General features: G+C 33.4%; 13 protein-coding genes across 26 annotated transcripts in view; 7 read left to right on the forward strand and 6 right to left on the reverse strand.

Annotated features, from left to right (window-relative positions):
- Positions 1–8,013: 8,013 nt before the first annotated feature.
- Positions 8,014–9,598, reverse strand: LOC133698365 (uncharacterized). Its single transcript, XM_062121261.1, has 4 exons — positions 9,104–9,598; positions 8,742–8,852; positions 8,345–8,425; positions 8,014–8,220 (listed from the first exon to the last, which is right to left on the reverse strand). Exons 1-4 carry the CDS (start codon positions 9,365–9,367, stop codon positions 8,146–8,148), a joined length of 531 nt encoding a protein of 176 aa, XP_061977245.1. The 5' UTR covers positions 9,368–9,598; the 3' UTR covers positions 8,014–8,145.
- A 3,886-nt stretch (positions 9,599–13,484) lies between these two features.
- Positions 13,485–14,751, reverse strand: LOC133698366 (protein BUD31 homolog 2-like). Of its 3 annotated transcripts, none has more exons than XM_062121262.1 (4): positions 14,612–14,751; positions 14,300–14,400; positions 14,018–14,205; positions 13,485–13,885 (listed from the first exon to the last, which is right to left on the reverse strand). In XM_062121262.1, exons 2-4 carry the CDS (start codon positions 14,391–14,393, stop codon positions 13,730–13,732), a joined length of 438 nt encoding a protein of 145 aa, XP_061977246.1. In that variant the 5' UTR covers positions 14,394–14,400; positions 14,612–14,751; the 3' UTR covers positions 13,485–13,729. The 3 variants fall into 3 exon arrangements, with proteins under 3 accessions (XP_061977246.1, XP_061977247.1, XP_061977248.1); XM_062121263.1 differs by having other exon boundaries at positions 14,300–14,410; positions 14,612–14,730; XM_062121264.1 differs by having other exon boundaries at positions 14,300–14,427; positions 14,612–14,730.
- Positions 14,752–14,905: 154 nt separating this feature from the next.
- Positions 14,906–20,493, forward strand: LOC133699799 (alkaline/neutral invertase E, chloroplastic-like). Of its 2 annotated transcripts, none has more exons than XM_062123268.1 (7): positions 14,906–15,094; positions 15,404–16,104; positions 17,121–17,286; positions 17,400–17,611; positions 18,196–18,689; positions 18,793–18,841; positions 19,924–20,493. In XM_062123268.1, the coding sequence occupies exons 2-7, from the start codon at positions 15,487–15,489 to the stop codon at positions 20,239–20,241; spliced, it is 1,857 nt and encodes a 618-aa protein (XP_061979252.1). In that variant the 5' UTR covers positions 14,906–15,094; positions 15,404–15,486; the 3' UTR covers positions 20,242–20,493. The 2 variants fall into 2 exon arrangements, with proteins under 2 accessions (XP_061979252.1, XP_061979251.1); XM_062123267.1 differs by having other exon boundaries at positions 14,907–15,073.
- Positions 20,494–20,866: 373 nt separating this feature from the next.
- On the reverse strand, positions 20,867–22,906 carry LOC133699253 (uncharacterized). Its single transcript, XM_062122434.1, has 5 exons — positions 22,427–22,906; positions 22,183–22,318; positions 22,024–22,091; positions 21,846–21,932; positions 20,867–21,123 (listed from the first exon to the last, which is right to left on the reverse strand). The coding sequence occupies exons 1-5, from the start codon at positions 22,823–22,825 to the stop codon at positions 21,058–21,060; spliced, it is 756 nt and encodes a 251-aa protein (XP_061978418.1). The 5' UTR covers positions 22,826–22,906; the 3' UTR covers positions 20,867–21,057.
- A 455-nt stretch (positions 22,907–23,361) lies between these two features.
- On the reverse strand, positions 23,362–28,583 carry LOC133699252 (serine/threonine-protein kinase D6PKL1-like). The gene is made up of 3 exons (XM_062122433.1): positions 28,337–28,583; positions 25,395–27,285; positions 23,362–24,445 (listed from the first exon to the last, which is right to left on the reverse strand). The coding sequence occupies exons 2-3, from the start codon at positions 27,086–27,088 to the stop codon at positions 23,599–23,601; spliced, it is 2,541 nt and encodes an 846-aa protein (XP_061978417.1). The 5' UTR covers positions 27,089–27,285; positions 28,337–28,583; the 3' UTR covers positions 23,362–23,598.
- A 17,411-nt stretch (positions 28,584–45,994) lies between these two features.
- LOC133698918 (serine/threonine-protein kinase D6PKL1-like) lies at positions 45,995–49,769 on the forward strand. The gene is made up of 2 exons (XM_062122029.1): positions 45,995–46,555; positions 48,926–49,769. Exons 1-2 carry the CDS (start codon positions 46,032–46,034, stop codon positions 49,719–49,721), a joined length of 1,320 nt encoding a protein of 439 aa, XP_061978013.1. The 5' UTR covers positions 45,995–46,031; the 3' UTR covers positions 49,722–49,769.
- A 5,862-nt stretch (positions 49,770–55,631) lies between these two features.
- LOC133699732 (histidine-containing phosphotransfer protein 2-like) lies at positions 55,632–66,061 on the forward strand. Of its 8 annotated transcripts, XM_062123133.1 has the most exons (17): positions 55,632–55,973; positions 56,075–56,145; positions 56,683–56,758; positions 56,955–57,027; positions 57,150–57,325; positions 58,096–58,211; positions 58,616–58,821; positions 59,339–59,490; positions 59,826–59,972; positions 60,487–60,567; positions 60,727–60,795; positions 62,294–62,360; positions 63,029–63,156; positions 63,255–63,323; positions 64,252–64,323; positions 65,052–65,124; positions 65,686–66,061. In XM_062123133.1, exons 9-17 carry the CDS (start codon positions 59,938–59,940, stop codon positions 65,731–65,733), a joined length of 642 nt encoding a protein of 213 aa, XP_061979117.1. In that variant the 5' UTR covers positions 55,632–55,973; positions 56,075–56,145; positions 56,683–56,758; positions 56,955–57,027; positions 57,150–57,325; positions 58,096–58,211; positions 58,616–58,821; positions 59,339–59,490; positions 59,826–59,937; the 3' UTR covers positions 65,734–66,061. The 8 variants fall into 8 exon arrangements, with proteins under 8 accessions (XP_061979117.1, XP_061979114.1, XP_061979113.1 ...); XM_062123130.1 differs by having other exon boundaries at positions 55,632–56,145; positions 58,616–58,837; XM_062123129.1 differs by having other exon boundaries at positions 55,632–56,145.
- A 1,801-nt stretch (positions 66,062–67,862) lies between these two features.
- LOC133699734 (large ribosomal subunit protein P2B-like) lies at positions 67,863–69,953 on the reverse strand. 4 transcript variants are annotated; one of them, XM_062123141.1, is made up of 4 exons: positions 69,775–69,951; positions 69,440–69,669; positions 69,293–69,322; positions 67,863–68,085 (listed from the first exon to the last, which is right to left on the reverse strand). In XM_062123141.1, the coding sequence occupies exons 1-3, from the start codon at positions 69,860–69,862 to the stop codon at positions 69,296–69,298; spliced, it is 345 nt and encodes a 114-aa protein (XP_061979125.1). In that variant the 5' UTR covers positions 69,863–69,951; the 3' UTR covers positions 67,863–68,085; positions 69,293–69,295. The 4 variants fall into 4 exon arrangements, with proteins under 4 accessions (XP_061979125.1, XP_061979123.1, XP_061979124.1 ...); XM_062123139.1 differs by having other exon boundaries at positions 69,440–69,953; XM_062123140.1 differs by lacking the exon at positions 67,863–68,085 and having other exon boundaries at positions 69,108–69,322.
- Positions 69,954–78,207: 8,254 nt separating this feature from the next.
- Positions 78,208–102,958, forward strand: LOC133699917 (DNA polymerase epsilon catalytic subunit A-like). Its single transcript, XM_062123436.1, has 49 exons — positions 78,208–78,492; positions 78,588–78,653; positions 78,755–78,814; positions 78,939–79,034; positions 80,654–80,814; positions 81,010–81,098; positions 81,212–81,429; positions 82,773–82,859; positions 82,933–83,067; positions 83,834–83,956; positions 84,930–85,013; positions 85,231–85,395; positions 85,479–85,655; positions 86,003–86,116; positions 86,555–86,659; positions 88,027–88,145; positions 88,280–88,421; positions 88,494–88,588; positions 88,772–88,877; positions 88,977–89,056; positions 89,162–89,338; positions 89,515–89,602; positions 89,757–89,837; positions 89,926–90,069; positions 91,426–91,521; positions 91,726–91,926; positions 92,957–93,011; positions 93,095–93,237; positions 93,316–93,767; positions 94,250–94,397; positions 94,498–94,695; positions 94,789–94,863; positions 95,735–95,925; positions 96,419–96,602; positions 96,706–96,770; positions 97,220–97,352; positions 97,454–97,555; positions 97,641–97,724; positions 97,924–97,998; positions 98,192–98,251; positions 98,355–98,614; positions 98,693–98,741; positions 98,972–99,132; positions 99,211–99,277; positions 99,939–100,076; positions 100,259–100,429; positions 100,522–100,734; positions 101,130–101,236; positions 102,473–102,958. The coding sequence occupies exons 1-49, from the start codon at positions 78,331–78,333 to the stop codon at positions 102,834–102,836; spliced, it is 6,666 nt and encodes a 2,221-aa protein (XP_061979420.1). The 5' UTR covers positions 78,208–78,330; the 3' UTR covers positions 102,837–102,958.
- A 3,808-nt stretch (positions 102,959–106,766) lies between these two features.
- LOC133699392 (UPF0481 protein At3g47200-like) lies at positions 106,767–108,164 on the forward strand. Its single transcript, XM_062122623.1, has one exon. The coding sequence runs from the start codon at positions 106,767–106,769 to the stop codon at positions 108,162–108,164; it is 1,398 nt and encodes a 465-aa protein (XP_061978607.1).
- Positions 108,165–123,478: 15,314 nt separating this feature from the next.
- LOC133699987 (cytochrome P450 94C1-like) lies at positions 123,479–125,284 on the forward strand. The gene has a single exon (XM_062123537.1). It carries the CDS (start codon positions 123,561–123,563, stop codon positions 125,031–125,033), a length of 1,473 nt encoding a protein of 490 aa, XP_061979521.1. The 5' UTR covers positions 123,479–123,560; the 3' UTR covers positions 125,034–125,284.
- A 7,132-nt stretch (positions 125,285–132,416) lies between these two features.
- On the forward strand, positions 132,417–138,601 carry LOC133698455 (proteinaceous RNase P 2-like). Its single transcript, XM_062121376.1, has 6 exons — positions 132,417–133,407; positions 134,117–134,218; positions 134,342–134,517; positions 134,777–134,897; positions 137,935–138,003; positions 138,149–138,601. The coding sequence occupies exons 1-6, from the start codon at positions 132,499–132,501 to the stop codon at positions 138,446–138,448; spliced, it is 1,677 nt and encodes a 558-aa protein (XP_061977360.1). The 5' UTR covers positions 132,417–132,498; the 3' UTR covers positions 138,449–138,601.
- A 1,187-nt stretch (positions 138,602–139,788) lies between these two features.
- The window catches only part of LOC133699393 (alcohol-forming fatty acyl-CoA reductase-like), a 4,016-nt gene continuing 1,587 nt past the window's right edge, over positions 139,789–142,217 (reverse strand). Inside the window, exons 6-10 of the mRNA XM_062122625.1 lie at positions 141,166–141,327; positions 140,957–141,038; positions 140,262–140,528; positions 140,029–140,156; positions 139,789–139,942 (exon numbers count right to left, since the gene is read on the reverse strand). Of these exons, the coding sequence (XP_061978609.1) occupies positions 139,789–139,942; positions 140,029–140,156; positions 140,262–140,528; positions 140,957–141,038; positions 141,166–141,327 (793 nt within the window). The remainder of the gene's footprint in view (positions 139,943–140,028; positions 140,157–140,261; positions 140,529–140,956; positions 141,039–141,165; positions 141,328–142,217) is intronic.

The following is a 142,217-nucleotide window of genomic DNA, read 5'->3' on the forward strand; positions in this document are numbered from 1 at the left end:
TACCTCCTTTAGATTTTTTATTTTAGTTCTTAATTAATATATGGATTAAAACATGATCAATCATATCTTGTCTTCATCCTAATTTATAGGCTTGAAGGTAAAGTGGTAATGATCATTGGCAAGGCTAGTATAGGCAGAACAAAAGGAATGTTAATTTGGTTAACAATATACTACACATTTCAATTTATTTCAATCATATAATTTTTTAAAAAAAACATTAATGGCACTTTATTTCATAAAATTTTACAATTCAGGTTCTGTCTTGCTTTGAATGATTTACAGTTTATACTTGTTAGAGCATATCAAGAAAAGTGTTAGATTTGAGGTTGCAATCTTATATTTACTTCCATTCTTTATTTATTACTATATATCTTCATTCTAGTTAAATTGATGCTATTAATTTACATTCTTAATTTCTTAACACTACTACTCTTGCTCATCTTTTTTTTTTCTAATTTCATATCGATAAACCCTCTATATCACATTACTTGCATTTAGAGTTGCCAAGTTTTTGGGTTGTGCACATTGGATCCTCTTGGTTTGTTAATGCAACTGTTGCTACCCAATTTTTTATCCATGTATTGATAAATTTTCAGAAAAAATCCAAAAATACCAAAAAAACATTGAAAATCCAAAAAATACGTTTTTAATATATTTGCATCGTTTTTAGCATTTTCAGCATCGTCTCAAAAGAATTTAAATTTTCAAAGATCTTTGGAACGCGTTCGACATTTAACGCGTTATTTTTAAAATCATTGATTTTCCTCATTGAGTCGACGTTGATATTGCTCTCTTTCAAAAAATACAAAAAAATAAGAAAAATTAAAATTTACAAAAAAAGAGGAAAACCTAAAAACTTTTCTTCTTCTAGACCCGAAACCAGCCGCTCCCTCTGGCCCAAGACCATTTGATCCCTCTCTTTCGGCTGAAAATCAGGAACTCAGCCCCCCACTTCTTTTCCTTTTTTCCAGCCGACAACAGAGGCCCCGCCCCAGGGAGGAACCCCTATTTCTTGTCATCTCCAGCTACATACCCAGGGGGATTTTCCATTTGTTTCTTCCCCACAGCAATGGGCAGAGACCCACGGTCTCCTGTCCCTCTTCCTTCCCCTGGCACACAAGCCTCACTTCTCCCCTTGCAGCCACCCCAAAAGGTAAAAAAACCCAAGCTTTCATCTTCTCTACAGCGGCCACCCTTGAAACCAAGACAAGCCGCCACCTTCCACCACTTTTGGCCTTGGGGACCAAAACCAGAGAAACCCCTGGCTGAAGGGGGTCCTGATTTTCAGTTTCTTCTCCCTTCAGCCGGGCAAGTCTTCCTCTCCCTCACTCAAAAAGCCAAACTTCCCCACCGTCTCTGCTCACTCTTTGGCTAAAACACAGAAGGAACCCAAACAGTCGCCCCCCTCTCCTGGGATTTTTTGCTTCCCCTCAGCAGCCGGCACAAGCAGCAGCCCCTCTCTTGCAAAACCAAACCGGGGCAGCCCCCTCCCTTTCCTGAACCTGCCCCATCATCTCCAGCAGCCCCAAAAGACTTTCCCATCTCCTTCTTCGCCTGAGCCACCTCCATCTCCCCCATACAGACCCTTCTAACCTCTCCCCCCGGCCATCAGCCCCCATTTCTTCTCATCTTCAACCTTCCACCTGACAACCCACACGAACACAGCCCTCATTTCCAGCTTCTTCTCCCAAACCAGACCAGCCTCCCCTTCACAGAAAACACCCACTCTCTTCGTCATCTCTTTCCCCATCAGCGGCGTCAGTTTCCCCCTTCGGTCTCAAGCTGTAGCGACCAAAACAGGCGCCGTCTCTAGCTCCTGTGCCACAACAACACCTCAGCGCCACCGTCAGCTCCAGCATCGCCGAGGCCAACCACCATCAGCCGGCCAACAGCAGCATCCCTTCTCCAGCAGCTCATTACAGAGACGAGGAGGAAATGAGAAGGGAGGCCAAAGAACAGTGAAGAAGGGGCAGAAAACCAAAGCTTGGGTGGGCGCCGATCTCACAACCATGGCAGCGGTGGGCAACACCGCTGTTGCAGAAATGAAATGGAAGGAGGAAAGTTGTCGATCCAGCCATCCTCACGCCTGGTCTGTTGGCAGCGCGTGCAACGCCCGGCTCCAGATTTGGAAAATCTAAAGGAAGAGAAGCCGGACTGAAAACAAAGAAAGAAAAGCTACAACAGACTTGTTTGCTGCGTTTTTGGTTGTTTTGCAGGTAACGGTGGTGCTCACCGCCGGCGAAGGAAAGTGAAGAGGGGAGAAAGCTATAACAGAGCCCCCCCCCCCCGTTGGTTGATTTTGTGGTCGAGCATGAGCCCACGCGCCGCCACTGTTCCTGCTCCAGAAATCCTACTGAACACTGTTCCGGCTTGCAGAAGGTGTTCCCTGAAAATTCCAGATAGTTTTGGTGCTATTATTGTAATTTTAATGTAATTTTTGTTTATTTGTTTTGAATTTGTATTTTGTATTGTGGATGTATAAAAAAGAAAAGAAAAAAATAATAATAATAGAAAAAGAGATGTGTGTGTGTTTGTGTATTTTTTTTTGTATGTTATTGAATCAAAAGAAAAAAAATGAATTTAATATTTTAATTTATATGCACAAATATCTAAAGGACAGATAAAATCATGTTGTATTTTCCATGAAAATGTAGAACATGTATCTACATATATTTTGGGAATTAATAACTGATTTATCAAAGCCTTAGAATCGGGCTAAAATTTTATTTTTTTTATCACATCAAGTTCACGAAGCAGCTTACCTCAGGCAGGGTGCGTTAGGGGTGCTAATACCTTCCTTAACCACAACCAGTCCCTTACCTGTGAATCTCTAACAAGACCAGTACATCTGGGTTTCCTAGTAACCCTCAATTAAATACTAGGTGGCGACTCCAACGAACCAATCAACGCAACACAACGAAAAAACTCTATATAACTTGATTTATAGAAAAATTATATGGTCATTGAATATACTGATTCGTGATTCATGATTGCTTGATGGTGGAGAATGGGCAAGAAAATAAATGGCAGATTTTGTTTAAATTGACTTTTCAGATCATCTTGCCAACGGTTTTTTTATATCTTGAGATTTTATTTCCTTTTTTCCATTCATAATTTTAATTTAGATTGCCTTTGATAACTTATGAGCTAGTAATTAACAAAGTTATTTTAATTATTTATTATATAAAGTTTTAAATATAGATTAAGAAAAATATTAAATGATATTCTAAAATTTTTGTTGGTTTTAATTATGTTAATTAGATTAATATGGACAATCGATCATAAATATATTGTCGTTGTAGGGATGATCATATTTGTCTTGAATTTATTGCGGGTGCAAGAAGATTTATCAAATATAGACCAAGGTATATGGGTACCTATATCTTCATCGATGTTGTCACATATGGCTCTACATATGACAACACCAATGTATCCCCCGTCTATACCAATACCAGTACATTGACCCAGGCCTCAACCATTATATATCAGTCTATCTTATAATGGTCAACATTATCTTAATTCGTTTCCACCATGCACCATTTTTATAGTTAGAACATATTTATTAAATTGTGACTTATCTATATTGATATAAGTTTAACAGGATTTTAAAATTTATTTTTATTTGACTTGTTATTGCTCTTAAAATATTTTCTAGTATTAATTTATGTTCTTTATATATTATCATAACCCAAATTTGGTCTCTTATTTTATATTTTGAAAAAATAGAAAAAACGTATTATTATCATAAGAGGAATTTTACTTGTCAATAGCTCCTGCCAACATAATTTTATTAGAACAAGTCGTCTGGTGTTTGTTTTTACTTGTCAATAGCTTCCGACAACAGAATTTTAAGTTGCTTATCATTAGATGAATTGAGGATTTCCCTCACATTATCTATCAACAGCTTCACATCCTTGTTTTTTGACGGCACAAATTAAGAGAGATCTAGTAGAGTCATGTCCTTTTACATCTGACATGTAAACTCTCAGGAAATTATAAAACTCCCGGGCACCGATGGCTTGCCGCAATCCTCGAGCATATTAATCCACATAATTATAATTGTAAATCTCAAAGACTTCACCAAGTAATCCAGCTTTCATCATTCTATCTTCTCTTTGTTTCACATACCGATCCAGTACAGGAAATCGATATCTACACGAAAAACAGCAATCAGCATTTATTGTTTTTTGGTTTGAATCCACCCATGAATGGCCCATAAGTGAGTTCGGTGAGCGACCCCTATTAGGCTCTCTTTTTTATCTTGATAAATAAAAGATACGTTATTCGAACAAGTGAGGGATATCTTATCCTAACGAGTCACATATATTTTAGTAGTGATGCTTTAAAATCTTTTTCTTTGATAAAGGTTGCTTACACTACCAGAAAACCGATAAATACAAACGGAAATACCGAGGGAATATTTCCGTCGGTAAATTTCCGAGGAATTTTACCGACGAACATATTCCCTCAGTATATACCGAGGGAATTACGGAGGGACAAAAAAATTAAAACAAAGCAAAAAAAAATGATGACGTGTCAGGATTTACCAACGGAATTACCGACGAAATAAAATCCGACGGTAAATCCATTGGTAAATTTGTTTACACTATTCATCATGTCAATTACAAAGGAAATCATCGACGGACAAAATCCGTCGGTATTTTCCAGAGAGCTCCAGAACTGTTCACTTTCCAATTGCACTGTTAATTGTTGCTCTTTACAGACAAAATCACCGACGGATTGAAAAGTCATCGGTGTTATTTGGCAGTTTTCTGAAAAAATTCAATTGATTTAAAATTTTCATTTAAATATTACAGACGGAATCACCGACGGGCTGAAAAATCGTCGGTAATTGTTGGCGGTTTTTGAAAACTTTTTACGAAATTGAAATTTTAAATTAAATATTACCGACGGAATTACCGACGGAATAATTAAAAAATATTAATATTCAATTATCCGTCGGTAAATCTGTCGCTAACGCGCCCCAATAAAAAGCCCGAATCCCTTATTTCACAAGAGACAGACTTATTTCTTCTTCTTCTACTACTTCTTCTTCTTATTCTTCTACTTCTACTTCTACTTCTTCTTCTTCTTCTTCTTCTTCTTCTTCTTCTTCACTATATGTAAAAAACATCAATATCTATTTCTTTCTCTTCTTTTCTCTCCTCGTCTCCTTCTCTTTTTTTCCATGCTCGGGTATGTCTTCTTCTTCTTTCTTCTTTTATCCTCTTAGCTTTTTTTTAATTAATATGCTTTACGAAAAAAAAATTCTCTCCTTAGCTTCACTTGCAACTACATTAAGGTAAGATTTTTCTTCTTTTTTCATGATTTTTTAACCCTTTATATTTGTTTTTTATTTTATTTTTAATTGTTTTTGTTCTTAATAATTGTATAAATGTTGCTGTGAGATTTGTTTTTTCATATGAGATTAATTTTTAGTTGATTTATTTATAGGATTTTTAAATGTTTAGCAATTGCAACTTCATTTTTTTCATATGAATTTTTTTAGTTGAATTTATTTTTTCATTTTATTTATTTGTTGCAAATTTGTTTGAGTTGATTTTCTTCTTTTTTTTCAAGCATTTTGAGTATATATTATACAGTGTTGATTTATGTTAATTTAATTATTTTATAATTTTATGAAATGAATTTTTTTTTAATTTTTTTTAAATAATTACCGACGGAATTACCGATGGAATTTCCATCGGTAATTCCGTCGGTAAATCCGTTGGTAATAAAAAAATATTATTACCGAGGGATATACCGACGAAATGAAGCGGATAATTTTATTTTTTTATTTCTGATGGATTTACCGATGGATAAAAAATTACCGATGAAGGATTCACCGACAGAGCATTCCTGTCGGTGATGTCGTTGGTAAATTAATTACCGACGGAATATGTGTCTTACGCCGACGGAAAAATTCCATCGGTAAAACTGTTAAATCTTGTAGTGTTAGAAGCTATAAAAGAGAGGGGAAGATCCTTCAAGAAGAGGTTCAATTTTTCTCTATTACAAATATCATATCTATTTTTAAAATTTTCTTATAATTAAATTATACTTGTTTTTCTCTCAAAAACGATACTGATCATTTAATTATTAGAGAGTCCCTAATTATAAAAGTGGTGACCTTTTGCATGTATCAAGCATGATTTATTGGCCATCTCGCCAAGAAATGATATATTAAATTGTCAGAATTAAGAAATTAATCTAATGTCTCAAATCCCAACTCGGCTTACAAGCCCATGAAATAAATTCGGACCTCGTCCCAATATAACCTATAATTATTGATGCAACCCTAATTCTTCCTTGTCACAATCAAGATGTTACATACTACAAGTGCATGCAAGTAGGATTAGTTTAATTTCTACACATCAATATGGTGAAGCACCAATTCAAACTTTGGGATTGGCTTGACGGATATCCAACTCCCATCCAGTTCAGTTATGAGCTAACTGGCTAAACCTAAGATGCTGTGACATTAATTTCATTTCCCAGGAAAATTTCTACTTCTACCTAAATCCGGAAAAGCCCAGTAAGTGATCGATGCAGATAATAGCAGCATCCAATCTTCTCCAAGTAGTATATACTGCATTCCAAAGTTTTGCAATGTGCTGATGCATGCCAAGACACGATGCAGCGAAAGTGTCAGGATTTTGTGAATCATGCGAGGGGGAAAGTACAAGCAAAACAGCAATTTAAGAAGATGACCTAAAGGACTAAAATAAAAGTTACAAACAGAGGCAGGGTCGATATGTAAAGAATATAAGGATGCAAATATAAACGGACTAATGGGGGGCAAAAAACATTGGGGGCTATATATATACTGTTTATGGAAATAACACTTAAAAGCGAGGTGAAAGTGAAAATGTCTAGATGATGTGGCACTGACAAAAACAAAATATCAATATAAGAGAAAAATTCTCAGTGAAAATAAGACTGTTTTGAAGAAAAATAAAGAAAGAAAAACCCAATTTCCACATCCTAGAAAACACATGTTGGAACCATAATTGTGAAATTTGAATTGGTTCAACGGTCGACCTGGGATATAAAATAGTTTGGATTGGAAGAAAAAAAATTAAAAAGTATTAAAATATATGGCAACTTCATTAAAAATTTTGGTTAATCCATCAACTTGATCTAGGACTTTAATTTGTTAATTTTTAAAAAAATAATCAAAATAATATTATCTTAATCATTACAAACAAAAAAAATACAATATACTCATATTCTAAGCTTTAAAAAATATATTTCTTTTTATAAATATTTAATTTTTTTTTATGTTTTGCATCGCTTTGATGCGCTGATTTTAAAAATAATTTTTAAAAAATAAAAAATATATATTTTAATGCATTTCAGTATAAAAAATATTTTAAAAAACAATCACAACCGCACTCCAATTATCCAAAATCCATCTTGAATTTGATTTTATAGTTGTTTGAAGAATATTGACAGTCCAGTCTCAAATATTCATGATCAAAGAGTTAGTAAGCACCTTCAAAAAGAGGTAATGTCCATCACCTTGCTCACGAAATAGCTTATCTCTATCATCTTTTTTTCAAGGAACCATACATAGGAGACCAGATAGAGTGCTTCAAGCGTACTTTTGTCAGAAAGTTGATCCTTCGACCAAGGCATATCTTCTTTAAAAAAATTTCTTCCTTCAAAAACAATTATTGCTGTTGACATAATCTAAGAACAGAGCGTGCAAGATTTGAAAATGCACATCATGACTGCAAACAACGAAATTTGGTGGCTTGTTACTGATACATTTAGGAAATCTTGATTCAAACCAGTTTCAAGATTGAAGAAACATTTCTTGAATTTGAATTTGACTACAGGAATGAGAACGTTTAAATTTTACATGTGAGGAGCGCCCACCACCTCTATGGTGGGCACTTATATTTTGATGATTTAATTATTAATTTAGAGTTTAGATCATATATTGGTTGACCCGACCAATCTCCAACTCGAGCCTTAATTAATAACGTCTTATAACTATGAGAGAAAATGTTCATGAAAAAACCACTGAAATTCGAAAATAAAAATCATAGAAATAACGAGATGTACACCAAACTCCAAGGACACGATTCTAGTTTCAACAAATTAGCACAACAATGGCTGGCTATTGCTATTTGCAAAACCTCAGCTTAAAGTTTCAATATTTTTGCTCAGTTCCTCCAGTTTCTTCATCCTCAGTTTCTCACTTTCACTCGCCAGCTAACCAACCAGTTGATAAAAAGAAAAGAAGAGAAAGAAATATGTTAGTAATTAAAATCGAGATCAAGTACTAATCAAGCATCAATTAATCAAGTTTATAAGAACTAATATAATAATTAACTACCTCCACTAACTTGGAAACCAGCTGAGCTTTTTCTTTGTTCTTTTCATTAAAGGCTTCCAGGGCTTCTTTGTATTCTCTTTCCTGGAATCATATAAATATTCTGAGAGGCCACTCATATCCTTCGCTTCATGCATAATTAACTAGTGTATAAATTTGTGATCAAAGTTAACTAAGAAGCATTAAAATATTCCATGAAGTTTTTCTTGTTCTTAAGGTGGCAACAGGATCAAACTAGAGTCCTGCCGTAGTGATCATGCAGTTGAAAATCCATTAAACTATTCTACAAATTCTAGATAATTGAGTTTTTATTTGATAATTTAGTAAAAGCATTGGACTGTCTGATTTTGTTTATTGTCTTTATCGTTGCAAAAGAAACAAGCCAAAATCTTAATCTCACCTTCTTCTGGCAACTCAGTCCTAGAGGCTTCAGCTCCCTGTTGACTGTGTCAATCCTCTTACGTACCATCGAAACTTCCTTCCTCATTGGATCTGTCAGGGCTTCAAGCTCCTACAAAATATTTTTTTTTTCCCTGTAAAAATCACAATAATCTCCACACAAAAAAAAACAGCACATATTTATAAGAAAAAAGAAATTAAATTAAATTTTCCTTGCTGTGATCTCCCCACAGCAACGCAGATATATATTAAACGAAGGGGGAATTGATGGCAAGTAAAATGTGTAAGAAATAATAATAATAATAATAATAATAATAATAATAATAATAAGTAAATAATATGTAATTATTATGATAAACTTACTTCACGAATTTCTGCTAATCGTTTAGTTGCTTCTTCCGCACGTCCTAAGTGAGCATGAACCTTGTCTCTGACTTCTATCTTCTTCTTCTCAATCTCTTCTTCTTTCGCCCTAAACATAGCCACTGCTGATCTTGACATCTCATCATCCTTATCATCCCTTGATAGTGGGCTTTCACTGATATTACTGATAATACCTGAGTTCTTCATCATTCTGATCTGCATCTGTGATTGTTGTTGCTCCAATATTGGTTTTTGTGTCGTCATTTTACCCTCTTTGTTTCTCTTCTTTCTTGTAATGCTGCTGCTGTTGCTGCTGCTTCCTTACCTTGTGTCTCTCTTGTTTCTTTGCTCTTCTTTCTCTTTGGTATGATTGCTTTCTTTCTCTTATTGTAGGTGGTTAGAAACAAAAGCTGGCTTTAAAGCTGTGAAACCATCTTGCTTACTTCACAACAAAAACAAATACTAAATTGAGCTGAATGACCAATCTGCCTAATCTCCTTTAATCATTAAGGTAAAAAGAGGATTTCATCTTTGTTGAATGAAGACTTAACTTTGAAAAATCCCCATAACTTCTTTTTCACCTTTACTCAAAATGAACATGACCACAAATTATGGTATCGAAATCTCATTTTTGAGCGTGTGTATTTGATAGATGACTACATGGGCCTCCTCTGGTAGATGGATATTTTCTTAAGCTGGTATCTCGACAAATTTATTTTAGCTAAATACCAAGTCTCGTTGATTTAGTATCCTTGTATACACTGACAAGACAGATATACTTAAGTAGAGGTATTTTTAGTGTAATCAATACAATACTTACCATGTCTTAAAGGGTAATGCCAAATGATAGTAGATTAATTAGTAGCATAATACATCATTATCAAGTGTATATTTGAAGAAATAGAGTACTATCATAGGCAATCGATTCTTTTTCAAATTCTTATGCATAATACTAATTATGTAGATATGATGTAATTGAGTTGGATTTGGTTGAAGGGTCTTTAAGCAGAGGTAAATATTCTTTTTTCCAAGAAGAAGGGTGCTTTAGGTGGAAGTTTTGTCTGTGGAGTGGACAGTAAGGGCTCACCTACACTATTCATTTTCTCGAGAGCCTTAAGGGACAAGACAGATTAGGAGAGATTGCAGAGCTAGCTTGCCTTTATTACATATCATTACCCTCCCATTTTTAAATTGTAACTAAGAATCTTCACTTTAACACTTCTAATCTTTTTGGTTTTCGATGTCTTGTATTGCTACAGATTTTGATCCACACTCCTTGAGGGACTTTGACATTTGTTTTGCAATTTCAAGACATGAAAGAAATTCAAATCATTTTGGCTGTGATTAAGGATGTAAGTTTTCTAAGGCAAGCCTTGGAATATCCCCAGCTTTTAAGTTAATATCATTTTATCCTCATATAATTTTATTTTTTTGTCAATTTTGTTCCTAAACAATTTTGATTACTCAATCAGGGCCTTCTATTAGAATTCTTTAACATGAAATGTTAAGATCCCTACAAAACAATGTTGTATATATAAAAGATAAGCCTGAAATCCACGATTATTTATGGATGGAAATCACATCCCTACAAAATTGAGATTACCGGGGCCGTTTTTGAGGTTTTCCCTTTTTCTTTCTTTACCTTTAATTTAAATGTAGGGACTAGGGATCATTCAACACATGAGAAAGTATCCACTTTTGATGGCCATGACTTTCCAGCTGAAAATGTTCACGGTTGTTGATTCAATCGAAGCAAATTTTGCTAGCCCCCTTTTTTATTCTGTTTTCTCAATTGTGGTGCAGCTTAGGCCCACATTGATTTTATGTTCAACAAATTTAACAGCCAACTGCCAACATTTTCTTGTATCTTCAAGAACTCAAAAGGTTCTGAAGATTGCAGTGTCCCAAAATTTCTAGAAAGTAGAACTCTAGCTTTTGTATTTTGGCCGGCGCTGTGGTGTGAGCAGGGACGAGGCCACTTCAAGCCAGCATGCAGGTGTGCCTGATTAACACTTGGCAGGTTTAAGTTCCCTTCCCATTGTTCTTTTTTGGGGGAATTTGTTGATGTTGACTACCTATCTCGAATTGTTTTTCCACATATCATTGTTTCAGAGACGTCTTTCTCTAGTTATAGTTAGTTGATTAATTGGTAAGGCTTTTATGGAGATCTTTGAAGAGACTTGGATTAAAATACAACTACACCTTAAATAAAGAGGAATGGGAGAGAGGAGTTTACTCTATTGTATAATTCAATTTCAATCACTCGTATTTAAACCTTGTTTCAGCACCCAAAAAAAAGGTATCCAGCACATAATCACCACAAAAGGCTTCACAAGCTTTATGCTGAGAGCAAAACTGTGAGGACTGAGTTCCAGCAAAATGTTATTCATGGCTACAATTGCAGGAATTTGAAAACTCAGGGAGTGCCATCAAACACCATAGAAAATATTCTATATGGCTCTATCGGAATTGCAACTGACCTGGATAAACTTGGTTTTGAGACCGAGAAACGATGTGTTGTGCAGACCAAGAATCTGAATAAAATAGGGCAAAAGTAAAGAGTGAGGCGTTCTCCTATTGATTTAATTCTGTACGGTACAGAACTAAAGATACAACTGACCTGCTTTTTGTTTTTTTCTTGGCAAAGAAATGGATGTATAGTCATTGACAATGAACTGGATGTTCAAATTATTGTGCTGTGTTACTTGAACACCTTTCATTATTCTGAATTGCAACAATCCAGTATCAAAATTGGATTGATTCTATTGAATCCCGATTTGAACAAGCCAAACTAAGACTGGCATAGAAGATCTGCAGAAACTTTTACTCAAAATGGGGGGGGGGGGGGGGGGAAGGACCTCCCATTGAAGGTTCTAGTACTAACCTAGACACCAACGCTGTTGTTGTTAAGGTTTCCACACATACCAACCATCCCATATCAGTTCGGGGTACCCCTGTTGAGAGTCCCATCGGAGTTACCCCTGCCTTGGCTTCAATGATGCAACCGAACCAAGCCCTATGGCCTGGATTCTCAACTAAAGCTCAGTATAAAGGAGTTGCAACTCAGAGCCTACCCCAACAGAACCCTATGGACACCATTTTCACTAACCAACCACTTGTTCCACATGTGCTCCTTCCCATATTCCACACACACCACCTTATATAGTTAACCTCCAAGATTTGGGTCTACGAATCTTGGCTCATTTGGGAGTGTAGTGGTGTGATTATAAACCCTATGGCCAACCCTAAGTTTGAATTCCCTAGGTTTAATATGGCACCAATCGTACATGGCTGGTAAATTTGGTCTTCCTTTTGTTCAGCGGGTAGATTATGTTACGTGCTAGATTTGGAAGATGGGCTAAAAAATATATATCGGCTACATTCAAGCAGCAAGTTCAAGATTGGGATTTCTATGAATATTTGGAGCAGTTTGGTGATACGAGGACAAGAGTACCATTGACCGATTATTCAGCCTTAAGAGTTCTTTATAGGAGGCCAGAAACCTGATCTACAATACGCTGCTATTCAAACTAAACCAAAGAATTTGGATGAGGCCATTGAACAAGTTGAGTTCAAACTCTCAAAACCAACCTTTGCCTATAAACACAACAACCGCCATCAACCCATCTCCCTTTTTACTCCCAAAGACACCCAACCCGCATACACACAAAATACCGAACCTGAACAAATCAACCCAAAAACACCAACCCTGCCAGAAAATCACTGAAAGAGCAGAAAAATGAGCCCAAGGGGAATGTTACTGGTGTGAAGTAGCTTACAGCCCAAACAACAAGTGTAAGACGCAGGTTTTTCCCATTGAAGTGGGAGGTGGCACTGAGTGTGAAGAGAGCGGTGTGCGGAAGCTGAGTATGAAGAGGTGATAAATACAGAAACCCAATTTTCATGACATGCCTTAACATGGGTAACAGCTTACCAAACCATGAAAGTATGTGGGAAGGTGGGCGTGAGGCAGCTTTTGATTCTAATTAATATGGGCAATACACGTAATTTTATGGATGAAAAGGTTGCTGATCGTTCCCATCAAACCAGCACCTTTGCATATGTGAACATTGAAAATGAGGCAGCAGGGATGCATACAAAAGAAATATTTGCATTCTTTCTGGAGAAATTAGTATGTGGTTTTCCCTATCATCATGAAATAATTTCAGAAGTTGAAATCATTTTCACATTTTGGTTTGGAAGGGAAACAAGCAAGCTTGTCGATTATTTTAATTTCATCAAATAATCTAGCCTTTCAGCCTCAAACGATATATAGTTAGTAGGGCAGTAAACTAACCAGGTTTGCTTGTTGTTCAACAATCCCACGGTCAGGTTCTGAAAAACACTATGAAAACGATGCGGCGTTCCAAACACACATGAGTTTTGGTTGCACACATTACCAATTTCTATCAATTTCAGTTTGTCAGTAAAAAGGTGGCCTTTGACATACATTGCCTGCTCATGAGGGTCATAACTAAATACAAACAAATCTCATCCTTCTTCAATTGGCCGTCCAAGTATCTTTCCTACATTGACTACATAAGTTACTACAACAAATGCCATACCTGGGCTTCCGATTAGCAGAAAGATTGTAGCAAAAAAAAGAGGGCTCAGACAAAGCAGCAATCAATCACCACTTGCACAGCCTCCACAACCACAATGCACGCACTCAACAACCTTCTCTTCCCTGAGATGCTTTGGAACCCTGCACACACAAGTCGTGCCAAAGTTGTGATCCCTGGGCTGGATGCAGCGGAGACAGCACAATCGTTCATATCCTGGCTGTAATTCAAACAAAGAAACTTAACATCAACAGGTTTTCAAATCTTCACGCATCAGATATTCATAAATTGCACACCCAAATGCGAAGTAATAGAATTCAAACATAAAAGCCCTAAAGAAACAGAAAAAAACCTTCTTCCATTTCGCAATTAGGTTACGATCCCCATAACCCTGGTCCAAACAGAACTCATAAAGCTCCTTAGATATCTCATTCCTTCTGTAATAAAGATCGTAAATGTATCGGCTCTTTTGATGTGTAATTTTGAAAATGGGCCACAGAGCCTCACACTTTCTCTTGCCGTCATGTGGATCAAGTTCAGCTGCAAAAAAATAAATAAATAAATAAAAGATCCCCTAAAAAAAAACATAGCAAATTAATTAATTAATAAAAAAATAATTGAACACGTAATCAACCTTCTCTCATCTTCCCATCCAGTTCGCGAAGCGTAGGCTCGATTAACTCCCATCCCTCCGGGTACTTGATCCGGCTTCTCCTCACTTTCGGCATTTTTACACTGTAATTCACTGCCTCAGTTAAAAACCTAAAATTAAATTTTAGATTAACAAATTTGGGTGATTTTTTATTATAAGAACTGAATTAGGGTTAGTAATTGAGATTCAAAAACAAAAGATAAATTGATTAATAATTTCAAAAATAAACAAAAAGCAAGGAACGAAGTTTGTGAGAGGAATTCAATAGAAGACAACGAATTCAAATCAGCTTACCGCAGCTCTGGATTTGATTAGGGTTTCCTCGATAATGCAAAAGAAGCCAACAAAGTGCTGAGGTTTCCTTTTTGCTGAAAAATAAATTAAAATAAGAAATATTATTTAGTCTGCTGGGCCTCAAGATGGATCCACCGACAAATGGGTGCCAGTTATATGGGCTTCCGGATCTAATAAAATCACACGTGTCCTTGCCAGTTATCCGTGTGGTATCACATGAGAAGCGAGGATAGGGCCCAACACCAATCCTTTAGTTTGGATGGGCCAATCCTTGAATCACCTGTGTTGTGTCTCAATTAAGCAACCAAGCCATGAAACGCTGCCGTTACAGTTCCGACCAAGTTTTTGACTCTCAAGAAACTGAAGCAAATGTCTCTTCCTCTTCGGATTACTGTCTGAAAACTGAAAAGAAACCATTCCCCACTCCCCTAGAGAGGGGGAAAAGAGGAGGAAGAAGCTAAGGTGAGCAAGGATTTTTCCGTGGTAAAGCTTTTTGAGTTTTTATTCTTAGCAAGTGGCAGCACTTAAAACTGAGATGCTTTGTTGCTTTCCTCTCCAATTTCATGCAAAAAATGGATTTTTTCTTTTAATCTCTCTTTGGTTGCTAAAATTTTCTGGAGATTAAGAGATAATTATAATTAAAGCACGTTTTTGTTTGTTATTTAGTTTAATTTTGTGAATTTTTCGTGAGTTTTTGTTGTGTAGTCAAACCGGAATTATTATTATTATTATTATTAATTCATATGATTTTATCTATGATGAAGTGGGTTGAATTTGGTTTTTTGTTTATAGGTTTATTTATATTTTAAGTGGGGGATTATCTTCTAACCTGGTGGGTTCGAAGAAATTAAGTAGAAATAGTTCTTATAAGGTAAATGGCTACTTCAAAGACGGTTTTACAAGTCTTATCTGGTGGTTTACCTTGCCCGCATCGTTTTGATCTGTGTTTCGGCGGTTTGAATTCCGTGCTTTCGATCTGCTCTGATGTAAAACGTAGGAAGAATATAGGTTTGGTATACAAAAAGTTGAACAATGGGATGAGGTTGTTAGGGAAATGCACGAGTCGGGGTGTAGGTGCCGTGACGTCTCGTGGGAAGGTGAAATGTATTGACAGGTGGGAATCTATGAGGTGCAAATGCCAAAAGGCTGAAAGTTTTGGAGGGGCAACTGCAAATGAATGGAGCCCAGTTTCGCTTCCTGTAAATGGCGTTTACGGTGCCACGAATATTTTTGAAAAGGGAAGTTTTGCATTGAAGGGTAATGAAGAGACGCAATCGATTGAGGAAGAAGCATGGGATTTACTCCGTGCTTCGGTTGTTTGTTACTGTGGTAATCCAATTGGAACAATTGCTGCAAATGATCCAAACAGTACTAGCATTCTGAACTATGATCAGGTTTTTATTCGTGACTTCATTCCGTCTGGAATAGCTTTCCTTTTGAAGGGAGAGTATGATATTGTGAGGAATTTCATCCTGTACACCCTTCAACTACAGGTAATGTTATTTATCACTTCACTAGTTCCTTATTAACTATTTAAATTATTTGCTCTATGTTTTAGTTGTCTTTGCCAGGGTAAAGATCATTTTCTTGTTTCTTAAATTTTTGGTCTTTAGGCTGCAGTTGTTTCTGTGTTTAGGATTAGTACTGGTCTGCCAGTTTTTTCCTTTTTGTGGAAGATGGAACTTAATTAAGAAAGAAGAAGAGGTAATGTAGATGAAAATGAGAGAGTAGGCATTTTCCAATTGGAAAACAAAGTTCTAAGACAATAGCATTTTGAATACAATTGAATATCAGTCAGGTTATTCACCCTTTGAAAAGCATCAAGTGAAGAATGTTGTAAAGAAGCAAGAAAAGTACTTTATCCCTGATTAACTGTTTAGACAGATTGATTTTTAAAATTCTGGAATTTCCTTTCATTCTTAAGAAGTAAATCATGAAAACAATGAACATCATCCAAAATCTTACCTATCACTCCCTCTTCTAAACTCTTTGAACCAGTATGAGTTGCTCAAAAGTTTGTGGACAAACCCATTGCTCATGAAATATTCCAAAAGGTAGATTTGTCGAACTCCATACAGTGAATTTCACTGAAATGGCTGACTGCAAGTCTTCTTACTGTGGGACCAATATTATGTCGGTCAACTTTTTTTTTCTTTTTCAAAACTCCTCTTCTAATGATTTTCATTAACATTTCAACTGGGAAGCTTTAATCATTAAATCAGCAAATCTAGGGACCATTTCTCATGTACTGTTTAATTATTATTTCTAGTGGGGATGATCTATCTTAAAAGTTATCCATCTTATGTTCTGATTTTTAGGTACCTTTTCTTGGAAGCTTGTTATGTTAGTTTTGTTTTATTGAGGAATATATTTTAGTGAATTTATGTTTTTTGAATTCATGCCGAGTAGGTTATGTTACCTTAAAAATTTATTTGAAGTAGAATAAGAATGAGTTTCATTTGTTTTATTTTAGGTTCTATAAGTTTGCTGAGTAATTCTTCTGTGATAGAGTTGGGAGAAAACCATGGATTGTTACAGCCCTGGTCAGGGACTTATGCCTGCCAGTTTTAAGGTGCGCACTGTTCCCCTTGACAGTGAGGATTCTGCTACTGAAGAGGTATTAGATGCTGACTTTGGTGAAGCAGCTATTGGCCGAGTTGCTCCAGTTGATTCTGGTAAAGGAAATGATTTCAAGAAGTTGCCTATTCAAAACCATCACTATTTTCTTTTCTTTTATTTTATTTTTTATTGGATTCTAGAACATTATGCATTGTGATTTTCTTGTCAGGATTGTGGTGGATTATACTGTTGCGAGCTTATGGAAAATGCTCTGGGGATCTTTCAGTGCAAGAGAGAGTCGATGTGCAAACTGGGATGAAAATGATCTTAAGGCTGTGTCTTGCTGATGGTTTTGACATGTTTCCAACTTTATTGGTGACAGATGGTTCTTGCATGATAGATCGTCGCATGGGAATTCATGGACATCCCTTGGAGATTGAGGTTAATACTCCCAAAATATAAATGCTAAGTTTAACTTGTGAAAATGAGGAATTATTTACTTTTTGTTTCTTATCCGGTTCCTTTATTTTGCGTCCTATGGCTTTTGAGAACAATCATGTTTACAGAATGTTTAGTCAGAGTTCAATCAAATTACTTGGGTGTTGGTCCTAGCTGATTGGGCAATGTGTATTGTCTTTTTCCATTATTTTACTTTTGGTTCATGTAAACATGAGGTTTCTAGATACTCTCTTTTCAGCTAATATCTATTAGAGAGTCTTCACCGGTGCAGAAGCAACTATAAGCTTGAAAGTTAGAAAGTTATCTTGCATCCAGAATGTGAATATATAGTCCCTCATGTTATTTCATTATCTACAAGTGATAGATAAACTCAGTTGATATTTTTAGCCAACCTAATGCATACAAATGGTTTTGATCTGAAAGGACGAGTGATATTGTGGTTCAGAGGTCTTATGTCCCTGTATCAGCTGCAAATTCAAACTTTGTGGAATATAAATAATGCTTATGCCTCTTAAACTAAAAAACTGTGGCAAAATTTGCACATAAAATTGCCATTTTTTTTGCAGGCACTCTTTTATTCAGCATTACTTTGTGCACGTGAGATGCTTGCTCCAGAGGATGGATCAGCTGACCTCATTAGAGCTCTTAACAATCGTCTAGTTGCCCTATCATTCCACATCAGGGAATATTACTGGATAGATTTGAAAAAACTGAATGAAATATACCGTTATACCACAGAGGAATACTCTTATGATGCAGTTAATAAGTTTAATATCTATCCAGATCAGATTCCTCCCTGGCTGGTTGAATTCATGCCCAACAAAGGAGGTTATTTGATTGGAAATCTGCAACCAGCTCACATGGATTTCCGTTTCTTTACTCTTGGAAACTTATGGTCTATTGTAAGTAGTCTTGCAACATTGGATCAGTCCCATGCCATCCTGGATCTTATTGAAGCAAAATGGGCAGAATTAGTGGCGGAAATGCCAATCAAAATATGCTATCCTGCTCTTGAAGGCCAGGAATGGAGGATTATCACTGGCAGCGATCCCAAGAACACGTGATGCTTTAACTTCAATCTTTTGATATCCTTGTTGTTCTTTTGACTTTAAGAGGGTTTTTAAGTTCTTGCTGCATATTCTGAACTTGTTATTTTGCTGCAGAGCCTGGTCTTATCACAATGGAGGATCTTGGCCAACTTTGCTTTGGCAGGTTAGTTTGGTGTTCTAAAGTTAAATCAAGGTTTAAACCACTATTTTCTTAGAGCATGATATATCTAAGATGTACCATCTTCATAGCATTTTCTTTATGGGAATCGTGAAACCCAATTCCTTAATCATGTTAACAACATTTTGGGCAATTTTTAAACACTGTTGAATTATTCAACTACTTTTGATTGTGATACCTTTTCTTGAAATATTCCAATGCTGCAACTCTCGCTATTTTAGGAACATATTCTTTTTGAGATTGATATAACCAAATTTCCTGTTGGCAATCCTGAAATTGACTGGTATGGATAATTAATGCAGAAGCATTTATTGTTGTTCCCAACATTGCCATGCCCTGTTTATATTTCTGTTCTCATTTGTATAGAATTTTCCAGAGGCTGCATTTCCCTTTGGCTCTGAGCATGATTGATTTCCATTTCTTTCTTTCCCAGATATTCGGTCTCTTACTGTGCCTGCCGTATAGATTTTCTAGGCTTTGTATATGACACGCCCACTCATAGCATATAGTCAAACAGATAAAGGGACTTCAAATGCCAATTACTTTGTTGCATGGCTCTGCAGAAGAGTTGCTAGTTAATGTTACCATAATATGCCAATGCCTTAAGGCAGCTGATAGTTAGTTAAGCTAGTTAAGAGTACTTGATCACATTTTGAATATGTATTAGCCCATCTCCACTCCATCTAGAAACGGCTAAGCCTCCTTTTTCCTACCGATTATGCAATTATGCATTCAAAACGATGAAATGCAAGTAGGTAGTTTGAGCCCAATTTGTATTTTATGACCTATAAATGAATTGTCTCTTCAATTAATTTTAGATGCCTTTAATGTTGAACATTAGATTGCCTAAATGTACAATTGTTTGGCACCATCCAATATTTTAGCACTGGATAGGTTTTTCTTTTCCTTCTTGAGAATGTAGTGCTGAATATGTTAGATAAGGAATATTATATGTTACCGCAGTAAAATTTGCGGTGCTTCTAATTGCAATTTTTGCTCATTTTCTCTCTGCACTTGGCAGAATATATTTTTCTTTCAAACTAACTTATTTATGGGTCCTCTTCCAGCTTACTGTAGCATGCATAAAGATGAATAGACCAGAGATCGCTGAAAGAGCAGTTCAGCTTGTTGAGAGGCGCATATCTAGAGACAAGTGGCCAGAATACTATGACACTAAGCGAGCAAGATTTATTGGAAAACAGGCACACTTATTTCAAACCTGGTCGATTTCAGGTTACCTCGTGGCAAAACTCTTCCTTGCCAACCCTAGTGCAGCAAAGATTTTCGTAAATGAAGAGGATCCAGAGCTTGTAAATGCTTTGATTAGTGCCAACCCAAGGAGGAAACGTGCTAGGAAAATCTTCAAGCAGCCCTTCATTGTATGACAAGTATTGTGAAGCTAAGAAGAGGGCTACTAGACAAACTTGTCCAAATTTTGCAAATATAGATACAGAATTGGAGGCATGAGACTGATAGTTTCTGCACCGAGAAATGCAGATGCTGGTGCTTTGTTACCATTGTTTCTCCTTTAACATACGAGTTTGACATGAACAAGTAGAAATGCTAGAGTTGTGTCGATCACTCTCCCTCATTGGGAGATTAAAACAGTAGCAATACAAACGTTTTTTGGAGTGGTTGATCAACTCGTCAAATGCAGGGGGGAAAACCTGCATTTTGTTTCCTTGCCCTATATTTTTATTTTCTCAACAACGCAAGTAGACAAGTGGTTAATAGAATTTCTTTGATCGAAGGCTTCGCCCATTCAACCAGCATAGCAGCAAATGTGCACTGGCTGGTGCTTTGAGAGTTCGAAAGACATGTTGAATGTGTACTTGGTCAGATGACAATGAGAAGAAGGGGTGAGAGAAAAAAAAAACTAAACTGAGAAAATCAAAAAAAATCAAAACAACTAAATCTAGAAAAAAAATTAATTAATAAACTGATTGGAAAGCCAAAAAATAATTGGTTCAGTTTTGATTTTAAGAGTGTTAATCGATTGAACTTAAACGGTTTAACCAAAATAAAACCTTACTATATAAAGCAAACAGATATAAAAACATCTTTTTTCTCTACACAGGCACAAACCCTAACTCCCAGATCATTCAAAGTCGCCCCCTTTCTTGATGTATTACATGCAGTTGCTTTAAATCACTATAAAATGTCAAAGCCAAAGGTTGGATCAACCAGCATTTAACCACAAGTTAATTTTTTTCAGCCAAAATGCTGTCCAACAATGATTCACAAGCATCTTCAAGTAGATCCAAGACCTGTGATAAAAGGAAAGATCGTGAGATTAGTAACAACCACAAATGCACTGGATATGCTAGATTAAGAGTGTTCTAGAAACAGAAATTGAGGAGTCTGCTCGATCATCTTCCACAGGAAGACCATTATCTTGACAGTAATCAATCAAGAAACTTTGAGAATTTTTATGACCACACAAATATTCAATTTCTATAGTGAGTGGTCAACGAGCCTATCATGAGGAAATTAAAGCAGGCAAGTTAAGAGTCGAGAGAATAGATTAGATACAAGCAGTTCAGCCTTACCGTCTACATGAATGCAACACCACGGGTTACAAGGTGAAGGAAGTTAAAGAAAGGAACTAAGAAAATTTGTCCTATAACTAACAACAGAAGACAGAAGCATTATCTATAATGCAACATGCACTGAAGGATCAACAAACACAGCAGTAGTCTGACGAAGAGGTGACTTCTGATTTGGAATAATATAAGCAACGAGTAAATAAAAAATTTTAAGCCAGGAGAGCCTATATACCTTAGCTGCCTCTTTAAGCAGTAACATCTACATTGAAGAAAATCTGAGTTCATTTCTTTAAAATAAACCAATTCAATCACAACAAATTGTTCTAAATGAATTTCAATGAAGAACAATCAAGCAACTTAAGTCATGATATTGAAGACTCAATCAAGATTTCACAAACTTCCGATACAAGCTCTGAGGGTTTACTCAAATTCTCATACATTACCTTCTCAAAACCCTGTGGTCCGCCATAGTAAGGATCTGGGACTTCTGTTTCATCATGTTTCTTACAAAAAGAACACATTAGCTTAACCTGCGAAAACAACAAAAACATACGAGAGTTAACAAATTAAAATACCTGCATGCAAAAATTCACACCAAAACCCTATAAATCTTTCGCCCACCTTCTTGTGTGCATCATCAGGAAGTGTCTCTTTAAATTTCCACTTATTAAAAGCTTCCATTATATCCTCTGCACAAAACCCAATTCAAATATAACAACATATTATCAAAAGAATTAAAGAAGCTAACAAATCAGAAAGAAGTAAAAAAGTCATTTGTACCTCTATTTTGGTTGTCCATAGCAAGAATGATATCAAAATCTCTAAAATCAGACGGTCGAATGGGCCTTGATATGGAAGTTATCTCAATCCCACGCCTTTTAGAAGCTGCCCTCATTCTTGAGTCTGCTGGATTACCCTTTATTAACCAAAAAAACCAACACAAGAATCATTTACACTCCATAAAATGCTATTTTTCATTATTCTCTACAATCAAAGCAACAGAATTTTAGAAAGCTATGTTTACCTCATGGTAATTAATGGTGCCAGCAGAGTCAATCTTGAACTTAGAATCAAGTCCTCTCTTGTTAACAATATCAGTAAACACGCCCTCAGCAGCTGGACTCCTACAAATGTTGCCTAGACACACAAAAAGAACAGCGAAAGGTTTGGTCTCTGTTGAAGAAGCCATTGATGATGATGCTTTGATCACAAAGGACCTGAAATGGATAGCACTGCTTGTGGGGTTTTTGGGATGAAGATGGGAATATTGGAGAAATGGATATTTATTAATGAGAGGAAATGGGGCTTTCAGAGAGAGGAGTTTAGTGGCATTGTGGCAAAATTGTAAATTTAGAGATGGGTTTGGAAACCTAGTATTAGGAGAACTGTTGTAATACGAGGTTGTTACTGATGTCCTAACCATCACTCCTGTGAGGGTGGAGGTGTTGGCAAAGGATATGGTGATGACAGTAATTTGCCGTGGGTGTGTTGGGATTTCATTGGTCTATAATTATTCTGTGAGGGTAGATTTCAAAATTAAAAAAAATGGGGCTGCCGGTGGATAGGGTATGCGGGTCGGGTTTCCTCTTTTCTTCTCTGTTTCACTGTATATCAATAAATTTGTGGAAGTAAACTTGCTAAGATTCCAGATCAACATTGTAACGATTCCCTTCCGTTAAGCATTACCACATTAAAGAAATTTTGGCCCGTCGTGTGCATGCAGGGAGCAGAGCCATGGCCATGTAGCCTCGCACAAGAGTTAACAAATTCACTTCTTGTTATTTACTTCCTGTCTAAAACCTTATAAATGTTAGACGGAATCCCCATGTTATTTAACAAACAAAAACCATTAACAGGATAGTAGATGGTTGAAACAATTGCAGAAAGCTAGAATGTAGTAGGGACTACGATCAAACCATGGAAAAATGATGCAGAATCCACTCTTCAATGCTCAGACAATTAAGAGCAATGCTTCTCCACTTCCACATTCTCAATTTCAACTCTAAACTAGAGTTATGGTATACATGTATCTCATACTAAATAAGTTGCCGCAAATTTTCAGATTTTCAGATCACATTTACACTATATGCCATAAATATGTATATATACCAGTTACACTGATGATGAGAAACCCCATTTTAAAAAAATGATAAGAAAATTCAACATCTTCCGTTTCTCACATCAGATAAGTGCGGGCTAAAACATCTCAAACTCTCTTAGCTCTGCTGTATCCTTGAACTTAGCGCAGTCCTTGTTCTGAGAAAATGTGTTTGATGCAATTCCAACATCACATTGATTAGGTAGCTCTGGAGGAATTGCACACCGTATCAGAGCCCAGTTAAGGCCGTCGAAGAAGGGGTGCTGTTTAATCTCTGCAGCCCCTTTCACAGATCCTAGCCGATCCCCAGGTTCCTTTATCAACAACCCTCTAATCAAATCACGTGCATGAAAACTAACTATAGGGTTACTGGGGAACTTGAGGCTTCGTGACACAACATTGGACAATGTTTCCTCATTTCCTGACCCCTTGAAAGGCGTTCTACCATATAACAGCTCAAACAGGAAGATTCCAAACGTCCACCAATCAACAGCACTGCCATGCCCCTCACCTTTGATGATCTCAGGGGCCAGGTATTCATGGGTTCCGACAAAGGAGTTAGAACGAGCACTAGTTGGCTCCACTACCACCTGTGGCAGTGGGCTGACCTGAGCAGCTAGGTCAGATTTTAACTTCTGAGATTTTGCAGCAACTGACAGAAGTCTTGGAGTGAAACATGATACTTGCCAGGCTGGGTGGAGACAGAATGGGTCAATGCAGCTAGCTTCAGAGCATGGACTCGACATCTTTTTTGTCGGCTCTTCAGCAGGTGAAGATGATTTAAGTAGAACAGGATTAACAGCACACCTGAGTGAAAGGTCAAAATCTGAAAGCATGATATGCCCATCCTCTCGGACCAGAATATTTTCTGGTTTTAAATCTCGATAAACAACTCCAAGCATGTGCAGGTACTCCAGTGCAACGAGGACTTCAGCAACATAAAACCTACAAACATGATTGCGTCAAAATGAATTGAAGAGACAAGAGGTAAAATTAAGTTAAGAATAACCAAGTACAAGCAACACTCTTCTAATATATTTACTTCTATATCAATGAAATTCACAAGTGTGTGCTCCTAAAATCAGAACTGCTTCTGGGGAGTTAAATATCGATCCTTCTTTAGCTATCAAGTGTCTCATAGCAATAAGCTGGCTCTCCAAGTTGTGATGTGACATAACAATCACATCACCAGCACAATTTCACGTGCATCCATTCACTATACCATCTATAACTAGCTTCCAAAATCTTCAACCCATAAGTTTCACTTCAAGAAATTAATTTTTTAACCTTGCTGCATCTTCCTATGTACCAATAAGACTGTTGCTCTATTAATCTGCTTCTTGTATACCATTAAGGCACACCAAATTCAATAGAATGGCAGCTATTAGACCCCAATTGATTATGAGAGCCCCCGCCTCTGACTATAATTTCAGGTTTCCAGTCAAATAACCTATTGTAATTAATGCCCATCTTTTTCAACATAAAACTCCTTTTTTTCCCCTTTTTATAGGGATGAAATGCTAGTCACAAAAAATTTATCAGCCATCATGTGGTCATCGATCAATTGGGCAACTACATTCACAAATTGAAATGCATTAATGTGAGTGAGAAATAAATGGACTACGTCACTTAGGATACCAAAATCAGATTTCTTATCCTGGGGTTGTATATGCAAGCGTTCATGTGTGTTGTCTGTGTGTTCATGCAGATGCATGCATCAGTGTGCATGTGAGAGAGTTTTTGTTCCCCCCAACCCACGTGCACGTGTGTGTGAGAGAGGGGGGGGGGGTGTCCAAGAGAATAACAGGAAAAATAGGTTATTGGTGGAATAGATAAATTACACTGTAAAGTGCAAGGCTGGAAAATTTATGAGAACTTAAATAGAAATTAGTACCTTGCAGCTGGTTCAGAGAAACTTCTGCCAGATTGTTTCTGCCGCAGCACATGCAGATCTCCACCAGGACAATACTCCATAACCAGGCAGGAGAGTTTATCTGACACAAAATGGGCATATAATGTAGGGAGAAAAGGATGATCCAGCATCTGCAAAATCTTTCTTTCTGTTAGGGCCCTAGACATCTTCTTCCTAGTTGCCAAGTAGTCATTATCCATCACTTTCAAAGCAAATAGGCAATTTGTACCAGTTAGCTCAGCAAGATAAACAGACCCAATATCCCCACAACCAAGCTTCTTGATCAGCTTAAAATGTTTCAAACAAAAGCTTCCATGCTGCTTCTGAGTATGGCGAATGGCTTCCCACCTCAAGTCCTTTGACATATGCGGCCGACTGCCACTATGACTATAACCACTTAGATTGCTATCATCACTAATACTTGTGCTACTACTATAGTCACCAATGCTACTTTTTGAACTTTGTGAGAATTCCCCCTTTTCTCTTGATCTTGATTTTTCATCTACCTTTGCCAATATAGATCCTGTTTTGTTAGCACCATTCAGACTTGAACCCAGCCTGCTTGAACTTGTGTCAGTAATGATTGAATTGTATTCAGTGCTATTATTTCTACTGCTAGAAGCTGGAGAAGCTTTTGTACCTTCTCTCTTTACACTCTCTAGAATACAGTCATGCACCATGTTGTCCAAATTGCTTGTACTAGGATTCAGATCACTATTGACTTTTCTAATACTTGGATTGGAACTGCTAGAGGCAGAAGCTGAATCCTGCTTTACTTTTTTCTTAATGAAGTTCTTGCTCCTGAAGATTGGCTTCATAAAGCATGGACTGTTACATACAGAATTATTCACCGTATGTCCAGGGCTTGAACCAGACACAGAAAGTGAAGAAGCAGCATGCAACTGGTTTTTCTCCTCCTCTGGCACTGGAGTTTTGACGGAAATTTTGATCGAGGCTGGAGCAATCTCAACCACCTCCTTTAGCTTCTCACCAACATGACTGGTAGATGAACAATCAGTAGATTTAAGCTCTCTGATTTCTTCCTTTGATATTTGACTATCAAACCCTGTAGGTAGAGGAACAATCTGATCCCGGGAAGAATGGGGATTTTGATCTGATAACTCTGCCTTAACCATTTGTGAGGATTCAAACATCTTCTCAGAAGAATTTGATGTTATTTTTTCTGGTACAAGAGAAATTTCCACCAAATTTCCATTACCTTCATTTAGGGGGAGCACAGATCCATCAGCCTCAACTACCACTGCCCTGTACAACCTTTTGATAGTTCCGACTTCTGAGGACCTTGATGAATTTGTTGGTCTTGATAATCGCTTCATTGCTGCCATCTCTGATGCCTGAGAGATGCACAATCCTCTCAAAGCCTGCTTCAAACTAACAGGCTCTGAAATTCCAATCCCTGACATTTGAGGTGAACCAACCTTCATCGGTCTCTTCATAGCTTTCTTCCGTAAAGCATCTTTAACACTTTCATCCAGGTGCTTAGCTGAAGTTCTAATCTCAATTGCTTCAAAAAGACGATTGATGTCATCTTCAATAGAATACCGACTACCAAACTTCGGAACAGAATGCTTCCTGGCTTTCTCATCCATTTTCGATTCAAAATCTAACTCTTCATTTGATTCAACAATTTCAGAAATGCTGGGCACTGCATCCATCTCCACGATATTCACTCAAACACTACAGAAAACAGACTTTGCAAAAACTATATTAACCCAATTCCAAGGAAGCATTTCGAAGATAAAGCAGCATAGACATCACATATCCTTGGAAATTATCTTCAGACATAATGATCCCTGAATCCAAACAGCCCGTGAAAACCCATTCTCTTACCTCAAAATGGATCATCCAAATCCTGCCATAACCACCAATTCATTGAGAAAATTATTCATTCTATAAACCAAAAAAAATAGGCACAGGTTAAACCAACTCTTCCCATACAAAAATTTCAAGTTAAATTCAATATCAACAGTTCTACATCAATAGCAATCAAAACCCCATTTCCAGACATGATTGAAACTTACCAAACCTGTGTTTCCCACTATTTGTCAAAAAAGAAAAGAAGTTATTTGACCATAAATTGAAAGATTTTGTTTGAATTTATGCAAAAGTGTAAAGATATGCCTAAACCTGGCACTCATAGCTTTTCTTTACCAACAATTCATATGACTGACAATGATCAAACAATCAACGTTCGCACTCACATAGCTACAGCAAAACAAAACAAAAAAAGGTTTCCCGCTTCAAATCAAACAATATTTTCTATCATTACTAAGTACCAAGCGAAAGTATTAATCTTCTTCAGTTCTTACTTGGACATTGCATTTGATAATCAAAAATCGTATAATAAATACAATTAGTTTCGAATCCATGTCCTAGATCTTGCTAATCATGTCGAATCAAGCCCAGTAAAAACATGTTTTTGTGTCAATTCATGCTTGTATTTTCGAATATCAAAACACTTTAGATTTTATTTTTTTAGAAATTAAAAAAAAAATAAGCATGATAGAGCAAGTGATTTTTTACTTCAAAATTTAATATCCCAAGTCCCACCACACCATTTGTCCAATCACAAAACATAAATCAACTCAACAAATTCAAAATGCGTGATTTAAGATTAAATATTAATATTAATAATAGCAAAATTCAAAAAGAAACAGAAAAAATAAAATCACAGAGCAAACTGTAACGTGCTTCATAAATCAAAAGAAAAGGAAGAATAACAAAAAAAAAGAAAAGAAATATCGGTGCTTATATCTTAAAAAAAAAAAAAAGAGGAAAGGAAAGCTCAAAAGTAAAACTAAAAAAAAAAATAGAAAGCCAAAAATAGAAACAGAAAACAGTACAAGAAAATGCTCTCCGTTCTGTTAAGGAATAAAAAACAGTGGGAAAGAGAAGCTCCTTACCTGAAAAAGATCAGAACCAATCAGAATCGAAAAACAGCTGCTGAGTAACAAGAAGAAGTCGAGAAGGAAAAGAAATAGTAGAGATGATGGTTAGGGTTAGGATTAGGGTTAGGGTTAGGAGTTAGGGCACGAGAGAGAGCGGTGCGAGAGTGAATGAGGAAAGAGAAAGATTAGAATGCAAATCACGAGAAGTACCAGTAGCTTACTGTTTCTTTTTCTTCTGTTGTTGGGTAGTGATTGGATGACAACACTTGTTTATCAACAGAATTGACAACATTTATCAGTGGCTGGCTCTTCAAACTCGAACGAAGCGCGTGCTTGGTGTGGTGTGTCTGATCTTCAAAATCTTACTTGCCACTCCCTGTACTTTCTTTGGTCTAACAGATCAGTCCCCATTGGTTACCTTGCTGTAAAGTGAAGAATTTCCTATTTCAAGTATATGACTAAAAAAATATTGTCAAAATGATGTAATTAACATCATGAAACCTTACAGAAATTCAAATTTCCAAACTATTTAAATGTAAAAAAATTATATAGATCTCAAGTTCTTTGGCATTGTTATCAACCTCTAAAATACAATCATTTTGAAAACATATTCATCGATTTCAAGAAATTTTTTGGCATTGTTATTGACCTGAAAATATAGTTATTTTAATATTTTTTTTATGAATATAGTTCTCTCTATTAACATGTTTTTTATTTATCTTAACTAACATAATGTTTTCAACTAAATTCATTGTCTTGTTGAAAAAATAAATATTTTATGATTGTTAAAATAAATTAATAAAAAATATCAAAATAGTATATCTATATTTTTCATGATTGAAAGCTAAAACAATTATACATATGATAAAATCATGTTCAAATACATCTAAAAAATTAATAATAGAACACCGATTTCAATTGAATTTATTATTATTATTATTATTAGATGCATAATAATTGGAAAAACAATTATTAAAATTCAAATAAAGAATTATAATAATATTTAAGAATTATGTAAAATATAAAGAGTAAGCAAATCTAGTAAAACAAAAATTAGATTGTCAAAAATAATAAAGGAAAAAATTGAAGGAAAAAAAAAAGAGCTAGACCCAGAAGCTCGGCCTTTATTTATTTTTTTATTTTATCTGGATTAAGGATGTGGACAATTATTTAAAAAATATATACAAATAAAAATTCAAATATTAAGTGTTGCCATTCGCTCTCGAACTTGTGACTTGCACAGTATCACACTCGTCTCTGCCAAGTGAACCATGATACAAAAATTTTATAAGCTGACGCTTTAGTTTTTATATGAACAATAAAATTATAAACTGCCATGTCAATATAGGGTCATATTATTTGTAGATAATGTATAATTTTGATGCCATAAATAGAATATGGGTATGTTATTAAATTGTAGCGACAATTTGTTTAGGGAAAAGTTGTATATACTTTGATAAATGCAGTTTGTTTTAATTAATGGATGACATACATGAATGATATTGCTAAAAGTGTTTTTTTTTATTTATTTATTTTTTTTATTCACGTGGGGTGTCCGGGCCAGCTTGCACGCACCATGACTATTTCTCACGGCCCACTGGACATCCTGCAAGCTCAGGGGCAGGTTAGGCACCGCGGGGATAACAGGCATGCACATAGAGGGTTGAACCCGGGACGGGGACGGAACAAGTCACACGATTGACCACAGCAGCTAGGCTCTCAAGTGCAAAAGTGTTATTTATTTGATTGAGTAGTCTGATGTCAATACTTCAATATGAATTGTTTGTCTTCCAATATTCCCTTGAACCCGACCTAGAACCCCAACCTTGTACAGGTCTATCCTAGGTCGGTTCTTACAAGTTATAACCATGATAACTCCTCAATTAACGTGTGTTTATCAGCCTGCCACTTTGCAGTTCGCACCATTATGTTGTCAAACTCTATTCTCTGACAGCGAGATGTCAACCAATCCTTTTCCCTGTTTCTTTCTCTGAAATGGCGGAAAAATGAGAGACAGTGTGAATATATTTATATATATGAAGGAGGAAAAAAAAAAAAAAACAGAGAGGAGTGGGTATTGGCTGGGTACCCAATGCTGCTCGCTACCTTTACCTGTGCTGTGGGTTGGGATTGTCTACGTTAAGGTGTATTCTAGTCTCTTTAGTTTTGTTTCGTTAACTAATTAATTAAGGTCATAATGCAACGAAAAGGAGACTTTTTCTTCCAACTCATGTGGTCTTTAACTAATTTTAAAAAATCCAACGGCTATCCTTTAAAGAACCCATTGACTTATTTCTTCCTCTTTTTTAAAAATAAATATAACCACGTCACCAATTATACTATCACTTCAACATTTTCTTTTCGATAATTATAATAAGAAACCTAGTAATAAAACCCAACTATCCCGGCAAGTTAATCTCTTACTTAAGGAATAATTTAAGGAATTAACTAGGTCAAAAATCCAAATCAAAACAATCTCTCACTATTCTTTGAAAAAAAATCAGTCAACTCAACTTGCCCTTGCCCTTGCCCCGAGGTCATTTTTTATATTCATTTTTCTACCATTTTGATCAAAAGCTCCACTAAAATTGAAATTTGTATTTAAAATTATGATAATATTTATTTTTAAAGTATTTTTTATTTAAAAATATATTAAAATAATATTTTTTTATTTTTTTATATTAGCACGTTAAAATATTTTAAAAGTACACAAAAAATAAAAATTTTAATTTTAATAAAAAATAATATAACTCAATACCAAACACCTACCTAGGCAAATAATGTATTATGTTAATGTCTATCGAAGCAACCGAATAAGACTATATTTGGTGTTAATTATGCTTTTAAAATAATTTAAAAGATTTTTTTATTAGTTTTAAATTGTTACTTTTTATATTTTTAGTTCAGTTTAATATGTTAATGATAAAAATAAATAATATTATTTTAATATATTTTTAAATAAACAATATTTTAAAAAATAATATTCATAACGTTCCACTCCATGATTTCCAAATAAGGCTGTAAGTTGTTAACGTCAAATGATTACATTTTTTGAAAATTCTATTAATTCATGCTGTAAATGTCAGAATGTCCCATGCCATGCAACTGTGATTTCAATATGGGTAATAAATCTTTAATGAAAACTAGCCTTTGGGTCCCGATACCTGCAGGTAGATTACAAAATTAATAATTGCATAAAAGATATAAATATTGTTATTTTTACAGCAGGTGTGACTTCTTCAATCTAATGCCCAAAAGCAGATTGATTGGTTTGTTTAAATGGTGATAAGGTTAAATACAAAATATCTCATCCAGTCGTTATTTTAACTTTGATTAACCCTAACTAAAATATAAAACAATGAACTGTCAAGGGATTCCATACAACAAAAAAAAAAAAATGAAAAAACTACCGATTATATTGACTTGAATTAACATATAAAATAACACGATCATAATAAGTTAACTCGATTATAATAAGTTAACTCGGTTGGATAATATCTTTCCTTTCTTTCATTGTTCTCTTCTTGATTGGGTCTTAATTAAATCTTAATTAATTACGAATTGAATGAAATCCGGAAGTAAATTCAAGAGTTATAAAAAAAATTAAGGATAAAATTTAAAAAATATGTCATATTATATCGATTTTGGTCAATTTAAATTAACCGACAAAATTTATAATGCAGGTAATGGATATAATTTCAATTAGGCATTAATTTTTTTAACCTAAATGATAAAAAAAAATGAAATTGCATTTTTTTCATTTTAAGTTAAATAAAAAATAATGATAACAAGTGGTTAAATTGCATTTTTAAAAAAATAACAGGAAAATACATTAAACAAAAAAAAACTTAAATATCATGTCTTAACCCGTCAAAACTTTCATCCTCTCCAAGTACCAATCTACGTCAAATAATTTTTCAAAAATTATTATTATGCACCAAATAAATATTTTTTTTAAAAAAAAGTTAAGCCTGCGCATTTGGCCTTATATTTTTTTTTCCTTTTAATGGGTGAATGAACCCTATTTTTTTAAAAAAATAATAATTAAATGATGTGTTGTTGTTTGGCCAGATTTTAGCCACCACTATGGTTACTAAAAAATTAAGGTAAACCTATTTCTTCTAAAAACCCATTTTGTAACTCATTTTAACCAAAAAAATACCTCACAAATACCCTCAAAACACTTATAAATCAATTTATCAACCTAAAAAACTTTGAAAACAGTTTAAAAACGCGAAATCAAACCGGGTTGGATTTTTCTTCCTTAACTTCAATCTACCTTTTTAAATAATATTGAGATTTTAAACAACCACCGTTGAGCTATTTCTTCATATAGAACCCGTGGACTCCATGAAAAACCAAATTGGTGGCCAAAACATGCAAAAACAACGACCTTTTTTTATGCTAGAATCCGACGAAATTCTTTCTCCTTCATGAATAAAGAACTTGAAAAGAATTTTTTAAAATAAAAAGTTTTGCATTAGAATTGAATCTAGAAAGACACAAAGGACCAAACAATTCTATTTTTAAAAAAATTGGAGGACTAAATTACACTTTTCACCCCAAATTTAAACACATCACCCATTTTTATTGTCTTTTCTATAATGGTCCTTCTTCTTTCCATTTTTTCCCCAGCTAGAAAAATTAACTACAACTAAAAAACATCAGCTTTTCATCGTTCGAATCCATAATGAAAGGCTGATTTTGTCATCGGTGGGCAATGTTAGCTTTAGAGGTATATAAGTCTTTTTCATGTGGCCTATCAATAATTACATCAGAGAATGGTGTTAATTAGTAATTTCATGTTTTTTTTACAGTGTAATTACCAAATAACTCTTAAAAAAATTCCCTCTGGTTTAAGAGCTTTTCGGGTGTTTTTTTTGTGCATGTCAATTACTTAAATGTCCATAAAAAGTAAACTCTCTTTACTATGGATGCAAGGTCATTTTAGGTTTTTTGCTATGGTTTTTTCGTCATTATCATGTGGGGTTAGGAGTGATTTGGTAATTTAATATATATAAATGAATTTTAAATTCAAAAGGCTGCTGCCAGCAAGTGGACGCTTTGGGTGGAGCATGTGGCACCTACACAACGCCGAATGTCGTCGTCCAGGGTGGCATTCGAGACACCTCACCACCCCCATCACGGTGGTGAGGTACGTGTTCACCAGTGGAAAGTAGAGGGGCGCCGACAAAGAGTTTTTCTCTTCCTCCCTTTTTTTCGCTCTCTCCACTTAGAAATTTATGTTGATCATTGCAAAAAAAAAATCTAACTATTTGTTTGTTAAGTTAAATTTGATCCTTATTTTTTTTTATTGCAATGTATTGGGTCTTAAATCAGTTATTAAGTTAATTTGTTTTTCAATTTTATCCCTTGATACTTTATTTTTATATCAGATTTGATTCTTATTTTTTTAATTGTAATGTATTTGGTCTTGAATCATTTATTAAGTTAATTATTTTTTCAATTGCATCCCTTTACTCTTTTTTATATTATATTTGGTCCTCATTCTTTTAATTATGATGTTTTTTTTTGTCCTGAATCCTTTATTGAAGTAATTTGTCTTTGGATTTCATCCATTGACATTTTATTTTTATATCAAATATAGTTATTGTTCTTTTGAGTGTTATTCTTAGTTATTCTTATCATTTTCTTAATTAAAATTGTTTTTCAATTTCATCCCTTATGATTATTTTTTTGTTGTGTCAAATTTGATTCTCTTTCATTTTAAATCTATATTTTTTAAATCATTTTTTTTTAATTTGTTTTTAAATCTATATATATATATATATATATATATATATATATATATATATAGCATTGCTCCGGTTTGTATTGTGTGTGAACACTAAGCACTGCTCATCACCACCTTTCATTCGGAACTGTTTGTTTTTGAACTTTTTTAATGTGCTAATGTAAAAAACCAGTATTATTTCTGTTCTGGAATAGGTCTCCTCTCTATATCAAGCCCAATCAATTCAATGACCAACCTCTATGCATGTGTAGTTCCTAGTTAGTTAAAGGTATCGTTGATAGCTCAAAATCCAAGGAGTTTGGTTTACAATATAAGGATATATTAAGATTTATATACAGTATAGTTTATTATCTAGCGATCTTGGCAGAGAATTTTTTTATCTCTGTATTTTAAGTTTGAATTTTTATATGCATATTTATTATTCCTTACAGAGTATTCAGTGAATTCGAAAATTAGTCGTGGTGTGTGTAAGTTAACTCAGACATTCTGGGTTAAAAAAAAAGGATTTATATACAGCATAATGGGTTTAAAATATATATGAGTTTAATCTTGATATTTAAAACAGCTGATTTGGAAATATCTGATTAGTAAAAAACAAAATAACTCAAGATATATTAACTCTCTTTTTCGGCAATTAATAATGAGGTGCTTATAAGTGGAAGATGTTCTTGAAAATATATTTTTTAAAATATATTATAAAAATATTTTAATACGTCACAGTACTGAACAACCATGTTTTCATTGCCTTCCATTTTTATTTTTTTTTCTTGGATGCGATCCAAATACATTAGCTACTAGCAAGTAACAGAGAGAGTGAGTATCTAAGGAACAGAAGAAACAAAAAGCCTGACACAGCCCAAGTTCCAATCTTCACTAAAGACCCATTGGTTGATCATGCCTCGACAAGCAAACGTTAAAGTGCTGGTGGCGCGGTAACCGACGATGTCTTCAAATCTACCCCGCCTTTGTCGTCATCTAAAGGCAAGGTTCTTCGCTGCCTAATTGACTTGAAAGCATTGCAATGTATTTGTGTAAAAATTCAATCGTATGTTATGAAACTTTACGTGCTTCGACTGAATCTTTGCAATATTCACCTGAAATTTAAAAATAAATCCTGCAACGTTTTGAAGATCATTTGTATATTTTTTCCATTAATGGATAAGTTTCATAAATCAAGAAAAAAAAGTAAGAGTCAATCCCTATTTACATTACAAAGCAAACCAGTGGAAAATGTTTTCAAAATATTTTGAAAAAAATAATATTTTTTTTCAAACTAATTTTTTTGTGTTTTTATACCATTTTAATGTATTAATATCAAAATTAATTTTATTTTGATATATTTTTAAATAAAAAATACTTTAAAAAATAACTACTACCACATTCTCAAACATTAAAAACATTAAAAATTTCTAATGGCATCTTCACCTTGTCTTATAACCTATTCTTTACCATGAATACCATGTTATGTACAATACTATAAAATTAGTATGAATGCCAAAATATATATATATATATATATATATATATATATATATGAGACATAGACATGCACACCAAGATATCAAGAGCACGGAAAAGAGAGGTTATTTCTGAAGATGCTGCTTAGCCCGATCAAACTCCTGATTCTAGTGATCACCCACATTTCAAGCAATGTTTGCAAGATTTTTTGCCAAATTGTTTTGGCAAATGAACAAACAAGGAACAGATGATCTCTACGTACTCTCTCACATGCTTGGTTGCAAAACACACAGGCGGGAATATCAAGAAGGCTCCAACTAGCTCCTTGAGGGAAATAATTAACTTCTTAGAAATGTCAGGGATCCTATCTAGCTGTCCATGCTCTTGAATGCCTGGAAATGTAGCATTTTCAACAAACCAAACACAGTATATATTTACTTACATCTCATGTATCTTATATTTCAAGAATTTAGGGTTTCTGAGCATTTAACGAACATAATAGTTTTTGTATTCTTGGAGACTTGAGATTTTTCAGCAAACCCAACACAATACATATTACTTACATCTCAAATCCTAAGGCAAAAGAAATCCTATAATATCCTTAACCCAAACGAGACGTTAGGGGTCTCTTCTTTTCTCTCATATGCTACAGAACCCTTCTCTCGTATTTCCCTCCCATAAAGTTCCTCTCCTGCGGTCCTATTATAAACAAAAAGTTGACTGAAAAAAGCGAGCAAGATGTGAATAAACAAAAAGGGTCTTAAGGACACGAGAAATCAGCATATTAATTGTCTCCCTGTCTTACCACATGCTTCCATGAAAATCCACTGAACTTGATCCCTCTCATGATACCTTGGAAAGAAGAGGGATTTTGATTATCCTCTAACAATGATAACACTTCTAAAAGTAATCAAACCCGATGAACTAAAGCAGCGTGCTTTTATGCCTGAAACATAACACTCCAACAAATAGTTTTTTCCCTTCCTTTTTTTTCTTGGAGGAGGAGAGCCTTATTGCTTTAACCATCATGATGAATGCTAACTGGGGTGCTGTGATCTCTCTTTGAATGTGCGTTGGATTCCTGGAATAGTGTAAATGTCAAGAACTTGAAGCGTTTTCTGTTGCGACCTTTTTTTTTATAGCGAACGAGAGAATTCCAAGTAAGCTCCATTTGGAAATGTACTTTCAAAATTCCCGAATATGCATTTTTAATGATTCTTCGTGTCCTGCAAAAGTACATCGTTTGCCTTAATCTTAGCATAAAAGTAGAACTAAAACAATAATGCTTTGGCCCCTGGATGTCCCTAATTACCTCCACAATTCTGAACAAGAAGGCTAGCTGGTCTCAGATTAGTCCTCCACCTGTTACTTATTTCTCAAAATTTTTTTTTCATATATAAATTGGAATATAAACACAATCCTCAATAAAGTTTTTTCATCTAGAATCATGATAAATTGCTAATTTTATGAAAAAACGGTAACTTCTCTTGAAAATAATGTTGTTTTAGTGCATAATGCAAATACTTTGGGTGAAAAACATTGATGAATCTTGACATGTAATTTAATTAAGAGGATCAATGTGTGTATAAGTTGGGGATGCAATTAAGAAATGGCGTGTAAATTAAAGACTAATTGAGATCATCCCTTGAAAAAATCATTACAATATGAAGCTTCAATGAAGTATTGAATGATTTACAGATAGCTAGGCTGCCTAATTAATGGCAGAATGTTATAAACATAACTTTCTTACAGCTGGAGTTAAAGGTAAATTCATGTCTTTAGAGTGCTCATAAATTTATTATTATTATTGTGAATACAATACGAGTGCATAAAAATAATGTCATCTAACCTTTGGAGCATGTATTGTCGAAATTCATTTGATAGTATGTTAGTCATGAAGATTGTGTTTTTTTTTATCAGTTAATTTGATAGTATGTTAGTGATTATTTTTTAAAGTGTTTTTTAATTAGAATTATATTAAAATAATATTTTTATTTTTAAAAAAATTATTTTTAATATTAATATATGATGCAAAAATATTAAAATAAAAATCAATTTTAAATTAAAAAAACTCAAAACTTAGAAAAATACCCTTTGGAACGCAGTATATCAAGACACAAACCCCTATTTATTGGAACAACCATTTAGGCCGAGGGTCAACTTATCTTGCCCGGCTTTTTTCCCATCCATTTGGGTGATGCTGGTGGGCTTGGGCTGGGAGCATGGCTGTTTTTATTCTTGGGCAATTTTTTCATCGACCATTTGGGGCTGCTACCTATTGTGGATGGCTCATCAACTCATTTTGCATCTGCCTTTCACTCTCCCGCCCTGCCCTTCCCTCTCAATTGAAGCCACCAATGGGAGTGCATCTCTTTGTCCCTTCAATTTGCAGTGATGGCGCGGCTTGCCAACTTTTTTTCTGTCATCCCTGGTCTGATTCACAGGTCTTCCTTGCTTGATTGGTGCGCTGGAATCGCTACCCGTGAAAGACGCTCCCAACTTGGCAAGTTGTGCGGGATTTTTGCAGGATGTTCAGGTATTTTATGTTGGGATGGGTGCTGGAAGAACGTGTTTGCCTCCTCAACTCGATTTGGTTTCGATGGCCCATTCCATCTTCTTTGATTGATGAGAGTTTAGGTACGAGTTTTCAGCTCGATTTGATTTCAGTTTCCTTTTTTTATTGTTATACAATACAATCTTGCCATGCTTTATCAATTCAATTTTGGGTGACCTACCACGTTAGCTGTAACAGTGATGCCTCCTATCCTTGATATTATCTTTTCCCTTCATGGTCAACTGGGCTTTGTTTTTTTTTTCTTGGCTGTGCTTGTTTGGGTTTTGATTGGGAGACCTACAAAGGAGCCGCTATGCTAATTTAACTGTTTTCTTTACATGCTTTTGCATTCCTGCTTTCTCTCTTCTGCTCAGTGGTGTAGCTCAATTGGAATTCAATTTACTATATTTGTTTTTTTTATTATCTTCAGGTTTCCATTGTTTTTTTCTCACACATTGTCATCTGATAGTTGTTTTCCTATGTACTGTCCCGGATTTATTTATTTGTTAGAGTTGAGTTTAGCTCAGTGGTGTTATTTTCTGCTTTCTTTCTCAGGATTTCGGCTCTTTTGACGACATTTTGCTGGCGCAACCACCTGATGTTTCATGGCCTAGGTTGCAAGATGTTGCCGCAGTTCGCAATTTGCGATTATTCTCTATGATTCGCGCATCAAAAAAAAAAAAATCAAAGCTAAAAAAATATTTTAAAAAATTACAGTTAATTTATATGATTCGTGATTCAGAAGAATCATTTGTATCTTTCTTAAATCGTAAAATTGATGATAAAAAATTTAATAAAAAATAATGAGAAAAGAAAAGAAAAGAAAAGAAAAGAAAAGAAAAATCATAGGCTTATCAAAATTCTAATTACGACATAATCAATATTGTTGGAAAGATATTGATAAGATAAATCTAACAATACCAATAAATGTCATCAATAGTGACTAGAGTGAGCAATATGAGCAGTTTAAAGGTAAATGAGTCCCTTTAGATAACTCGTGTGACCCACTTTGTTCACTGTTTGTGATCTTCTTTAATGTCGTTGGATTCGTCTTGTCGAGATATTTTCAATGGTGCTAGTGATGTCATTATTGGAGCTTCCGTGTGCTTTCAGAGTCATTTTATTTATTTATTTATTACTTTTCTCTCTCTTTTATCTCTTCACAAATTACAAAGAAGAAAGAGATGAAATAAAGAAAAAAAATGACCCAGGAGCTACACTGAGTGTTTGCTTGGGGTTACGGCCCAAATAAAGGTTGGTAAAAATTCAAAAAATAATTGTTTAAAATTATTATTTTTATGTTTCTAGATCGTTTTATTGTTTGTGTTAAAAAAAAATTAAAAAAATAAAAAAATATATTATTTTGATGTATTTTTGAGCAAAAAGCAATTGTTACCATATTTTCAAGCACCTCTTGAAGCTTCAATGACGATATCATAGGTATCGTTAGAAAGATTCCAACAATATAAATTTAACAACACCAAAGAATGTCATAAATAATAAACGATATGGGTCACACGAATTGTCTAAATGACGATGAACAAAGGGGGCCACAATAATCGTCCAAAGACGTTTGGGCTAACTTACCTTCGGGTTATTCATGTGATTCACTTCAATCATCATTAAATCTTTCCAACACTACCAGTAATGTTGTCATTGAAGTTTTTGTATGCCTCTAGGATCTTTTACTTTTTTTTTTATTTTTTTTTCTTTTTTATTGAATTTTGTGTTCAGTAATTTAGCAATTTGAGAAAGTCAGAGATGATATTTGCAAATCGTGTTTAAAGTGTATTATTTTTTTAAATATTTTGATATTTATAAATCACATCTAAATTACACTCTTTTTCTAAATATTTTTTTGTACCGTATTATTTTAACAATTTTCTTTTTTACTGCATTAGAATCCCAAAAAAACTCCTGACGCTCCTCCTATTTTTCAGTTTGCTCACCTTGCCACAAACTAAACTTCTCATGACTTCCGAGTTCTGACATGAATAGTTTATCTTAAACTAAATTAAAATGACGAATTTAGTGTCGGTGCATGAAGACTATACATGAACACCCTTAGTTGTAAAAAACAAATATACTAAACTATTGTTATTACTACTAGATTAATATTTTTTAAAAAATGAAAAATTTATTAAATAAATACCCTTATTCAAATAAAACTGAAATATTTAATTCGACTGAATCAGTTTCAAAATTAGAAACCATGTGATAAATATTTGAGAAAGTAAATAAGCTTGTATAAACACGCCACAATGATTATTTTGAAAAAAGTTGGGGGATAACAAGGATTTTCATCAAATATAAGAAGACCAACACACCGATCTTCTATTACACTTTCGCCAGCAACGAGATGCTATCAGTTTGTGTTTATTCTTTCATGGCAACATATTTTTTTAAAAAATTAATTAATGTTTATTTAAATGTTTTTGAATGATTCTATATATATATATATATAATTTTAATAAATTTTTATTTGAAAATCACCCTCAACAACAAACCCTCATTTAATCGAAACTCATTTCACGGCGGCATAATATGTCTCAGCTCATTTATTTCTCATTTATCGATACAGGGGTATGCACGAAAGTAAATTTGGAGAGACAATGAAATATTTCTTAAGGAAGCAGGGGCCGATCTTTGAAGAATTCGATAGACTACGGCCCCCATCTGTCCTTCATGTTTCAGCCTATGGAGTAGGTTATGGGCGGCGCCTTGTAAGGCTACGACTAAAAGGATCAAATGGAGAAGATAAAGGCTATTTTTGGTTTTTAGCATATTAAAAATATTTGATGAAATATTACAGTTGAAAAAAATTAGTTATACGATTGAAAAACTTGATTTTTATAACTTGCAATAGTGATATCTTTTAAAAAATGTTAAATGGATAAAGAGAAATGAGATGAGAAAGAAATTAATCAAGAAAAATACTCTTAAAACATATTGAAACTCCGATTATGATATTATACGTAAAATCTTGATTAAACGAATCTAAAACTATAAATGAAGGTCACCAACGGCGACTTGGATGAGTTTTATTTGTCATTAAAAATGGAGAGAGACTCACTTGTTTTTTACGGCAAGTATGACACTCAAGTTATTATTTGTGACTTTCGTTAGTGTCATTTATTTATATTGTCAAGATATTTACAATAGTACTATTGTACTAGTGATGTTGTGAGGGTTTTAGAATGTGTATGAAGTCTTTTTTTTTTCTTTTCTCTTCAGTGCTCCTTTAATATTTTTTTAAAAAAAACATTATTTTGAACAATAACAATTTATAAAAAAATTGATGAAATATTACCATTGAAAAAAATTAGTGAAATATCATAATTTATACCATTGAAAAACTTGATTTTTATAACTTGTAACAGCGATATCTTTTAAAAAATATTAAATGGACAAAGAGAAAAAAGATGAGAAGGAAATAAAGAAAAATACTCTTAAAACATATTGAAACTCCGATTATGATATCATACGTAAAATCTAGATTAAACGAATCTAAAAATATAAAGGAAGGTCACCAATGATAACTCGAGTGAGTTATATTTGCTATCAAAGATGGAGGGTGACTCACATGTCTTTGACGGCAAGTATAACACTCAAGTTATTATTGATAACTTTTTTTAGTTTTATTTATTCATATTTGTCAAGATCTTTACAGTAATACTAGTGATGTTACGAGAGTTTTAGTATGTTTCTGAATTTTATCTCTCTCTTCTCTTTATTACTTTTTTAATTATTTTTTAAAAAATCAATATTTTAAATAATAACAATTTATAAAAGTCATGTTTTCTAATCTTCACATCGACAAATTGTACAATTTAGCTTTATATATATTTTTAATTAACTATGCTAGTTTTTAAAAAAATTCAGAAGATAATTTATCAAAATCCATGTGACAAACGAGTTTGACCCAACGTTCAATTTTATTTTGATGCGGGTAAGTTCGTTGATTAGAGAAATTGAAATTAAAATATGCTGATAATGTAACTCTTCTTATTTGTAACACCACTCCCCATCTTCCAGCAACGCTTTAATGGCATTAATTTCGTGGGAGTGGCATTAATTATAAAGTGGGGACGGTTGCATGTTTAAGAGAAAGGGAATGTTTGGTATTGCGTTTGTACCTGTGTTTTGTTAAAATTTAAATTTTTTTTTTTGCTAAAATTGAGTGCGGTTTGTACTTTTTGGATCGTTTTGATGTGCTGATATCAAAAATAATTTTTAAAAAATAAAAAAATATCATTGGCATGTATTTCAACATGAAAAACTATTTGAAAAGTATCCACAACCATACTGTCAAACACGCTTGAAAATTAATCACTGATATCCAGCAGCAAGCCAGCTAGTAGAGGTAGAGGATCTGGTTCTGTACGAACGAATAACAGCCACGGGTAGAGAAATTCGATATCAAACGACTGGAACACTTGGGCATGCCTCTAGCCAATATTCAAACCAGAGAAAATGAGCTTGTCGTCAGAGGCCATACAAACAAGACACGTACTGTCGTGAACTCCACCGCCGACCATCCTTGCAAAGGACAAGACATGCTGGTCGGAACATGTGTTATCGGCCAAATTTCATGTCTCCATCACAGCCATGCAGGACACTAGCATGGCAATCACTGCTCAAATAGTGCCCGACTCCAAAAGTCTCCCAAGAATGGCTACGACTACGAGCGTGTTTAATACCATGGCGGTGGCCTTTTTTTGGGTTTTTTTTTTATATTAATAAATTAAAATATTTGAAAATATAAAAAATATTAAAAAAAAGGTGTTTTCAACGCTTATATTAGCTAGGCATTGATTGATTCACAAGTTGCATGCAAAAGATTGGGATTTTTTGTTCTTTCATCGAATCATCATCTAGCGTGTGGCCGAATGTCGGAAAGATTGAAATTCTAAGAATATAGTTGCATTCTAATATCCCTCTGCTTTTAAAGTAGGGGTCAACATTGGTTTAGGAAAAAAAATATGTCATCACACCAAAATCTTTCAACATTAAAAATTTCAAACCGAAATTACCACTAATTAGGCAATTAATCACATAAATAAAACAGATAGAAAGAGGAAGTGACGCCAAACCTAAATTAATTGCAAGCATTCCACCATGCACTACATTGAATTGCAATAAACTAGAAGGTCTAGGGTTTGAAAAAGCTCAAGAAATTATGCTCTCTCACCAATCATCATCCTGCGTGGTTGAATGCTGGAAAGCATAACTAACATTAAAATCGTCTCATTTGACCCTTGTATATCATAAGCATAGTAATAAAACTCGATCCGGATGTTGACTTGGTTAAGAAGCTGGGTTTCGGGTTTTATAGGTCAACTCAGGTTAACTTGAGTCAATTCAAAAAAATTAAAAAAAAATAAAGTTTTAATATTTCATATAAAAAAATCCATGTAAATATAAGTTATACATATCGTAAACAATGAAGTTTAAAAGAATATTTTTTAAAAAAATTTATCCCGCATTAAAAAAAACATGATTTTTTTATTGGGAATATATAGTATATATACTAATGGGGTTTCAAATCCCACATTAAAAAAATATAACTTTTTTCATGGGAATATAGAGTATATATACGAAAAGGCTTCAAATCCCGCAATGAAAATATATTATGTTATCATTTTAAGTTCAAGTATTTAAATCAAAAGGTTTTTTATCCCACATTGAAAAAACATGATTTTTTTTTGGAACATAAAGTGTATATATATACACACTAATGGGTTTCAAATCCCATATTTGAAAAAAAAAACAGGTCTCGACTGGGTTCGCCCGAGTCATAGGTCGACATGCCAGGTCACTCGAGTTTTGTCGAACTATTACCCCGACCAGTCTTTTTATTAAACCCGGACTGGTCTAGCCACCGGATCGACCGAGTCCCGGGTCGACCCACCAGATCAGGTTTAATAACACTGATCAGAAGTACTAAGGTCAAGCATATGATGATTTAAAGTGGTTTTAGGCCAAAAGAACTATATATGATCACACTATTTTAAAATTGAAGATTTCAAACTGAAGGTCAATTTAAGCAATAGCTAGTTTTTGTTTGATTTGTTTATTTTTTTTACTCAGAATCAATGAAAATTGAAAAGTAAAACCATCATCTAATTAATTAGGCTTTTGAATTTGAAAGGGAAAGTGAGAGAAAAGTAAGAAAATGAAAAAAAATATGAAATAATCTATTGGGATTCCTTGACGAAAGTTGTTAAATTCTCGACGAGACAACATCATTTATTGGGAAGAAAAAAATAATTTAGATGTGAGTTATGATCAATTATGGATAGAGATATTTGATTTATAGTTTTATGAAACTCAAGGGTGAAATTGAAATAAAAATTTGTTTATTGGCAAAATTAAAACATCTCGAGTAGTTATAGCATATTTTGCCTTACCACTACTTTCCTGTGGAAGATGATCAAATGTTAAATTTATGAATTTTTATTGTGACATTATCGCCGGACAAGAGTTGCAATCATGTTTCTTGTCTTGAAATGGACTAATGATGCTTTTTAATCCACAATAATCAAGGCTTGTCCTCGTACAATTGTGATTAAGACACGTATCTTATGTGAGCAAAAATGATAGTGATGGTGGCACGTGATTAATTAGTGGCCAAAGTTAAATGGAGTCCAATGCCGAGGTAAAGAAGAGAACGGGGCTGGGTTGAAGCCGGGCATCGGAGCCCTCTTTCCTTTTTAGCCGAACAGGAGAGTTTAAAAAGATAATAATTATTTTTTAAAATATTTTTATTTAAAAATATATTAAAATAATATATTTTATTAATTTTTTAAATTTTATTTTTAATACTTAACACATCAAAAAAACCTTAAGATATAAAAAAATAATTTTAAATAAAATAAAAACTAAATTTTTATGAAACATTGTTTGAAATATAATTTCAAATGACACCTAAATCTACACCCTAATTCATTCTTAAATTTTTTTTCCCGGAACTTGGAAGGAAGTTATTAGGGGAAACTCATTAAATTGCATTAATTAAGCATTTTGCTTGTATTATAATTTATTAAAACCATAATATAGCAATGCTTCCTCATGATTCAATGAAGCCTAATTCCACTTTCCTAATACTTAAATCTCTAATCACCCTCTTTACCATTTTAAGGAACATGTAATCTCCCTTGTAGTTGAGGTGACAATCCTTGCTTTTGAAACTACATACCAAGGCACCAATTCACACACACACTAATTTCTTCATAATTTAATTTAAAACTAGCTCAAAATAAAAATGAAAATAAAAAAAAGTGAGATTTTAGCATATTTGGTTAGAACTGTTTTTTAAAATATTTTTTATTTAGAAATATATTAAAATAAAATTATTTTATTTTTTAAAAATTATTTTTAACATCAACATATTAAAATGATCTGAAAATATTAAATAAAAATAAAAAATTTAATTTTTTAAAAAATATTTTTAAAACATAAAAATAAATAGAATAAAAATACCATTAAACACAAAGAAGGCTAGGATTTTACCTCTATAAATTATTGACCAGTTATTACCCCCAGAGACTCACCAACACATGGCAAAAGGTTAATCATCAATCAATCCCATCACTACCTTTTTATTTCCTTAAAGATTGGCTAAGATAAAAAAAAAAAACAAAACAGCTTCTTTCTTTAATAAAATAGAAACAATACCAAACAAAAATCATAGATTGACGCAATCTATTGATTAGAAACCATGATCTCCTTATAATTAGGCACAGTACTTTCCATGTCTTTACAGATCCCCGGCCCACTATTCCTCCCTAATCCCGGCCCATACGCGGCCCATTTATCTCCCTCTCTCTTCAAAAAACCAAATCTCCCACTCTCTCTATATATAATTTTATTCACCTCTTCCCTTTGTCTCTCCCTCTCCCTCTCTCTCCCTCTCTCTCTCTCTCTCTCTCTCTCTCTCTGTAATGGAGCCTCCTCCATGGCTGGACGATTTAGCCGACGACCTCCAAAGCATAAGTTTCACATCCACCGCTACAACAACAACCACACTCCACCGGAGCACCAGCTCCGGCTCCTCCTCCGCCTCACTCACTCCTGCTCCCTCCACTCACACATCTTTCTCCTCTAAATCCACAAGCAAACACTCCCTCTCCCTCTCTGATCTCCGCTTCTCCCTCCGCCTGGGTTCCGGCGACATCGGTTCAGTTTACCTAGTCGAACTCAAAGCTAAACCTAATGAGAAGGAATCTCCGGTTTTTGCGGCGAAAATCATGGATAAGAAGGAGTTAGTTAGCAGAAGTAAAGAAGGAAGAGCGAGGACTGAGCGGGAAATACTTGAAACTCTGGATCATCCGTTTTTGCCTACATTATACGCTTGTATTGACTCTCAACGATGGCTATGTTTGTTAACGGAGTTTTGTCCCGGCGGTGACCTTCATGTTCTCCGTCAACGCCAGCCTCTTAAACGATTCGAAGAAACCGCCGTCAGGTGCGTGCGTTAGCATTTCCACTTTTATTTGAAAATATTAAATTTTAATATTTTTTCTCGATGCACACGAATTCGGGAAACAGTTAGAGAAAGGGGAGTGATAGATCGGGGAGGTGGGGACCTTAAACCGGGAGAAGGCACGGTGCCTTCTGCGGACGTGGACCCGGCTGATTGGTTACCGTGTTTTCCATCTTTTCAGTTACTTTAGTCAGTAACCAGTGCAGTGAGTGAACAGGATTTACATGTCTTTGTCGTAACAGAACAGGGTATTGTTTTCTGTCGGGAGAGATGATCACGTGCGGGTGCCGTCCAAGTAATGATATTTGACTTTTCGCCTTTTTAAATTTTATTGGGTTAAGAGTCAATCATGAAGCAAGATGCTAAGAACGTAATTTACGTATTATTATTACCTGTTAAGTAACTGTCAAATGGCATTCTTGAATAACTTCAGGGATAAATTAGATTAATATCACTTCCTTCCCACGACTGTTAAGGGATCATCATCACTGGCCATGCTTCTCTTTTTAGTTATAAAACCGAACTCGTGCTAGTAAGTTAACCCTTGAATTGATTCATAAACTCAGAGTTTATAACCTATTTAGCAATTTTTTATTAGAATTTCATGAACATGTTTTGATACTATGTGCCAGCTACTGAATAATAATTAATAAAGCGTGGTGGTTTTGATTTCATTAATTGAGAAAAAAACTTGTACCGGCTGCAATTAGTGTCGCAATTGGTTGTTTTAAATTTAGTAGCTAGTAATACCAACCGGCTTAATTTTGCTTATAATGGCGGAAACTGACTAGCTTGGACATCAATTGTCGGACGTGTATATGTACATGGATGCCACCTAACATCTTCATGACAAAAGGCCGGTTGAGGTTATCATATTATAATAATGGTGTCCTATCATCATTGTTGCGTCCATGTCATGTTTGTACAGGAAATGTACGTTTTGCTTTTTTAGGAAAAAAATGGTTTTCAATTTTAACCTCTTCTTTTTCCAGCTTTCTGAGTCAATGCTAGGAGTCGATATCATTGTTTTCAAAAATGGTTCATAACTTCAGTTGTATTTTTATAGAGTAGGATGTATAACATGAAAAACTTCAATTTCGTTGGAGAAAATTTACAAGGAATGTGAGATGTTAATTGGATATTGATCAGCATGACATATCTTTTGCTGAACAAGAGAAGGATTAAAAAATAAATGAATGAGAGAAATTCACGAGGTAGTTGACGTTCCATGGAAGATTAGTAGTGGTTTCTCCTTTTGCTTTGGTGAATTCACTTATGGAATTCTGTGTGATGTTCTATGAAAAAAAGTTTGCTCTTATTTGGAAGAAACAGAAAGATCTCCAGGATATCTGAAATTTGAATACGCACAGCTTTCCGTCATCTTTTGCTGGCTTTCTGGGTTTTCTTCGGAGACTGTATTCAGCGCTGGTGAGTGGTGGCCCCAATTTTATCTCGTTGCTTTTTGGCCCCTTGTTCCACACCATCTGTTTTCCAGTTCCTTTGTCTAATATTTAACAAACAGACATCCTAGCTATCCCTATCCTCTCAGTCATTTTATGTCCCTTTAGCCCTTTCCCTTTGTCAATGGATATAAGAGTAGGCGCACGAGAGACCAGTGAGAGGTTTTAGATGACAAAGTAGCCCAGAAATCTGTTACTTGCTTGAAGAAAATACTGAGTAATAAAGAAGAAGAACAGTTCTTAATGCAATAAATTTGTAAGAATTCTTCTTCTTTTATTTATTGAAATGCAATGATACATAGAAAGGTAGGAATAAACAAAAGTTCTGACATTGTACTGAAAAAGAAAAGTTAACACCAAAATACGAATATGCAAATACAGAAGGACATGTTATCAGAATCTTTATGTGCTTTTCTTCTCCGCCCTACATGTCAAGATATTATACTTTCAGTGTCTCCTTATTCGCATGAGAGTGTAGATACTGTGGACGTAGGTCCCTTGTCGTTGGGGGGTATGAATCATGAAACAAAAAGAGAGTAAAAATATTAATTATTTGTGAGATTTAATGATATGATAATCAAAGCCTGCAAATCCAAGATGCCAATATAAAATTTAGCAGTAGTAGGTCCTTCTGCGCCATGCTTAGGAGTCGTGCAGCATCTCAATTATTTTCTTGCTCAAATGTATCATTACATTTGCATCAAAATATTCCAGGCACTTATCATCTCCTTTTTTGATGAACTGTGTAGTCCTCGGTGGACCCTTACTCGAGATCGCATTATTCTATTTTGTTTTTTCCTAATCTTGATCAGGTTTGCTTCAAACAGGGGTTAACAAGGAAATGGTTTCTTAATTAATAGTAACTCAAGTGTTCTGTTGGTGATTTTTCCAGGTTCTTTACATCGGAGGTGATTGTGGCTTTAGAGTACCTTCATATGATGGGGATTGTTTACCGTGATCTCAAGCCTGAAAATGTTCTTGTTCGATCAGATGGTCATATAATGCTCACTGATTTTGACCTCTCGTTAAAATGTGATGATTCTACGTCAACGCCTCAGATCATCTCCGGCAAAAACCACGCTGCTGCAGCCCCGAAAAATGACTACCTGGTTGAGCATCCTCGTTATACTTCATCTTCATGCATTATTCCTAACTGTATAGTCCCTGCTGTTACATGTTTCCACCCAAGACGTAAACGCAAGAAGAAGATGGGCAACCGTGGTGGGCCTGAGTTCGTAGCCGAGCCCGTTGATGTTCGGTCCATGTCATTTGTTGGGACCCACGAGTATTTGGCGCCGGAGATTGTATCCGGCGAGGGCCATGGTAGTCCTGTGGATTGGTGGACACTAGGAATATTCATGTTCGAACTATTTTATGGGGTTACGCCTTTTAGAGGTGTTGACCATGAGCTAACCCTAGCTAATATCGTGGCTCGAGCACTCGAGTTCCCTAAAGAACCAGTTGTGCCTGCCACAGCAAAGGACCTTATTTCGCAGCTACTGGTTAAAGATCCGGCAAGACGAATGGGTTCCACCATGGGTGCATCGGCAGTCAAGCACCATCCTTTTTTCCAAGGGGTTAATTGGGCATTGTTGCGATGTACACCTCCACCGTATGTTCCTCCACCATTTAATACAGAAGTTGTATCAGATGAAAGTTGTCCTGAGACCCCTGTAGAATATTATTAGTAATTTGAGCAAAAGAATTAATAAATACCTCTCACAATAGTCTGGTCATTTCTTGATTATTTTTTAGCCAAGATTGTTGAGCAATAGCGAAGCAGTCACTTGCTTATTTCAATATTCTATATAAGAAATTATGCGGTGATTTGCAAACCTCTCCATTTTCACGGTCAATGCAAGTGTCGGAAACTTTGGATCCTGACAATATAAACATTAAGAATGGCATTGACTTCCCAGAGCAAAGCTGGTGGCACCGCGTGATAGGTTGTCCACGGGGGCCCTGGGGGCATGGCCAGCACCGGGCCACGAGGGAATGGTTGCTTGTTTGTGGGTGTTTGGTTGTGGAGACCAAATTAACCTCCGGCCGCCCATGTGATTTGTTGGGGGTTTAGGAGAAATATCGTTTTTTTCTGCTATTAAAAGGTCACATGATTCTTGCATAATAATTCTCCGGTGAGGTCTAATCTTCTTTATCATCTGAGGCACCAACTGTTTAATTGGGGCTGTGTCCGTTAAATTGTGGTGCTCTGATGCTAACTAAATGCCATGAAGTTGGAACTGTTTTAACATTCTGTGGATGATGCCGAGGCCTCCTTTACTGTTACATTATCTAGATATTTACTAGATGAGTTAAAATAAATTTAAGTTGGAAGGATGTTTAAGAACTGTTTTAGGAAAGAATGTAATAGAAGGTATAATTCATAGATTAAAAGTTCAAATTTTAACTTCTGATTAAATCAAGATTTTAAATCAATTTTATAACTAATTTTTAATTTGCGTCAGAAATTAATTCCAACTAAATATATTTTTATTTTTCTTTACTTAAAAGTTGAAAAAATAACTTAAATTTCATACCCAAACATGACCTAAATATTCTATGATTTTGTAATTTTGTAATTATATTATTTTATTTTTATATAAAAATAGTCATGACACGTGCACAACAATACAAGAAAAACTATCTATATGATTCTCTCTAAAATTTCTTATGTTTCTTTTTTAATATATATACATGTTTGAATGAGAGCGAGCATGTTAAATATGAAATTTCAAGTATTATGAATATTTAATAAAATTAAAATATATATTCTTTTATTTATTATCATATATTTTTTTATATAATTTACTTAAATTAATTATTTTAAGATTATATATATATATATATATTATTGAAACTTTTATTTCAAACCATGATATGTTTTTATTTTAAAAAAATATTTTTAATGGAAAAGACATATTTTCATCAAAATAAAAAAGGAATACATGAATAAAAAAATATAGTTTTAATTTTATAAATACATTTTTCTCCTTAATTAAAATTATTAAAATTCTTATAAATATTTATTTTAACTGTCCTAAGATTTTAATGAAAAAAATAAAGTTTCTGACAAAAAATACATATTTTTGTTAAAATGTGAAGTAAAATACATGAACAAAACATAAGAATTTTAACTAAAATAATACATTTTTTTATCTTGAAAGCTTAAATCATGTACATATTTATTTTAATTATCACACAATTAAATAAATATAAGTTTTGAAAATTATTAGAATTAATTATGTTCTCTGGGAAGAAAATAAGCCACGGCGTGTCATAGGAAGGAACTAGATTCAAGACTCGTGCGTTTTCACGTGTTAAATATATTTTTTTAAAAAAACACACACAAGTTTTTTGATACCTTTTTATAGTTAAAATATTATAATTGAAAATAAAAATATTTATGCATATATATAATTAAATAAATCAAGAATTATATTTGTTACTAAAAAAAATCATAAATAACAGTTAAAAAATTAAAAAACAGATGTAAATTAAAATATTTAATATCATAAAAACAGGTCATTTGCCCCATTGAGTTTGCTAAAAAAATTTTATAAAAATAATTTTGATTTTAAGTTTTTTTTATTAAATTTATTTATCAAACAATAATAGAAATTGACAAACACATTAAATTGATTGAATAAAATAAAAGAAAAAACAATACTATTCAAGGTTGCACATTTTAAAAATATTATATGAAAATAAATATTTTTTACATTGAAAAATAAAGTTTATCTATACAAAAAATAAAAATAATCATAAATGAATCATAAAAACCTTTTTAAAAACTAAACGCTCAACAAAACAAATCATCATATAAAAGAGGTTATATAAACAAAATAAAAAATATAAGGGGTATTAATCTAAAAAAACACATATATAAATTAAAAAAAATAATAATTTTTTTTTAAAAAAAGATCAGGCATTTGCTGAGTTTGGAAAATTTGGCCAACCCACCTAACCCATTTTGCTAAGGCAGTCCCGTGCAGTTGAACCTCTTTTTTTCTTTGCGTTGTCGCCCACCCCAAGTATTTTTGAACAAAAATATTAAGCGACGTGTCATTGTTTTGTCTATTTTCCGGTCATTATGATTGCCAGAAAAATAGAGTTGATAATTTTTAGTTTTAAAAGCCAAAATTTTGAGTCATTGTTTACCGAGAGCACCTAGAAAATATCATAGAAAACTTGATAAACTTATTCATGGTCTCAAAAAATCATCATAAAACTTGAAATTAATATGAAATAAAATATCTTACCATGATCATATTTGTTTGTACTGGGAATTTAAAGGGAAAAAACCCCATAATATGAGTTCATCTCGTTAAAAGAAACAATTTAACACTTATTTCAACCATTTTGGTTATTGAAATCAATAACAACAAAAATTCTCTTTCTAATGCCAAAATCTTGCAATTTTCTCTCATAAGGGATAAAAAATAAAAAAAAATAAAGTTTAGAATTAAAATTGGTTTTTCCTTTTAATTTTAGAAACCGAAGAAATTCAATATTTATAATTTATAAAGTATTGAGATTACAATAATAAATAATTTGCCTAAACTTTTCGAATCATTTTCTATATAATTTTACTTTAATCTTCCGACTCTCAATCTCACTCTCTCAATAAATTAGCTTGAAAATTCGGTCCAATGAGAGCCAAATTAAAAAAAAAAAAAAAAAAAAAAACTGACAGCAAGAGCAGTCCATCCACAATGACACATGAGAAGATATACGATGCATTTTGCACAGTAAACCTTACATTTATGTAATTTTTTTTGCCTGGGGCTGCAATAACAGTACCATATATATATATATATATATATATATATATATATATATATATATATATATATAAACTTACGGTATTGTGTCATTATTTTAACCATTCATCTAGTTGCCATTTTTAATGGCTAGAGCCCTTTTTTAAAGATAAATTTCTTAACTCGTGACAACAGAGAAACTCAAGAATACAACATGCACCAGCGAGTTTTTTTTTTTTTTTTTTTAACTGCCAATGATTTTTTAAAAAATAATAATTAATGGACAAATTGTAATTAATGGACCCTATCTCCCTCGTAGCCAGGACCTTTATCTCTCGTGACTTCGGACCTTTTACCTTTTCGGCTCTTATCCCACCGACCTACCAGGCTTCTTTCCTGAGACCTATTTGTTTACTAAAGTTTTTTTTAAAAAGTAATTTTACTAGAAAGTGAATTTATAAAAAATAAATTATTTTTTAATATTTAATAATATCATTAAAAATAAATTATAAAAAACTTTCTAGTATTTAACTACGTTGTGAAAAATGAGTTAATTTTTTTTTAATTTTTTTTAAGTTTATTAAAAAAATAAAAATTAAATTTTACAGATAAAAAGTACGGAATAAAATTTAAAAAATAATATAATTTCTAAAATCATTTCAAATAAAATAAATAAATTAAAATAATAAAGACTAAATCTAATAAATAAAATAGTTGAAAGATGATGAAATTAAAAAAATTATAATTCCATAAATTATTTCAAATAAAAATAAATAGATATCAAAAAATTAAAGAAAAAATATGATAAATAAAAATTTTAAATTAAAAAAATAATAAGAGAAAAGTAAATAAAAGTAAAAAAAATAAAAATTAAATTTAATATAATCAACAAATAACAAGATATTTCTGAATTTTCCGTAACTTCTAAAAGGTGTTTTCTGTTAAAATAAAAAAATATTTTTATAGAAACTCAATTAAATATTTTTAAAATAAAAAAATATTTTTTATTAATTAATTTTTTTAATGATAAATAAATACAGAAAAAATTAAACATAAAATAAACAAGGTTTTAGAATAAGTTCCCGTTCAAGTCTGGACAACGACCCCCGCATTAACCAGAAATTAGAACCCGAGAAATTCCAAAAACAAATAAAAACTATCACCTCCTCTGCTACACTCTTTCGAGGATAGTTTGATAAAAGTTTTGGGGATATATCACAAGAGAGAAAAATATTTAGAAAATAATACAATTTTAACTTAATTGTTTTTAAAAAACACAATTTTATTAATAACACTAATGATTATAAAAGTTGTTTAAAACCTGCAATTGTAAATTTGTAATAGTCGTTGTATCATGATGTTGTTTCTGAGATTGTGTAAGACATTCATCCTCTTTAAAATTACCAAAAGAAAAAAGTTGAAAATTTTAGATTCACTAGGTGATGGACATAACTCTCACCCAGAAAACTATCGAATTGTATCTGTTGTTGCTAAAATCTGACAAAGTAATTGCAAAATCATTTTCAGCAGAGTACCAGGATTGAAGCATTTTGGCATGTTTTTCTCGTACACAATATCCGAGTGCATTTTCTCATTTATGGTATCCTCAGTCCTGAATTTGCTCCTTTCCTTTCGTCTAGAATCTTGATGTTGTGAGTCATTAAGATCAAAGCAGGGTTTTTCTGGAACTTCCTGGTTGAAAATTTGAACAAATTCCTTGACCTTTCCCCGAACCCTGTTCTTCCCAAGGCTGTCTCTTCGATTTTGTTTTTCCAGATAAGCCTGTTCCAGGAGCAGAGTGATGTTTTGTTTCTACTGAAGCCCGGCCCCTAAGGCAGAATTTATAGGACCATCTTCAACAATCACTTGAAGATTCAGATATAGGGAAACTTGTGTCCTCAAGAATTTGACACGCTTCTACTTCACCTTGAATGCTCGTGTCGAAGAGGAAGTGATCATCTTGTTTGTCAAGCTCCATTCGACCACTGAATGAGGGAATATCAAGGTCATGTGGAGTTGCTGAACGTGATTCTCTTGCTATACCCTCGTATGCTGCCCATCCATTAGCACTTGAACATCTCTGAAGTTTACACTTCTCACTCGGCCTTGATTTGCTAGCTCCTCTGAGAGGCATCGCAAAAGGTAATCCTTTGGGTGCTCACTTGTAAATAGAAAAATGAAATTGGTTTCTGTTTGTTGGAATTTCAGAACCGCTGTTGTGAACAGCTGTTCTTTGAGATTACCGGTTTTTATTTAAACTGTTCTTTTAAATAATAGATTTTTAACAATTATCATTCAGAATTGTACAAACTATACTATTTTTTTCAAAGTATATTATTTCCTTTTAAATTTTTTGAAATTGTGTTAATTTGAATTTTTTTCATTTTAAATTAATATTTTTTTATATTTTTAGATATTTTAATATGTTAATGTTAAAAATAATTTTTTAAAAATAAAAAAATATATTATTTTATATATTTTTAAATAAAAAACAGTTAAAAAGTAACCATAGTTACATTAGAAAATGTTTGATATTACTTTTCAAAACAGTTTTTTTAAAAATTAATATATTTTTAATATTTTTAGATATTTTGATTTGTTGATATAAAAATTAATTTTTTAAAAATAAAAAAATAGTATTTTAATATATTTTAAAATAAAAACATTTTAAAAGAAAAACACATAATCTGAAAAACATTCCGATATGTTTAAGACTGTAGTACAATAATTTTTTTTTATTATAATAAGACTTAATAGTTTTTAGTTTTTTATTTTATTTTAATATATTTATATTAAAAATAAAAAATATTATTTATATATGTTTTTATTTTTATCTACACCGTGCAAATCAGCAGCAAAAAATGGAGGAGCCACAAAACGGCAACGCCAGTCGAGAACGACGAGTATGCAATGATTGGACCCGGTCCACCGCCGAAGGCCCGAGCCAAGCGTCCTCTTCAGTTCGAGCAAGCTTACCTTAATTTGTAAAAATGGCCTGCTTTGTTGCACAATTTCAAATGATCGGTCCGTGAAAATACATGATGGTCATGATCTGCCTTCCGTACGTTCATGGCACTGCTGAGTGGGTCTACAAACAAGGGGATGTCAAAGCTGCAACATCAACAGCTCACCATTTTCATAACATGGGGTTTTAACTCCTGTATTCTTTCTTATTCCATGGTGAAGACCTTAACTTTCTTTGTTTCCTTTTCTATTCCATTTCTCCAGATACATTTGGAACCAGTTAAAGTTATGAAGTTACAACCCTGTATTTGACACAGTGATATCTGCTGATGCAAAGGGGATTATTGAATACTGGGGGTCCCACCATACTTCAGTTCCCAGAGAGCGAGTATGTGCACCTATATTTAGCACCCTCATGAGTTCCTGATGCAGGAAGTTACTTCAAGTTGTCTTCCATTAATGTATCACTTGGAAACATATACTTTAAATTTTGCACTCTTGCAGTAATATATGCGTGGTTTGCCTCGTCAACTCTGTTTTCACCACTCCCAACAAATATATCTCAAAGCATGAAATTTACGCTTCAGCAAGTTTTTTTCTGGAAATGTTTATGGTTGTACAGTTTCTTTTACACATCAAATGAATGTTTGTCAATCCTGGAGTTCCTAATATTGATGAATCACCTAACTTTGTTTTAACATAGCAATTGGCCGAAGTGTTGAGCATTTAGAATCTTATGTTACCATTATCCTACTATGTTTTTCTGTATATTGTCCCTGACTGTCGACAGGGATACAACTTTGAGATTTTTTGTTATGTTTTTTTCATGTCTTGGTGAGACATCTGTTTCTGGTTGTACATGTTTGTCTCTTTTTTTCTCTTATTGTGGCAGATTCCTAACAGTTCTCTTGTCTAGTGCTTGCAGGGTAAAGTTTAGATTGAAAGGTGATACTAATCTATTTGAAATTGTGAAGTGTAAAACAAGTGTTTCCACTATTTAGGTACTATAAATTCTGGACGTTTTATGAGCGTGGCCTACAAATGGATGTTATACTATTTTGTGGTTGACATCAGTGTATAGTATTGATTTTTTGTATGCTTAGTCTTTTTAGTTGCTTCTGTGTGTAAAATTGATGCAAAAAACTTAAAAAAAAAAGTTGTGATGATAACTGTAAATGTTACACCATTGTTCACCAGGTGAGCCCAGATGGTAAGCAGTTTTCCATTACATCACCTGATCGAAGGATACGCGTATTTTGGTTTAGAACGGGTAAGCTAAGACTAGTTTATGATGAATTTCTTGAGGTGATACTAGTTATGAGTATACTGTCATTTATAATTTATTTGCTCGTGGAGTCTTCTGTAATGATCAATTATCATGCGTTGTGTTAGGAGGCTCAAGATCTCCAGAGAAGTGATGCTCCCTTGTACCGGTTAGAGGCTATTGATTTTGGGTGAAGAATGGCTGTTGAGAAAGAAATTGAAAAGACAGAAACTGCACCTCCACTGATGCTATCTTTGACAAAAGCTCAAACTGCCTTATATATGCAACCCTCTTTGGAATAAAAGTAAAGATACTACTGCTAACACAAATCAGGAATTATTTTTTTTCTGCGCTGCATTTTATTTACAAGTATAAAGCATGAGTATATTTTTTTACGTATATGCATCGCTGCACTCCTAACATATCATTCCGCGCCCCCCCCCCCCCCCCCCCCCCCATTTCACATGTTTTTTTTGGTAGTAAATTCACAGACCAATAAAGTTGCCTGAATTCTTGGAAAGGTGGAGAACAAGGATAGTCACCCTATATCAAGGTGACCGAAGCAGTAAAAAAATCTGAAAAATTCCTACAGCTGCAGCAAATGTCAATGAGAGCAAAGAGCCTTTAATAGATCCTACTCTCTTGTGCTGTGCTTTCAAGAAACACAATTTATCTATTCAGTTGCTAATTCTCCTCAACTTGGCTGATCATGCAAAATGCAGGGCAAAAGTACTCTTTTTGCTACATGGCCAATAATTAATAACAAAGCAAATTCACCAATGTGAAAAGCAGTTACGATTTGTAAGTGAGAAAAGTGTAAGTAACTTCTGGTTAGCATGCCAGAGGATAAACAACTTCTGTCATACATTTTTCCACCTATTAGATCATTTTTCCCCAAAAGAGCCTACTAGCATGCTCGTATATATTTAGGTCGCTTCTACTTTTTACTAGGAAAGATGTATTTCTGGCATTGTTTCTATGCACTGGAAGTTTGCCCCAACACTTTGGGTTGTTGGTTAATCTGAAATGTTACATTGTTTTTAATGATTGTTTTAATGGTGCGAATAACTGGAGAGAACCGGAGGAACCTGAGGATGCGACTAAAGGTAGGGAAGTGTTCAATGAAAAACCTCCACCCAAAGTGGCAACATCTCTTCCTGACAACGTGGCGGGTTTTTTCCCCATATCCAGTTAGGTTCAGTATACTAAATGTGCTATTTTTTATTGCATTTACTAAAAATTTCCTTTGATTCATGCAAACACGTGTCTTTATCTTTGCATGATTCACTCTGAGTATGTCTTGGCACAAACATGATTGTTTTTCTGTGTGGGAGGGTGGAGCTTGCTGTGCATTCATACGTTTTATATGAAGTATGGGAATATACTCTGAATACACTGTTTTTAGTTTTTCACTTGCATAAGAGTGAAGATTGTTGAAGAAACTAAGGTCTTGCTGTGTGTTTGTGAGTCACATGAATAAGACAGCCTTCAATTGTTAGTGCATTTTTAGAAATTGCTGGCTGAAATGGCATCCACATATGATTAATGATTCCATCGAACATGTTCTTGGCTAATCTGAATTTTATTTTACCAGATTTTACGTACTACAATGGGAGACGTTAACGAGACTGTACCCTGAAGAATGTCCAAAAACTGTATAGAATTTCACGACACACTGCTGGAATGGCTACTATGATAATCTTATCTTCCACTATGTCATCAAGGGTTTCATGATACAAACAGGAGACCCATTGGGAGATGGCACTGGTGGGCAGTCTATCTGGGGAAGGGAATTTGAGGGTGAGTTTCACAAAAGGTAATCTTTTAGGTGAATTGAATTTTTCTCCAGTTTATTTGTGCTTTTAGTTGTTACTGCTACCAACATTTTGAAGAAGTCTCTTGTTTGTATCTTTGCGATGTATTTAAATCATTGTACTGAGAAATCCCTGTTCCTAATGTATGGTTGGCTGTGATTGTCTCACTTTTAATCCCTTTGGCTAAAAAGAAAAGGGATAGTTACTCAATATTTATATACGATGTCGTGAATCGTTATCCTTTTTTGATTTGGTAGTTTATTTTTCTTGTTCTTTGAATGATTCCAAGTTAATAACAAACTCGGTGGCATGGCATTGGATCCTTTAGATGTGCATTAACGTTCATATCTACTTAGATTAGTGCCAAACAATTAGAGACTTGTTAATTCCAGGTGCATGGTCATGTGGCTCTCTTGCTGGTTCTTTTTTCATCTCCTGTTACTGTATTTAATTTCCCCTGTCATCACTTGTAAACTAACTGGATGAATATTTCTGTTCTGCAGTTTACGACACGACAGGCCTTTCACAGTATTGATGGCAAATGCAGGCCCAAATACCAATGGTTCTCAGTTCTTTATTACCAGTGGCCACTCCATGGCTGCACAACAAGCATACAGTGTTTGGTAGAGTTGTGAAGCGAATGGATGTTGTACAGGTAAACTTGAGCTTGCACTTCTGTATCCATTAATATTTGCCTATTCTTGCTGTTAATTGTTTTTTATTATTATTTCCTGCATGTAAAAATTTGATAGACTATGGTGCTTTGGAGAGATGGCATTATTTTACTCCATTTCTTCATTAACTTCCGTCCCCTATATATTGATCAAGGGAGATTTCTCGCCGTTTAGTTTGGGTATTGTCCTGCATCCATGGACAGATTGCTCTAGAACAACACACCCTTGCGACCTGCTTTACGCATGTTTGCATGTTACCCAGTACGGCAGTACCTATTCTTTCATCTGACATAAAGCGGATGCATTTTGATGACAGGCTATTGAGAAGGTGGACAAAGCAGACAAGCCATACCAGGATGTAAAAATCCTAAACGTGACTGTCCCCAAGTCTTAGTATAATCTTCTTTTAGTGGTGAATCTATATTGATATGGTTGATGGTGTGGCAAAGAATCACGTGTCAAAGTAAGTGCTTTGTTTTCATCTCTCAACTCACTTGCCTGCAGTGTATCTTACTTGAAGTTTTTTATTTTTGTTCATGATTTGGATAACTCTTGTTGGAGAATATGGAAGGCACGAAGAAGGGATATAATTTTCAGTTAATTTTTAGAAGAATGTACTCTTGCATTAGAGAGCAGCAAATCAATGCTTTCTGTGATCATACTAAACCATATTATGTGGCAAGGATACATGCTGTTTTCCACTATAATCAATTGAGTCCATTTGCTAACATGTGAACTACCACCTCAAAAAAAAAATTAATATACCTCATACAGTTTCCATGGCACTGAAAGAAAGATGCAGTTAGTTTCATCAGACATATTCACTCATCTGCGATCCTAAGGTTTTTGATTATTAAGAACTATACCCCTGAAATAAGGAGAGGACAATTTAATGTTTCTGATTGAAGTTGAGAGAGCTGAACCGAAGATTTCTAAATGAACTGAGTGGTGTTGATTTCTTCAAAATCGTTGATCAGACAAAGTTCAACTCCTGTTATCATTTGGGATGGACTGGGTTGCCAAAGGTTTTGCTATGCTGGCAATTTAGTTCACAAAAGGTGACTTGCTAATTTTATTTCAACTGATTTTTTCTAAAGGATGAAAAATATCCAAATATCTCCCCCATTTTGCCCAGAACATTTTTTTCTGCATCTTCAACAATTACATTAGTTGTAGTATTGGAAGTTGCCTCACCGTGAATTGTGTTGCTCTGCCAGGTTTTGTATTTTCTTGTCAACGAGACCGCGAGGAAGATTCATTCTACAGCCCGAGACGCCTCCAAAGAGGTCCCATCCCGCCCTTCCTCGGTGCTCTTACTTACCCTGCTTTGTGATAATATATGAACAATTTGCGAACACAGCTCCCATTTATCCTCTTCAACTCTAGTGTAGTTTTTTCATCAATCCCATGGCTTTAATGCCAGTTCTAGATCAACTCTCTTCTATAAAAAAAAATATGAATGAAAAAGTAGAACATTTTTGAGTTCTGTCATGTTTGGTTCTTGGATTTCTTTAGCTGATTTTCTTGGTGATATCATGTTACAACAACCAGAGAAATTGTGCTTTGTTTCTATTATTTTAGCATTGCTTGTTCCACTTATTAAAACCCTTTGCCCTTTCTGGAATCTCTTGCACATCATGGGTCCACAGGTTTATGCTTTGTCGTTCTAGACTTCTAGTCCTGTTGATCCCCTTTCCCATACTCAAGACTTGGGAGCAGGTTGGTGGCTTCATTCCATTTTCTTCAATTTCTCCATCTTCATACAAGGTCAAATTCCTTCAACGGTCTACCCTTCTAAAGGTTTGCTTGGCCCTTCCCAGTGGACAGCAATGAATTAAATGGCAACCTAGCGGGTGGAGATTTTGCACAACAGAGAGGTATTTTCAAAACAAACTTAAGATATATATGGATATGAATTTGGAATAGTAAGATAATTTTTTTTCAAGTTATAACCCATTTATTAATTACTTAAATAGGGTAAGAAGCGCACAACTTTCAAGTTGCAATTCAATCAGTATGAAATATTTTTTTACCCTAAATTTCTTAGTCAATCATTGTTTTTTTTCCTAAAGATATATGATTTGCCTGATGAGTTTTCAGTCAAACATATGGCAAATACAAAGCAAAAAAAAAAAAATTCTAAAACAAATTCCTAAAATGCGTCCTTTGGAATTTTATTATATGGGGGGGGGATATGGGGGGGGGGGGGTGTAAAGAAGAAGTCGGAATTGAAATTTTAATTCAAGAATTCTCTTACGCAACTGCCGGCTCTTTGGCCGATTAAGGATAACTATTAAATAACTAATTAGCAATTAAACCATCTGACACCCAAAACATTAAACAATTTAAGTCTTATTTTCTGAAAAGAAAGATTCAAAATTAAGATAAAGCTTATGAATTAAAGCCGTATTTATCTTTGGTGGTGCGTGGATAAGAGCGTGAAGTGAAAAGCGCGTAAACTCTGTCCTCATCCGACATTTTCTTTTTTAAACTGTTCCATGGAGGCGTTACCACGTATAGCTGACAGCTGAGTGCAGGTTTCCTGCCAAATTTAGATACCAGAGTGACTAACTTCCTTTTCAGTTTCCTTCTCTCTCTCTCTCTCTCTCTCTCTCACACACACACTGTATACAGCCAAAAAGAACAAATATTCAACACTGCATGCTCTCAATTCTCTGCTGTCTCACTAGAAAATAGGGAGTTGTCAATAAACGAGAGCTCACTTTGTATTCATTTCTTTTTTAGTGTTCCCGTATTTCTTCTGTGCTAGCTTTTGTCTTGTAGAACGAAAATGGGGGGTTCTAATGTTTGGCAAGAGCAAAGGAACTTTGTCAAGAGTTTGCATGAGCAGGTGGAGTACAGCCCCATTTCTTCTCTTTATCTAATTAGGTGTGATCTTATATCGAATTGTAATCTTGATGGCGTATATTTGCTAGGAAGACATCACCTTTTCTTCACTTGCTTTTTGCTTATCCTCCTCTGTATGTTTCTTTTTGGATGTTGTACTGCCATTGTTAAGTTCTTTGTGTTCTTGTGTTTTTGCTAGAGAACATGGTCCATTTCTTATCTTACTGTGTTTGTGTGTGTGTAATTTGTTTGGTTGATGTGAAACTGTTCAAGAGGGAAAGAAAAGAAAGGGAAAACATTAGTGTCTTTCAAGAGTTCAATTGCTTTCTCAATAAAATCTACCAAAAGAAAAGAGTAATGTACAATTAGAATTGAAGCCTATCATTTTCCTCTTGTGAAGTTTTCCTCCTTTTTTCTTGGCTTCATGCCATATATACAAGTAGGATAAGGGTGAGTTTTTGGTTCATCATTGACAATAAAAGAAGAAGTGAAGTTTCCTACTAAAAGAGAAAAAAATATTGTAAATATTTTGGATATTTTGTGACTAATCTTATGGAAATGGACGGTTTGCTTCATTATTAGTGTATTGTCTCAATTTTTTCACTGATTCTTCTTTCGAAGAAAATGCTAAAATGTTTTGTATATTCTGGCTAATTCTTTTGTTCATTGCAGGGGATATTGGACAGTCATTTTGATGAAATCCTTGATTTACCTAGAGAGAGCCCTCAGTTTGTGATTGATTTGGTCAGCACATTCTGCAGTGATGCTGAAAATGCCATAGCAGCATTGATCAGATACTTGTAATTCTCAAAATATTTCACCGCATTCTCTTAGTTAAATATTATTATTCTTCCATTTTCTAATTGATTTCTGAGCAACTGTCCTGTCCTGTCATCAGAAATGAACCTGATATCAACTATTCCAGAGTTATTGACCAAGTTCACCAGATCAGAGGCGCTAGCTCTTGGTAGCTTGTTCTTTACATCCTTTGATATTTAAATTTGTTAGAAACTTGATTATTTGTCATTCCAGTTTATTCCTTTTTCAGTTGAGAATTTTCCATTCTAGGCGGTTATATGCATGGAATTTGGTGCATGTCTAAAGCCATATGGAAAAGCTTCCTTATTAATATTAGGCGGCATGTGGTAATATTATAGTCAACTTCACACGCGCGTGTCTTGTGGTGCTTAACAAAATGTTGGAAACTAGAGAGAAGAATGTATGCATTTCCTGTGGCCAGCGCATAATTTGAAATATCAGAAGCTTTTTAGACATGTACACACGTGTCGCCGCAGGTGATTATATAGAATGTTGGAAGCTGCTATATCTCAGCGTCCAAAACATTATGAAGTATTCATTAGCAGCTAAAAATGCTTCGTTTAGAAACAATCATGTCATGGATGCTACACATTTGATACTTGATAATTCAGTCTATGCAAATGAACTTATGACCTATGCTTTTACACTGGTGTGATTCATTCAATGTATCCCTTTTCTGCTGTTAGGAACGAAAAATTTAGAAATTATCAATTAGCATGTGCGCATCTTCATTCATCTTAGAAGTAGAGCGATAAAGGCAGACATGTGTAATCAAAAGGTAGAACTGAATTTAAGGTGATAAGACTAGTAAGCTTCTGACCCACAATGTTTCAACGGATTTGTGAATTGTATTTTCTTGAGATTACAATACCATCTTCTTCGTTTCATTGTTTGTGATGCATTAAATGCAAGTTCCCAATCTTGCTTTCCCACTTCAACATTGCATCTTCCAGTACAGTCGCCAGAATTGCTTCTAAAAGTTCATGAGGCAATGCCATCAAATGGGCACTTGATCCTTAATTGATCCACAGATGGTAGACTGAATCTTAGTCCTCTGTGTGCATTTTTTGTTACAGTATTGGTGGCCATAGGATGGCCCTTGCTTGTCGTGAGCTCCGATATGCTTGTGAAGACAAGGACAAGGACAGGTAAGATGAGTGCCTTTCTTTTAATTTTCCTTTGTGAACAAAGCACCATTCTTTCATTACCTTAATTCATTTATTCCTTTTATTCACCATACTTTACGAGTTTATATTGATTAATCTCAATTGTGTATTTCTAGATATGATTTTTCAGCGATGGTATTTTCATACAGTAGTGGCTAAATTTTTGTAGATTTTATGGCTAACTTTAATTTCAATAATTTATGGGAAAAACATGTGTGGTACCTTGTGCTTTCAGTCGTATGTTCTGCTCTACCATTTTTTTGGATAGCTTAGTCATGTTCTGACCAACATATAGTCCTGGTTTTTAAAAAATTTCATGTTGTTAGTTTCATGGTACCATATGATTTGTGGTTTTCATATGAGTGTCACCGTGGCGTGCTGGTGTCGCAGGTTAAGGGAAGACAGATTCTCTCTTTAAATAGTTGGTGGAAGGATTCGGAAGAATAAAATGGATTTTTTTTTATTTGATACAGTTGGATTTGAACCCCTGAACAACCCCCCACCCCCCTTAATCACAGCCAAAATGATTAACTCTTTCCCAAGGTTTTAATCTTGTCTAGGTTCTTTCTTGTGATGGATAGTGTGCTACCTGAAATCCTGTTCATCCCCTTTTCTCCACTTCAATGGTGCTTTCTGATATTCATGATGATGCTGGAATCCTGGATACCATTCTTTCTTTGTCATTTTAAAGGCTTTTTCACTTTTTTCAGGTGCCTTGCAGCTTTAGGCAAGACCAAGGATGAATATCAAATTTTGAAGGAGAAGTTCAATATCATCTTGCAGGTAATGTTGCTTGGCTTGGCTTTTTTTCCCGGTCAAATTTGATCTTTTATATTCAGGTGGAATGCTTGATAAGAACATAATAGCAAGATTAGATTTTACGGAGTCTAGAAAATTTCTCTATTTCAAATCTTGTAGTAATTCTTAAAATTGGAACCTTAGACTTCTCAAAGCCAATCAAATCACATTCTAATTGTCCAAATTATATCGAGCATTTAGCTGGTTACTCATTTCAGGCCTATTTTTCATCAGCTCTCAGGAAGATTTCCTCTCTCTTGGAAGAAATGAGGTCAAAATATACAGTGAAGCATGACATAAATATCTCTCCATTGTGTGTTCTATAAAGCATAAAGTAGAAGGCTAGCTCTAGGGTGCAATCAATTAAAGAGTGTAATCCATGAGATTCAAATAAATATGATAAAAAGCAAGATGACTCTCGTACTTCCTTTTATGTTTTCAATTAGTTTTAACCACCATTGCCTGTCTTGTTTATGATTTTTCCAAAATAGTAAATTTTCTTTGCAAATGAAATTGTTCACCATCTGTTACTGGATTTGGACACAGATGGAGAGAACTATGATTTCCGGTGAATCTAAAAGAGGCCGACAATAGAGTCCTGAATTGTCTCTGCTGCTGTGTCAGCTGACTCGGTGGAAAACCAGAGTCTGCTTCTATCTGCAATGGGCATGTAAATAAAGAGTTACTGGAACTAGTGGTTCAGATTGTTTTAGACTATTAATATCTTTTGTTGAGTATTACTACTTGCCCATTTAGCATGTTTTTTTTTTTATTAGCTGGTTCAGGGTAGCAAATATAAGGATATATGTTAGTTACCTCCTGATCTTTCACATAGCATAGTTTCCTTCTTCTAAGACAATTGTTGAACAAACAAGTAAGCAGAGTTTGAGAGAAATGATAATGTTTTTGGGGATTTGAATCCTGTTTGTATGCAAAACAACGGCAACTACAACTTAATCCCTGACGTAACCTGGAAACTGGAAAACGTTACTGTTGTATTTCTTGTTGCTGCATCTGCACATACTAGCTGATATATTATGATGGTCAGTAGTGTTGGTAAGGCCAAGTCCCACGTGCAAGACTTGGCTTCGGTTTCCGGCAGATAGTGCACACTGCTCGACTAGATCTGAAATCCGCTCCATGTTTTCACACCATGTGCAATTGTGCACCAAAAACCTTTCGAGTTTCAATCACTGCCCCCGTATTCCACTCCTTGTAACCAAAAACCATGGGAGAAGATGTTAATGCGATTGAAAATCTTTTCAGCCCTCGACTTTTTCATGAGGAACCATTCTAAGGTTGTTGTAGTCTTGATTCCTGAACTGTGTTCGAGCCTGGCATGTGTAAATCTTCCCTTTTCATTTCAAAAAGGAGAAAATAGATTTGAATTTGCATTTGCATTATTAATTGGCCTTGTCAATTCCCAGGAATCTAGTCAGAGAAGAAACAAACGGGAGAGGACTTATCACTTGAGCGAGATTTTCAATCCCCCGAATTCCCCAGGGCAATTTTTGGGCTAGATAGGAAATCAGATAAACAGTAACCATGAACGCTAGAAACCCAACCAATATTTGCCTCCTTTTCTCCTGGGCACAAAGGTCAAGATAAACATAAGCTCATAACCTCAAATTCTGGACTTCTCATGAACGGCTTCAATGCAAACACAATGACTCCCCGAGATTTGAAGCTATCCTGTTAACAATTTGCGAGGGGTAGACCTTCAAGGAACCGTAATGAGCAAATCTGAAATCCGGCGTCTCTCTCGAAAAATAACATCCTCCTACAAGGTTTATTCATATACAGGACAACTCATTTGATTGTCATCTTAAGCAAATCACTGAAGCGAATAAGGGCAAAATTCAAATAGAAATGAGAGGGCAATCCAGTTTGATTTGGCGGTGTGATTGTTTTGCCCGGTAAAAAGTTACAGAAACCAAGTATATATTACAAGATTGAGAGTAGGGAACTGGATTGTGAAATTACAAGTAAGAATTGTGAAACTAAGTAGAAAACAATTAGAGCCTTTATCATTTCCACGAGTTTAATTTAGAAACGAGCCCAAATGTTTGACACGTGCAGCAGCAGCCTTCATAACTCTATTTAATTCACAGGCCTTTAACTTTTCGGCCCCTCTTCAGACGATTACCTCCCCCAGTAGCCTTTTCTTTTGGACAGTTGAAAAAAATGACTTCTATTTTAAATTTTAATTTTGTTTTAAAGTATTTTTTATTTAAAAATATATTAAAATATTATTTTTTATATTTTTTAAATATTTTTTACTATTATTTTCCCTCCCAAAAGCCTTTTTTTTACATCAGTTAAAAAAAATGAGTTACTATTTTTTAACATAATTCACTTTCCTTTATCTAACCTAGCCATAATTGTTCAAAATATTTTTTATTTAAAAATATATATATTTTTTAAATCAACATCAAAACATAAAGAAAAATAATTCAAGATAAAGAAAACACGGTGTCAGCAGCATTCCCAATCACTCATATCAGTTTTTGTGCTCCAAAAATAATGGCTAAAATCTTGCAAATCACAGAGCGAAGACATTGTTTTCTGCTAATCTACTTGAAAGCTTGGGAAAGGTTCTCAAGCTTCCCATTAGAAACCCCATGATCTAGTGTTCGGACTTCGAATATCTCACTGCCTAAGTGGCGGCAAGACTTTGTGCCAGTGTGGTAGATAGTGATTTTCACTTAAAAAACAAAAGCATCAACACAATCCAAAGCAATAACCAATAGGCCGCAACAAGCTCAACAAGTGAAACGCCAAACAGGCAAACAACTGAGTTCTAAAGTACAAAGATAAAAAGACTCGCCAAGTTTTAAGTAAGGTCAAAAAGTTCAAAACATAAAATGACTGGTGCACAAGCAGACGCTAACAGCAGGAGGGCTTCATGACAATTAGATAACTCCTCTTCCAATCATAAGCATGAACCTGGTAACAACACATTAATTATTATTATTATTGTTTTGCATCAAGCAACAAGTTCAACAGAGAGTTTTCCTAACTAAACAATCCATGGTAATATTACGCCTTCAAACAGTTGCGGGTTCCCGCATAAATGATTGTTTATCTGGTGAGTACAGTAGTTTTAACTTCCAAGTTACAAATGAACTCAGTATGCTATGATTTGGCAGAACGACAACAATCTCAAATTTGTTTCCAAAATCCAATACACAAGGGAACCTACATCCTAAAACTACGCCTAATTTATCTATAGGTTTCGACTCTGCACACAAACTCCTATGACCAGATTAACATACTCATAAAAATGTACTTATTATTTTTACAATGATCTTTTACTTTTTTCATTTTTTAAAATTTATTGTTGACGACACAATCTAAAAACATTTAAAAAAAATCAAAAATTTTGAAAACACACAGCCAGTCGTGTTTCCTAATCGCTTCCTATGTCTCGAATGACTAGCAGGCAGAAACAAGGAACAATCTGATTCTCATTTCTCATGAAAATATATATGTCCATGGAAAAAATGCAAACCCCTCATCACCACAAACAACATGATACAATGGGCACAGAAACAGCACCACCAACACTGTCAAATTAGGAAAAACCATTAAACAAAGATCACCATAAACACGGGAAAATACAGAGCCTGATTAATATCAACAACACATCAGGCATGAAAATGAACCCACAACACTGAAAAAATAGGCAAAATCAGCAAACCAACTATTGAAACACTCGTGAAAATATGAACAATCCCAGCAACAACAACGAATCACTCCACACATCTACTACAAACAAAAAACAAAAACAGCGAGCAATACCATGACACATCAGGCATGAAAATGAACCGACAAAGCTGTAAAAATAGGCAAAACCATCAAACCAACTATTGAAACACTCTCGAAAATATGAAAGCTCCCGACAACAGCAACAACCAATCATTCCACGCATCTACTACAAACAACAACAAAACCAGCAAACAATCCCATAACCAAAATCCAAAATTAACAACTATATTGAAAACATTTAACATTAAACTCCGTTATCTTAAATCCAAAAATCTGAAGCTCAAACAAGGTCTTGATATCATGGTAGCAAACTAAATGAAAAACTTGTAAATTATCCAACTACAAAACTAGAGAAATGAAAAACAAGACCGCCTCAAAACCGGACCTCTTAATCGAATAGACTGAAACCCATATCCTGCAACAACAGTAACAAAATATCCAGTCAGTCAAAAAACTTAATACCAACAGAGCAGAAGCCAAATAAAAATCAATTTCATAAATACAAAAAATGAAAATGAAAAATGGCGCTTACATCATCAGACTCCTCTTTCTCTTCAACCTTCTCCTCTTTCTTTGCCTCGGCAGCAGGGGCAGCACCACCGGAAGCAGCAGCTGGGGCTCCACCGGCGGCGACAGCAACGCCACCACCGGAAGGGACGGAAGCCAACTTCTCCCTTCCGGAAGCAATCAGCTCAGTTATGTCCTTTCCTTTCACACTGGACAACAGCAGCTCAATCCTGTCATCATCAGCATCTGCTCCAACTGCACATCCAAAAACCAAAAAACCGATCATTTTTCCAAAAAAGATATAAGGATCTAATAACGGGAAAAGGAAATCATAATGTGGAGAGGGAAAGAAGAGATTACCAGATCCGAGGATGTGCTTCAAGTCCTCGGCGGTAGGGCAGGTGTTGCCACCGAGAACTGCGAGCAAGTAAGCGGCTACAACCTTCATTGTTTTTTTAGGATGAGGGGCTGAGAGCAAATAGCTAGAGACTGGCACTTGCTAGGGTTTTTGAAGGCTGGGACGGATGGCACGGCTTACAAGCAAATATATATAGGGCTTTTGAAGAATGAGTTCTCGTGATTGAATCTTGTCCGTTCATTTTTTGTTTTGGCGGTTGTGTCCCTGGTTATGTTGTTTCTATGTTTGGTTGAGGAAAGAGGAATGTATCTGTCACGGTTAGGGTTAATCACTATGACAAGTCGAGGAAATTGGGAAACCGCTTTGTGGGTGTTATGACCCCTCTTTGTAATCTTTCTTCAGTTCTTCGAAATATTGAGTAAAAAAAAATCTTGAAAATATGCAGGAAAGAGAAATCAGGCATTGGAACCCCTGGAGTTTCTGTTGTGATTTTGTTTACATGTACCATGTTAGGCTGGGATAAAAATTTTGTTTGAAATTTTTTTAAAAGTGTTTCGTTTTAAAATATATTAAAATAATATTTTTTTTATTTTTTATATTTTATTTTTAGTATTAGCATATTAAATTATTTTAAAAACAAAAAAAATTTAATTTTTCAATTAAAATGTTTTCCAATTAAAAAAAATCAAAAATTATTTTTTCATATTGAAACAACATTTAAATAACTAGCTCTCGAACCCCATTACTTGCAATGTAATTTTCATGAATTTTTTTGAATCTATTGAAAAATAATATATTTCGTTGAGAATTTTGGTAAAGTAACATGAGTTATAAAATATTTAGAAATTAACAAGTAACAACATTTAGAAATATCACTAGGTGACATGCCCGTGCGATGCTGTGGGTTTATGACATGCTTATGCATCATCGTGGATTTGTGAAAAAAATCATATAAAAAAGTTGTTACCATCCACGGTATTTTAAAGGAAAAAACTACAAAGATATATTCTCAACCAGCTCAGTATTAAAAAAACAAAATCGACAAAAACAATTATGAAAAAAAAAACAAAAAAAAAAAAAAAAAAAGATGACAATTTTGGAAGAAACAAAAGCAAAAAAAAAAAAAAATAGAAAAAAAACATGTGGGGAAAGTTAAAGCTAAATTTTCAACAAGCTCAATATTAAAATCATTTAAGAAAACACTATATCAATCTATAGTGTTTTGTGAGGAAATATACAATTATAATTCTCAATCAGCTCAATATTAAAAAAATCAACAAAGATAATTTTGACAAATATAAAAAAAACGAAAGGAAAAAAAACATGCAAGGAAACACTATAATAATCTATAATGTTTCATGATAAAGACACCATTTGGCATTGCGTTTGTAACTGCGTTTCATCAAATTTTGAATTTTTTTTTTGCTAAAATTGAGTGCGGTTTGTACTTTTTGGATCGTTTTGATGTGCTGATGTCAAAAATGATTTTAAAAAAATGAAAAAACATCATTGGCATGTATTTCGGCACGAAAAGCTATTTGAAAAGCAACCACTATCACACTGCCAAACACGCTCAAAATCTATAGTTGTACTTTTTAACCAGCTCAATATTAAAAGCAATAAAAATGACAAAGACAATTTAAAAAAAAACATAAAAAAAAATCATATAGGAAAACACTGTAGCAATCAATGATGTTTTAAGGAAAAAAAGTTAAATTGTTAACCGGCTCAGTATGAAAAAAATAAATTTGACAAAAACATCGATTAAAAAAACATGTGGGGAAACACTTTAGTATAGCAAAAATCATGTGGGAAAATACTATAGCAATCTATAGTGTTTTAAATAACTACAAAGCTAAATTTTTAATCAGCTTAATATGACAAAAATAAAATCAATAAAGATAATTCTGAAAAAAAAATTATTTAATAAAAAATCATGTAGAGAAACACTGTATCAATTTAGTGTTTTAAAGAAAAAAATTAAAAAACTAAATTCTCAATCAGTTCAATAGTAAAAAAATAAAATCAAAAAAAATAATTATGAAAAAAAAGAAAATATAAAGAAGAAAGACAATTTTGGAAAAAGTTTTAAAAAATAAAAAAAAACGTGGGGAAAACTAAAGCTAAAGTTAAATTCTCAACCAACTCAATATTGAAAAAATAAATTCGACAAAGATAATTTAAAAAAAAAAACAAGCGGGGTAAACACTGCAGCCAAACAAAAACCATGTAAGGGAAACACTGTAGCAATCCACAGTGTTTTTTTTTTTTTGAAAAAAGCTCAAAAGCTAAGTTCTCAACCAGCTCAATATATAAAAAAAACCGACAAAAACTATTTTTTTTTAAAAAAAAGTCAATTTTGGGTAAAAATAAAAATAAAAAAAGAAACATGTAAAAAGAAGGAAACAAAAGCGGAAAAAAAAATATGTGGGGAAAGCTATAGTGTTTTAAAGAAAAAAACTAAAAAACTAAATTTTCAACCAGCTCAATAATAAAAAAATAAAATCAACAAAAATAATTATGAAAAAAACAAAAGAAAAAAAAAGAAAATATGTAAAAAATGACAATTTTGGAAAAAAAACAAATGAAAAAATGACAAAACATGCGGGGAAAGTTAAAGATAGATTACCAGCCAGCTCAATATTGAAAAAATAAATTCGACAAATATAATTTTTTTAAAAAATATGTGGGGAAACATTGCAGCAAAATAAAAACTATATAGGGGAAATACTGTAGTAATCAAATTGTTTTTTTTTTAAAAAAAAATACAAAGCTAACTTCTCAACCAACTTAATATAAAAAAATAAAATCTACAAATACCATTTTGAAAAAAAAAGAAATAAATAAATCATTAAAAAAAACAATGTATGAGAATATTATAGCAATCCACAATGTTATAAAGAAAAAAACTATATAGCTAAATTTTTAACCAGCTCGATATTTAAAAAAATTAGTAAAGATAATTTCGAAAAAAAAAATTTTAAAAAAGAAAGAAGAAGTCAATTTTGGGTAAAAAAAAAAGAAAAAAAACACATGTAAAAAAAAGAAAACAAAAGCAAAAAAAAAAAACTACTACAGTTAAAAACCTATGTGTTTTAGAGTATTTGTTAATTTTTATATACAACAACTATTTTAAATTGCAAATTCATTTTGAATTATGTTTTGATACGCAAATAATATTTTAAATAGTGATTGTGGTGGTCATGTTTCATGACATGTTCCTTTTATAAATTAATTGGCATGAACAAAAGTTAACCAAAATCTTTATGAAGATCTAATTGACAAAGGATATAAAAAAAAATGGAGATATGGTGAAGTGAAAGGAGAGAAATTAAATGACAAAAAATGAAAGAAATAAAGGGTTACCAGGGCTCCGTATTTATCACATTCAATATAATTAGAAAAAAATTGATAAAATAATTCTAATCACATCCTTAAAAAACACAAAAAAATAAAAATTAATTGACTATAAAGTAACCTTAAACAAAAACTTTAATAAATTATACCAGCTGAAATTTTCAATAGCAATTATGTTCAACAACCTTTTGAAATAATTGTTCAACTCCATCACGAAATGTGTTTTAATTACATTTTTTTTTTATTATTATTAATATAAATATTCATGTTTAAAATTAACAATTATATAAATTTTAGCAATAACAAAAAAATACCAGTCAATTCTTTATATATATATATATATATATAATGAATATATATATAATGAATATTGTGTCACCACATTGTTCATATCTTAATTATGGATGTTATTGTTTATTAATCGTTTTCCTATAAATTTTAGAGAAAAACATATACAGTGAATATTATGTAGTTATATTGTTCACCCCTTGTGTTTTATCATAAATGATAATTTTATTTTTTTTGAATTTGTTATAAATTTAAAAGGAAAAAAATATTAAAATTGGTTGAGTTCATAATCTAAATTCACCCTAAATAAACTAAAGCGCGTGGTGAAGACCGTGCAGACGCATTGTTCATCCCTTTATATCTTGCTATGAAGGACACTGGTCATTGTTTTTTTTAAGATTTTACTATAAATTTAAGGGGAAAATATATGAAGTGAACACTGAATTGTTTACCATGAACGACACTGCTTCCTTTTTTTTAGATTCGCTCTAAATTTAAGGGGAAAAAATATTAAACCCAATTGAATTCATAATCTAGGTTCATCCCACAAGTTTTACTGTGGACGACATTGTTTATTTTTTTTTGTTTAAGAAAAAATATATTTTTTTTTGTTTCTATGTTTTAAAATTAATATTAATCATATTTTTCTTTATATTTAGATTAATATCCCTTCTCTCTTTTATGTTATTAAGAAAGCCTATTTGAAATGATGATTTTTTTAATTACTTATTTAATTTTTAAAGAGGTTTTTCTAATTAATGTATATTTATTTTTTATTTCTTGTATAGATAAACTTTATTTTTAAAAATAAAAAACAAATAATATTTATAATATGTGTAGCCTTGCATGCTATTTTTTTCTTTTATTTTATCCAATCAATTTAATGTGTGTATATATTTTTATTATCGTTTGATTAAATAACAAAATTATTTTAATTAACAAAATTAACAAACACAACTGTGTAAATGTCACGTCTTGCAAAATTAAATATCTTAATTTATACATGTTTATTGATTTTCCCAGTTTTTATTTTTGGTTATCATTTATGTTTTTTTTCACTTATTAACATATACAGTTCTCAATTTATTTGATTTTATGCATGTATAAATTTTTTATTTTCATTTAGAATTCTTTTAAATACAAAAACATATTGAAAAATTTTATATATAAATTTTTTTATTAAAAAAAATATAATCTACGATGAAATACAGGTCGAATATCTAGTCTATATACATAGCACATGGAATCCTAATTTTTTTTTTCTAGGTAACATATTGCCGACATGATAAATATATTTTTTAATATCAGCTGAAATTACTATGACCTGAAACAAAATTGATGTTGCGTTAATTTTAAGAGGTGTAGTTTAATTAGTCAGGCCTTAAGTTTGTTTTTTAAAGATTATTAGTTCGAGTCTCATAATTTTCAGGGCTATTAGAAACTTACATGGTCATTAATTTCAAGGTTCGTAAAATTAATCGACGCGAATATAAGGTAGCCAGTCACGGACGTTAATCTAATAAAAAAAAATTGATGTTGCATTGTAGCCATGATTTCAAAGCTCATCGGTGCATCAACACATTTAAAATTAGACAAGTCCACGTACTCGAGATGATCTCTCCTCGGCGATGAGAAATACCGTGAAGAATTTTCATGCAGTCCATGGATTTTGGAATTCGTAACAAGTTCCTCCAGGTATAATTATCAGTCCATTGGGCTATGTGCGTCACCCAGAATCAGGGATGACTCGTGTAGATATATTGAAACTCCAGTAACTGATGGTTTGGAAAATCTGAAAGTTTGTGATCTCATGTTACCTGAAGAGAGACGGTGGGATTATTGGGATCTCTTGGAAACACTGTTAATTTCTTCCACGAGATGTATTGACAGTTGGAAGCACTCCATTAACTAATTCGGCTGTTGAAGATATGACGACTTGGCATTATAGAATGAAAGGGTTATATTCGGCCAAAACAGGTTATAGGGTTGCGCTGGAGATTGAGAAGCCAGATTTGGGAGAAAGTACTGCCGGACCTTGGAGGAAATTGTGGAATATTAAGCCGCCACCTAAAATAAAGTTCTTTCTTAATTTGGAGGGCTTGTACTGATAGTATTCCCACTAGATTGAATCCAAGGCAGCGGGGAGTTGATATTGAAGATGGCAGGTGTATTTTATGTGGGCAATAAGATGATGAGTCTACAGATCATGTTCTCATGCAGTGTCACTTCGTAAATGCTTGCTGGAAGGAGATGAACATCCAATCAGTCACGGCAATGCCGCAAGCATTTAGAGAGTATATCTTCGTGCACTTGAACTTAGGAGATAGTAGGGAGGAGGCGTGCAAGGTTGCATTGGCGGCTTGGATTACTTGGAGACAACGTAATGATCGAACGTGGAATTCTACAATACTTTCGCCTAATATATAGAGCTGTCAGATTGGGGTTGGAGCTTTATGAGCAATGGAAGGCAGCTCAATCAGCCCTTCTTCAAGCTGCTGGACAAGTTAGTTAGGGGAGAGGAGAGTAACATGGCAAGGCCTAGATTGTGCAAGCCAGGGGAAGGTTATATGAAATGCAACATTGATGCTGCAGTCTTCAACCAATTAATTCCAGTCAAGGGGTACGAGGTTTTATTTTAAGGGACCATCGGGAACAAGTTATATGGTGTGGCTGCTGGCATAACAGAGGAATTTTTAATCCTTTAACGGCGGAAGTTTTGGCCCTTTACTATAGAAACTCTCCTCAATTTATTTTTTTAAATATATATATATATATATATAAATATATTAAAATAATATTTTTATTTATTTGTAATTTTTTTATATCAATACATCAAAATAATTTAAAAATAAAAGAAAATTTAAAACAAAAAATTAATTCTTTTTAAAAATATTTTTACAATACTAAAACAAATAAATTTTTAATATGAAAGTTAAATATACTGCGACAACATTCTCTTCGTAAAATATGATATTTTTTAATTTGGGATAGTTATTTAGGATTGTTATTTCTTGCTTAACTCCTGTTTGGTTTTGTGTTTCAAAAGTGATTTTGAAAAAATTTAAAAGTTTTTTATTTTTTTTTACTTCAAATTAATATTTATTAGGTGTTTTTAAACCATTTTGATGAGTTGATATCAAAAATTATTTTTAAAAAAAAATATATATATTATTTTATATATTTCTAAATAAAAAATACTTTAAAAACTAACTACAATTATATTCCAAAAGTTTAGAACCTATTTAAAAATATAATTATAATTATTTTTTAAAATAATTTTTATGTTAAAATACATCAATATATTTTGTACGGGATTACATATGCTCAAAGATCGAGCAATAGGGCAGCTAATTTGTTAGCAAGATTCTCTTGTAATGTTCTTGGTTGTGACTTGTGTTCCTGACTTCCTAAGTCAAACTGTAGCTGACGAAGCTTAATATATCGATGAGATTGATTTAAAAATAAAAACTTGACTATCCGAATTTAGAAAATCAAAATAAACAAATCCATAAGGTTGTGTTTCTTAAAAACTAATTTTTGATAAATTATTTTATAAAATTTTTTATATTTATTCGTTATTAGAAAAGTTGGTTAACGAAAAATACTTTTCAGTTAACGAAAAACACTTTCCAGTAAAAGAAAAACTTGATTTGGTTTTCAAGAAACTGTTTTTCTTTTATTTTGAGTGAAAAACACTTTTCGAAAATTGTGAAAAAATTAGAAATATTATATTATTTGCTGATTATATCAAATTTGATTATCAAACTTTTGATTGCTATATATATTTTGTTTTGAATATTTGTTTTTCAATTTCATCCATTAGAATTTAATTTTTATATTAATTTTGGTTTTTATAATTGTTATTTGCTTTTCCCTTATTATTTTTTAATTAAAATTTTTTATCTATCAAATTTGGTTCTCATTCTTTTGATTATTACTTATTTTATCTGAAATAGTTTATAAAATGTTAATTATTATTATTTTAATTTCTTCATCTTTTAATTTCTTCATCTTTTAGATTTGATATCTATTATTCTGATTATTATTTATTTTATTTGAGATAATTTATGAAATTATATATTTTTTTCAATTTTATTCTCATTCAACCTTTTAATTTGTAAGATTTGTTCCTTATTATTTTAATAAACTTGAAAAAATAAAACATTAATAAGTTATTTTCCAGCTCATTTTTTATAACATAACAAAATATTGAAAAATATTTTCTAACTTATTTTTCATTACACTACCAAACACCGGAAAATAATTTAATTTCTTGAAATTCACTTTCCTGAAATTTACTTTTCAAAAAAATTACTTTACAGCAAACAAATAAGGTCTAAATATATCATGATTCATCGTAGCAACGTAACACAATTAATAAGTTTTTGGAAATGTAATAATAATTACATTCAAATGTTTTTTAAATAAAAATATATTCAAATAATATTTTTTTATTTTTTTAAAATTATTTTAATATTAACATATCAAAACAATTAAAAAATACAAGAAATTTAATTTTAAATAAAAAAAGTTAATTTTAAATAATATTTTTATATTATTTGAAAATACAATTTTAATTGCGTTCCCAAAAACTACTTTACCACTGCAATTCCATTCTTCCTCCTTTGTCCTTTGACTTCCTGGTCCACCCGAGAAGAGCAATGAAAGAGAGGACGTCATTACAAAACACGGACTCTGCAATTTACACCATTCCATAGGGACATTTACGTCATTAAGTAATTAAAATAAAGGGCAACGCGTTTGGGCGGGAAAATGCTGGATCCCTCTCTACTTCACCCTCCCGGCATCACATCCCCAATCCCTTCACAGTCCACAAGGGTTTTCCAAACCAATTCCTCTTCCTCACTAAAAATCGCAATCTCTCCACTATAAATCCCATCAAGATCCTAAAAATGAACGGCGAGAGCCGGAGATGGGACCGCAAGGACCTACGGCGGAGCTCGAAGAAGCAAAAGCTGATGCGCACCGCCGAAGAAGAGTTGGAGTCCAAGCTCGGCTTTGATCTCTTCACCGAAGGTGATAAACGTCTCGGTTGGCTCCTCACTTTCTCTTCCGTAAGTCAATCGAACTTCTTTCCCTAATTTTTGTCACCTCAATATAATAATAAATTTTTTATTTTTATTTTTTTTAAATCTTTAATGATTTGCAGTCTTCTTTGGATGATGAGGAGACCGGTAGAGTCTATAGTTGCGTCGATCTCTACTTCGTTTCTCAGGTGAAGAACCTTTACATAAGTCTCTAATTGTTTTTTACAATTCTTGAATTATTTTATTTTATTTTTTATTTACTTGGACTACTATCTCTCTCGAATTATAGGATGGTTCGGCTTTCAAGTCGAAGTACAAGTTCCGTCCTTACTTCTATGCGGCTACGAAGGTATATTGTTTTTTTTTTCTGCCTTTGATTATATCTTTTTATTTTTTTGTTGGAGTTTTGATTTCAGTTAGAAATGCTTGCCTGATGCTGTTGGTAATGTGGTGATAAATTGCGAATGTTGTAGGAGAAAATGGAAATGGACGTGGAGGGCTATTTGCGACGGCGATATGAAAGTCAAATTGCTGATATTGAGATTGTAGAGAAGGAGGATTTAGATCTTGTGAGTGACTTTCTCTCTCTCTTTTAATTTTAAATGCATTGCTAGCCCTTTGCCTTTAGACTGTGATTCATATTTGTTTAGGTTGTATCTCTTTTGTGATCACATTTTCTTTTCTTTGCCTCCTCTGCCTGCTGTCACGACTTGGGATTTTGTTTAGCAATTTTAAAGCTTCAACGGTGCTCTGAAATGATTGGTTTATCTCATAATTATAATTTACTCACAGAGGTTCTTATTTTTTGGGATTTTGAAATTAGCAATAGAGGTGTTTATAACTAACGTGACATGTTTTGAGGCAGACCTGGTGCATGAGAATTGGAATGTTTTAGGGCTACTCTACAGGACCATGTTAGACGCATGTAGTAGAACCTAGATAAGTAACTATGTAAAAGCAGAATTAAAACCTAGATCACTAACAAATACAAGCAGAGTGGTAGAATAAGTTTTAAAGTTTCCTAGGAATCACTAGCTAGGATCTCAAAATCACATGTGGGATTGGATGCATCAATATCCACTGGGTATTGAACTTAATTCTCACAAAGGAGGAGAGGTTGAAAACTTTCTGCTCAAATTTAAAATGAGACATGCAACCCTGAGCTTATCACTAAGTATGATACTTCTGAGTGAAGCGCCTCACAGCTAAATCTTGGAAGCACCTTTCCAAAGCCAACAAGAAGATAACTCACAATCTACTTAGATCCTTGAGGGAAAAATGTTCTAGGAGAGGCTATCTTAAAACTGGTCACTATACAACTAAATTCCTTAGGATTGAAGTGTTCTTGGGAGTAACTCTGCTACTAGCATGAAGAATTATCAGTAAGCAGCTATATTCCTAGATAATTCAACCGTTACTGATGACAGGTTTACCATTCTCATTTCCCCTTAAAGTGAACAAAGAAAATTTTCATTCCATAGAGGGATAAACAATAGTATTATTAACCCTTCACAAATTTGTGATCACAGGGACAATTATTTGTCAGAACAATCAAGACTCTGATGTATGAGTCATTGGACTTTTGACTCTATATTTTATGACTTGACCATGCCCTGCAACATCATTTCAGAGTAGTTCTCAGGATTGAATAAATTGGAATTAATCAGTTACCATTGGTTTGCAGTTAGAATTTTGGGGATGATTGTGGCAGAAAGAATGGAAGGACAATATGATACAAAAGCTATTGAAAAGATCATAGATAGCAGAATTAGTTGCATCCACTATTATACTCCTTGAAAACTTGTTTGTTCCCTTTGCTGTTTTAAATAATCACAAGTTTCTCATTTTTGATTACTTTACGTGTAGATTTTTTTGTTCAAAGAAGAATTATATTTAACGAAAGATGCAAAAACAACACAACATATATTTTATGCACACAGCTGCTTGTTGTGTATATCTGAGATTCTTCCATAGTTTATTCCTTTCAGTTGAAATAACATTTTAATCTATATGTTTTCTTTATCTCTGTACAACTCATATTTGTCCCTGGTAAGATGAATTGGATTTGTTTCAACCTGCTGATTAACATTATCTATCATTTTCTGTTATCAGCATGGTTGCATTCCAGTTATTCTGCATTCACTGCCAAGCTAATGATGCCTGATTTCTTTTGTATGTTCATTGTCAGAAAAACCATTTGTCTGGTTTACACAAATCATATTTAAAAATATCTTTTGCTACCGTACAACAATTAATGGATGTCAAGAGAGATCTGTTGCATGTTGTTGAAAGAAATCAGGCAAAGTCTGATGCAGCAGAAGCATACGAGTCCATATTAACAGGAAAAAGGTAAAGCTTGCTGGTCCTACTTTACATTTCATATGCATGAAGCAACAAGTTGTCATGCTTGAAATGTTAATAGATCCCTTCTTCAGTAAACAACTGCCTGTCTTTCACAAGGCGATTTTAATGCAAGCATAGCCTTGACCTTTGGCATCTTATTCTTCGGTGGGTGTTGGTTCTAATTTGTTGTTTGACTAGCAGGGAACAAAGACCTCAGGATTTTCTTGATTGCATCATTGACCTTCGGGAGTATGATGTCCCATACCATGTTCGCTTTGCCATTGATAATGGTATTTCTTATGCAATCCTGCTGGTCTTTAAACTAATTTATGATATAGTTTTTGTGCAGTCATATGAAGTTGCATATTCTATTAATGAAACCCCAGAATTTCATGGTTTTCAGATATACGTTGTGGCCAGTGGTATGATGTTAGTGTCTCTAGTACTGGTGTCATGCTTGAGAAGAGGACAGATCTTCTGCAACGTGCTGAGGTTCATGTTTGCGCATTTGATATTGAAACAACCAAGCTTCCTTTGAAATTTCCAGATGCTGAATATGATTTGATAATGATGATATCATACATGGTTGATGGACAAGGTTATCTGATTACCAACAGAGAGGTATCTAAGATGGGTTTTATCTTCTCTATTTTAATCATCTTTTGAGAAAAGTGGCATTTTGTGATTCTTCTTTGTGGCACATGTTCTCATTCTCAGAGCCTTTCACTATTTAACAACTATATAGCAGTTGTCTCAATACATCTTTGCTGAGTGCAATTGGCACTACTCATTCACTATATTTACAAGCAGATTCATCCACTGGGCTTGTATGCATGTTTTTGTATTTTGTATTTTTTTTTGTGAGAAGACATGCCTGAGAATGCATGATTATTGTAAAATGAAAGTAGGATATGATATGGTTCTGATGAGTTTGGACAAGTTTGGACTTGTATGGGTGTTGCCCGAGGATTTCTTTTCACTTTATCATCTAATCACAAAATCTGAAGTTTCATTCATGTAAAGGGACATACCATCACCTGTGTCGGTGCATTAAAGGCTGTAACTTTCTATGTAAAAAATTCTTTGGTAAATTTGTAGGATATTGCAATTGATATATATGTATATAGGTGCATGCTTTTTATATGGCTGGTTTAACATCTAGACAAATCAACTTAAACTTAGTCCTAAACTAGTTGTGGTCAGTTGCCTGAAGCTGTTTCTCTATTCATCCTTGCTTAGGGTCATATCCTTAGTGGTGTGTTTAGAAATTATGTTCCCCTTATACCCTCAAACCACTTCACTTTGTCTCCCTCATCCTTTTTGTCCCCTGAACTTGCTGCTCAGCCAGTTTTCCTTATTTGACAATTTAATGGTCCATGTTGCGTATAATTGACTGAACCATCTTAAATGACCTTAGTTAGATTTTCTTGTGTGGCTGTCACCTACTTTTGGTGAATGTTTTTGAGTCTTATTCTACAGCCTTTTATTTTACCATCCCATGCTATAATGATAGAATCAATACAAGTCAAACAAAGTGAAGAGTAAAAAATTGAAACACTTTATACAAAAAACGATAAGTCTACTATGCTTTATGGTGCAATGGTAGGTGCTAAACTACCATCATTTCATTAGATTGAACTGCACTGAAAATGCTTTCTTCTAATTCTATTGTTGACATTTTTCTGAAACTATTCTCATGGATTATAAACCTAAAAAACTGAAGTGAATGGCTCTTGATTATTTCTCATCAATTTAGTTGCACCACATCACTATCCTAAAATCTTTCCCGAGTAGATAAATAGAGCAATTTAATGCAAATATTTTCTTTCTCAATTAACACAATTGCAAAAGAATTGACTCATGATCTCTCTTATGTTGTCCATTTGTTTCTCCTTCTCTTCTATTTCATTCTCAATCTGTTTATTTGAACTCTAGACATCTATGTTTTTTACACTAATCTTCAGTGCGTGGGGGAAGATATTGAGGATTTAGAATATACACCAAAACCCGAATATGAAGGTTGTTTCAAAGTGACAAATGTGAAAAATGAGGTAATGAAAGCTCTTTGTTTAGTTGCACTGCAGCACATGCTTTTCTTTGTGTGTGATGTGCCGTTGCTTGTAGGTTGAGCTTCTTAAACAGTGGTTTGCCCACATGCGAGAGGTGAAGCCTGGTATTTATGTTACATACAATGGTGATTATTTTGATTGGCCCTTCCTGGAAAGCAGAGCAGCTTATCACGGGTTCAAGATGAGTGATGTAAGCAACCTTTTCTTGTTGCATCCACTTGGAACTCTAAGTTCAGCATTTTAGCTTGTTTGTATTGATAAAAAGTCACAACTTAAACAACATCAGATAAACCCAAGCATTGTGCTTTTTGTTATTTGCATAAACTCCCTACAGATTAATAATTGACTTTGTTATTTTTTTAGTATTGTTTTGGCCCCACGTTATTCTTATCTGTTATCAGTGTATCTCTTGGTACATAACTGTGATAAGTAATACTAAGGCTTAGTCTTCAGGCGTTCATCTTCCAGTGCTTTCACTAGCTATGAAATAGAGAGGGAAAAATCTAAAGCTACTCTTGCTCAGTTTCTTTCTTACAAACTAATTCTTTTGATGGGACATGATCTCCTTTTTTCTGGTTGTTACAAAAAATGGCAAATTCAAACTATAGGAATTGGCATTGTCTTTCCTGTTTTGCGAGAAAAAATTCAGTGATGTTTTTCTAGGAAAATAATGTTTCCTGTACATTTACTTCTGGAGGATTGTTTGATTCTAACTTCTCTGGGAAGCTTCACTTTATCCTTTCCTTTTCGAAAGCATTGTTAGCTAATTTTTTTTCCTCTGAATTTGTTAGTTATTGCTTGCTTTGAGGTTAGAAATTTTCATTTTTCTATCTCAAGGATGACACTTTGTATTTCTTAAGTTCAATTATAAATCAATCTATTCATGCTTATTTTTATGTTGAGCGTTTAACTTATCGCTACTTTTTTTTTCCTGTTTTTCTTAACTGAGATTTCAGGAGGTTGGATTCTCATGTGACAAGAATCAAGGGGAGTGCCGTGCTAAATTTGCTTGCCATTTGGATTGTTTTGCTTGGGTCAAACGTGATAGTTATTTGCCTCAGGGAAGCCAAGGCCTTAAGGTGCAAACATTTATTTTTGACATTAGACTCTGGGTTTATTCTTGTGCACACACTATCCGGCAGAAGATTACATGCACTTTCAATCATTAGCATAACTTTTGAGTAATACTTTGAGCAATGCTGTTAGAAATTTTTTGTGTGTTAAGTTGGAACCATCAATGAATTTGTTCTCCTATTCATCATATAAGTTTTCATGATTGCATATATCCTAGTAGTCTCTCATGCATTGAAAAATTCTGTTCAGAGGATATGTAGATAATGCATGATTCTTTGCATGACAGATGCGTTTGTCTTATGTTTACTTTTCGATTACTGTTTTTTTTGGTTATGTCAAATAAATATTCTTCAACTTGGGAAATTGCATGTGAAGTTACAATTCTTAAGTAAAACCTAGTGAATTAAATGCATCAAGTTCTTTTGCATTTCTTTGCTCGAGAGTATCTCAATACCCCAACAAACACTCACTTGTGATCCTTTTGGTTTGAATTTTGGTTTGAACAAGTGGAGTACATGGATTTCCGAAGACTCTAAAGGACTAGTCCATATCCTGAGAAAAAAGCATGGTCTATAAAGGAAGCCTGTTTTTTAGTTTGTCACTTGTTAGGCATAGTTGATCCTGAACTTGGATAGGAAAGAAGGGTTTCGCATATCATGATTAGTATGGAACAAGTCATGTCTTATATGACATGGACCCAACTGATGCAGAAGTTGTTTTGGTAAACTGATCTATAATTGTAATTATTGCTGATTATGTCTAAAATGCTCTATTAGTTCTTTTGGTTGAAAGCCTCTTAGGACTGGAAGACTAAATTGCCTGAATAACACCCTTAGTCTTCGGGTGGGGAATATTGCACTTCGCATTTATATTACTCCTGTAATATTTGTAGTTTACTTTTGCAAGTAAGCTTGCTGTATCTCTCCATTTATTATTTATCGAGAAGTTACTAACTTCCTTTTCTTTAATCTGTTTCAGGCAGTTACAAAGGCAAAGTTGGGTTATGATCCACTTGAGGTGAATCCAGAGGACATGGTTCGCTTTGCTAAAGAAAAGCCTCAGGTATTAGTTTGTGGAAACCAACGAAACTTGCCCTGAAACATTTTTGATTAGTGCATTTCTTTTTTGGCAATGAGCACTGTCAGTTTTCACCCCCTCTGCATTCTTTCCATGAATCACAGCTCGGTGGTCTTTTCTTTTCAAGTTAAGATTGTTTAATCTTCATTCTTTACATTGAATAAATCCTAATACTGTCTTGTTTTTGCATAATTTATTATAGATGATGGCCTCCTATTCGGTTTCTGATGCTGTTGCAACTTATTATTTGTACATGACCTATGTGCATCCCTTCATTTTCTCTCTCGCAACAATAATTCCTATGTCACCAGATGAGGTCTTACGCAAAGGTAGTGGGACACTTTGTGAAATGCTTCTGATGGTGCAGGTGGGTTCTTGTGAACTCTATGGTGCTTGTTCATTGTGCTAAGTTTCCTTCTGTCTCTCACTTCTTTATTGCATTTTCTGCAGGCGTATATGGCAAATGTTATCTGCCCTAACAAGCACCAATCTGACCAAGAGAAGTTCTATAAGAGTCACCTTCTTGAGAGCGAGACATATATAGGGGGTCATGTGGAGTGCCTTGAAAGTGGTGTTTTCAGATCTGATCTTCCAACCAGTTTTAAGCTTGATCCTTCTGCCTATGAAGTGAGTGTTTCTTTCAAGCAATTGATAAGACTAACACACTGGATACAACTTTATTTTTTATGTTCTCAAGTGTCATTTTCACCTATGCGTTTATTCTGCAGAGGGGCCATTCCTTCTGGTTGGAACATTTCAAATTGTGCCAATAAAATGATTTATGTGCCTGAATACATTAATGCGTATTGTTTTGTTATGAAAATTATTTTCTTGAATAGGATTCATTTTCAGCTCATGTTAGCCAAGGCATTCTCTCTGTCTGTGCCTGACTCATTATTTCATTTTTAGTAAACAATTTCATAATTAACATCATAGTTCCTACTTGGCTGATGCTGGGGCACTTTGATTTCCAGCTACTTATCAAAAACCTTGATCGAGATCTGCAATATGCTATAAGAGTAGAGGGTAAGATGGACCTGGATTCAATCTCCAATTATGATGAAGTGAAGAATGCTATCATGGAAAAGGTGCTGATACTCTCTCTCAAATCAAATGTTTTTGTTCTTACGCCATGACTGTTCTCAACATTGCTTGATTTGATTTGATTGGTCTCTCTTGTTTATGGATTTCTGTATTCTTTATTATTTCTTGTTTTGATTTGCTCTTTGGAGGATGTTCCTGGTTTCTCTTCCTTCTAATAAGATCTTCACCTGTTATCATATGGACAAAAAATCTTACTCACAATCCTTTGTCTTGTGCAATCAATTATGCAGACATTTGTCTTATGTTGTCAACTATTTGTTTTACTTAATTATTCCATTTTTCCCTGAATTGTGGTGTTGCCATCTTCATGTTCTATGAAATATTGGGAAAGATAATGTTATAGCCTAGATACACAATTACATGCAATAAGAACGAATATCAAGAGGATAATATGCATTCCTGAAATGTTTCTTCTTGTTCAGCTTGTGTGTTTGAGAGATGAACCTGTTCGTGAAGAATGTCCACTTATTTATCATCTTGATGTGGCTGCAATGTATCCAAACATTATCTTAACAAACAGGCTTCAGGTAAGATGGCTAATAAGTATGAATAGTAGTTTTTTTTAACAGTTCATGTTTTTTTAATTTTGTTTATCTTTGCATTTTGGTTAGTATATCAGCATGGGGAAATAGTGTTTGGTGTGAAAAATTGGTGGTTGGCTGTATGTGATGAAAATGGTGTATGTATAACTGAATGTCAAGATGCAATATCGATGTATACTTGAATGCAATATGCAGCAGTCCATTACATTAATATAGGATTTGCACTATGAGCAAAGTTGGAGCTGTGCTGCTTAAAGTCCATGTAATTGGAATCCAATAAGTGTTATAAACAATCAGACAGTTTTGACTTGCCATAATCGTGTATTGGAAATATGTGGAAATCATAAGAAGTATTTATAGGTCTTACCGTCTAATGCTTAATTTGCTTTAATTGATGATAAGATGCAGTTTGATAACCTCATCATGTTTCCTTTGGTAACTTAGAATCTGAATCAAGGCAGCCAGAAGACTGCCTTTTGTCCTACCATCATTTATCTGAAGTAAACATAAATTAGGTATGGGGTTTAATGTTATAGGTCTCGAAGCCTGTTCCCCACATCTTAGGAAATATTGCCTTGAATATTTAGGGCAGAAGGATTCTTCTATATTTATGGGAATTGTTCATGTTTGTTTCATCTTATGATCATGATGCAGCACTGATCTTGACCATCGCTGGAACAGAATCCTCCAAGTTTAGTGAAGAAGCTTGTACCTTGCTTTGTTTTTAGACATGTTTTTGAAAAACCTCTTTTCTATATATTATGCTTTAAAATTGCCCTTTCTACTAGTATTCAATAGTTTTGGTATAAAAGAAAAACGAATATGTAAAGCCTGGGTTGAATGAAGGTATTAAGAGTGAAAGGCTCCTTTTGCCTTCAAATCTGGGTCAGTAAAGAGTAATAACTTTGTTTGGGAGTGTTGGCATTTTACTCCATTGCACTACCAGAGTCTTTGTTATTTATGGCTAGTTGGTTATTTCATTACATGACTGGAATTTTCTGGTTTGCTTATGTGAGTGTCTACTTCATTTCTTCTGCCCTCTGCTACTCATTCCATGTTGTGGAATTCATTGTCCTGCCTTCTTCCTGTATGATATTAGTTAATCATCATGCTGTACAATGTCAGGATACTAGATTGATGAATTCTAATGGCAATCATTTGGCCTTCTGAAAACCATCTTTCTAGTTTGTACATCATAGGTATTCCATCAAATCAGACATACATAGAGAAGCACACTAAAAAAATACACACAATTAAAAGGATTTGATTTTTTTTCTTTTCTGTTTATCCCTCTCCCTTCACGTACAAATCTTTGCAATCAACATGTAGTGAGGTTTCTTGCTCAATTGCAGCCCCCATCTATAGTTACAGACGAGATCTGTACTGCTTGTGACTTCAACCGCCCAGACAAAACTTGTCTACGGAAGCTTGAATGGGTTTGGCGTGGAGAGATATTTATGGCAAAGAAAAGGTTCACTCTTTTCCTCTATCTCCCCTGTGTTTTGTTTTGTTTTGTTTTGTTTTGTTTTTTTCTGTTTGGCGTGAGATCAGGAATAATGCTGATAATTGCTAACAACATGCGAACATCATTTCTCACAATTTCAGTGACTATTATCATTTGAAGAAGCAGATTGAGTCCGAGTTTGTTGATGGCACTGATGGTCAGTTTTCAAAGTCTTTTCTTGATCTGTCCAAGATGGACCAACAATCAAAGCTGAAAGAGCGTCTTAAGAAATACTGTCAGAAGGTCTGTTTGTCTGCTTAAATTTTTTTGCCTAACATAAACAATATCTATCTTACTAGTTTGTGCTTGCCATAGGCATATAAACGGGTACTCGACAAACCTGTTACTGAAGTTCGAGAAGCTGGGATCTGCATGCGGGAAAACTCATTTTATGTAGACACTGTTCGTAGGTATGCAATTTGGATTTGTTGTGTCATTAGTTTTCTGTGCTTAGTTTTTATTTCAAAGGTCATTTCTTTCTGTGCACTGTTGCATTTTATTTCTGAAAGCATGACAGGCATTGAATTGTAGTTGAAACTTCATATTTTTGTTTTTAAATAACCTCTTATACTTTTCTATTTCCTTATTTCAAGCTTTCGAGATAGAAGGTATGAATATAAAGGGCTTAATAAGGTTTGGAAGGGGAAGTTTTCAGAAGCCAAGGCCAGTGGAAATTCTATTAAGATACAAGAAGCACATGTATGGCTATTCTCCAATTTTTTCAATTTTGACAGTCACTTTGTCTTTTGATGGAGCAAGTTTCCCATAGTTTTCACCTTTGCTTATTGATACTTGCAGGACATGGTAGTGCTTTATGATTCGTTGCAACTTGCTCACAAATGTATTCTGAATTCATTCTATGGATATGTCATGCGCAAGTGAGTCGGTGACTTCTGTTTCTTTCAGATATCATAACATGTATTTGGTTGTTTACATGTGTCTTTGAAATGTTTGCATGATACTTTTAATTGTTTGTGTTTTAGGGGTGCAAGATGGTATTCAATGGAAATGGCTGGTGTAGTTACATATACAGGAGCAAAAATCATTCAGAATGCTCGTTTGCTTGTTGATAAAATTGGAAAGCCACTTGAATTGGACACAGATGGTATTTGGTGTGTCCTCCCTGGATGTTTTCCAGAGAACTTTACTTTTAAAACAAAGTAAGCTGCTGCTCCTTTATGATTTGCATGTCTGTACATAATTATGGCTGGTGATAGCGTCATCATTGCTTTATGCATCTTGTTTTCTTCATTTGTATAAACTAGTCTGTAAAGTATTGGAAATGTTTTTTTTTCTCTTCTATGTTAACTTCCATTTGGGAAATATGTAATTTCAGGGACTCAAAGAAAAAGCTGACAATCTCGTATCCATGTGTTATGCTCAATGTCGATGTGGCAAGAAACAACACAAATGAACAATACCAGGTTGACCTCTATTTTTTAGATTATGTTCCTACATGTCTTACTTCCACAAGTTTCTTAGTTGTGGTGGTTCTGGAATTCTCTATGTCATCATGAGTTTCTTTTTTCACTGGAACTACAACAATCATATGATGATCTTACTCTTTTTTTTAAACAGACACTCGTAGACCCTGTACGTAAAACATATGCAACTCATAGTGAATGCTCAATTGAATTTGAAGTGGATGGCCCATACAAGGTAATTTGGAAGTGTCATGTTGTCATTGAATTACAAATGCGTAGTTTTTCTTGGTATTCTGTTATCATTTTGTTTTTGTATGATATAGGCAATGATTCTTCCTGCTTCCAAGGAAGAAGGAATTTTAATTAAGAAGCGATATGCTGTTTTCAATGATGATGGAACCCTTGCAGAGCTTAAAGGTTTTGAGATCAAGCGTCGAGGTGAGCTGAAGCTCATCAAAGTTTTCCAGGTATCTCTTGTTCCCCATCTTGTTGTGTTCTGCAGCTAAAATCTCTACATCTCAAAAGATTTTTTAAAAATGGTCTAAAACTAGAATGTTCAACCTGTAAAATTGATCGTTCAAAGATTGGTGGTTACACTGGGCCCAATCAGTTGCACTGTTATGGTGTTATGCCATAATTATTTCCATCTAGATTAACTAATTAAAATTCTTAAAAAGTAATTCTCCTGGAGCTTTTGTATTCCCACGGAAGTCTATTCCCCAGTTAGGCCATGTGAAAATAAAATTATAAGAAGATGCAAGTTGAATTGTAGTGCACATGTGGCGGGGGTAGCTCTTTGTCTCAGTCAAGGAGCGAAACATGCTGGCACGTGCTTTTGCTGAATTTGTAGATCTAAAATAAGTCAAACTATTTCAAAATGCAGGAAAAAAATATGATTATAAATTATATGGCTATGTCATTCAATTAATACTTTTATCTTGGCAGCATAAAAAAAATGCCATGTACTTCTTCCTTTTTTTCCTTTATCATCAAAATCCATTTGCTTCTTATGGAGCTTTCAGAAGTGTGGCAGCAGATAAATATTTGTAAATGTGAAGCACATTCGCTTAAGACTTTTATATTGGCAACATAAAAAAATCTCATGAATCCATGAACTTCCAATGACTAATCTGATAATTATAAAAACTATATTTAACAGAGAGTAAAGAGGGGCTCATTGAATACACTGCTTTTCTGAAAAATGACATTTAAATTTAGATTTTATCTTTTTATATGCGTGGGCTTATGTTCTTGTGACTTCTCCCTGTTGTTCATTTATGCATGTCTTTATCACTATATACTATGAGCAAAGCTTTCAAAAGTGTGGCAGCAGATAAATATTTGTAAATGTGAAGCACATTCGCTTAAGACTTTTATACTGGCAACATAAAAAAATCTCATGAATCCATGAACTTCCAATGACTAATCTGATAATTACTATATTTAACAGAGAGTAAAGAGGGGCTCATTGAATACACTGCTTTCCTGACAGATGACATTTAAATTTAGATTTTATCTTTTTATATGCGGGAGCTTATGTTCTTGTGACTTCTCCCCCTTGTTCATTTATGCATGTCTTTATCACTATATACTATGAGCAAATGAATACATTTATTTTAGGTGATTGCAACTTTAAATGCTAGAAAGTCTTTACCTGAATGTTTGTGTATTCTATAGAGGGAGTTGTTCTGAAATATAACTCAGTCTTGATGCTTCCTTCTACTTTATGCTTTTCATAATTAATCTGTGTTTAGATGCCACATCTTTTTTATTGAAGTAAGAATATCATCTGATTGTGCATGAGATGCTTTTCTTGCTTGCAGGCTGAGCTTTTCGACAAGTTCCTCCATGGGTCAACCTTAGAGGAATGCTACTCAGCTGTAGCTGCTGTGGCAAACCGCTGGCTGGATCTTCTTGATGTATGTAAAAAATCATTTTGTTTTAGTAATGATCTCCCCTAAGAAACAATGCTGCAAAGTTCCTCTGCGAGCTTCCTTTTCCTCCGGCATGCCCCTTTCTCTCCTTTTAAACTGAGGATGTTTTGTTTCTGAATGCATGATTATTTCAAGGGCTACTAGTGTGAATTCCTTTAATTGTATTATTCTCGTTCACTCTCCTTTCAGAATCAAGGAAAGGATATTGCTGACAGCGAGTTGCTTGATTACATATCTGAATCAAGCACAATGAGCAAGTCCTTGTCCGACTATGGTGCACAAAAGTCATGTGCAGTAACTACTGCTAGGCGTCTTGCTGATTTTCTTGGTGATACAATGGTTAAAGATAAAGGATTGCGTTGCCAGTATATAGTTGCATGTGAACCAAGGGTATGTTTTTTGTTTTAGCTTAATGATGCACTGAATACTGATTATTTTAGGTGAGCATGCGGCTCAAAGAATTTTATAGTGTTAATTGTCATTTTAGCTCCATCTTACTTCCACTATTGCTGTGGAATTAAGCAACTGGAGATAGGTTTCAGTATGATCAAAGAATCACAATTTATATCTTGGACTATTGAATTTAGTCATACTATTGAGTGTTGAATTGTTCATCCTCACCATATGCCAGGTAACAAGTGGGCTGACTCTATGGTTTAACAACAAAAATGAAATTAAATTGATGGCAGACTATGATGCTTTGTTAGTATCTATGCTGCTAGTGAACCAAACTCTTCATGACCTGCCTGGGTCTGATCCCAGAACTTGTTTGGTTCAGGTAATTTATTTAATAAACAAACGCAAGCTACTCGTTTTTAGGCTTGTTTATTAACTGGATAATGCCCAAACAGATTTAACCTTGTTTTTCCATGTGAAACTACCTTGAGAAGGGAACTAATTAGAAGACATTGGGCAATAGTCTACACTTTGAGTTACACCATCGAGTAGAACCAATTATATCTGGAATATGGTTGTGATGTTTAACTTTGTTTCGGTTTGCATGCTAAAAACAAGCACATCTGAGTTTGGTTTGGTTATTCACGCATACAGCTCAAGCTTGAACCCAAATTGAGTGTACACCCTCATGTTTTGATCCAAGTTAAGCTTGCAATTTCCTAAATCCCTGTCATGATGGCAATCAACCCAATGATTTAATGTACTGGGCGGACAGGCCCTTACATTCTATGATAAGGCAATATACCCCATACCTACCACTTGACTAATATGGATTATTCAACAATATCTTTTGGCTGCCATATCCATGTATAAATCTTGTTAGATGGTTAAGCGGTCGAGATTAATCAATCAATTTACCAGTGCTACATCTGTGCCTCTCAAGTATTTAAAATATAATTTCATTTTGTTTGGATGGATGATTGTGTTCAAGATTGCTTTAATTAATCAATTATTGTGTGTGCAGGGAACACCTGTTAGTGAGCGTGCTGTTCCTGTTGCAATATTCGAAACTGATCCCGGTAAAACTCAACCTTTTTTCCACTGATCACTTTCTGTTTCATTTATGTGCTTTACTGAGTAGGAATACATTTTCATTTTGCAGAAATAATGAAGTTCTATTTACGAAAATGGTGCAAGACTTCTTCAGATGTTGGTATCCGCTCCATCATTGACTGGTCTTATTACAAGCAACGACTTAGTTCAGCAATTCAAAAAATTGTTACAATTCCTGCTGCAATGCAAAAGGTTAGATGGCTTGTCTGTTTGGCAACTGAACAGATGTATCCTCTTGTAGCCTTCTTGAAATGAATTGTGTCTTTTTAGGTTGCGAACCCTGTTCCTAGGGTAGTTCATCCTGATTGGCTGCACAGAAAAGTTCGTGAGAAGGAGGACAAATTTCGTCAACGGAAATTGGTTGATATCTTCAACTTACGCGGCAGGGATGATCTCTCCAGAAAGATGGATGATGCCACCATCACAAATCATGATGAGGCGAATGTTAAAGATTTGGAAGACTTCCAAATCAAAAGCAGTTCTATAAATAGGCCTAGACCAATTGTTCGTTGTTATGATGTCAATGAAAAACGTTCAGCAAAGAAAACTGGCCAATTGAATTTTGCAGAACAGCAAACTGATAGTGTGCATGAATTGTCTTCACAGCCGGAACACAATACTTCCTATGCTGAAAATATTGACAGAAATGTAGATTATCAAGGATGGCTTGAATTAAAGAAGAGAAAATGGAAAGATATTTTAGACAGGAGGAAGAAACAAAGGTACATTATAATTTAGCTAAGAATGCATAAAGTCCTGTGCGCTTCAATTCAAATTAAAAAATAAAGAGATGTTACTAGTCTTATATATTTCACTCTCTTTGAGGCAAGCTTAGTTTTAATACTCCACACATTTAGCTACTTGCCAGGAGGGAATAAATTTCCCTATGATGACCTCAAATATTGTTTAAGTGCCATGGGCACTGTGAAAAAGAAAACAGCACACACTCTGATTCAAGCTTAGTTTTTCATGTTAGAGGATTGACCTTCTTGGCAATTTATGATATGACAGTTCACTACATTTTCGAGCTCATTGAGGTCTTCCAGACAATGATTTTGCAGTGGATGCTCCTCCCTATGTTTTTTTTGGTGCTTGTTCATCTACATGTCTTATGTCTTTATGTCCGAGGTTGCAGGATGCTCTACTGTGAGCTGTGGTATTTTTGTGAAGGGTGTTAATGATGTGCTTTGGTGAACTTTGGTAGGTTGAGCAATACAAGGACTTCATACCATATTACTGATGCATCTGAAATGCTGGGTGGTCTAACCAATCATAAAGGAGCTCAGCGCAGAACTGGAGTTGGTTCATATTTTACTACACATGAAGTAGCCCTAACACGATGCTACTGGCAGGTTTGTAATTTCTGTCATTTAAAAAATTTGGTAGCAATGAACTTAGAACATTTGGCCACAGTTATTGCTTTGTGACTGCCATATCTCTTCTTGGGTTCAGATAATACAGCTACTTCCAAGTTCACGTTGTGGCCAATTTTTTGCATGGGTTGTTGTGGAGGGAATCATGCTTAAGATTCCTATAACTATTCCACGAGCATTTTACCTCAACTCTAAAGCACCTGCGATGGAAAATTTTCCTGGTAGGCGTGTCACTAAAACGCTTCCTCATGGAAGGCCGAGCTATAACCTGGTTGAGGTATGTCTATAGTACATCTCTTGTAGGTGGTTATTTCTGGTCTTGCCATTTGCTTCTCATTCTAATTCTTTTTGAGCTATGATTCCTCGATAGGTCATTATAGATGAAGACAAGTTTAGGAAGGAAAGCAAGAAACTAGCAGCTCTTCTTGCAGACCCAGAAGTTGAGGTAAGCATATTAGAATGCATATATGCTGCTGAACTTCACATGGTTCTCAATGTGTGGTTATTCATGTGCAGAAGCCATTGAGGTGGATCTGTGTTTGATGTATTTCCCTAATAAGATTTATGTTAATGCAGTCTTGAAACATGCTTCAGAAACTGCAGATAACCCTTTTATTTTTACACAAATTCCTTTGACCTGGCCCTTCAATTTCTGATATATTTCTCTTTGTGCACGCTTGCATATTGTTACCGGTGCTCTCACACTTTTGAGTGATTAATTGTTATGAAGAGCGAGATTATTACTGAATCATGTGGATACCAAACCTGATCTGGTTGAGCTCTCCACTTTGTCTTGTAGGAGATCTTTGCAGTGTTGCCCATCATATTTTATTATCACTAACTTCACTTTTGAATCTTTAAGAAGGTATTCGAACACTGGCAAGTATTTTCAAGTTTTTATTAGTGACCTTCAGCTTTGATGATCTGTGATCCAATCCTCCTTTGAAATATATACTGTTACTGCATTTAAGTAATTAATGTCATGGCATGGATGTGATAAGTTATATATTGTGATACTTCTGTTTACATGTTTTGTTGAATTATAGTTCTGCTCAAGATGATATTTCATAGTGCTGCTTTAGTGGCTATTCTCTCCTTTTTGTTCCAAAATATAAATGGATATTCAAACGTTTCTGCAAAACATGTGGATTCATGAACTAGGTAAAGGGCAGTTGTTAGCAAATTTCTAATGAGAGGGTTATTATAGTTTTTGAAATTGCAAGATTTTATTTGGTAATTGATTAAACTGCAGCAGTTGCAGTTTTCTTGTCTTGTGATATAATTTTGATTTTTCTTAATTTAAATTTTTTGATCAGGGGATATATGAATCAAAGGTGCCATTGGAGTTTAATGCAGTAATCCAAATTGGTTGTGTCTGTAAAGTGGATAAAACTGCTAAAAAACGAAATGCCCAGGATGGCTGGAGTCTGAGTGAGCTGCATATGAAGACTACAACAGAATGTTCCTATTTGGAGCAATCAATATCTTTCTTTTACATATATCATAGGTAACTCACTGTACCGTATAAAGATATTGCTTTATTATATTTGATTAGGCTAAGTAGTACTTTAATATTTCAATAGTTAAAAATTGACCAGGAGGCCTTTCCTTAAATTCTTCAATTTGGAGCATATTTCACTGTTATTTGTCTTTGATTTAAATCATTAGCATAGAAGATGGATAGTTCAGGATTTTAAATGCTCCATAACTAATCAATCCAGCATACAACATCTGGAAGTGGATAAGTACCCTGAGGGGAGAGAGAGGGGGGTGTTAAGAACTATTGAACTGTTTCTATCTTATGTGTAATGAGCAGGTTGGTTTAGTTACTTAAACTGCATATTTTTCTGTTAAATGCTATTTTTGTTAAACAATAAATCCAATTTCTTCAAGAATATTTAAGTTTGTTGTCAGGTTCTTTTCCTATCCTGCACATTTTCATTCTTATCTTGAAGCCTAGTATTCATGCTGATTGCTCATGTTTTTACTACCCACTACAGCATCTCTGAAGGACGTGCTATATATGTCATTTATTTGCCTGCATTGGGGACGGTATCTGTTGTGGTTGTTAATCCTTACCAAAATAAGGATATAACACCATCTTTTCTTGAAAGACAATTTCGGGAAGCTTGCCAAGCATTGTCAATTGAAGCAATACCTCCTAGGAATAGTATTGTTTTCAAGGTGAATTAGTAGCCTTCCTTTTCTTTACGTGGCTTGCTATCTTGGCTTTCTTCTACTGCAGTAGCTCTTATGTTTGTTGGTTAATCTTGGGTGCTAATTTCAGGTGGACTATGTTGGACATGTCAAGGATGCTGAAAAGATTTTACAAGGAACAATTAGTGAACTCAGGTTTTACTCATAGCAGCTAATATGTAGCTTAAAAATCTTGATAAAACACATAAGATTCTAAGGACAGCTGTTGCATTCATCTCTCCATATGATTTAGTTGCATCATCATGGATGCTGCATCTCTTCACCAACTGCAGAGAAAAGTGAATGGATTATGTCTACTATGTCCACAATGTTATAAACTCATAAAAACATGTAGGTAATATATGTGCTCATGTGATATTGTCATCTATAAGTGGCCTATTAAGTGATAATATCATGCGTGGTGCATTTAAAACTCCTGAAGGGCTTCAAATTCCTGAATTTGTTCTGAGTACATATCAGTGACTTCCTATCTGCTATATTGTAGGATTTTGCTGAACTTCCATCATCTAGATATAGTCAGATGAGATTTCATTTTTTTTTGCTAGCCAAATAAAATATGCTTGCTTATTTTCTTTGATTAACAGAGACCAGCATCATGGACCTACACTTGCTGTCATTGAATGCCCAAATGCACACTTGATGAAGTCAGGTGTACCAGCTCTTGAAGATTTCCCTTGTGTGAGCATACCTTCGAATGCTCGTGATAGTCAGTATCAGGTAAAATAATGCTAAATCAATAGCTTCTTCACATGCACAAGTTCCTTTGCATCAGGTTATGTTCTTTTCACTGCTTAATTCTTGTGCTATGCATTGAATAGGTACTTGGGTGGCAACAAGCATCTGCAAAAATTGGCATGCAACGTTCTGCTGCATCATCTCAGTGGTTGAATGAAAGAATTTCTCTCTCAAGATATGCCCATGTAATTTTTTTCTTCTGGAGCAAATTGTTAGTCCATCTGTCCCTTTTGCTTATATAAATATAAGCTTTTTAAATCTGCTGTGCAGGTACCCTTGGGAAATTTTGAACTTGACTGGCTTATATTCACGGCAGATGTCTTCTTTTCAAGAGCATTACATGATCAACAACAGGTACTTTAATGGGACAATAGCTTCCATTTTTGTGTAAATTGATTAAGATTCTCTTGCACTTGTGCATTTATTCTGAGAGGCTGAAGTTGATGGCAGCAAACCAGCCACAGATATTTCCATTACTCAAAGAGTTACTTTTATATATGCAAATTGTTTTACAATTTTTTCCGTTCCAGCTTAAGTGTATCAATTCTTGCAGGTGCTTTGGATATCTGATGATGGTGTTCCAGATTTAGGAGGTAATCATGAAGAATCTACATGTTTTGCTGATGAGGTTAGTTTCAAATAATTGTTTGAAATTAGGAAAACCCCTAAGTTGTAGAAATCTTGAGATCATTTTGTTTTCCTTGTGTAAGAAAAGCTAGTTGAACTTATTTCTAGTACACTTTGGATTTTTCTTGTTTCTGTAGCAATATCTGTTTACTTTGTTGTTGTTTTTTGTGAACTTACTATTTGTTCTGAAATAGGTCCAACAACCTGTTCTAACATACCCTGGAGCATATAGGAAAGTTTCTGTCGAATTAAAGGTTCAGATTTTTTTTGTCATTCTCTCCTTTTATTTAGGGTGTGATCTGGGGAGATGCTAATTGGCCTTGATTGCAAGTAACCAAGAGTAAATTTTCTGTGCAGATACATCACCTGGCTGTAGATGCTCTTCTGAAAAGTAACCAAATAAATGAAATGGAAGGAGGTGCTTTGTTAGGATTCGACCAGGACATGAATTCCAGTACAACTCTATATGATCAGAGCGGCTTTGACGAGGCTACCTCATCTGCATCTGGATTGCGTGTCCTGAAACAGCTGATCCAGAGGTGCCTTGCAGATGCAGTTACATCAGGAAATGTTTTTGCTGATGCAATTTTACAACATCTGTATCGTTGGCTTTGCAGGTTGTAGTGCTATAATCTTTAACATACACCTGTTATTTTTGGATTTGTTTATTCATTTCTTTTGCTTTAATGTCACAGCCCTCAATCAAAGCTTCATGATCCAGCTCTTCACCGCATACTCCACAAGGTAAATGCTGTCTTCACACGGATATTTTTGTGCCATGTGGAAAATGTCCCACCATTAGATTAGGGTCACAAGGATTCTCTGCCATCAGTCTTCCACCATCTCACTCATTTTTCTATTTTCTAGCTCTTCTCATATAATTGATGGTGTGTAGTAATTCTTTCAATATGTGAATGTATATTGACATTTTCCCATACCATTAAGTTGATGATACTTCCATTTTACATTCTTAGGTCATGCAAAAGGTTTTTGCTTTGCTGTTGGCTGAATTACGCAAATTAGGTGCCACAATCATATTTGCCAATTTTTCGAAGGTTATCATAGACACAGGAAAATTCGAATTAACCGCTGCCAAAGCTTACTGTGACAGCGTGCTCAAAACTTTGCAAAATAGGTTTGTTATGTCCAACAATTATAAGATATATCCTCCGTTTTCTCTTCTTCTAATTCTTCTGTCTTTGCTGAATTGTAGAGAACTGTTCGAGTGGATTGAGCTTGAACCATTGCAGTTTTGGCATTCCTTGCTCTTTATGGATCAGGTTTGTAAAGACACTGATTGTGATCAATCATGATAAATAAATTTGTGACAGATCCTCCATATATTCAGTTTTTTGATGTGCTATTGACACTTTCAGAAATGAACTTTTTCACCAAAAATGTGCTGTGCAACTTTTAAACTGTATTTGGTGTATTATCTTTTTCTAATTTCAACATTTTATGAGAAATTCCCAAGCTATGCTTTTCCCTTGTTTTTGTCAATTGTCGAGGGGCTTTGAATTTAGAATTCTTCTATCATTTACATAGACTTCTCTGACATTGTCATTCCAGCATCGCACTCTTCAATTGACATTTTCCATTTTTTTTTCAAAAGCCTCCAAAATGATGCCATTGGAATTGAAATTTGATTTTTCCATTTGGAATTTGGATTTCTTCTATCATTTACATAGAGTTTCTTTGACGTTGTCCTTCCATTATTGTACTCTTCAATTGATGTTTTCCATTTTTTGTTCAAAAGCCTCCAAAATGATGCCATTGGAATTGAAAACTAAATTAATAAAAGGGTTTGAATTCTTGTTGTTTGGAAATTACTGCATTTGCTTTGAAAGATCTTTCCTTTTCTTAATCTACTGAAATCAGAAAAAAATGTTGGTTTTTTCGTGTTCCAATCAATTCATGGTCACTTTACTTTCTGGGTAACAGTATAACTACGGTGGCATTCCAGCCAGACCTGATGACAGTTCTCACAATGGTTTGCATCATCACTCTCCAAGAGAAGAACCAAAAGTGGATATTGTGTCAAACTGGAATATTGCTGAATACCTGCCCAAGAAAATCCAGGTATCTTCTCTGCAACAATTGTGGCATGTATAAGGGACTACTTTACTGGCCAACTAATATAATGATTTTGTTTGGTCAATATTAAATCACCCATTTTAGAATATGGAACTTCTCTTTATGCTATGATTTGTTTATTTTTTTGCTGGGTTGTCTTTTTCAATAATCTTTTGAGCCTTTTGCAGGATCATTTCGTTTTAATTGTCTCAGAATTCATGTTTATTCCCTGGGACTATGCACAAAAGCAAGCTGCAACAAGAGAAGCTTTGCGTGATGGAAACTCATGTACTCCATCAATCACCATTGTAGCTGCTGAGAATTTTGAATCACACATGGTGGAATATATTAAAGGGCAGGTATTAATGAGGATATTTGTCAGTGAAAGATGAATGATGTCTTGATTCCTTCATAAATTCTGAATTGATTCTTTTGATTTTCATATATGCAGATCGGCACACACTTCACTGACAAACTTCTAGGAATTGCTCGAGATACTGTTCTTCACATGAAGGGGATAAACAAATCTGAGAATGACCAACAGATTTCACTCGGTATCCAGCAACCTGCGGGCATGAACCACAAAGGGGATCCTGCACTGGAATTCATTAAGCATGTTTGTGCTGTCCTGGCTCTTGACCAGCACGTGCAGCATGAAGTTCTGGTAATTTCTGCTTAACTGACCAGCACTAGAACATCGCATAAAATAAGAGCTAGCACAAAATTCTAATTTCTTTTTGCTTCAACATACAACAAGTCTTTTTACTCCACAAGTAGTGTTTTGTTTGTCCATGATCTAAAAGATAAAAAAATATATAATATGTTTTTGAGTTGGAAGAATTAGAATTATATTTAACCTTCTTACAAATTGATTATAGAATTCGTTTTCTAATTTAAAAGTAAATTAAATTTTTTATCATTTTTTTGCATGATGGACAAACAAAACCTTATAGATGGAACTATAATTGGAAGCTAAACTCTTAAAGACAGTTTATATTTGTGTTCCAGTTGTCTTTCAGAAATGATGCGATATCTCATTTGCTTGCCATCATTTTACAGGTGATGAGAAAGAATCTGTTAAAATATGTACGTGTTCGGGAGTTTGCTCCAGAAGCTGAGTTTCATGATCCCTGTCCTTCCTTTATCTTACCAAATGTAATTTGCAGGTAAGAATAACCGTATAGGTTCTTACATTATCCAGAAGAAGATTTATCTTTAAAAAATCCTAATAAGAATTAGACTGATCATATCATTTTTTACATCATTTTTAATCTTTAAGCTTGGATGATGCTTTTGAGTATTTTGGTTGGATGCAAGATGATGTCTAATTAGAGACAGACCTGAACCTTCTTGTGAAACCCATCCATAAGAATTCTAGTAGAGCTAAATTTTTCTGCTGGTTAAGGTTTCTGGAAATCTCTTTGTATAATATTTATTGTTGACTAGATTTGCTGGATTTGGATTTATATAACTGCCAATTATCTTATGAACATCTGCCTCGTGAAAAGTTCTTTATGACACAATTTAATCTTCTGAGCTGAATGAATATGAACTCGGTACTCTTTTGAATTGGTTTCAAGTGTTAACTAGCTACCTCAAAAGGGATTTTATTTGATTACTGATAAGAACAAATTTTCAAAAAGAGGAATGGAACTAGGTTGCATGGAGTGTAGCTTTTGGACTAGTGAGTTATGAGCTTAGTTTCCATCTGCTTTCAGTGGCATAGGTCTGGCACAGGGTAGCTAACACACTACCCCTGTTTTCAGTTGAACAAATTGTATCTTGCTATGTTGTGGGACTTTAATTTTATCTACTATTAGCTTTACTCTTACTACCAAGGATGCGATCGCATATTCAAGTAATTATGAAATTCTGGAACCACAGGAACTTACAAGCATGATAATTCATTTTGGTGATAAGAACTGAATTACCACCATAATTCATGCTATGAACTCAACCAGCTGTATTTTAATGCAAGTTACACTTGAGGGGAACGAATGTAGTGGAAATATTAAACATTTTTTTCAACTGATATCCTTTGCCCTGGAGTAGAATCAGTTCAATAGTTCAGTTCTGTGAATATGTTGGGGGTACATTTACAAGACTCCAGATTCTAGAAAACAAGTTAACAATGACCATGCCTGGTCTCTCGTTGCAGTACTGGATCCTTCTAATACTTGGTTAAACCAGGGTTTGTAATAAATTAACTGTTGTTGTTGACATGCGTTAACTAGTTTTCTGTAGGAATTTTGTGACAGTGGATTGCATTTTTTAAAAAACTTTGTTTCTAATCATTTGATTCGTATTTTGATACAGTTGAAGCTGATAATTAGTTATATTTTTCTTCCATTTAGTTTTTGATCAGCTCAACATCTTGCTAACTCACATTTATGTTTGAACAGTTACTGCAATGACTGCAGAGACCTGGACTTGTGTCGTGACTCAGCTGTATTGGCAGAGGAGTGGCGCTGTGCCGTGCCACAGTGTGGCCAGCCTTATGACCGAGAAGTAATGGAGAATGCTCTTCTTCAAATTGTACGACAGAGGGAGCGTCTTTATCATTTGCAGGATCTGGTATGTCTTAGGTGCAATCAGGTCAAAGCTGCTCATTTATCAGAACAGTGTTCATGTGCTGGATCGTTTAGGTGCAGGGAAGATGTGTCTGAATTTCGCAGAAAAATGCAAATTTTCTTGAATGTAGCCATTCGTCAGAAGTTTCTACTCCTCCAGGAGTGTACCTCTTGGATTTTAGAAGTCATCTTATAAGGAGCAAGATATACATTAATCTTGTTTTCTATAAATCTGTAGTCCTTAATTTTGTAGTGTTTCCAAATCCCTCATTAATTTAAAAAAAGAAGAAGAAAATAAGAAATCCCCTGTTAATATCACGCGAACATCTTTCTTCCTTTAAATTAGGATAGCTAACATGGTTCTTGTTTGTCTCTGCCACCACCATCTAGTTATGCTATTGCTGGAGGTTGCATGTTAAAACTTGTTGCGTTGTCAAGGAATTTTTCTTCCAGAGGACTAAGCACTCAAGGCCAAAAATGCATGTGAAATTGATTAAACATTAGATGCCAATTGTTTCCTTTTCCTAATTTTAACTTTCCCTCTTATTATTATTATTATTATTATTATTATTATTATTATTTATGAAAATAAGATCAAAGCTCGAAACTTGGAACATTCTTGGGGGACGGTTCCTGTAATTTAACCTTCAGAAAGATAGCAAGGTACAGACGTTACAGGACTAAATAATACACAACAGAATACAAGACTAGTTTTTTCACTTTCTGCAACATCGTCAAGATATTCAAAAGTGAATATGGCTCCTAGTATTACTTCTCCAACAATGAAGCTGCTTTTCTTGTTGCCTTGAAGATCTGTGAGCAACTGAAAAAGTATGATTTATTCAATTTTAATAATCAAAAGTCAAATTTATTGTTTTTTTATTGATATTAAAAATCATAACTCAAATTCAGCCAGGTGTAATCGTGTAGGCTTGGATTGCCTTGTGCTGTGGTTCAGCAGTTCCTGGGCCTAAAAGTCAAGGCCAGAAGTTCATATTGGGCTACGATTGGATCCACAAGGATTCCTTATTCGGGCTTTAACAGAATACACACACACACATACTGATAAATAATCAATTCCAAGAAATTTTTTATTATCTTATAGAAAAACAATAGTTAGATTGTCACGCCGATAAATATTTTTTAAAGCTCACAAATGGACGTGAGCTGCAGGTTTGCACGGGTTTTATTTGCATCTTTGATTTGTTGAAACCATCATTTGTGTTAGGAGGATAATTTCATTGTTGTAAAAGCTTATAAAGATGGTTATTGTAAGTATTGTTTGTAAGATTATCTCAAGAACATGAGTATTCACTATTTTTATGCTTGAATGAATCAAAGATGTTTATGCTTATATACAACTGCTCAACATAACCATCAATCCAGATATTACCTCTCTAAAGATGAGACTTCTGATTCAAGTTGAGCAACTCTTTCCTTTGCTTCATCTAAAGGCATTGATGACCCCAATTTGCGCTCGCTATCTTGTAGGCGTTGCCTTTGTTCCTTATCCTGCAACTCAGTTTTTCAAACAAACATCAAAAAGTTGATATCAGCCAACCTTTGAAAATATACATTTTACAAATTATACAAAGCGAGTTTATCTTGACAGAAAGCCTCAATATAATTCATTTGCAAGCCTGCAACATATAGCAGAGAGATTTAGTTACAAATAGGCCGCATCAGCATATTTGAGCATAGCTTCAGCAGCACTGTCACGATCAATCTTTCCCCAACCACCACTTGTTTGCCACATCCCATTCAGAACCCTACACGTATCTAATGAATCCTTTCCATTCTTCACCACCACAATTCTCCTGTTATCCTCCTCAGTCAACACACATTGCAATGGCTTCAAACTCAGTTTTCTCACTCTATCAACCCTTCTACTTGCCAGTACCATTCCCTTAAAGGTGAAGTTGCTAGATGGTACAAAAACCCATCTTCAAATGCAAAAAAGGCCTGAATAGAGAGAGAGAGAAAAGAATAAAAGACGGCATGTGTTTTTGCTTCTTTTAAAACCCCAAAGCCATGTCTCTTGACTCTCTTCCCTTCTACTACTTATCTTTTATCTTATCTGCTTCCTTGTCTCACCTCCCATCATTGATTCTATAGAAAGGCCTTCGCAGTTATGGAAGGGGGGGAGAGGGCATTTTGGTCAAAGCATATAACTCAAACGGCTACATGGTTACAGATAGAGGGGAAAAAAATAGGCAAAGGAGTAAATACTTAAATCCATAGGGACACCAAAGCAAAAAAAAGTAAACTAAGAAATCCTACGTGACAAGCACATAAGCCCCGGGACTTTCCTGTCCAATAAGAAAACACCACATAAACAATAAAAAACCCCCAAAACAGAAGGGTAAGGGATTTTTATTTTAATTTACAGTGATCGGCCAGCGCTGTCAGTTAGGCCCCAACCGCCGCTAGTCTTCTACATACCATTAAGGACTCTGCATACGTCAAGCGAATCGTTCCCCTTCTTCACCGTGATTCGCTGAGTCCCGGTGTCGGTTTCAGTGGTTTTCGTCGTCGTCCGCGCGCAGCACAGGAATGATTTGAAACTGAGTCATCTTGAATCGGGACGAGCGGGTGTTGTTAAAGTGAATTTGGGGAAGGCATGGTGTGCGGACCTTGCCATGATCACTGATGGAGAAGCAAAGAAATGAGGATAGGTAAGGTTTTTGGCGCTCAATTGCCACATTTTCTTAAATGACTATTATACCCCAATTTCTAGTAACGAGTATTTATTTTATTTTATTTTTGATATTAGGTGAAAGTTATTTGTGTCATTTAATAATCTTTAACCCTCTAAACACACTGTTAAGATTTTTAATTATTTGAGTGTTAATAAACTTATTCTGTTTTGGCAATCCGGATCCGATCGTCTTATGATATGACTTAGATTTTTTAAAAAAAGATTAGAGTTAACTTTGTTATAATTTGATTTGAATTTTTTAAAAAAAATTATTGATTTAGATTAATTTAAATTAACTTAATTAATCAACTGTAACGAGTTTAATAATTTTAAATTTAACCATACAACTCTACCTTTCAAAACCCTCTTAAACAAACTGATTATACTCGAACTATTACATTTTAAACAAAAGTAATTATTATGAATGAGTGCATTTTGGAGATTTTCTTTTTTGGCAATCGTTCTGAGAATTCTTTTTCATAATATTTTTTTAAAATTAATATAAAAATTTGCTCGATATTTAGATATTTTTTACATTAATTTTTTTTAATCCGAGTCGCGGCATAGCATAGCATGGGCCTGATTAGTTTGAACTGTATATGATACAAGTAAACTCACTTGGCACTCTAACTAAGTTTTTAAATGAGAGGAAAAAGTTGAAGTATATATCCATTATGCTGTATTTAAAAAGATAATTTAAATTAAATGTTTTTTTTTCATGCTAATGATAAATTTGTAGCTATGATTCCACGAATTGAGATATGAGAACGAAGCTACCAGTGAAGTGAAACTTCAAATTACTGTGATATGGAACCATATTTGATGGAAGCCAAATTTTTTTAAAATACCGAGCAACTTTTTTGGGCATTTTCCTGTTTGAAAATGTATATGTGAACTGTTAGCAGGCTGATTTATTACCAGATCATGAATGCAGTTCTTACATGTGGACAAGATTCATTACAGAGTTTCAATTCTTGACAAAGATTAATATATATATTTTTAATCAAAACAATTAGTAAGACTTTCTTCAATACAAATTTTCCTTGTTGAAATTAAATCATGCAACAACCGTGTCTTGTGTCAAGTTAACGAGGAAAGTGTAACGAAAAGGGAAAAAGTGTATTCAAGACTTGACATGAAGCTTCCCCTTGTTGTTATCTGCTTGAAGTCAAGCGTTCTAGGATTACAGTTTCCTACTTTCCTTGTAGTTGCTAGGAAGCACCTAAAAGTAACCACGGAAATGGAAATTCTTTGGTCATTCCTTTTCTGGGAAATGCATTTTAGAAAATCTGAAGGTATATTTAAGCTTCTTGCATTCACTATGAAAGCATATCGAAGCTACTTGCTTTCACCAACTATACTTCTTAGAGAACCATAAGGATATATGGAGTCAAGAGCAACGAGAATTGATGATTTTGAATTTTTGATATGAAAGCAAATGCGATTACCCTGAGAAGGAAGGGGAAATCGTTGCTAAATGGGGAAAGTTCAAGCCAGATGAGAGGAGAGGAGGGAGTTCCTGAAGGCCAAGCAAGTCCAACGTGGTCAAGCCTAAGTGGAGATGAGAACCGAGTTTCCGTGCCGACTGAAATCCTACGCTACGAGGAGGATTTTCCTGAAGGCCAGTCAAGTCCTTCACTTGAGTACCTAAATAGAGAGGAGTACCAAGTTCCTGCTCCAACCGAAAGCCTATGGCATGAGGAATTTCAGCATGATTATTCGCTTTTTTCAGATCAACATTCGTTGAAACTTATTCAGCGCCGTCTTGAGGAAGGGCGTGGAATAGAAAGACATGGAGGTCGGAGTTCATCCATATGCATCTTTCCATTTCCTCATAGCTTTGACAAAATAAATCCTAACACTTACCAACCTGAGCTCGTGTCATTAGGCCCTTACCACAGGGGCAAAGATCATGTACTGGAGTTTGAAGATCACAAGTGGTTCTTCCTTGATAAGCTTCTTTCTCGATCAAGAACTCATTTAAGCAACTATCTTGGTGCATTAAAATTAAACGAAAGGTCCATAAGAGACTGCTACTCAGAGACTATCTCTATGTCAAGTCATGACTTTGTTGAAATGATGTTGCTTGACAGTTGCTTTGTTCTTGAACTTCTCCGAAATCTCAACCATAGTGAAGATATGATTGATGAGGGTGACCCCATCTTCACAAGGCCTTGGTTGATCCCGATTCTAATCAGGGATCTCCTTAAGTTTGAGAACCAACTTCCCTATTTCCTTCTCCACTTAATTTTCAACTTGTCTGGCGGTAATGGAGATATAAAACTAAAACCAGATCCTCTACCGATACTTGCATTAAAAGCCATTGATCTAGTCTTTCCAAGACGTGCAGAAATCCTGAACAAGTTCAGATCCTGGCATGGTAAGCATTTACTTGACCTATTCCACTTGAGCCTCCTTCCCACAGATCAGGTCATCATTTGCATTGATTTAGAGGAATACCATCCATCAGACCAGTCAATTCAAGGTGTCACGCAGCTTAGGCCATCAGGAATCAAGTTTCGTCTGAGAAAGTGCGATAGCTTCCTGGATATAAACTTCCGAAATTGTGTACTTGAAATTCCATCCGTCACCATTAATGACTTCACAAGCACCGTCCTCGTAAACTGTGTTGCCCTAGAACACGGCGAGGAAAAGAGATCCAAATACTTCAACGATTATGTTTCTTTCATGAATTGTCTCATTAACCAACCGAGAGATGTTACTTTTCTTTGTTCAGAAGGGATCATCACAAGATTCTCCCAAGATGACCAATACGTGGCCGATCTCTTCAACACTCTAGGGAAAAATGTTGCTTGCAATATTTGAGAGTGTTATCTCTCCAAGATATTGAGAGAAGTAGAGTCATATTACAGCAGCAACCGGGCAACAATGAGGCGAACTTATTTTAGCAGTCCTTGGTCATTCATCTCAGTTCTATCCGCCTCCATCCTCCTAGTTCTTACAATGGTACAAAGCATTATGTCTGTTCTAAGTTACAAGTGCCATTAGTGTAAGATAATAATGTTGTCCGATCTTGTTTAGCAGCTTTATGCATGGAAACACACCAGGTCACGGTTCGACCTAATCCAACCCCCTTCCCCTTTAATTTATGGAAAAACCATAACATATGGGAACACAATCTTTAGATTAATGGACAACTTTCGACAACGAAATGAGTATATTATGTATATGTAGGAAATAAAGAAGAGAATTCTTCCTAATGCATCCACTAATATACAGCTAAGTACAAGCAACAACTGATAGAAATATGATAAGATATTTGTTTTAACATATATATGGAATATACTTATAATTAAAACAAATTTTGGGTGCATAATAAATTAATCTCATTAAACCCTTGACTCGCATTCACCTAATAGAAACTATTTACCTAATTATACGTAATTAGTGAAATGATTATTGTTGGGTTTCTCGAAATACATACACACAATGAAAACGGTAAATTTAAAATTTTTTAAGAGTCCCAAGAATACCGTTAAACAGATCTAGAATTATTTAGGATTTATGTGAAGATTACCTGAAGACCAAATGTTTTTTTCGGTTTTGAATAATTACTTTAAAGCTAAGCTGTCGTAAACTACAAATTGTTCAAGTGTACACCCTATAATAATAATTCACACCAACCATCAATTTATATATATATATATATATATATATATATATATATATATATATATATATATATATATATATATATGAACTTTGTTTTTACACACCATCCTGATATTTGCATTATCAAATGCAGCCATCAAGTCCAATTCACGACACCCATCTACATAGCATACTTTATAGATTGCAAGCCGGGATGATGGAACTCCACCTTGAGCAGCGCCTTGGCCCATGCTATACAGGCTTGCTCCTTCAACCGTGAAGCCAGCTACTGTGGAGGCTGCATGAGTGCCATGGCCTAGATAGGCATTTCTAAGTGAGTCCATTTGGCAATTTCATAATTCTTTTTATTTTTTTAAGAAATAAAAAGGAAAAGGAGAAGTAGGTCACAAGGGAGATTTGACGAGGACAGAAAACGTTTTGGAATTAAAAAATTAAAACAAAATTGAGGATGGTCGACCTTGAATGGTGGATTATTTAATAATTCTTGATAATATAGGGACTAATTGATTAGTTTTGATTAGCTTATGATACTAAGTTATAACTATAGGAATAATGGAGGATTTGGAAGTAGCATCGGATAACCATTAACGGTGATTAAAGCCCAGCACGAAAGAAACGTAGGCTGGGCCTGGGCCTACGTCGTTGATTGATCCAGGACATTTATATTATGGGCCGGGCACGATAAGAATGGTAAGAATAAAGCCTATTTCGTTATAATTGGGCTTGAAACCCATCACTTCTGTTTCCCAAGATGGGACAGGTTATATTATACGATAATTTTCTATTAATCCTGTTTATAATTTCTTACTAATATTCCCACTCCACAATCCAATCCTATCTCTTGACTACAACTCGAATAAAAAATAATCTCATGCGTAGGAAAGATTTCTTGAGCACTTCAATTCGAAAAGAGAAAAAAAAATACAATAATTGATTAAAAATTAAGGATAGGAGAATAATTAGAGTGAGGAGCATGTTTCTTAATCTTTCTGGTTTTAAATGTTAATTACCTTCCACTGTCTCAAAAAATAATAATAATAAAAAATTCCAACTCAAGTGGGAAAGTTACAAACACAGATTAAACATGGTTAGGCTAGTATTAGCCACGTTTTGTTGCCTTTAATTTGCCTAATTAATCACCATATATTTTATTCCAACGTCGTCGGCCGGACGTGCATATTACAGCCTAGCATGAGAAAACAACACAAAGTTTTCCACAGCAGGCAGGCAGGCATGCACCGTTTTTAGGAATTAAGTCCAAATTTTCTCCTCTTTCTTCCCGACAAAAGACGTATGAGCTAGGCTGGATCTAAAGTTAAACGAGGCTGAAAACACGAGTTCAAGAAAAAACAACTCTAGATCTATTTTTTGCACTCAGTTTTGTAATGGGAAAGCCATCCTGAGTCACAGCGATACATTCATTCTACAGATACATCAAATCTCGTATATGTTGAGAACACACATGCAGATAAGGTTTTTTCTTTCTTTCTTTGAATGGTGTAGTAGAAGAACATGTTCTACATGAATACATAATGAAAGAATGTAGTTGACAGAGCCATGATGTTCTAATTAGGTCTTGGTTTTCCTTTCAATCAGTTGTTAGAATCTGTCACCTCGTCAGATTTTTCGAAGCTAGAAGTAGCCAGGCCACTGTAGATATACCATGTAAAACACGATAGATGTCATATGGCAGGCAGACGGCACGGAGAGCAGTGGAATAAATTGCAGGTCATAGAAAATAGAAATCAAAGAAGCCGGTTTTCCTCCTGTTGCAATCACACTTTTTGAAAAAAGTAAAAGTACCGGCTTCTTTAATTTACGGCTGCAGCAATTAATCACAAGGGCTGCTGTCAAGATTCTATATATCTTATAAAACGGCTAGTGTGAAACCCTTGGAAAAAAAGCTTTGCTTTACGGCTTATTTATTTGTTTGTTTGTTTGTTTATTTGTTTATGTTTGAAGTGTAAAAGGCCAATTTTATTTTGTATCAGCTGTGGTTTGACATTCTTGCATTAAAATAAATATAATGTGGTCATTATAGTTGAACTAATAACTTGAATTTACTGGTTGTTTTTGACTGCCATCTGTTAATTATTATATTATAATTTATATTATTTTTTAATATATTTGTTTAAATAAAAAAATTTTAAGTTTGAAACTTATATAAATTTATATTACCTTGCGATTAATTTTTTTATCAAATAAATAAAAATAATAAAATTTAAACTCGTGATCGTTTGATTATCAAAATTCTGATATCATATTAAAAAAACTAATTCAACATAAAAACTTAAATTATTAGGTAAAATTCTAAGATATGATTTATATTATTTTTTAATACACTCCTTAAAATGAAAGTTTTTTCAACTTTATTTAAAAAATTAAAGTTATTTTTTAATGTTTTTTTAGAATAAAAACATTAAAAAACACAAGCAAAAGTAGAAGATGAGCGAAGCAATTTCATTAAATTGTGTTTGGTATTCTCCCGTCTTATGCTTGATTTCCACGTTTTACATATGGATGGAGCCGTGATATATATTTTCCAATTGATCCACCAGCTGTGTGCTAGAAATCATCTTTGACATGTTTAAAAATGAAAGAATCTAAGAACTTACATGAATGGTTGGCCTAGGCAGGCTTATCTTCCTTGTCGACCCTCGTGAGAGAAGTGGTCAAGATGCTATGTTCAACTATTCCCAGGTTGATCTTGGATCTACACACATGCTTGCTACTGACTGAGTAAAACAATCAACAAACTGAGTAAACTGAAAAAATAAAAAAAATAATTGAAAAAACTGAATAATAAAAAAATTCAATTAAAATATTTTAAAAAAATTCAGTTTGGTTCGGTTTCAGTTTTATAACCGAACCGAAATTGGTCGGTTGAGTTTTAGTTTTTAATTTAAAATAATCGAACCAAACCAAAATTGATCGGTTGAGTTTCAGTTTTTAATTTAAGTTTTAGTTAAGGTCGGTTGGTCGGTTTGAGCCAATTTCGGTTTGGTTTCGGTTTTCTTGTATATTTTACAGAATTTCGATTTGGTTGTTTTTATAAGTAAAAACCAAACCTAACTAAAAATAATCACTCCTACCTGCTGCTTTTCTATGGCTAACCTTTTGGTTTTTTTTTAATGAATGAATTTGGGATGATGAATCCCAATATTGACATTCTGATTTACATCCCTTGGCTTGTTTGGACATTAATTTGGGTAGCATTTCTTTTCCTTTCCAAATAAAAAACAGAGCTAGCTACTCTGAACCCCACACCCCTGGCAGCCAAGGGGGCAGCAGGCCGGCCGGTCACCGCTCCCCAAAAGATGAAAAATGTCCTTAAACTACTTTAATACGTATTTCATGAAATTAATTTTTTTTTTTTTACAGTCCTTCTGTACGATTATTGTTGGCACACCCATGGAAAATAAAAAATTCCATTGCTCCACCACTGTCACAACCTATCCCTCCTAACATGGAACCTCCATTTTCTTGTTCCCAATGGCTCGATCATAGAATTTTTTTTCTTTTTTTTTTTATAACGAAGAGCAAATAGGTAATTTAGGCAATAACTTATGACCTCCACTTAATAAAAATATTCTAAAAATAAATAAGATATATTTATTAATTATACTTTATAAAATAAAAATTGTCCATCACTTAACAAAAAAAACTCCATAAATAAATAAAATATATTGTTAATGATGTGTTATGAAATGAAAAATTGCCCTCACTTAACAAAAAATTCCAAATACAAAATGAAAATTATTCAAGGCTTCACTCGTCAAATATACATAAAAATAATAATAAGACTCCATTTATAATTTTGTTTAAGATCCTTATCCATCTCAGTAGGCAGGATGTTGGTACAGCATAATAATTTTTGTATTATTACTTATAAGATGAGTTTAGAAAATAATTGAGACACTGATGTTGATTAATTTACTAAATTTGAATAAAATAATAAAAAAATGATGAAATTTAAATTATATTTTATTGACCTAATTATACAATGACACAAATAGAATGATGAAATTGAGACTTGATGTTGAAAAATAAAATTTTAGTTTATAAACTAATAAAATAAAAGAGTAAAAAAGGTTTTGAGAATTTTTTTATTAATTAATTAAAACTTGTTGACAAATATTTTAACATAGTTGAGAAAAGTGATAAAAGCTGATTGGAAAATCAATTAACTTCATATATAAAAATTAAAAATTTAAATTAATTTCTTGTTTAAGCAATAGCCAAAGCGGTGGGTCCGAATTGAAAAACAATGGCTATGATTTTTTTAGGTTTTTGAAGAGTCGCTCACTCGTCTTGTTTTCAAAAGTGATAGTTGAATTATTAAATGATTGCAATTAATTTAGGGTTTATTTGATCATTAGTCTACTATAAATAATAATTGTTTACAGGGCCAAAAGCATAACAAGTTCTTCTCTTTTTTCTCTTTTTTTTTTCTTGAGCATGTTTTGACAAAAACTCTAAAGTCGTTGATCCTAGTTTTATATATTAGCCTTGACGTGTCTTGAAAATATATTTATATTGACCCATAAATAAATTCAAAATGATGAGACAAAATAATAATTTAAAGTAAAGATTTGTTTACATCAAAGTCTTTCATTCAACCTTGCATTTTCCTATATTAGTCGGACCATCTTAACCTGGCCAGTCACCATGTCAACTCAACATTGAGATCTTGCACGAGGACACGGAGCCTCCCTCCCGAATGGATGGCCATGACTAGTTGTCGAGCGACATTCTTGATTCTAAGTTATTTCGGCTCCTGATGCATGCATATATATATATATATATCTTTCGGTTCCTCTGATTTATTGCCTAATCCTAGACAACAGGATCACCGTTTACACGACAATTGTTTGAAACGTGGTTCCACGCACCATGTTGAAGTGCTCGGGATAATATTACAAGTATTTTTAATTTAAAAATATATTTAAATAATATTTTTTTAATATTAATATATCAAAATGATTAAAAAATAATTTAAAAAAAAACAAAATTTAAAAAATTTAAAATTACTTTTTAAACACAAAAACAACCATATTCTGAATGTTCAATATTAATTACTACCTATTATCTCCGATCTTATCCAGAAAAATCAGCATATGAACTCTTTTGATGAAACACATGGATGATAGGAGTGAGCAGGAGATTTCTTAGCTTGGATAGCACGAATTGAAACGTGGTTAATATATAATGTTAATATTGAGCTATAAAAAGTGGCCACTTGAAATTAGGTAGCTGCCATTGTCTTGTACTGCTTTTCAACACAGATCGTGCAAGAAACTTAATTAGTGCCATTGTCAATAGTGGTTTTTTGTCCAATTCTATCGACTTTATAAATAGGGTTACTCATAAACTTACAATGATGGTTATTGGAAATATATTGTGTCTTGTGTTTGTCAACTATCATTAGTTTTTCAAATTGTGGTGGTAGTTAAAGGTAATACTGTGTATAACTACTTTGAGAGTCATGATGCAGCTGGAAGAACAAAGGCGATGGTTACCTCCTTACCTAACGTTTGCTAAATGAATTTAATTACCTTTTTTAGTCTAGGGCAATCACAATTGCTCTTGATGGAAGATTAAAATTGAGATTTATCAATGATACGATTGAATCTCCTGATGCTGGCTTACTGGAGTATGAAGCCTGGTTATTAAAAGATCAGCTAGTTATGTATTGGATCTTAAATTCGATGGAGCGCAATCTTGTTGAAAATTTTAGTTACTCCAAGTCCTCTTTGAACCTTGAAATGTTGTTTGTGATATATCTATGGAAACCAAAACAACTCTGCCCGGATTTTTCAGATTCATCGTGACATTGCCAATATTAATCAAGATGGAAAACCTTTTATCAGCTTACTGGGAAATTTAAAAAGACTATGGAGTGAACTGGAGATCTATCGACTTTATACAATAGATGCAATTACCATATCTTCTAGCTATTGGCTAGCCTTAATCCTGACTTTGAGGATTTAAGAAGTCACATTCTGATGAATACTGAACTCCCATCCTTTCAAATATGTGTGCCACAATCCAACGTGAAGAAGTTTGTCGAAAAGTCATGTCTCATACTATTTCTCCAGGTAATCCTAATGTTAGTGCTTACCTTACACACTGTTGAATTTGATGTTCTTTATATATATGGATGATCTCTTCATCACATGTAATAACAGTGAATTTATTGCTTAGTTGAAAAAGAACCTCCAACACCAATTTCCAATCAAGGATATGAGATATTTGAAATACTTCTTTGGAATTGAAATGACAACTACTAGCAAAAGGCTATTTCTAAACCAACAAAAATACATTGTAGATCTGCTTCAAGATTCTGGTTTGTTACACACTAAGTTTGCTGCCACTCCATTAGATAGCAAATTAAAACTGGATTCAAATGAAGAAACTATTGATTCTCTTAGCTACTATCAGAATCTTGTTGGAAAACTTATTTATCTGACTATCACATGACCTGATGTTGTATTTGTTGTTAACCTTGTCAATCAACACTTGCATGCTCCAACCATTTAACACTTAGGTATAGTAAAACACATTCTGTAGTATTTGAAAAGCCCTATTGGTCGGGGCATAGTTAAGAATAATAACGGGCATACGAATGTTATAGGATACTTTGATTCTTATTGGGCTGGTAATGCACTTGATTGTTGATCAACTATAGGTTATTGTATGTTTGTTAGTGGTAACTTGGTAACTATCCGAGAGGAATTGAAGCAGAAGCCTGCCAACTGTTTCTTTATGTGTGTGTGTGTGTGTGTGTGTAACTCCGCTTGAGAGTAATAAGAAAAATGTGAAACTCTTTAATTTATAATTTCTTCAATGGTTTTTTTGAATTTATCAATTACATATATGTAAAAACAAACCAATTTATTACAACTTTGATTACTCAACTAAATTTATACTGATACGATCAAATGATTGTTGTATTTTTTTAAATTTAGAAGTGCCAAAGTAATAAATAACATAATAAGATCGAGATCAATCTACAAAAATATTAATTATACAAAACCACAAATAATAAAAGAAATAGACTTGAAGAGAACTTTGAGATGTGATATTAATGTAAAGATTAAACAAAGATAAATGAATTGTCAAGGATAGAGGATTCCCTAATGGTATTTTAAATAAGTATAGTCCAAACTCTTTTTATTACTCAACTAGAAATCACACACAGAAGAGATTCCCATCGGATGATTTATCATTGATGGCTTATTTTAATTTTTTAACATAATTATATTAATTATCTTATTTGAGTAGCGTCAATATATACTTATAAATGTTGTTAAGTATTCATGGTGCTAACTTATGTCAACAACAAATTGAGTTCATTTCAAAGCACATGTGTTGTTATCCATATAGTAAGCTATGAAAGAATCAAGTATTTGTTGTGTCAAGAGTTGTACGCTATGAATCTAGACTTATCACTTAATAAACAGAGTATTGAAATTGACTAAGATAACAAATATAAAATATGTTAATAACAAACTTTCTTGAATATAAACATTAAAGTTTATATTGAACTTGTACTGTACTTATTCTTACACCATTAGTATAACCTTTTCACATTGAAAAAAATAAACTTAACTAAACATAATGAAGAAGAAAAACATAAATAAACAAGATAGCATAACTATGATATAAATTAATTAAGTATAGTAAATGAGATGACGAACATACACAAGAGATTAAGGAGAATATAACATGAAATAAAACTTGAACATTATAAAAATACAAAGAAATAAAGTAAGAGAAAAATCTTGATTTGAAAATCAAGATGCCTAAATATATGGCAAATACATCTTTTTATAGGCTAAAATCTAAAATTATTGCTTTAGTGGCTAGACAAAACATCATTAATAAAATCAGAATTTAAACAGATGATTTTCATGAAAGTTGTGGGTATTTGTCTCAAATTTTAAATAAATAAATAAATAATGAACTCATTTTGATTGCTAGAACTCAAGATATGAGTTGAACACTAAACAATGTCTGAACTTGGACAAATTCAGGCTTATTTTTTATTGTTAAGATTTAAACTTAATTTAAAACAGTAGTGTTGAATTTTGGACTCTTTATGAATGTTTTAGGTATATGTCTTAGCTTTCCATCAAGTTAAACCACACCTAAATCCAAGATCTACGGATTCAGTTATGATCCAAAAATCCAATGGTGTTACAGTTTGAATCGAACTAACCTAACTAGAATTTTTCTCTAAGCTTAGCTTTTTATTTGTCTCCTCAACTTCAATAGTTAAACACATCGATTAATACTCTGAATTGTGAGATATGTCTATTTTGCAAACCTGCATTTAAAACAAGTACTTACCATAAATTAAAGATATTTTATATTATTAAACCTATTATTATAAAACATGTTTAAGTTAGAGAATTTAATGATAGTTTAAGTGCATTATTATGATATAAAAATTTAATAAAAATAAACTTTTAAATATATATTTATGATATACATACCTCCAAAAGATCTTTTTTTCAATAAAAAACTTAAACTAACCGATCTTTTATATACTTTGTATGTATTTCAATTCCAACATGATTAATTATTTTTTAAATACATGATCAACTAGCTAACAAGATATGGATTTTTTTTATCATGTTAACTTACATGATTGATTAATTCTTAATTTTTTTAAAAAAACTATTTTCTATCACAGTAAATTCTGTCATCTCTCTTCTTTTTTTTTCTCCTTTCTAGAAGGAACAAGTTTCGCGCTCAAATAGAGTTAGTTCGGTTAACACCAAATACAAGTCACGTGCTCTTTTAATTTTGATGGTCGTGGTTGAAAATTAAATGCATTTTAATATTAAAAAATCAATATAGAACAGATATTTTATTTTCAATTCAAAACAGGAAAATTGTTCTATACCCGATGTTTCTCCCTAGCTCTATATATCTTCATAAGTTATTTGTTAATTCACCCTTTATAACCATTACAAACACCATACTTTAGCAGAAAAGAACGAATGAATTTATCCTCTGAATATGAAATCTGATTTAAGGATATGGTATCCCTGAAACCACAGGAAAATTATACAGTGACTCCCGGTCTAAGGGCATCACCGATGGGTCAAAAGGTAGGTTCAGAGAATAAAAGGAGATGAGATAATGCCAAGCAACTTCATGGGCTGCCATGGTTTCGCATGAATATTTGAGTAAAGTGCTGAAGTTGACAGCACTTATTGGTGGCTACAGTTTTTTATAGTTTTCAACCTAGGGCCCAGTATGAGTGAAAACAAGGCTTACGTTTATGGTGCCCATCAACTTTTCAATCTTGTTCTAGATAATATATATATATATATATATCGAAGTGTTGCTTCTTTCAGTCTCTTGGGACGTTATATACCGTAGGCTTGTTGAATTGTAATGTTGCTGGCGTATTTAAAACGTGGAAAACTGGTGGAAAAACAACGGTATATCTATTTGTCAATGTCATATCATCTACAAAAACAGGAAAATTAGCTGCAGTTTTTGTGCGCTTTACTGCATAGCCTACGTCTCTATCTTTCATTTCCCCCCACCGAATATCAAAATGTTCATATGGCTGCTGCTACTGCATGGCAGAGTGTCTAATAGAGCCTTCCTAGCCCACCGCTATCTGATACATTCTGGCCAAGCAATATATTCCTTTTGTAAGCATAAAACAGAACATGATAATTATCCTTTCTTCCATTGCTATAACATGTCAAGGCTGTGACAATAATTTCAGAACTGGTTTCGTATTTCTGGGTATATGATGGATGGAATATATCAAATCATCAATCAATGATAGGACATGACCAAAAACAAGTTCCACCGAAATGCCTTAATAATGCTATCGTGTGGTATTTTATGAGGTATTTGGATAGCAAGGAACAAACTTATCTTTAAGGATAAGATGCTGAATTGAAGTGCACAGTTTCAATTCATTCTTTATCATCCTACACTTTGGTTAAAGGTTTGAAACAGTCGCTTTACATACATAGAGAATGATTTAATTAGAGGTCCTGATAATATTTTATCATGGACTTATAAGTGAAGTGTTATTGGTTTAAGAGCTTTTTTTTTTATACATCCTTTAATATTTTAAATTCTAGTTTATCAAAGTTTTAATGGTAAACTAGTTCTATCAATAATATCTCAATTATTAGATATATAAAAAAAAAACGTTGATGGTTTGTCTCATTTCTAGCAAGCTAATCTAGGACTTAACGACCTCGTTTCAAGTCAAGTGAAAAAACATCAACCCGTAATTAATCTAGTTTGATCTTGTTGAGGGATCAAGATTTTATGGGAAATTTTTTCTATAAATATATATTTTTAAAAGAACCAGATCGAGAAAATCACGTGAATATAAGTTTTCTAAACTCTCAGGAACATTGCACCGAGTCGAATTTAATAAACTCGCCTATTTCCATATAAGAGCAACACTAAATAAATTATTTCTGGGATCGAATTTTCAAGAATGGTTTTGATATTTTGAAAGGATTTGCTAAGTACGTCTAAACCAACTTTGTTCATGTCTGGTGCAAGCTAACAATTATATATATAATGTGGTCCCACGTCAAATTGATCGGCTACCCATCCTAAAATCATGTTGCCATCTATAGGTAATTAAGTCACTAATGATAAGAAAATGGAAAAAGTGTTTGCTAACTACGAAAAGGGAAAAAAATTAATATTTATCTTCTTATGGGTATTAGCGTTAGGCGGTAAAATTACTAAGCAATTTGGGATTGTAGCCAGCCACACCCAGCTGAATAAGCCGAAGCAAAGGTAGGGTCGCAGAGAAAGCCCCGATTAATTTCCATTAATTATTTATTTGTATGTCTCTCCAAAAATATTGTTGGCCCGGCAAAAGAAATGAGCTAAAACATGATCATCACAAACAATTTAAGAAAGAAGGTTTTTGGAGTGTGATAGTGATTATTTTTTAAAGTATTTTTTATTTTAAAATATATTAAAATAATTTTTTTAATTTTAAAAAAATTATTTTTGATATCAACACTTCAAAATAATCTGAAAATATAAAAAATATATTAATTTAAAGTAAAAAAATTCAAAATTTTTCAGAAACACTTTACACTGCCAAATGTTTATTTATTTTAAAAAAAAACTCAAATCACTGTAAAGATTTATTAATTCATCTATCATAAGATGTACTCAGTCATGGAGTACATGCCTCCTTTTAAAATCTTCTCAATGTTCTCGTATGCCATACGAGTTTTTGAGAGGGCATTTTGCACCCTCAGATTATCAAATCAATCTATACCCAGTGCGGAGCCAAAAAAAAAAAAAATAGGAGGTCAAGATTAGAAAAATTATTGTAGGGAGGATCAAAACTTAAATTTTACTTAGTTTCGGTCCTAAGATTATAAATTGTCGCAGAAAAAGCTAGGATTTTTTTTTTCCAGAGACCCGGTCCCTGCCGGCCTTTTCCTGGCTCCGCCCCCAAATCTGCTCTACGGCACAAATTCCTTGAACCACTTGCATGCAGGGGCGGAGATAAAGAGCAAGTGGGGCACAAGTCTCAAAATAAATAATTTTTTCTAGGATCGTATATATATTTTATATGTGCTGCATCAAGAAAAAGAAGAAGAAGAAGAAGTTTCGACCCCTTTCTGCTTGCTTGCAGGTGGTATTAAAGGAAAGATCATAGACGTGGCTCTCATGGAAAATTGAAACCAAATGTTTTTCTTTTCTATTTACTTATAAAACATGAAGTGGACAAGGCAGGTTTTGGCTTTTCCATCCACGGTCCATCACTCTCGAACATGTCCCAAGCATGCCGACGACTGGTGCTGGCCATGAAAAAGAATTTAAAACAAAAATTAAAAAAATATTTCTCCAAAAGGAATGCTCGTTGAGGTAGTAAGGACAAGGTGGAGTCAAATAAGACACAAAAAAATAGAAAAGAAATAATTAAAGATTGCCCACTTTGGCTATAAATAAATTACAATCTGAGTTGATATGTGTGCCGCATGCATGCATGCATGCCTGGCAATGCCATGAAGCAAGATTTTCGATCTTTTTTAATGCTCTAACATTTAATTCATTGGCAGATTTGTGTTCAATGTACCGGGCAATGGCATGGAGCATTATTAAAACTTGTTAATTCTGTAAGCCTGTGAGAGAAATAATGTGTGCTTGATTGAAGTAATGATAGGCTCACAGGACGCCTTTAGCATTATCAAATTTATTATTTTTAAGCGGGGTTAGCTGCAATTTGTTTGTTTGTTTCTGTGTTTAAAAAGGATTTTTAAAAGAAATTGGAATTTTTTTATATGTTTTTAGTGTTTTTAAATTATTTTAATGTATTGATGCATTTTAACACAAAAAATTATTTGAAAAGCAACCACAACCACATTCTTAATCGTCTAAAAACTCTAGGCAGTGGTGTGATTTGTATAAATACATGATATCAAAAAGATATTGTTATTTTAAAATTTATTTTTAATATTAGTATGTTAAAACTATCAAAATATATTAAAAAATAATTTAAAATTAAAAAAAATAATTTTTTTAAACAAACATAGTTAAATTACAATGCAAAACATAACCTTATGTTTTAGTGATGATTTATCAAATTGTATTCATTATTGGTGATGGGAATGATTAAGTAATAGCTAACAAGGGCTGACAGTTACTTAAATATGATGTTTACCTTTGTTGGTTGTATTACACTTGAATTAATATTTTAATTGATAGATTTTTTTTATATCATTGGCATATAATGATTAATTTTTCTATGTTATTCGTGTATATTTCTTATGATTTTACAAATATTTGTGATGCCAAAACAGTAAATTACCTGATATTCAAGTAAATTTCTTGTAATATTTTATACAGTTGTCAAACTTTATTTAGAAGAGGATTCAAAAAAAAATTGGGTTATTAGATTATTGGTAAACTCAAATAAATTATTTTAATCTAAATAATTGTTTTGTTATTTAATAAAAAAAATCCTTGAATTTGTCCCGATGAGGTCTAGACCGGGTTTAATCGGGTCAACTCAATCACTAAAAATCCAATAGGATCATCCATGTTTTTTTTTTTATTTCAATTTTATTTTTCAACATTGAGTTAATTAAGAATTGAAGTTCATAATTTGTTTCAATTTATTTTCTATTAGGATGTCCCAATCTCATAATTCAGGTTAAGGGTTTGACAGTTCACTCGGGTTAACCTAAGTCAATTTTTTAGGTCATTTTCCTTAAGGTGTTTTTTTTTCATTTTAACTCTTCAACAATATTGAGTTTGTTAAAAATTAAGCTTTATATTTTGTTTTAATTTACTTTTTATGGAGTTATTATGATTTCATGACTTGGGATGTGGTTTGACAGTTTAACTCGAGATAACCTGAACTTTTGCCTCAATGTTTTTTTTTTTAATCTCATCTTAAATATTTTTTTGAGTCAAACTACATTTTTACTGATCATTCGAGTTGTCTTTAGACCTACCCAGAAGACTAAGTCATATCAAATTAATTTCAACATGATTTATTTTTTTTACTAAAAAACATTAAAAATGTCTAAATATTTTTTTATATTAAAAAATTGATGACTCTCTATAGCACGATCAATGATTTAGAGACTGTTTGGGAGTGTGATAAATATTATTTTTTAAAGTGTTTTTCACTCGGAAATATTATATTTAAATTTTATTTTTGGCATTAAGGCTTTGAAATGATCTAAAAATACTAAAAATAATTTTGAAGTCAATTTTTTTTTCAGAAACATGACTTGACCGCACTCTTAAACACACTTTTAGATAGTGTTTGTGAGTGTGGAAGCGGTTGCTTTTCAAAGTATTTTTTTATAGAAAATATATCAAAATAATATATTTTTATTTTTTTAAAAATTAATTTTAATATTAACATATTAAAAAAAAACCAAAAAATATAAAAATTAATTTTTTAAAAAATTAAAATTTAATAAAACATGATTTCAAACAAGTTCCGGATATCATCTTTTAAAATACACTAAAAACTATGTTACAAACAGCCTCTTAGGGCCTGTTTAAAAGTGGTTGCAGTTTTTTTTCAAAGTGTTTTTTTATTTTTTAAAATTATTTTTGAAATCAGCGCTTTAAAATATCTAACAACACAAAAAAAATATTAATTTAAAATAAAAAAATAAAAATTTTCAAACTTTTTTTTTTTTAAAAAAAAAGGGTCCCTCGAATATTCTAACATAACAAAAGGCACAACACAAATATTTGTCGCCAGGGATGGGGAAGAAAAATTAGAAAGTTCACGTGATTGAATGTCTTCTCCACGAGCACGCAATGCTATTTAGCGCACGCTTTGTTCATGTGAATTGATATTATGCTAGTAGGAGTACAACTTCCACATTTCGTTCTTTTTTCAGTCGTCAACAGCTAGGCCACAATTGGATATAGGATTAGCAAATAGCTACCCCACCATTTCATTTTCAAGAAATCTTGCTATATATATATATATATATATATCATTACCACCTCTTCATTTCATCAACCCTTCGGCATAGTCCTTATCTCCTCTTACTTTCTATGTTTCTTTGCCTCACACTCTCTCTTCGTTTTTCTTGAATGGATTTTGTAGCTGCTATTAGTTTTCTTTTCTTTGGTTTTACCGTATTGTTCTCTATGTTTTCTTTCTTGATCTATGTTTGGAGGTTGAAACCATGGTGTAACTGTGATGTTTGCAAGGCCTATCTTTCTGCAAGCTGGACCAAAGACTTTACTAATCTTTGTGATTGGTATACTCACCTTCTTCGCAATTCAAAAACTGGTACTATTCATTTGCATGTTCTCGGCAACATCATCACTGCTAATCCTGAGAATGTTGAGCACATGGTCAAGACAAAGTTTGATAACTATCCGAAAGGGAAACCTTTCTCTGATCTCTTGGGGGATCTTTTGGGCAGAGGTATTTTTAATGTTGATGGTGGATCCTGGAAGTTTCAGAGGAAAATGGCAAGCTTTGAATTAGGAAGTGTTTCGATAAGAATGTATGCTTTTGATCTCATAATCACTGAGATTCGTAAGAGGCTGCTTCCGCTCTTGTCATCAGCTGCTGCTAAACAAGAAGTTTTGGATTTGCAAGATGTGTTTAGAAGATTTTCTTTCGATAACATTTGCAAATTCTCATTTGGGTTAGACCCCGGATGCCTCGAGTTATCTTTGCCTGTTTGTGAATTTGCTTTAGCTTTTGATGCCGCATCAAAGTTATCTGCCGAGCGAGCCATAGCGGCATCACCAATGGTCTGGAAGATCAAGAGGCTATTGAACATAGGCTCAGAGAGGGAACTCAAAGAAGCAATCAAGAAGGTCGATGAGTTAGCTGAGAGAATGATAAATCAAAAGCGAAAAGAAGGTTTCTCTAATATCAGTGATTTGCTATCAAGATTCATGACATCCATCAGTGATGACAGGTACCTTCGAGACATTGTTATAAGCTTTCTCTTGGCCGGTCGCGACACAGTTGCTTCAGGCCTAACCAGTTTCTTCTGGATATTATCACAACATCCAGAAGTAGTGTCAGAAATTCGAGAGGAGATAGAAAAAGTCACGGGGCCGAATCAAGAACTTCCTAACTTTCAAGAAATGCTTCAAATGCATTACCTAAATGCTGCAATTTATGAAAGTTTGAGATTGTACCCACCAGTACAATTTGATTCTAAGTTTGCTCAAGAGGATGATATACTTCCTGATGGTACATTTGTGCCTAAAGGGACCAGGGCAACATACCATCAATATGCAATGGGTCGAATGGAGCAGATTTGGGGACCAGATTGTCTCGCTTTCAAACCTGAAAGATGGTTAAAGAAAGGAGTTTTTGAGCCCGCAAACCCTTTTAAGTATACTGTTTTTCATGCTGGGCATAGAATTTGTATAGGCAAGGAACTTGCCCTTGTGGAGATGAAAACTGTTGCTCTTGCAATAATCCGAGGGTTTAATACTGTGGTTGAGGATCCGAATCAAGTACCAAGGTTCATCCCGGGTTTTACAGCCACCGTTCGAGGTGGCTTACCGGTTTTGATTCAAGAAAGGGGAGCCTGAAAATACACCAGCAGCCCACGCGCTTGTAGCTAGGTCAAGCCCTTCCAAGTCACTGGCAGATCGATGATTTTAATGGGCCACGTGCTCTTTTGGTGGCTATTGCTCATTGCAAATGGCCTTAGATCGCTGTACATATTAGCTTAGATGTTCTCGTCTTCCCCTTCCTTTCTCTCTGCAAGCATATATGGAAAGTCATGTCTACTCTCCTTTTAACTAGTCCACGTTACTTTTCCTCTCTGATATTGTTTGTTTGCTTGAAGCTAGCTAACATTTTTTTTTACAAAATAAAAATTTGAAGTCAAGATCCGATCTTAACAAAAAATAGAGTATAAAAGTTCCTCTAATAAATCAATGGAAATGTAAGGGCCGGGGATAGACTTCATTATTTTGCCATAAACCATGGGTAAGGTGTTAGTTGATTGCCGCCCCATGATTTACAATTTAACATCAATTTTTTGTGCCCGCAGCATGTTTATGTGCTTAATTTGGCTTTGCCGGCCTAACAAGTTCTAATTAAGCACTAGAGTGGTTGAGGAGTATCACATCCATAAGTTGGTCAGTTGATGCTCTGACATGCATGCTATCTCAGGTCTCTTTTATAGAATGCTTGATGGATAATCAAATCACCAAAGCTACAGTATATATGGTATCTTCACGTAGCCATGAATAATACAGAATTAATTGCTATCTCCTTAATTAATTGACGGATCATACGTGGGGAATATTGATTATGTTCTTAATTTAATTAGATTGAAGTGTAAAGCTTGGATTATTTTTTTCATTTTTCATTGAGAAAGGGTCCTGCTTCGATCTCCGTTCTTCTGGAAAAGGGTAAATAAATCACATCTCCAGCTCAAATATACATATATATATTAATTTTATAGGAGGGCTCTGCAACAAATAGTCTTATTATATTGGTTTTATCGGTTGATTATTTACATAAATGGATAGTGTATATATTCAATTGCATCTCCTAATTAATAAAAGCTAGACCAGAACATCCAGGCTTTCCTTTCATAGCAAACGGCTAGCTAGAACCATTTGCATGTCTCTTATTCTCAGACGTGAATTATTTGCCTAAATTTCTTCAACACAACACTCACTACAACAAGTTCTAGCGAGCATGTCATGGTAGGGGTAAATTAATGAACCAGCCATTACGCCATGGCCATGGTTTTGTAAAATAATTTAGCTTGATTATCTGTGAATTGAAGACACGCAGGGTACGGATGATTATATATACACCAAGCCAAGCATCTGAATTCGTGTCATATTCCATATTGTATGTCAACAAAGCTTTCTTCGTATGTATTACGTAAGTGCTTATGTAATTGAAAGCATTATATTGATTACAAAATAGAATTTCTACTTCCTAATGAAAGAGAATATATATGAAATCGATTTTTTGCTTGACCTCCGGGAACAATTTTAATCATTTTGTTATAGAAATATTCTCTTATTTATGATACGATTTCCACAAAATAAATTCATGGGAAATATATATGGTCATGAAAGCTTGGTGGATATCAAGTAGCACGACTATTACTTTGTCAAATGCATGCTCAAGGAAATGGATGCTAAAGGAGTACTTTTTAAATCAATAAAAGAGAACTTCTTGTTGTTGTTATTATTATTAACGTGCGTATTCGAGTTAGCTTGTGTGTATCTCAATTAATCTCACGGATCCTGAAGTTAACGACTATATAAGTCTCTAGTGATCATCATATTAGCAATCATAAGGCTCAAACTTGAGATCATAGAAAAAGTAAACTCTTTAGTTTTAAATTCTTACTAGTAAGCCACCTACTAGATATTTCAAAAAAAAAAAAACATGATATTAAAGGCTAGCCCCTTGTGAAGGTTTCCTTTATGAAGTCATTCAATTAGTCTACGTATATAATTCCATGTAGAAATAACTTGATGAGATTTAAGGTTAGCTTTCGAGAGGAAATTAAGGAGCTTGTCAGTCCATTCATCAAATAATGAGAATATGCCACCCCATTATTAATGGGAAAATGGCCAATTAACAAATAAATTAGGAGATATATATAACAGTACTCACCGTTGCATTAAGCTAATTAAAAATAATTTCAAAGACAAAAGAGATCAAAGTTTTTTAACAAAAACACTTGGAACTTAGGAAGCTAGATCGATGTGCATATAGACTTGTTAATTACTAACTAACTGCCGGGTATTGCTTCTCAAGAGGAACTCAAAGTATCACAAAGGGCATGCCTGGTCTCCATTGTCGTGATGCCAAGGCATCTTTCATGCTAAGTGTCTGCCATGGCCATTATTGCTATCAAAAGTTTGGACCACCGTATTCCAAGCAGTGCTGCTATTTTATTTGCCATAATGAGGCAGTTAGGCCAGGCCGGGTCACCTACTCCAATATTATTTTTAGCATTCCCAATCCTTCAAGTGGTCCTAGCTCATTACTAAAAGAAGAAGGATATTGGGAAAAGGAAATAAAGGGATCCGAGACAGTCTCCTCGCAGAATATTAACTAACTGGGTTTAAACAAAGAGAGTGACTTCTTCTCTTCAAGATAAATGTGGTCATGGGCATAAAATCTGTAGCCAAGAAGACAAAAAAATGTCATATTTGCTCAAGTTATCCAGCATAGGTTAAGTTTCAATGAAAGATGACAACATTTGCTACCGGTGATGAGACTGTATTAAGAGAATTTACATGTTGTTGGTCGATATTATATTATATTGTATCATGTAACGCATCTACTTCTCCCTTCAAATAATTAAAAGTTATGACTATTTAAATCGGTGACGCAGCCACATAAAGACAAAAGAGAGCAATTGCCCCCCTTAATTGTTTTTAAAATATTTTTAATATTAATATATTAATATAATAGTTTAGTGAAGGGTTAATACATAGAAAGAAAAGTTGTTATTATTGACTTATATCTTAATATAATATATAATATATATGTCTAGCTCTTTACCCTAAATTAATTTTTCTCTTTTCTTTTCTTTTTTTTTCTTTTCCTAACTAATAGAGAGTTTTTTTTTTCTTTTGAGTTGTTGTTCCTTATCTCTCTCATATGCAAATTTCTCTTCAGTACAATTAAATAATTAACCTTTTTTGTTTTATGTAAATTTTCTATTTGTTTCGTTTTCTAATTTTAATTCAACATCGTGAAGTGAAATATTTGATAGTTAAACACTTAAACTCTATTTTGAATAGAGTTAAATCATCCATGGTAAAAAGAAAAAAAAACTTGTCTGCTGGAATTTTTTTTTTCTTATTTACATTACGCTCACATGTAAAGGCGTAATCTATGACCTAAGTAATCAAGAACTCGACATTTCCTTCTCATATCAAGGCGAGGCCCACTCTAGTTTTTAGCTGCTCACCTTTTGTACTCGATAAGAGGAATATGTCAACTGTGGTGGCTTGTGCTTTTTCAAGACGACTCACCATTTCCACAAATATAAGCCTTTTTTCTTTTCATATTTGCCTGTGATCATCGTTTCTCTCGTAAGTATAAGCATGCTGGCAGGACGGTACGTATAGCACGTTCTTAAGAGGGGGGAAATGGAATCAAAGTTGCTTTTACCTGTTATGGATCGTGAATTTATTTTGAGAATACTTTTCTAAGAGTGTGTTTGACAGTGTGGTTGTGGTTGCTTTTCAAATAGTTTTTCGTGTCAAAATACATGTAAATGATGTTTTTTTATTTTTTAAAAATTATTTTTGATATCAGCACATTAAAATGATTTAAAAACACTAAAAACATATTAATTTAAAGTTAATAAAAAAATAAAAAAATTTCAAATTTTGTCAAAAACACTTTTGAAACGCAGAAACAAACAGGCCTATATCTAAGATTGCACCTTTTTTTTATAGGCAATGTGCCAATATCTATTAGTTTTTTTTAATTAAAATAGATGTCCAGATCAGCCTGCGTATACCTCGACTAATTTCATGGGTTCTAAAGTTAACGATCATGTAAGCCTTTAGTGGTTATCATATTAGCAACCACATGACTCAAACTTAAAATCACAGATAAAATAAATTTTTTGATCTCAAACTTTTATCATTAAACCACCTATATAATTATATCTCTTAGCTTTTGATTCTATGCAAAGGTGAGAAAAAAAAATTCTGTCACAAGACATCAGATTATACGAATATATATCCGGTCATGCCATTGCTTTGAACTTTCACAAGCTATAGTCAACAACGTCTACACCGTATATTTTGTCACTCCCATTGCAATGAAATTATAAAATATAAAAATTAAATAAAAAAAATATTTTAGTATAACTTTAGAAATTATTTTAATAAGAAGCTAATTATACTGAATAAAAAAATCATTATCTTAAAATATCATATTTAAAATAAAATTAAAGGCTTCTATATTTTGAACTTATAATGGTATATACCTATTAGATCTCTCTAATTGTTTGTCAAAATTCAACATTCATTCATTATTTTTAAATGATATGGAATTAGGATCCGGTCTAAAAGCTTAATCCTCACTTCCTGAATCATGGGCATTTGAACGAGAGGATAATTAATATTGAATTGGGCTTTTATGTCCATTTATTTTATTATATCTTATAGTAGACTTCCAGACCATCCACTCACTCTCCATGGATTTTTTAGGATCTTGTTGACCTAACCTAAATCAACTCATAATATGATACAAAGAAAAATATTCTAAGACTAAAAAAAAACTTGGCATGCATATTATCTAAAATAAAAAACATAAAAAAGTAAGAAAAATAAAGTAAACTATATAAAGAAAAAAAATAAAAAAAATAGTAACCAGATGTAAAACAAAGATCATGCTACATATTTTTATTATATTTTTATAAAAAAATGTTATGATCTCACAGGAAAATTCGTTGATGGGATAACGGATGACTGTCTCATGGAAAAATTAAATAAAAAAGGTATTGTAAGGCACCACCCATTATTATTAGCTCACAGGTTCAAATTCACTTTTTATTTATTTATTTATATGGAACACTTACTTACTTATTTATTTATTATTGAAGATATATATGATGAGAAAACACATAATCATGAACTAATGCGACATTAATTAACCCTGTAATGTTCTCAAACTCTGAAACTAATTCGAACTGCCGGCCATTTGAGTGCTTTTCCGATTGAAAAAGAAAATGTCCTTCTGAGGCCATGAAAGGTCTCTTCTTATTTGCTTTAGCAACAAGAAGCAGTAGGACTTTTCAAACTTCATTATTCGATATTTGTATTTCGACAAGTTATTCACGTTGAGACATATATGGCCAGAATTTCGAGTGTGGCTTTCAACTTCAAGGAAAGGAACTGAATGCTGAGTGGATAAATTTGCTGATGGGCCACTTCAAATTCTCTTTCAAATTTCGTTCTTGATGTATATGAGTATACATGTTGCCGTAGCCATGTGGCCCATGCTCTGAGAGCTTGGGATCTTCGTGAGTCAGGGCACGTATGACTCGGTGCCTCTTGCCGCGCACTAACGGGAACAGTTCGATCAATATCGACAATAATTGGGTTTAATGGAGTTTTTCTATATCATCCATGGTTTCAACCAAGTATGAATGGGTTTAATGAAATCTTTGGATCATGATAGTCTTGATTTAAATATATAATTAGTTAAAACAAAGGTTTAAGTTTCTCATTTATGATTGTTTCCATGAAGAAAGAGCAGTGCTTAATTATTTTCTCCATGGTAACATGTTTTAATTTTGAGGGGATGATAAACATGCTGCGGCCACAAAATAATGAGCAATTACGTCAATAAAAACCATAAAAAATACAGGAAACATGGAAGTTTATGAGTATGGTAATGATTATTTTTTAAAATAATTTTTGTTTGAAAATATATTAAAATAATATTTTTTTATTTTTTAAAATTCATTGTTGATATTATCACATCAAAACAATCCAAAAATACTATAATAATAATTTGAAAAAAATTTATTTTCTAAATTTTAACAAAACTTAATCTCAAAACCCCCCGTTAAAGCCTTCTAGAACATGATAATGAACTCTCAAAAACATACTGTGGCGGTGAATTTGGAACAATATTATATACCCGATCCATACCTTTCTTTCCAAATGGGTGTGCAGAAAATTGAGCCAAATTCTACAATTAATGTGACTGTGAGGAAAGCGAATGAGGTGGGCAATTCTCATCACATGAGGCAACGAGATGGAAGACTTGTTGCAGTGGAAAAAGAGTAAATAAATCAAGAAACGGACGTGTAAACTTGATGATCAAGATAGCAATTATTAGAATATAAAAGAGTGAAAGACCCATCTGTCGCCACTGTGAGAGGCGCCATTTCTGAGCTTGTTAGGAACATTCAAGCTTAGAATTCAAACCCACACTCAAGCATTCGTTTGGTTAACAATTGATATTGTTCCTCGCATTATTTGTATCGATGATTCACTTCTTGTGATGTCATGTCGATGCACGACCAATCCACTATTTTATTGTTTAGGTGATTCTTCTAGTGAATGACGTCTCAATAGTTTTGTTGATGCTGACCAACTAGTTGCAATATCAATACATTTATTCAAAATAAACTTATTAATATGTTTTGCATCCACTAGGATAGTAATGGTATGGGGGAATTTATGGATTTCTCATTGATATATTTAAAAATCAATTATTTAATATAATAAATATAATATAATATAACCCGGATGATAATCTATGAATTTATAGAATTTATGGATTTCTCTTTGATTTTTCACAGCATTAGTGGCATTAGAGATGCTAATCTAATCAAAAGTTAATGAATTCCGACCTAAATGAATAAGTTTTTTTAAATAGTTATCTTATCAATAGATACTATATATGATATAAATATTATAAAACCCGGCCTAAATCTAAACTAAGATATATATTTGTATTATATAGATACAGAGGTAAAATATTTACACTTTTTTTTAATCTAATCTAATATATACATATTTATAATCTTATCATTTAATATATATGAATATATATTGTATTTTTTTTTTGTTAAAAATAATAAGTGGATAATAAATATTCATAAAAATATCTAAATTTTTTACTCAATAAATAATAAATTAAATAAGAATATGAAAAAAACCCGATCCGTGGAAACCGTTTCCATCCCTAAAAGCACTACCCCCATCATTATCTCCATTTACTTGTAAGATAAAATGAAGTCTTCGATATCGGTTTTGTCAGGGGCCCATCAGAGTGGGCTATTGTTTAGGACAGTTGGTTTTCCTTCGGCCCAAGCCCATTTAGCACAAAAAGAGCACTAAGATTATTATCTAAAACCTAGCCCATATTTCTAAGCCTTCAAAGCACAAAACCTTTTTATTTCTTTAAAACACTAAAACCAACTATAAATCAATACTAAAGCCTAGCCCATATCCATAGTCTACATGGTTTTTCTATTTTCAACGTCTAGGGTTTTTGAATACTGTCCTTGCCTTTCCTCTGAGAATTCCATCCATGGCAATGGCTTCCCCAGCCAACAAAAAGAAACCCAAAAGCAACCAAACCCCAGAATCCCAATTCAGCTACAACCTCAACTTCTATTCAAAATCCAAAGACTTACACTCTGCTATATCCCTCTATGACACTGCAATATCCCAAAACACTCGTCTCAATCAGCACAACTTCAACACTCTGCTTTACCTCTGTTCAATCTCACTCAATGACCCATCAACGAAAGACTTGTCCTTGCAATATGGGTTTCGAGTTTTTGATCATATGGTGTCTAATGGGATCAAACCCAATGAGGCCTCGATCACAGCTGTTGGTAGACTAGCTGCTGCTAAAGGGGATGGTGATTATGCTTTTGATTTGGTTAAAAATATTGGGGTTTATAATGAATTGCCAAGGTTGAGGACTTATGATCCTGCATTGTTTTGTTATTGTGAGAACTTGGAGGGCGATAAGGCTTACGAAGTGGAGGAGCATATGGGGAGAATGGGGGTGGGTTTAGAAGAGGGGGAGATTGCGGCATTGTTGAAAGTTAGTGTGGAGACTAGAAGAGAGGAGAGGGTTTATGGGTATTTGCAGAAATTGAGGAAGATGGTGAGGTGCGTGAGAGAAGAGACTGCAAAGGTTATTGAACATTGGTTTGAGGTTTTTGAGGGTAATGGGGTGGAATTGGATGTGGGACTAGTGAGGGAGGCGGTTTCAAGAAATGGGGGAGGGTGGCATGGGCTTGGATGGATTGGGAAGGAGAAGTGGGTGGTGAGGAGAGGAAGTGTGGATGCTGGTGGAAAATGTTGTTGTTGTGGGGAGCAGTTGGTTTCTGTTGATATTGATGATGATGAAACGGAGAGGTTTGCCGAGTCTGTTGCTGGATTGGCTATGGAAAGGGAGGTTAAGGCTAATTTTAGAGAGTTTCAGGTGAGTGGTGGATGTGTTTATTTTTCTACTTGGTTCTGTGTGGTTTTTGTTCATTTAGTAATGGATTGTGCATTAGTTTTAATTTTCACTCTACGCGTATTTTGTTGCTATTGTTGTGGTCAATGCTAAATTTGCTAAATTTGAAGTTTTATAAAGATCCAGGACTTTGAATAAAAAAAGAGAGAGGGGGAGAGCGATTGGGTGAATTGGTGTTTATCACTGTGAACGAGTTGGTGTTTTTTCATCAAGTGATTGGGACATTATCAATGTTTTATACGGTACATTCTCTGCATATACATGTGATTGACAATAGTTGCTAAGCATTTTCTTCACATGTGCATATAGTCATTCTTATTATGTTGGCATAGTAACTGAGCCATTGTTTTGAAATGCTATTGCCCTTTAACATGCTTTGCCTTACTAACTGGCAGCGTTCTTCAAGTACATTAAATGGATGGAAGGATCAAATTCAGTTTAAATATTGTGATTTTTGTATATTTAGATAGGCGATCTCTTCTAGCTCAACTTGGTTAAAAAACATGCAAATGCTATTGTGTTTTCATAGAAAATCTCAATTTCATGATGACTTGGGAGTGCTACAGAATTTAAGTAGCAGTTCTTTTTAAGAAAAAAAAAAAAATGCTGCTCTTATCATTCAAATCTCTTTATTCATATTCTCTCTCCTAACATTCTGTATATTATACAACAGAATTGGCTAGAAAAACATGCCAACTATGAAGCAATAATGGATGGAGCAAATATCGGACTTTATCAGCAGAATTTTGCAGAAGGCGGATTTAGCTTTTCTCAGGTTGTAGATGTACATTTGAACTGATACTACTTTACCTATCTCTTCCATTAGGTATGCTTCTTTAGTAATTGCTATTTTGTATAACCCATTTGCTATATTTTCTCACAAATTGAAATAGAGCAGCTTGATGCTGTTATAAAAGACCTGTACAATCAGAGCGGGAAAAAACAGCCACTTATTATTTTGCACTATAAGCGTCTCCGAGCACTGCTGCAGAATCCTTCCACTAGAGAGCTGATTCAAGAGTGGATAGAAAAAGATGTTCTTTACACCACGCCTCATGGTTCCAATGATGATTGGTATAAGCTTTTAGAACTGATGCTTGTATGTATGTGCGGTTATTTCTATAGTTGAAGGATTATTTGTTGTAAAAATCTCCTTTTCACCTAATTGTTTTGGACTTTAGACTATTATTGTTCTAATTCACTAAGAGCTTGAAAGTTTTCAAGCATGGTTTTTCCAAAATGTTGACTTGATTGGATGTGTCAATTCCTTTGTCCTGAAAAGCTTTTTTTTATTTGTACATGTATTCTATTAATAAGTTCTTCTGTATTTCAGGTATTGGCTATATGCTGCTGTCAAACTTAGATGCTTGCTAGTAACAAATGATGAAATGCGAGATCACATTTTCGAACTACTAGGAAGCGACTTCTTTGTCAAGTGGAAAGAAAGACATCAAGTATGTGCTATGTCATAATTAAGCATAACTCTAAAAGACTTGGTCATGTCACCTTTCATCATCTCACATATTACCGTGGATTACAATAGTATATTTTTTCAAAATTTTCACTTTGGTCCTTAAACTTTTCTTTTACACAATTGAGTCTTTTTTAGTTCAAATTAGAGCTCAATTGTATGTTTTTTAGGGGATAATGATTGAATTGAAAGACAGAGGACTAAAATGAAAAAATTAGATAAAATAGGAGGTAGGTCTCCTATTGGTTTCAAAAGTTCATTTGTGTCCCTCATCTTTTTAAGCAATTAGTTAACCAATACCTATAATTTTTAAAAATACATTTTGGTATCAAACTTCATTGTTTTTTTTTGAAATCCTTTTTTTGGTGGAGGAGAGAGAAGGGTTTGTCGGATTTTCTACTTGGGAGAGAAAGTTGGTGTTGAGGAAGATTTAGGCCCCATCAAAACAGTTGATTTTTATCTCAAATGGTTCTTATATAGTGAGGGGGTTACAATTAGGTGTTCTTTTACTTTGAAAACAACTAAGCTCTGAAAGATTTTTGGTTTTGGGTTGATTTCGGGTTTCAGACTATTTTTTTTTTGTTTTTGGAGGCTATGGATTGATTTAATAAAGTTTCTAGGGTGTTTCCTAGGTGTTTTGGGTAAAACATTTGTTGAAAGTAAGTTTTTGGATCAAAAAAACAAATAACCCTGTATTTCTGGCCATACTAGTGGCTAGATGGTGGGATTTTCAGATGACACTTCATCTTGTTTTTCAAAGAAACTGTGTTGTCCGCCCTATTAAACTTAAAAAAAATAAAATTCAAAGGCATGTGCGTGTGCTTTTTCTTGATTGGGCCTAACATACGAACCTCAACAGCACCTGGCATCATTTTTTTTTATTGATGGTTTTTTTATGTTTTTTTTCAAATAATTTTTAAATTTTAATTAACACCCCTTTCTTTATGATTTATTTTTTATTTTTTAGTCTTTCTTGAATAATGATTATTTTTTAATTATATTCAACGGTTAGTATGGTTCATTTATAATTTTTTTTATATTTTATATAGATTAAATAATTTTTATAATATTTTTAATATATGCAACCTTGCATAGTGTGGTTTTACGTTTATTTTGTTCAATAAATTTTATGTGTGTTAATATCTATTACAAATTGATTTTCATAAACAAATTTATTGGACACAACCGGGTAAATGACTCATGTTGCGATATTAAATATCTTTATCTATATTAGTATCTTAATTTTTCTAATTATGTTTTTATTTATCATTGATTACTTTTTTTTTTCATATATTTACAGAATCATCAATGGTTTATTTACTTGTATGCATGCATGAGTTTTTCGATTTATATTTACAATTTTTATGTAAAAAATCGCATTGAAAAATTTAACATCAAGTTTATTTGATCATGTATTGGTGTTTTCAATTTGATCATTATTTTTATGATTTCTTTTATTTTTTCAATTATGTTTTTATTTATCGTTGATTACTTTTTTGTTTTTCATTTATTTACACAATATTAGTGGTTTATGTAATTAGATGCATGTATAAGTTTTTTGATTTATATTTAAGATTTTTCATGTAAAAAACCATGTTGAAAAATTCAACATGTTCAAGTTTATTTAATCATGTATTGGTGTTTTCAATTTGATTATTATTCTTATGATTTCTCTTATTTTTTCAATTATGTTTTTATTTATCGGTGATTATTTATTTTTTTTCATTTATTTACACAATCTTTAGTGGTTTATTTAATTGGATGTATACATAAGTTTTTTTTATTTACATTTACTATTTTTTTATGTAAAAAACGGCATTAAAAAATTAAACATGTTCAAGTTTATTTGATCATGTATTGGTATTTTTAATTTGATCATTATTCTAATAATTTTTTTTTATATTTATGTTTATCGTTGCTTCTTTTTATTTTTTCAATATGATTCAAATAAAATCAATTTATTTAGTTGGTGGGGATTAAAAAGTGTTTGCAACGTAGTAATATTTTATTGGAAAAATAATACAAACTCATAGGGTAGCGCGGGCACCAATAACTAATCCTCTCCAACTGGTGTCATTCTAATTTCCTGGATGTTGTTATTCTTCTAAGAAAATTTGGTGAAACAATCATTTCTAAAGAAAATGCAAGGCATCTGCTTGTCCAATATAAGTTTCTCTCTTTTTACCCAAATATATTATTGTAGTGGCACATTTTATTGGAGACATCTTCTTAGACTTAAATATCCCTTTTGTATCACGCACATAGTTTTCCCCAGTTATTATTTTCTAAATCTGACTTTAATAGTTTTCCCCAGTTATTATTTTCTAAATCTGACTTTAACTGTTATTTTAATACTAAGAATTGTAGCATTCATCAATGTAAATGTCTTTTTTAAGTCATTTTGGTTAATTAGTGTTTTGTGAATTAAAATGGAGTTGTTTTCTTCCATATTTATGCATAAGTGTTGAGACTTATGTGAATGTATTTTGTCGCAAATGAGACTGACTGACTTGATGCACCATAGGAATATCAGGTGCAACTATTTTTGATGAATGGTTATATTTCTCTTCACAAGTATGTACATATTGAGGCCTATATGAGGTTAACTTGTGCTGTCATATGCTCGTGAAGAAAGCAATGCCTACTGTTCCGGGTATAATGACCATCTAGGTTCATCTTACCTTTATTGATGGATTATATGCTTAGATATATTCCTATCCATGGATGAATAACTAGAGGTTTTGGTTTCTTTTCAACTCCTAACTTTAGATGAAGCATCTCTCCAACACCATTTGGGTCTATGGAGTGCTTCACCCTTCTTAAAATAAGGGTATGCCATGGTTGCTTTGGTTTATTCCACGTTCGGCAACCAAAAGAGGTTCCATTGTCCCTAGTTGTTTCCAAGTTATTTCCTTGTTTTGGGTTGTTTTTTTGCATAGGACAGCACTCCTTTATGGATTTAGTAGTGTTTGGTGAATTATCATTGACGATTCTAACTTTTTTTTCATTCCTGCATGCAGGTTCGATATACTTTTGTCAAAGGGAACTTGGAACTTCAAATGCCGCCTCTGTTTTCGATAGTTATCCAGGTATTGTTTCTAACATGGCCAGTACTGATGCAGAACGGCAGTCTTCAAGTTGCTTAGTTATAGGTCTAGGTTTTCCTCTTATTCTTCCCTTTCTTTTTATAATTACACTTTTAGTGTTCCTGAGATGCCAGTCTTTTGGTTTCAGGAATCAGAAAATGGGTCGTGGCATGTCCCTGTAGCAGGTGATGGCAATGATTCTCCGCAAAGCTGGCTGTGCGTTTCTAGGCCAAGATCTTGTGATGCTCTTAAAGAAGCTTCGTGCATGGAAGAGTCGAAAGACGGTAATGATAGTCGCTGCAATAGTAAATTACCGACCTTTGGCAGACCAGAAAGACTTGCAAGTTGCAAACATAAACTCCATAGCCGAGATTCTTTTCAAGAATCTGATGATAAAATCACAGCTCTGACTGGAAAAAGGAAAGAGAGGTCCCCATCTCCTTCCTAGAGCATATTCCTTGTGACCAGCGCCATTATAAGTTAATTTTTTTTTCTCAATCTAGTACATGAATTATGAATCAAGGTTCTTCAAATTAGGAATAATTTCTTCTGCTTTATAATTCTTACAAGAAACCATAATAAAGCATTGTTTTAACCATCATTATAGTATTTATTCTTCCTCTCTTTGAGGATGATAAATATGTTAATGAATATATCTTGTAGCCAATTGGTTAGTTACATGTGATATTGATTTTATTCATGTAAAATATATTTATTATTAGTAAAATTTTTTTTATCATTAATATTCATTTATATTTGATTAATGAACCTAATGTTTAATTAATAAGTTTATAGTAAAGATAAAGTTTATGAGACATGTTTTTCAAAGAAAATTATAAAGTTGTAATTATGAGATTTCTATTATATTAAAGCATTGTTCTTAAATATTTTTTTTTCCAATGTTCTATTAAAATTTGATATTAATTAGAGCTGTTGAAATTGATTTATATTATGTCTTTTTATTTATGATAGGAAACAGTTGTTCTTGTAAACTGAGACTTGAGAGATACTTAAAACTAATATGTAAGAACTTGAAGATGACATGACACTGAATTGATCTGCAAGATAATTTCATATGGAGAGATTATATGTGTCTTTGAAAAGATTCATATAACAATTGTGTAAATGATACTTATATTTGAAATCACTAAATTATCTTATACAGAAAGTGTTATGTTTTAATCATAATATATGTTGTTCTAATCAAGGATAACAAACAGTCATATATTAAATATAACATAAACTATATTTTTGGACCCAACTTCCTTGTGTTTCATTCATTTACTAAAGTAATAAACAATTATTTTCTTAAGGTCTTGAAATAATTTTAATTTACAATAGTTTTCATCACTTATTCATCCTCTACTCTATTGTAGTCTCCATCTTTAATATAATCTGTTGTATTCACTCATTTGATTCTCCACTTAATAGAAATATTCATTGTCTTCAATTATTGGAGAACACATATAAGAAAGATGGAATTAGGTTTAAAGAATTATTGTTGATTGTAATATGAAATTAAGTGTTATTTTTCTGTAGATAGTAAAAAAAAACCTTCTTTTAAGAACCCTAACAAAACTTTTTTATTTTTATGTAGAAGAGAAAAATTAATAAATTTCCTCATGAGCAGTCATAAGATTTAAATATAGAAGGTAAAAAGAGCACAAGTCTTCCCAATCATAAATCCACTACATGGCAATCGAAATTAACATAAGATGATCAATATTAGAAATATTTAGGTATAAATTCTCAAAATAAAATAAAAAAAGGATATAATTGTTCAAATAATTAGTTAATCACATATTTAACAAGACCAGGAATATGAACATTCATCATATAGTCTTCCCAATCAATGCTAACAGGATCAAAGTCAAAATCATTTGCTTCAGGACAAGTCTCTCTTGATGCTATTCGCAACTTCTCCGCATTCATGTCATCAAATCTACATAAAATAACAATTTGGCACCATCAAAACAATATTAATTGATCAATTAAATATAATAATATATAAAAATAAATTATACATACATGCCCTCGAAGAACACATAAGGTTTATAAAGGTCTACCAAACGCATCACCAGCTTTGCTTTCCGATCAAGAACAGTATATACGTCTTGATATCTTTTAAATAGCAGTGTGTTGAACAATTGCAATGCCTGCGAGTAATTAAGAAAAAAATAATATTAGCTAAAATAGAATTAAAAAAACGATAAGAATGTAGATAAATATAATAAGACTTTCTAATGAAATCAAGGAAACACCTTCAATGGCAGTAGATAACGAATGGTCATGTATGTGTAGAACTTAGACATGCTGCTAAAAACAGTTCCTCTGCCAATTTTCACAACCTCTCCTTCCTTATTAATCCATGGGTTTTCACTGAAATAACGAAAACTAAAATCATGAAGATTTGAGAATTTCACTGGATTTCTCAACGAAGAACCTAAATGATAAACGTTCTCTGGATGTTGTTTGGCACGGGCTACCATGGCCACGGTAATTGCATTGACAACCATGTCAGCTGGTATCTGCAATATATTCAGAAAATGTTACTTTTTTTAATCTTTTATCATGCTACCTGAAGGCCCCAATTGATTTTTTGAATATTTACGTGCATGTATATGTGTTCTCAGGTTGGACCAATAAAGCCTCTGGTTCACTATATATTTCACTGGTCCAACAACTGGTTTCATCGGTTCGATTGTGGTGCCTAGTCAACATACAATTAGTTCTTATGTTCAGCTAGCCAAATCAAGTTTTTTTTTTTTTTTCCAATACAATATATACATGTAGATCCAACCCTTTTCCTATTCAAGCTTTGATTCACTAGTCGGTCCGATCAATTGATTTATATTGGTTCTGATAACACTTGTAGCCTGTGGTTTTCTTTATAATTTGGATATTTATATTTCTGGTCCATGCTTGAATCAGAGGAGAAAAGGAGAGATCTTATTACCACGTCAAGAGTTGCTTGCGGGCCAGAAATAAAGCACGAAACTTTGCCTATACCGTAGCCCACAATTATGCTATCAATAGTTCTGTGAAACGATGGAGATTAATTTGAAATATGAGATTTAAGAAATACTAATAAAAAAAAGACGTATACACACATGTTAATGGGTGTTTTCTGTGTGTATTAACTTAGTAAACAATAGATAAATTTACCTTACACCTTCAATCCAACCAGGAAATGGTTCTTTGTAAGTACTAGCTACCATGGTGGGTCGAATAATGAGTACGGGCAAATCATCATTGAAATTCACCACGAGCATTTCTCCCATTGCCTTTGTAAATACGTAGGTGTTTGGCCATCCAAAACGCCTTGCCCTACAATATCATATTAAGAGGAATATATATATATATATATATATATATATATATATATATATATATATATATATATATATATATATATATATATATATATCACAAATTAAAGAAAGACTCACAGGCACAAAAAAATTGCAATTTAATTTAATCTCAATTTGTTTCTGTTTCTTTTAATTTGGTTTTTATATGGCTTCTAAGTATTTAGAATTCATAACCTATTATTATTAAATTCAGCTATTACTAGTAAGTTGATTTGATGACCTATCAATCTAGAGCTTGGTTTAAGTTATTTTTTTTAAATTATTTTAAAAATTTATTTGGTCAAATTTTGATGAGATTTATTTGGATTACCTTCAAGGATTTTAAATAATACTTTTTAAATTAATATTCTTTTAAGTGTTTTAACAAATCAAAATAATATTATTTTAAACTTAACAAATCCATAAATCTAGACCTACTAACCATGCATAATTCTTCAAGAAAAGAAAAAACAAATTAATACCGCTCAAGTTGATTGGATGACCTATTAACCTAGAGCTTGTTTCAAGTTATTTTTTTCAAATTATTTGGGTTACCTTCAAGGATTTTAAATAATACTTTTTAATATTTTTTAAATTAATATTCTTTTGAGTGTTTTAACAAATTAAAATAATATTATTTTAAGTTTGATAAATCCATAAATCTGGCCATGTCTACTAACCATGCATAACTCCTCAAGAAAAGAAAAGAAAAATACCGCTCAAGTTGATTTGATGACCTATCAATCTAGAGCTTGGTTCCAGTTTTTTTTTCTTCAAATTATTTGGGTTACCTTCAAGGATTTTAAATAATATATTTTTAAATTAAAATTTTTTAAGTTTTTTTAACCAATCAAAATAATATTATTT

This window comes from Populus nigra, chromosome 7, assembly GCF_951802175.1.
Source record: "Populus nigra chromosome 7, ddPopNigr1.1, whole genome shotgun sequence".
NCBI classification, from domain to species: Eukaryota; Viridiplantae; Streptophyta; class Magnoliopsida; order Malpighiales; family Salicaceae; genus Populus; species Populus nigra.

What these genes read in the sequence shown, in the direction of transcription:
- LOC133698365 (XM_062121261.1), bottom strand. Translation starts at nt 9,367, where the DNA reads ATGACGACACAAAAACCAATATTGGAGCAACAACAATCACAGATGCAG. An exon ending in GACTGAGTTGCCAGAAGAAG is followed by an intron (nt 8,426 to 8,741) that starts GTGAGATTAAGA and finishes ATATGATTCCAG; the next exon opens with GAAAGAGAATACAAAGAAGC. An exon ending in TGGTTTCCAAGTTAGTGGAG is followed by an intron (nt 8,221 to 8,344) that starts GTAGTTAATTAT and finishes CTGGTTGGTTAG; the next exon opens with CTGGCGAGTGAAAGTGAGAA.
- LOC133698366 (XM_062121262.1), bottom strand. Translation starts at nt 14,393, where the DNA reads ATGCCGAAAGTGAGGAGAAGCCGGATCAAGTACCCGGAGGGATGGGAG. An exon ending in GGATGGGAAGATGAGAGAAG is followed by an intron (nt 14,206 to 14,299) that starts GTTGATTACGTG and finishes ATTTTTTTGCAG; the next exon opens with CTGAACTTGATCCACATGAC. An exon ending in TAATTGCGAAATGGAAGAAG is followed by an intron (nt 13,886 to 14,017) that starts GTTTTTTTCTGT and finishes TTTGAATTACAG; the next exon opens with CCAGGATATGAACGATTGTG.
- LOC133699799 (XM_062123268.1), top strand. Translation starts at nt 15,487, where the DNA reads ATGGCTACTTCAAAGACGGTTTTACAAGTCTTATCTGGTGGTTTACCT. An exon ending in GACATCCCTTGGAGATTGAG is followed by an intron (nt 17,612 to 18,195) that starts GTTAATACTCCC and finishes TTTTTTTTGCAG; the next exon opens with GCACTCTTTTATTCAGCATT. An exon ending in GGCAGCGATCCCAAGAACAC is followed by an intron (nt 18,690 to 18,792) that starts GTGATGCTTTAA and finishes ATTTTGCTGCAG; the next exon opens with AGCCTGGTCTTATCACAATG.
- LOC133699253 (XM_062122434.1), bottom strand. Translation starts at nt 22,825, where the DNA reads ATGGTTAGGACATCAGTAACAACCTCGTATTACAACAGTTCTCCTAAT. An exon ending in TATGGACAACCAAAATAGAG is followed by an intron (nt 22,092 to 22,182) that starts GTACAAATGACT and finishes GGTTTTGTGCAG; the next exon opens with AGGATATAATGGAAGCTTTT. An exon ending in CTGATGATGCACACAAGAAG is followed by an intron (nt 21,933 to 22,023) that starts GTGGGCGAAAGA and finishes TTGTTTTCGCAG; the next exon opens with GTTAAGCTAATGTGTTCTTT.
- LOC133699252 (XM_062122433.1), bottom strand. Translation starts at nt 27,088, where the DNA reads ATGGATGCAGTGCCCAGCATTTCTGAAATTGTTGAATCAAATGAAGAG. An exon ending in TTCTCTGAACCAGCTGCAAG is followed by an intron (nt 24,446 to 25,394) that starts GTACTAATTTCT and finishes TCATGTTTGTAG; the next exon opens with GTTTTATGTTGCTGAAGTCC.
- LOC133698918 (XM_062122029.1), top strand. Translation starts at nt 46,032, where the DNA reads ATGGAGCCTCCTCCATGGCTGGACGATTTAGCCGACGACCTCCAAAGC. An exon ending in TTCGAAGAAACCGCCGTCAG is followed by an intron (nt 46,556 to 48,925) that starts GTGCGTGCGTTA and finishes TGATTTTTCCAG; the next exon opens with GTTCTTTACATCGGAGGTGA.
- LOC133699732 (XM_062123130.1), top strand. Translation starts at nt 59,938, where the DNA reads ATGGTTGATGGTGTGGCAAAGAATCACGTGTCAAA. An exon ending in GGCAATTTAGTTCACAAAAG is followed by an intron (nt 60,568 to 60,726) that starts GTGACTTGCTAA and finishes TTGCTCTGCCAG; the next exon opens with GTTTTGTATTTTCTTGTCAA. An exon ending in GCAGCATTGATCAGATACTT is followed by an intron (nt 63,157 to 63,254) that starts GTAATTCTCAAA and finishes TCCTGTCATCAG; the next exon opens with AAATGAACCTGATATCAACT.
- LOC133699734 (XM_062123139.1), bottom strand. Translation starts at nt 69,862, where the DNA reads ATGAAGGTTGTAGCCGCTTACTTGCTCGCAGTTCTCGGTGGCAACACC. An exon ending in AGAAAGAGGAGTCTGATGAT is followed by an intron (nt 69,323 to 69,439) that starts GTAAGCGCCATT and finishes CTGTTGTTGCAG; the next exon opens with GATATGGGTTTCAGTCTATT.
- LOC133699917 (XM_062123436.1), top strand. Translation starts at nt 78,331, where the DNA reads ATGAACGGCGAGAGCCGGAGATGGGACCGCAAGGACCTACGGCGGAGC. An exon ending in TATGTAGACACTGTTCGTAG is followed by an intron (nt 88,589 to 88,771) that starts GTATGCAATTTG and finishes CCTTATTTCAAG; the next exon opens with CTTTCGAGATAGAAGGTATG. An exon ending in TTGCAGACCCAGAAGTTGAG is followed by an intron (nt 94,864 to 95,734) that starts GTAAGCATATTA and finishes TTTTTTGATCAG; the next exon opens with GGGATATATGAATCAAAGGT.
- LOC133699392 (XM_062122623.1), top strand. Translation starts at nt 106,767, where the DNA reads ATGAAAGCAAATGCGATTACCCTGAGAAGGAAGGGGAAATCGTTGCTA.
- LOC133699987 (XM_062123537.1), top strand. Translation starts at nt 123,561, where the DNA reads ATGGATTTTGTAGCTGCTATTAGTTTTCTTTTCTTTGGTTTTACCGTA.
- LOC133698455 (XM_062121376.1), top strand. Translation starts at nt 132,499, where the DNA reads ATGGCAATGGCTTCCCCAGCCAACAAAAAGAAACCCAAAAGCAACCAA. An exon ending in GCGGATTTAGCTTTTCTCAG is followed by an intron (nt 134,219 to 134,341) that starts GTTGTAGATGTA and finishes GAAATAGAGCAG; the next exon opens with CTTGATGCTGTTATAAAAGA. An exon ending in AGTGGAAAGAAAGACATCAA is followed by an intron (nt 134,898 to 137,934) that starts GTATGTGCTATG and finishes TCCTGCATGCAG; the next exon opens with GTTCGATATACTTTTGTCAA.